The 136256-nt window shown below is 61.7% G+C and overlaps 4 protein-coding genes and 1 non-coding gene across 7 annotated transcripts; 2 read left to right on the top strand and 3 right to left on the bottom strand.

Annotated features, from left to right (window-relative positions):
- The first annotated feature begins 7152 nt into the window (after positions 1–7152).
- LOC102935487 (aspartyl aminopeptidase) lies at positions 7153–28921 on the top strand. 2 transcript variants are annotated; one of them, XR_005227395.1, is made up of 15 exons: positions 7153–7269; positions 8226–8307; positions 11047–11135; positions 11363–11476; positions 12674–12799; positions 13235–13365; positions 13845–13929; positions 14172–14279; positions 20222–20299; positions 20527–20610; positions 23728–23888; positions 24014–24053; positions 24529–24630; positions 26489–26744; positions 27642–27773. XR_005227395.1 is itself a non-coding variant. In XM_037912758.2 (15 exons), the coding sequence occupies exons 1-15, from the start codon at positions 7165–7167 to the stop codon at positions 28848–28850; spliced, it is 1524 nt and encodes a 507-aa protein (XP_037768686.1). In that variant the 5' UTR covers positions 7153–7164; the 3' UTR covers positions 28851–28921. The 2 variants fall into 2 exon arrangements, 1 of the variants encoding a protein (XP_037768686.1); XM_037912758.2 differs by lacking the exon at positions 26489–26744 and adding an exon at positions 28800–28921 and having other exon boundaries at positions 27642–27809.
- On the bottom strand, positions 26719–26845 carry LOC114021496. Its single transcript, XR_003566030.1, has one exon. It is a non-coding gene; the product is annotated as a U6atac minor spliceosomal RNA (small nuclear RNA).
- A 7897-nt stretch (positions 28922–36818) lies between the features above and the next one.
- On the top strand, positions 36819–87552 carry PTPRN (protein tyrosine phosphatase receptor type N). Its single transcript, XM_037912946.2, has 23 exons — positions 36819–36965; positions 48980–49030; positions 49533–49646; positions 49839–49944; positions 51665–51908; positions 52274–52613; positions 58339–58455; positions 58706–58740; positions 66419–66768; positions 67473–67559; positions 67947–68026; positions 68383–68447; positions 77342–77554; positions 77715–77924; positions 79001–79148; positions 79478–79551; positions 79819–79896; positions 80643–80762; positions 80894–81060; positions 84188–84241; positions 84581–84645; positions 85969–86042; positions 86559–87552. Exons 1-23 carry the CDS (start codon positions 36881–36883, stop codon positions 86628–86630), a joined length of 2949 nt encoding a protein of 982 aa, XP_037768874.1. The 5' UTR covers positions 36819–36880; the 3' UTR covers positions 86631–87552.
- Positions 87553–88768: 1216 nt separating this feature from the next.
- LOC102935035 (dnaJ homolog subfamily B member 2) lies at positions 88769–102359 on the bottom strand. Of its 2 annotated transcripts, none has more exons than XM_037912654.2 (10): positions 102231–102359; positions 98972–99071; positions 98188–98297; positions 95264–95317; positions 94476–94595; positions 93081–93170; positions 91908–92013; positions 91084–91154; positions 90597–90812; positions 88769–89433 (listed from the first exon to the last, which is right to left on the bottom strand). In XM_037912654.2, exons 2-10 carry the CDS (start codon positions 99034–99036, stop codon positions 89423–89425), a joined length of 843 nt encoding a protein of 280 aa, XP_037768582.1. In that variant the 5' UTR covers positions 99037–99071; positions 102231–102359; the 3' UTR covers positions 88769–89422. The 2 variants fall into 2 exon arrangements, with proteins under 2 accessions (XP_037768582.1, XP_037768583.1); XM_037912655.2 differs by having other exon boundaries at positions 94476–94592; positions 102231–102312.
- A 7120-nt stretch (positions 102360–109479) lies between these two features.
- LOC102934802 (dnaJ homolog subfamily B member 6-like) lies at positions 109480–132586 on the bottom strand. Its single transcript, XM_043525546.1, has 9 exons — positions 132522–132586; positions 126814–126923; positions 122989–123042; positions 119562–119678; positions 115100–115212; positions 114711–114822; positions 113655–113760; positions 111770–111840; positions 109480–111050 (listed from the first exon to the last, which is right to left on the bottom strand). The coding sequence occupies exons 1-9, from the start codon at positions 132584–132586 to the stop codon at positions 110512–110514; spliced, it is 1287 nt and encodes a 428-aa protein (XP_043381481.1). The 3' UTR covers positions 109480–110511.
- Between the last annotated feature and the right edge of the window lie 3670 nt (positions 132587–136256).

The raw sequence follows: 136256 nt of genomic DNA on the forward strand, positions 1-136256 counted from the left end.
CCGTCCCACACTGAGGTCGGCCAGGTCCCTGAGCTTCCGCAAGGAGGGATCTTTCCTCAACTCGGCCTGGAACTCAGCGGCCGGGGAAGGGATGGGGCCCGGTTCCCCCTCCGTGGCCAGGTCTGAGGCCTCCGCCTCTCTGAGCCGTGCCCCTCGGCACTCCCTCCCCACCAGGGTAGGGTCCTGCGCCTCCGGTGTGGTACCCTCCCCAGGGTCAGGTCGCAGTGCCCCTCGCCGGCTCTGGCTACGGGTCACAACCAGAGCGGTCTGGGGGTCGCTTGGCCAGTCCTCTAGGTCTCCCCCCATCAAAACTTCAGTGGGCAAATGGTGGTGTACCCCCACATCCTTGGGGCCCTCCTTGGCCCCCCATTTCAGGTGTACCCTTGCCACGGGCACCTTAAATGGGGTCCCGCCCACCCCCGTCAGGGTCAGGTAGGTGTTGGGCACCACCCGATCTGGGGCCACCACCTCGGGCCGGGCCAGCGTCACCTCCGCCCCCGTATCCCAGTATCCATTGACCTTCCTCCCATCCACCTCCAGGGGAACAAGGCACTCTCTCCGGAGGGACAGCCCCGCGCCCACCCTGTAAACCGAGCACCCTGAGTCCAGAGCCTCCAGCCCTCTGGCGGGGCTGGCCGGGGGTACTCTTCCCTCCTGAGCAGGTGGTAAACTGGTAGCCCCCCTTGCCTGGGTCGTCTGCCCTTCGTCCAGCTGAGTCCCTACCCAGTTAACCCTGGGTAGGTTGGGTCTGCTCAGTTTGTCCCTGAGCCCGGGGCACTGGGCCCGTACGTGGCCTCTCTGGCCACAGTGATAGCAGCTCAGGTCACGCTGGTCCCCTCGAGGGGGTCGGAGGGGCCCGATGCCAGGCGTTCCCCTTTGGAGGGGGTTCTCCCTATTTCCCCGCTGGGAGGTCCCAGGGTGACTCTCTCTCTGCATCGGGGGGGGCCTGTTCTTTTGGGACTCCTCCCGGCTACCCCCTGACCGACTGTTCACAAACTCGTCGGCCAGCTGCCCTGCGTGCTGGGGGTTCGCGAGCTTTTTGTCCACCAGCCACAGCCTCAGGTCGGAAGGGCACTGTTCATACAGGTGCTCCAGTACGATTAGGTCAAGCAGGTCCTCTCTAGTTTGGGCCCCCGCTGTCCACTTGCGGGCATATCCCTGCATCCGGTTGGCCAGCTGTAGGTAGGTGGCCTCAGGCGTTTTACGCTGACCCCGGAACCTTCTCCGGTACATCTCGGGGGTCAGCCCAAACTCACGGAGCAGGGCCTGTTTGAACAGTTCATAGTCCCCTGCCTCTGCCCCTGTCATCCGGCTGTACACCTCCACGGCTTTGGGGTCCAGTAAGGGGGTGAGGAACTGGAGCCTGTCTGCAGGGTCAACCCTGTGCAGCTCGCAGGCATTCTCAAAGGCCGTCAGGAAGCTATCTATGTCCTCCCCCTCCTTCCGCTGGGCCAGGAGGCACTTATCAAAGCTCCTTGCAGTCTTGGGTCCCCCCGCACTCACCGCAGCCGGGGCCCCACTGCTCCTCAGCCTGGCCAGCTCCAGTTCATGCTGTCTTTGTTTCTCCTTCTCCTGACGCTCCCTCTCCTTCTCCTCCTGCTCATGTTGACGTTGTTTCTCCTTCTCCTGACGCTCCCTCTCCTTCTCCTCCTGCTCATGTTGACGTTGTTTCTCCTCATGTTGACGTTGTTTTTCATGATCCTCTAGCTCCCTCATTTTCCTCTCCCTCTCCCATTCCAGCCGCATCCGCTCCAGGGATGGGGAGCTCCGCTGGGAGGATCCCCTGCTGGCTGCTGGGGTCAGGGTGCCCTCGGTATTCGCTGGGCTTCCCCCAACCCCTCCCCCAGGCATAGGTAGGAAGGGTCTCGGCGTGTCCTGGGCAGCAGTCTGACCCCTCCCAGCCTGGTCAGGCCCCAGGGCCCACGCTGCGTCCCCTGGGCGGCTTCCCTCCGGGACAGGGATCGGGTCATCCAAGCGATCCCTCTCCTCCAGCTGGGCAATCAGCTGTTCCTTGGTGGACCTCCCAATGCGCAGCCCCCTCTGCCTGCACAGCTCCACCAGGTCGCTCTTAAGGCGTTTAGCGTACATCTCCCTGCTGGCCACTCGCAGGCCTGGGCAGCTTTCCACGGTTTCCAGGAAAAACCCTTAGTGTGCCAGTCCTTCTTGAGGTCACCACCTCTTTGCCAGGGTCGAGCTGCAGACTCCTCCGCCCCTGGGACCGCTTGCTGCAATCCCCCGGGGGACCCTGTTACTGCAAAAGTCCTTCTCTCTGGTCACACACTCCCAGGGGTTAACCGCCCCCAGAAACCGTCTCTCTCTGAATCTTCAGCACACCTGGTCCCCGTCAATCCCCCTTTGTTTTACTGTTCCCCAGTCACTTACAGCAGGAAGCGCCGTTCACGGGGTGCAGTAGATCCCACCGCTACCACCAGTTGTCACGGAGTGTGGGGGAGTCCAGGCCCTGCACCCCTCTTCCTGGGATTCACTGAGACTCTCAGCCAGCCAGTAAAACAGAAGGTTTATTGGACAACAGGAACACAGTCCAAAACAGAGCTTGTGGGTACACCCAGGACCCCTCAGTCAAGTCCTTCTGGGGGAGCAGGGAGCTTAGACCCCAGCCCTGGGGTTCCCTGTGTTCCTCCACCCAGCCCCAAACTGAAACTAAAACCCCCCAGCAGGTTCCCTGCTGCAGCCTCCGTCCACATTCCTGGCAGAGGTGTTACCTCCCCCTCCCCCTCCTGGCTCAGGTGACAGGCTCTCAGGTCTCCCCTCCCCAGGGCACATTCCCAGGTCAACACTCCCCCCTCCCTGCTGCTTCACATCGTCACAGTGGCCCTGGTGGAGATACTGGGAAACTGGAGTGTCTAAGGGAATTGCTTGTGTGACTTGTGGTTAGCCAGTGGGGTGAGACTGAAGTCCTCTCTGGCTGGCTGGTTTGGTTTGCCTGGGTGGGCACAGAAACCCCAGCCTTGGGCGGTAACTGCCCTGCTCGAAGCAATTTGTCCTGAATTGACACTCACCGTTGGGTCCTGCCAGAACCAGCCTCGTTACACTAGGTTCTTCTTGGCCAAGCCCACGGGCTCAGTGAGCTTTCCCTGGAATGATAGTTCATACTCCAACCTCGTTTATCCCATTTATCTTCTCCCATTCGTCTCTCATCAGATCCGGGGTCCCCTCACTCTCCTTCCATACACCCGCAAGGACGGACCCTTGTGAATTTCTGGGGCAGTAAAAGTTCTGCGGGCCCTCGCCTGGCGTTCAGAGAGAGGGACACTCCACCGGGGGTACGTCTGGGGAACCACCAGCTGCCCCCTGATCCTGTCAGGTTCAGCTTTCCCTCAGGGAGCCCTTTCCTGGTACCGGATCCTTCTTCTTACAGGGCTCTTGCCCGGAGCCAGGGCCCTCAGCTTCTTCAAGGAGGGATCCTTCTGCGGCTCGGTCTGGAATTCAACCTCTGGGTTTCGGCCCAGCCCTCACTGGCTGTGGTCCGGGCTGCCACCCAGCCAGTTCTCCAACCCATCCCCCATCAGCATCTCCACAGGTAGCTAACTCTGCACCCAAACCTCTTCGGGGCCCCCTTTGGCCCCCCATTTCAGATGTAACCTTGCTACAAGACCTTAACCAGGGGCCTGACCGCCCCCCTCAGGCCTAGGTATGCATTGCGCCCCACTTGATCTGGGCCGAGAGGAGCAAGTGGTGGGTGGGGTTGGGGGGGAAGCCAGTGGGCTGGGGGGGGTCTCGGGGCACAGTGCAAGGGGAGCAGGCCGGGGCCCCTTCTGAGCACGGGCCCGGCTCCATGGCACCACAGGGACCATTGTAAACCCGGCACTGCCGCCCCCCCATCCTTCCTGTGTCTGCACAGGGATCTGAGCCAGGGCAGGGCGAATGGCTGTATATTTGGGACCCTCACCCCAAGTCATATAGCCCCTCCGCATCTGGTGGGGTTGCATCACACCGACAAGAGTCTCTTGGTCCCAGGACCTCTCCACCCTGTGAATGTTTCCCCGTTGAGTACCCCTGTCCACTCCCCTTGGGGGTCAGAGCAGCCTGATCCCAGGGATGCACAAGCAGACCTGCAGGGCTTGGGGTGGAAGCCCGTCTGCCTCCACCCCTTCCCTGGCCAGCTCTGCCCCAGAAGCTGGCTGGGTGACTGATTCCTCCAAAGAGACAGGCACATGGCTTCAGAGAGCCGCTTCCCAAAGCTACCGTAACCCTCTGAGGGTTCTCTTCGGCCCAGATTTCCTTTACTCTGGGGCATTGCACCACCTGGTGTCCTTTTTGGGCACAGTAATTACATCGCAGGTCCCATGGAGGGGTCTGCCTACTCCAGCATTCACGGGCATAGGTGCCAACTTCTGCTCCCGCCGGTGGGTGCTCGACCCACCTCTGACCCCGGCCCTGCCCCGACTCCACCCCTCCCCCACCCCCATTCCGACCCCTTCCCCAAAGTCTCCGCCCCCTCCCTGCCCCTATTCCGACTCCTTCCCCAAATCCCTGCCCCAGCCCCACCTCTTCCCCACTTCCTCCCCTGAGCATGCTACGATCCCCCCCACCCCCTGGAGCTGCCAAACAGCTGTTTGGTGGCAGCCGGGCGGGAAGCACTGGGAAGTAGGTGGAGAAGCGGGGACACAGCGTGCTCAGGGGAGGAGGTGGGGCTGGGGGGGAGGGGAGCTTGGCTCCTGGTGGGGGCAGAGCAGCCCCAGAGCACCATGGAGTCAGTGCCTATGTTCATGGGCACCCCTGGACTGGGGTTCCTACAGTCCGCACTCCGAGAGGTCTCTGGGGGACTCCCCTTCTGAGTCCCTGACGTGGGTCTCCCCCCATCCAGATCTGCTGTTCATAAACTCGTTTGCCAGATACCTGCTCTTCACGCGTCCTTAGGCTTCTGGTCCACTAACCACATTTTAAGGTCTGGAGGACAGACGTTCTACGGCCAATCCAGCCCCAGCAGGTGATTCACGTCCTCCGCGGAAGTGGCCCCTGTGAGGATGTGACGCAGCAGGGAGGGGGGAGTGTTGACCTGGGAATGTGGCAGGGGGGTTTCACTGGGGACGGGAGACCTGAGAGCCTGTAACCTGAGCCAGGAGGGGGAGGGGGAGGTAACACCTCTGCCCAGGAATGTGAACAGAGGCTGCAGAAGGGAGCCTGCTGGGGGGGTTGGTTTCAGTTTGGGGCTGGGTGGAGGAACACAGGGAACCCCAGGGCTGGGGTCTGAGCTCCCTGCTCCCCCAGAAGGACTTGACTGAGGGGTCCTGGGTGTACCCACAAGCTCTGTTTGTTCCTGTTGTCCAATAAACCTTCCATTTTACTGGCTGGCTGAGAGTCTCAGTGAATCCCAGGAAGAGGGGTGCAGGGCCTGGACTCCCCCACACTCCGTGACAACTGTGATACACGTCCTCCGCGGAAGTGGCCCCCACGCTCTTTTCCCACTTGCAGAGACATTCTCCCGGCAGGGTGGTGACTCCCGCCTGCAGCCAACTGTCGACAGGGCGCATCCACCAACCATCCTCTGCTACCACGTTGTCACGGACCCCCAGGACCCAGGCTCTCTCTGTTCCGTAGGGGCCCTGGAAGGAACCAAAGAGCAGCCAGACTGGGCCAGACCAAAGGTCCACCTAGCCCAGTGTCCTGTCCTCTGACAGTGGCCAGGGCCAGGTGCCCCAGAGGGAATGGACAGAACAGGGAATCACCCAGTGATCCATCCTGTCGCCCATTCCCAGCTCCTGGCAAGCAGAGGCTAGGGACACCATCCGTGCCCATCCCGGCTAATAGCCATTGATGGACCTGTCCTTCATGAACGTATCTAATTCTTTGTTGAACCCTATTATGGTCTTGGCCTTCACAACATCCTCTGGCAAGGAGTTCCACAGGTTGACTGTGCATTGTGTGAAAAAAATACTTCCTTCAGTGCGACAGCCCTTCTCCCGGGGGTCCACTCTCTCTCTCGGGGGTTAAGCCCCTCTGCCTCCTGGAGCCGCACCTCTCTGAGCCTTTGCACACCTGTTTCTCGCCGTGGGCCCCCCAGGGAGTCCCCTCCCTCTGGGCCCCCGGGGCCTCCACCCCCCGAGGGAGCAATGTACCCCCCGCCACCCCAGTCTCTAGCCTGCCGTGACTCTCAGCCAGTGCAAAACAGGAGGTTTATTGACCGTCTGAACCCAGCGCAGGCACGTCTCAGGGCCTGGGGCCTGGCCAGTGTCGGCCCCATCCAGCTGGGTCAGTCCCCATCCCCATGGGCTCCGGCTGCTCCTTGTCCCAGTCCAGCAGCCCCCTCCCTCCTGCCGAGCCCCCTAAATCCCCTCCCCCAACAGCCCCCCTCTGTCCCGTGTCCTCGGTCCAGGCAAACAGGCCCCCTGGCCTCCTCTCTCCTCAGCCCTTTGTCCTCCCACTGCCCAGACCCGGCTGCTCCCAAGCTGGGCTGGGCCTCCCGGTCCCAGTCCCCGGGTCCCCCATCTCCAGGCCGGTGCCGGGGAACATGGGGCAGCCCTCGGTGGTCTGTGGGGCAGGCCAGGGGGCCTATGGGGTGTGGACATGGGAGGCAGCCCGGGGGGGTCGATAGGGTGGTGGGAAGACATGGGGCAGCCTGGGGGGTATATAGGGCAGCGTGGGGACATGGGGCAGGCTGGGGTGGGGTCTATGGGATAGTAGGGGGTCATGGGGGGCAGCCGGGGGGCTCGATAGGGCGGTGGAGAGACATGGGGCAGGCTGGAGGGGGGGTGTGGGGCAGGCTGGGGGGTATATAGGGCAGTGTGGGGACATGGGGCAGGCTGGGGTGGGGTCGATGGGGTTGTGGGGGGACAGGGGCAGCCCAGGGGTGGGGGCAGGCTGGGGGCCCCATCTGGCAATGGGGAGACATGGGGCAGGTCCGTGGGGCGATGGGGGGCGGGGGGAGTTCCGAGGGGCAGGTCCGTGGGGCGATGGGGAGCGGGGGGAGTTCCGAGGGGCAGGTCCGTGGGGCGATGGGGGGAGGGGGGGCTCCACGGGGCGGGTCCGTGGGGCGATGGGGGCGGGGGGGCTCCACGGGGCGGGTCCGTGGGGCGATGGGGGCGGGGGGGCTCCACGGGGCGGGTCCGTGGGGCGATGGGGGCGGTCCGTGGGGCGATGGGGGCGGGGGGGCTCCCCGGGGCGGGTCCGTGGGGCGGTGGGGGCGGTCCATGGGGCGGATCGATGGGGCCCGGGGCTGTGTTTGCTCCTCCCGGCCCGCAGGGGGCCCCGGAGCCCGCCCCGCTCGGCGCCGCTGTCCGGGGCGGAGCCGGGGCCGGGATCATGCAGGTGCCGGGGACGGAACCGACCCGTGGGGACCCCCTGGCGCGGCCCCGGGGGGTCCCGCGGGGGGTCCGGGCTGGGCGCGGTCCGGGCGCGGCCCCGGGGGGTCCCGCGGGGGGTCCGGGTGTGGCCCCCGGGAGTCACGGGGGGGGGTTGGGCTGGGCGCGGTCCGGGCGCGGCCCCAGGGGGTCCCGCGGGGGGTCCGGGCTGGGCGCGGTCCGGGCGCGGCCCCGGGGGGTCCCGCGGGGGGTCCGGGCTGGGCGCGGTCCGGGCGCGGCCCCGGGGGGTCCCGCGGGGGGTCCGGGCTGGGCGCGGTCCGGGCGCGGCCCCGGGGGGGTCCCGCGGGGGGTCCGGGTGTGGCCCCCGGGAGTCACGGGGGGGGTTGGGCTGGGCGCGGTCCGGGCGCGGCCCCGGGGGGTCACGGGGGGGCCGGGCTGGGCGCGGTCCGGGTGTGGCCCCCGGGGGGGCCGGGCTGGGCGTGGGCTGAGTGTGGTCCCTGGGGGGGTCCCACGGGGGGGTTGGGCTGGACGCGGTCCAGGCGCGGCCCCGGAGGTCACGGGGGGGGCCGGGCTGGGCGTGGGCTGGGTGTGGCCCCCGGGGGGGTCACACGGGGGGGCGGGCTGGGCGCAGTCCGGGCGCGGCCCCGGGGGGTTTACACGGGGGGTTCGGTCTGGGTGTGGCCCCCTGGGGGGTCCCACGGGGGGGTTGGGCTGGGCGCGGTCCAGGCTAGGCCCCCGGGGGTCACGGGGGGGGTTCGGGCTGGGCACGGCCAGAGGCTGCCGTTGGGACGAGGTTGACTCGCGACCCGTTGGTGCCGGTGTCCCTGAGCTCTCGGGGGCCCGCCTTGGGGCTGTGTGCCATGGGGCTGTGTGAGCCTGGTATCGCCTCACCCGTCAGTGGGGGGCCAGGCAGGGGTCCCTCCGTCCCTGTTCGCCACAGTAACGCGCCCCTTTGCCCACCAGGCGTCCGTGGCCAAGGACTCCGTGCAGGCGGCGGCCCAGAAGTTCCTGAACTTTGTGAATCGGGGCCCCTCCCCCTACCATGGTAAGGGGCTGGGGGAGCCTGGGGGAAAGGGGGTTGCGCCCGGGGCAGAGCCCCCCTGAGCCTGCAGCTGCTGCCCTGTCCAGGCTGTCGCCCCATCGACAGAGAGCTGCCCCCTGGCAGTGCCTGTTGGAGCTGGACGGCAGCACCGAGCTACCCACACCCCTCCGGGGGCCCCTTCGCCCCCTCCCGGCTCAAGCCTCTGTTCCCATGGGGCGGGTGGGGGTAGCAGAGACTCCCAGCTGGTGGGGTGGGGGGAGAGACTGGCCAGACTCACCAGGGTGCTAACCCTGGGACATTGCTGCCCACGGCCGGCTCCGGGGCACCGGGCCCATTTCTCACACTGCCCCGGCACGGCTCCCTCCGCACCCCGGTGTCACAACGCCTGTTCTCCTGCCCCATGCTGCCCCCCTCCGCCCCCGGCTCTCTCCCCTAGGTGCCCGCTCCCCCTGCCCGGAGCCAGGGCCTGCAGCCAGGAGCCTCGCTCCCGCTGGCAGCCAGGCAGGGGACGCGGCAGGGCTGCCGGGAGCCAGCGTCCCATGAAGGGTTCATGTAGCGTTCATGCACCTGGGAACAGACAGGGCACACCCTGACTGGTGTGGAGGAGCAATGGACACATTGCTCTGTCCAAGGACGTGGACCATGGGAGGTCAATTAAAGGACAGTAACCATGGGAAGCTTCCTTGGCCTGGGCTCAAGGCCTGAGAACTAGGATTGTAGTAGATAGAGGCTGGTAAATGAGAATATTAATCAAAGGCATGTTATTTCCTTTGTTGATGCCTTCTGCGGTCGGAGTATGTAATGCGCAAGGGGGAGAGAAATAAAAGGGGAGCTGGAAAAGCTGACGGGGGCAATCCAGTCAGCAAACCAGCCTGCTTGCTTGCCTAAAGCCATGTCCTGTCTTGTATTGAACCGCCATAGTCCCTACTTGTTTATCAGAAGCCTGCGGGACGCTGCAGGGTGTGGAGTCCCCCCGTCGTCCCCCCCGGGCAGCAGCTGCAGAGTGTGCAGTCTGGGGGGGGTGGGGGGGGAAAGTTTGGTGACAGCAGGTTGGGAATTGCAAGCCAGGGGGGCTCCCAGTGCCAGCTGCCCAGCCCTGCTGAGTGCGTGAGGATCCGGGGTGGCGGGGGCTTGGGGGGGAGGCTGTTTCCTCCTTGCTCCCCACTCCCTGCCCCGAAGCAAAGTCCCCTCCCAGACTCTTAACAGCACAGGCAGGGCCGACTCCCCAGGTGCTTGGCACCCGAGCCAGGTGCTGTGCGGGGGGAGCTGCCCTCTTAACCGCCTGCCCCACTGGGGAGCTTTCACCCCGACTGGAGGGTCTGCGCTCCCCTGCAGAGGGCCCTGCAAAATCCCTGCCCTCCAGACAGTGGGGCTGAGTGGGGATGGCACAGGGGGGCGGGGGCTGCGGCTGCGATGCCCATGCACTGCTCTGTACGGACCCTTCTCGCACCCGCTCAGGCACAGCACCCTGGCGAGGCGCTGGCTGGCAGAGGGGCAGAACCACTTTCCTGCCGTCGGTGCCCACTGCCCCCTACGGGGGAGGGGCTGGCATGGCCCAGGGGTGGGGCTCAGTCTCCATGCTGCCCATTGTGACTGACTTCCCCGGGGTGCAACCTGGAAGTGGGGTACCGTGGAGTCCTCTGTCTCACCAGCCTGGGCTCCCTATCCCCCTGTGATGCTGTGACAAGCTGCAGACCCCTCCAGGTCGTGCACTCACACAGCCATCCCCAGGCAGGCATGCCCTTCGCTGAGTTACAGGAATACTTCTCCTACCCACTCATGAACCCTCAATAGAGAGGCCCCAGCCAGTGCCCCCCAGCTTCCCAGCCTTGCGCCCCAGAACTGTACCCTCCAGCCCTGGGCAGAGGCCTGGCCAGTGTTGGTTATGACCCAGTCCACCCCCCCCTCCATGTGGAGGCATCATGCACCAGCCCCTGTTCCTGAGCAGATTTCCCTGTGCGCACTGTCTTAGGTAAAAAATACAAAACAGATTTTCTGACAGCAGAAAGGTAGATTTTCAGTGATTCTGAGCGATAAGGGGACAGATCAGAGTAGATCACCTAAGAAACAGAACCAAACCGCAAGCTGCGAGTTGTAAACTAGACAGGATTTGAAGCAAGCATCCCGCTGGTACAGGCGGGTCACCAATCTTCCATACACAGGCTGGGATTCCCTCCTCCCGCTGGGCCCCCCGCCCCCACGCAGTCCTGGGTTTTCCAGGCATCTTTCCAGGAGCTGAGTTGGGGGGGAGTGACGCCAGTGATGATGTCGCTTCCCCCCTTTTATGGCTTCTTCCAGCTTGTTGGAAAGATCCTTTGCTAGGAGGCCAACAGTCCCTGTTGTGTAGTCGCTCTCCGGGAGGTCTCCACTGTACCCAGTTCTGGGGTGATCCGTGTGAGTGTGTGTCCCCTCAGTGGGCCGTCAACACCGGCTGGCCTTTTTATTGCTGTACCTGAAGGGCTGCTGGTGGGTGTTTTTAGCTCCCGGCAGGTTTCAGTGGCTCACACGGATACAGTTCGGACTCCGGATACAATGACAGCGCATACAATCCAACGGGAGAGTCATGGGCAACAGAGCAATACTTTTAAAATGACACCTCACAAGGCAGACTTCGTACCAAGCACGTCATCCTCCTATCACCGTGGCAGATCTGGGGAGGCCAGGGTGTTGCTTTGGGGTGCAGAGCGGTAGACTTTAAGTGCCTATAGCAGTCAGCGTGGCGGTTTGTGTGGTTCCCCGCAGTGGTTGCCGAGTGCCGGAGCCGCCTGCTGCAGGCGGGGTTCTGGGAGCTGAAGGAGGCTGAGCACTGGGACATCCAGCCCGAGCACAAGGTAGGGCAGGGGGCTGCCTAGGGCACGGGCTGGGGACGTGGGGTGCTCTTGTGCCCTGGCCTGTGGCTTTGGGGGCACAGGGCATTTGTGGGGGGAGGGGGCAGCTTGGTGGGGTGGGCCCAACTTCTCCCCACCTCCGGGAAAGGGCTGAGGGGGCCCTGGCCCCGAAGCCGTGGGGATGGGCTTAGGCTAACACCACCACTGCTGCCTCTCCCCTTTTCTCTCAGTACTTTGTGACCCGGAACCACTCCACCCTGATCGCCTTCGCCGTCGGGGGCCGGTACCAGCCTGGCAACGGCTTCAGTCTGATCGGCGCCCACACGGACAGCCCCTGCCTCCGGGTGAGGGACCCTCGCACCCGGGACGCCGGCTGCCTCCTCCTGCCCCGCGCTGGTTCCCCTGGGGCGCGTCCAGCCTCACGCAACCCGCCCCGGTTCCCCTGGGGCGCCTCCAGCCCCACCCGGCCCGCCCCGCCCCGGTTCCCCTGGGGCGCCTCCAGCCCCACCCGGCCCGCCCCGCCCCGGTTCCCCTGGGGCGCCTCCAGCCCCACCCGGCCCGCCCCGCCCCGGTTCCCCTGGGGCGCCTCCAGCCCCACCCGGCCCGCCCCGCCCCGGTTCCCCTGGGGCGCCTCCAGCCCCACCCGGCCTGCCCCGGTTCCCCTGGGGCGTGTCCAGCCCCACCCGGCCTGACCCGCCCTGGTTCCCCAGCCCCACCCGCGCTGGTTCCCCTGGGGCGCCTCCAGCCTCACCCGGCCCGACCTGCCCTGGTTCCCCTGGGGCGCGTCCAGCCTCACGCAACCCGCCCCGGTTCCCCTGGGGCGCCTCCAGCCCCACCCGGCCCACCCCGCCCCGGTTCCCCTGGGGCGCCTCCAGCCTCACGCAACCCGCCCTGATTCCCATGGGACGCGTCCAGCCCCACCCGGCCTGACCCGCCCTGGTTCCCCAGCCCCACCCGCGCTGGTTCCCCTGGGGTGCCTCCAGCCTCACGCAACCCGCCCTGGTTCCCCTGGGGCGCGTCCAGCCTCACCCAACCCGCCCCACCCTGACCCGCCCCGGTTCCCCTGGGGCGCCTCCAGCACCAGCCGCCCCGGTTCCCCTGGGCGCCTCCAGCCCCACCCGGCCCGCCCCGCCCCGGTTCCCCAGCCCCACCCGTGCTGGTTCCTCTGGGGCGCGTCCAGCCTGAGCCGCGCTGGTTTCCCTGGGGCTCCGTCCTTGCCTGCCCCATCACCCGCCACTCCCTGGGCTCTGTCTGGATCCCTTCCCCCGGGTCCCTCTGGAGCACCCCCTGCCCTGCCGGGTGCTGGACACCCAGCCCTGCCCGGCTCTGGGGCCTCACCCAGGCTGGGATCGCCGCGGGGCAGGATCTCATGGAGCCTCGCTCTCCCGCCCCCAGGGCCTGGCTTCATGCCCGTCCCAGAGCCCCGTCCTTGGTGGCCTCCCCGCTGCTGCTGCCAGTGCCCGGGGGGCTGAGCCAAAGGTGCCCCCTCATGGGCAGTGCCCGGCCCGCTGGCTGGTGATGGGCTGCTGGCTCTCATACAGGTGAAGCGTCGCTCCAAGAGAGGCCAAGTGGGCCTGGTGCAGGTGGGCGTGGAGACCTATGGAGGAGGGATTTGGAACACCTGGTTCGACCGGGACCTGACTGTGGCCGGGCGGGTGATCGTAAAGGTGAGTCTGCCCTGGGCTGGGAGCCGCTCCCGGCCCGCAGCTCCGTGCCTGCAGGTCACAGCTCGTGGTGGGATCCCGTCCCGTCCACGCATCCCGGATCCTAGAGTCCGTCTGTCCATCTGTCACACCCACACTCCCCCTCGGAAGTCAGCAGGTTCCGACTCCCTACCGCACGCGTGGAACACACACCTCCCCTGTCTGCTGGGATATGGGCGGGGGTCTGGCACTGCCGCCCTCTTCACCCCACATGGTGGGCAGCTGGGCAGGCAGGTGCAGAGAGAACGCCCCAGGCAGGCAGAGACCCTCACCCCATGGATTAGATCCTTCCAGCCCCCATCCCTGCCCTTCCCCTGGAGGAGGGCTGACTCCTGTGGGTGGGCATGGGGAGGTCCCTGGGAAGGGCTCCCTGACCCGCCCTCCCTGCTGTGCTTTCAGGAGCTGGCTGCGGGGCGGCTGGAGCAGCGGCTGGTGTGGGTGGAGCGGCCCGTCCTGCGCATCCCCAACCTGGCCATCCACCTGCAGCGCAGTGTCAACGAGAGCTTTGGGCCCAACACGGAGCAGCACCTGTGAGCCGCCACCCGGGGCGCGCCCAGAGCGGGAGGGTTCAGTGGGGCAGGCGTCCCCATCCCACGCCAGAGCACGGGCACTAATGTTCTCTGCGTTCTCCCCAGGGGCCTGGCCCGGCTGTGTGCCGAGAGGGCTCCCACGGCCTGGCGGAGCTTCCTGCTCTTGCCCTGTGTGGTGGGACCCTCTCCAGCCAGCTCACAACCCAGGTGTTCCCGGAGCACATGCTGCCAGGTCTGGGAGGCTGCCTGGGAGGCGCAGGGTACCGTGGGGGGCACAGAGATGGGGGGTGGATCGCAGGCCTGGGACAGGGCTTCCCCCTCAGTCACTCCCAGGGCATCGGCGTCTGACACCCCTTTCTCTGCCAGTTGGCTGGTGAGCCCCCGGGGAAGGGCTCGCTCTGGCGATTGCCCCAGGATGTGGGAGCAGCCGAGCGGGGTTGGAAATGCCCAGGTGACCAACCAAGCTCTTTTCCCCGCAGGGTGCCCATCCTGGCCACTACCATCCAGGAGGAGCTGGAGAAGGGGGCACCCAAGGCTGGGGCTCCCTGCACTGCTGATGCCCAGGTGAGGCAGGAGGGCCCCTGGGGGTGTCAGAGCCCAGCTCCCCATCATGTGGGTTCGTGCACCGAGTGTCCCCTGCTCGGCATGCCGGGGGGCCCTGGGACAGGGGAAACTCAGCCAAGAGCTGCAGTGTTCCTGGGAGAGCCAGGGGGACTGGGGCTGGGCGGTGCTACCCTGCGGGGACGGGAGTCTCGTGGCTTGTGCACAGCGTTCACCTCCCCTGGGGGGCTCTGCTCTCTCCCCAGACGGAGCGGCATGCCCCCGTCCTGCTATCCTTGCTCTGCTCCCAGCTGGGCGTGAAGCCGGAGCAGATCGTGGAGATGGAGCTGTGTCTGGTGGATACGCAGCCAGCGGTGAGTGACCAGGACCCAGCCGGGGGGGGCAGGCAGCGGCTTCTCCCTCCAGCCCCAGGCTGACTGGCACAGGGCTGAGGGTAAAATCTCCTGCGAGGGTCCCTGCCCTGCCCTGCTGGTGATGAGCTGCCCGGGTTGGAAGGAGGCAGGGACCATCCTTCATGTTGTCACAGATCCTCAGGATCGGGGCTATGCCCCCAGCTTTGGGTCAGTCCCTTGGTGTGATGTGCCAGACCCCTCAGGGTCCCACTCTTTCCCTGGGATGACCCACGCGGCCTCCCCACCTCCTAGACTGGAGCTGTGGGTGCCAGCCCCCTGCTGCACCCTGCCCAGCAAGTCCAGCTGAGACACTTGGGAGGGAGCAGTGTGCTGCTCAGGAGGAGGGTGCCTCCCCCACGCCCATAGAATCAGAGATCAGGGTTGGAAGGGACCTCAGGAGGTCATCTAGTCCAACCCCTGCTCAAAGCAGGACCAACCCCAACTAAATCATCCCAGCCAGGGCTTTGTCAAGCCGGACCTTAAAAACCTCTAAGAAAGGAGATTCCACCACCTCCCTAGGGAACCCATTCCAGTGCTTCACCACCCTCCTCGTGAAATAGTGTTTCCTAATATCCAACCCAAACCTCCCCCACTGCAACTTGAGACCATTACTCCTCGTTCTGTCATCTGCCACCACTGAGAACAGTCTAGAGCCATCCTCTTTGGAACCCCCTTTCAGGTAGTTGAAAGCAGCTATCAAATCCCCCCTCATTCTTCTCTTCTGAAGACTAAATAGTCCCAGTTCCCTCAGCATCTCCTCATAAGTCATGTGTTCCAGCCCCCTAATCATTTTTGTTGCCCTCCGCTGGAGTCTGGTTTCCAATTTTTCCACATCCTTCTTGTAGCGTGGGGCCCAAAACTGGACACAGTACTCCAGATGAGGCCTCACCAGTGTCGAATAGAGGGGAACGATCACGTCCCTCAATCTGCTGGCAATGCCCCTACTTATGCATCCCAAAATGCCATTGGCCTTCTTGGCAACAAGGGCACACTGCTGACTCATATCCAGCTTCTCGTCCACTGTAACCCCCAGGTCCTTTTCTGCAGAACTGCCGCTTAGCCACTCAGTCCCCACCCCTCCCGACACCCCTCCCAGTCTTTTGTTTTGGAGCTGGAGGGTTGGCTCAGCCTGGGTGCCCGGGGTGGGGAAGTCCTGGCATCTGGCTGGCAACTGCATTGATCTGGGTCGGTCTCAGCCAGTTCCCTAGCGAGTCCTCAGTCCGCCCAGACAGGGCTTGTCTCACTGCAAACACTGCAGCACTTCCGTGTAGACACGAGCTGTGCACCAGGCGGGGTTCTCCCCTGGGTGCCGGCAGTCCCCCCACAGTGCAACGGACGCGTTCGTCCATCCACTGAGCGCTTGCTGCACGGGGCTAGGTCGGCTTCACTCGGGACTTCTCCCATCTCCTCCCGCGGTTACGAGAACCCGCCCTGGCCCTGGCCACGCTCTGTCCAGGCGTCTGCTACCAGCAGCGCCCTCCCCGCTGCTTGCCCCTTCGCTGGGGCCTCTCCGCCCTGGGCAGGGCAAACCCGCCGGGCCGTCACCCTGCCCTGCCTGGAGCTCCCCACGCTCAGCCCGAGGCTCAGGCTGGGGCCACACCGTAAGTGGGTTTAACTCCATCGCTCAGGGCTGTGAAAACTCCCCACCCCGAGCAACGCGGCTTTAGCAACCGAACCCCCACGTGGACAGTGCTGTGTTGCGGGGGGGATTCTCCCAGCAACCCAGCCCCTCCCTCCCCCCCGAGGCGGAGTTGCTATGCTGTCAGCAGGAAGTGTAGGGCTGCCCTCGGCTGGCTCCCCTGGGCGCTCGCCCATGCGACTCGTCTCCCGTGGAGCTGGGGGGGCCGCTCCGATCCAGGGCTCTTTCCTTCGTGTTACCAGCCGGGGGAAGGACCCGCCCTCTCCCTGCCGGCCGAGCTACGTTTTCACTGACACCCCCCTCCTGGCTCCTGTGCTTCAAACCCTGGGCTGGTGCAGAGACTGGGACTGAGCTTTGTCGTTCCCCACTGGGGACCCCCAATGACCAGCCCCTCTGGGGTCTGCCCAGGGCTCTGAGCCAGAGGCAGGGCGAATGGCTCCATGTTTGGGGCTTTAGCCCCAGTCACAGCCTTCAGCCTTTGCGGGGGCTGCACCACTCCAGGTCTGACAAGGGATCTCTGCCCCCAAATCTCTCCACCCCACAGATGTCTCCCCATGGACCATCCCTTGCCGTTCCCCTGGGGGGTCAGATGTGCCTGCACCCGGGGGAGTCCAACAGGACACGTGCACTGGGGCCTGGGGTGGGAGCTCATCTGTCACCCCCCCGTGCCCCAAGGAGCGGGCTGGGTGGCTGCGTCCCGCCGAACGCTGTCGCATCGTTCGCGCTCTGGGCCCGAGCTGCAGGCCACCTTGGCTGGGTAGAGGAGTTCACCCCTCTGCCCTGGGCAAACCCGGTCATCCAGCCACAGGCAGCCTGCCCCTTCTGCCCTGGTTTCTACAGCTCTCCCATCGCAGGTCTCTGAGCCCCCATCAGCCGCTCCCTGTGCTGGCCATTCACCTGAGCCCCACTTCTGGGGCACCATGTGTGACCCCCTCTTTGGGTCCCCAACCTGAGCTAGCCCCTTTGGGTCTTTCCATCCCCAGACCTGTATCCCCAAACTCCTCTGCCAGCCGGCCTGCCCTGCCAGACCCTCGGGCTTCCTGTCCACTGGCCCCATGCTCAAGTTAGGGGGCGAGGCAGCACAGCCCGTCCGCAGGGTCAGCCTGGTTCCCACCCCAAACCTCCCCAAAGGCAGTGAGATCTGCATCTATATCTTCCCGCCCCCCTTAAACTGGGGCCGCAGTTCGGTATCTAGGCTCCCTGCAGAACTGGCATCCCGGGGCCTTTCCCCACTCACCCCTCGGCGGGGTCTCTTGCCCCTCGGCTGCTCCAGCTCCTGCTCAGCTCGTTCCCCGTCCTCTCGTTTCTGCTGCTCCAGCTGCGGCTCCAGCTCCGCTGACCACCGCTTCCGGTCTGTCCGTGGGGACCAGGGTGTGGGGGTGCCTTGCTGCTGCCTCTGTCGCTCCTGAACCCGCTTGGAGCCTGGGACGAAGTGGGACTGTTCTTAATGTTTCCTCTGAATACTGTGCGGGTGCCTCAGTTTCCCCTGAAAAAAGAAAAGGAGGACTTGTGGCACCTTAGAGACTAACAAATTTAAAAAATTTCATGAAGTTGATAGGTTTCCACTCCGTATGGCTAAATTCAGTGCCTTGCATAATTAAGTCTCTAGGTGGTGGGATAAGGGGGTGTCATTGTTGGAGAGCAAAGGGCCAGGGTCCATAAATGGCTGACACTCTGTCTCCTGGCAACTGATGGCCTGGCCCTTCCCCCTGCAAGGTGAGAGCTAAAGGGTTGGAGAACAAAGGAATCCGGTGCCCTCCTGGCCTGGGAAAGGGACCAAGCCCGGGGGGCGGGGCTGGAGGGGGAGTCAATTTGGGGCTGGCTGGGAAGACGCGGGGAACCCCAAGGCTGCAGTCTAAGCTCCTTGCCCCGCGGAGGGACCTGGCCGAGGGGTCCTGGTTGAACGTACAAGCCCTGCTTGGGACTGTGTTCCTGTCGTCTAATAAACCTTCCGTTTTACTGGCTGCCTGAGAGTCACGGTCAACCGCAGGAAGTGGGGTGCAGGGCCCTGACTCCCCCACACTCCGTGACAGAGCCCCGCTTGGGCCTGGAACCTGCTTCTGGGACCGATCCTCCCCCTCCTCCAGCCCACGCAGAAGCCCTGCTGTCGGCCCAGGGCTGCGAGTCCAGCTCAGGGTGGTGGCTACTTGCTGCTCAATGCTGCTGGTGCGTTCAGCATCCCAGCGCGAACCCCGCCAGTCACGGCGCCACGGGATCGGGGCTACACCCCCGGGCTGGGCACAGTCCCTCGGGGGAACCTCTTCCCTGTGCCCCTCTCAAGGGGCCTCACTCTTCCTTCAGGGTCGGCCCCCCGCCCCAGGCTCTGCTCTCTGCCCAGCGCGTCGGGCTGCGACAGACCCCGGGGCGAGGCCTGTCCGCTCCGCAGGGATTGGTGCACCGCAGCCGGGATCTGCAGGGACGGGGAGACCGCGCTGTCCCTCAGGCGGGGGGCTCGTCCCCTGGGCACAGCACAGGAAGTCCTTAGGGCAGCCCTGAGAACAGGAGGTCAAAGCTCGGTCTGTGCTGGTTGCCTAGATCCCAGCCCAGCTGTGGGGAGCCTCAGGCTCCGTCTCCGTCCGTCTCCAAAGTCAGTTCCCAGGTCGGGGAGCCCCCAGCCAGGGGCCAGCCCTTATCCCCCCTCCCAGGCCTTTGTTCTCAAGCTGGGGTCTTTCCTTAAGGATTCTTCATTTCACCCCACCCCCATCTCTGAGTCTGCCCTATTCCCTACTGGGTCGCAGTGGCCATGTAGGGGAAACTGAGGATACAGAGGGACCTAGACAAATTGGAGGATTGGGCCAAAAGAAATCGATGAGGTTCAACAAGGACAAGTGCAGAGTCCTGCACTTAGGAGGGAAGAATCCCATGCACCGCTACAGACTAGGGACCGAATGGCTCGGCAGCAGTTCTGCAGAAAAGGACCTCGGAGTTACAGTGGACGAGAAGCTGGATATGAGTCAGCAGTGTGCCCTTGTTGCCAAGAAGGCCAATGGCATTTTGGGATGTATAAGGAGGGGCATAGCGAGCAGATCGAGGGACGTGATCGTTCCCCTCTATTCGACATTGGTGAGGCCTCATCTGGAGTACTGTGTCCAGTTTCGGGCCCCACAGTACAGAAGGGATGTGAGCAAATTGGAGAGAGTCCAGCGGAGGGCAACGAACATGATTAGGGGACTGGAACACATGACTTATGAGGAGAGGCTGAGGGAACTGGGATTGTTTAGTCTGCGGAAGAGAAGAATGAGGGGGGATTTGATAGCTGCTTTTAACTACCTGAAAGGGGGTTCCAAAGAGGATGGAGCTCGGCTGTTCTCAGTGGTGGCAGATGACAGAAGAAGGAGTAATGGTCTCAAGTTGCAGTGGGGGAGGTTTAGGTTGGATATTAGGAAACACTATTTCACCAGGAGGTTGGTGACGCACTGGAATGGGTTCCCTAGGGAGGTGGTGGAATCTCCTTCCTTAGAGGTTTTTAAGGTCAGGCTTGACAAAGTTGGGGTTGATCCTGCTTTGAGCAGGGGTTGGATGAGATACCTGCTGAGGTCCCTTCCCACCCGGATAGCCTGTGACTCTAGGAGGCACACTGGACTGCTGCAGACACTGCATCTGTGTGGCCAGGGTTGCGACTAGGCTGGCTGCTCTGGTGCTGATGGTGACGTGGGGTCCCTGCTCTTGGCCTCCCCGCGGGGCTCCACCGTCCCCCACTGTCCTTCCCCCACCAGCTGCCTCCTGGGGCCAGTGTGGCTGCTGCGCACTTCCCCTGGGAGCAGCCTCTGCTGCGCGCCCCCCAGCCTTCAGGGCCCGGTGTCTGCACTCCTCAGGCCGAGTGTCTGCGGCCCCCAACCTCTGGGAGTGAGCGCTTGGGAGCCTGGCATGGAGGGACACCCGCGGCTCATCCACACATGCCCTGAGATCCCAGCCAAGCCAGTCCCCAGCTTGTGCCCTCCTCGGAGGCTGCCCCCCACTCCCTGCAGCAGAGCCCCCAGGGCAATCCCCAAGCAGGGCTGGGGTCAGTCCTCAGGCGGTGTGCAGCTGGGGCAGGAGCCAGGCTCCCCAGGGCGCCGGTACCCCTGCAGCCCCGCTCCTGGAGGGTGGGACTTGCCCAGGGCGTGGTGGGGCAGCGCCCAAGCACCTGGCTCTGTGCATGCGTGCAGGGGCCCAGCCGAGGCGCCGGTGGGAACTGGGCCCAGAGCCCCCTGGGATGGGACTGCCCGGCTCCGCCAGCTCCCCCAGCCCGCGTGATGGGCTCCGTTTGCTCGTTCCCTTTCAGACATTAGGCGGCGCCTTCGATGAGTTCATCTTCGCCCCCCGCCTGGACAATCTGCACAGCTGCTACTGCGCCCTGCAGGTGAGTGGGGGCTGCCCCGGGGAGACTGTGTCCCACCCCAACCCCTGCTCTGCGCTCCTCTCTGGGGTCGCGGCTGCACCCGTCTGTGGGGGGCGGGGTGTCAGCAGGGCCCTGTGGGGACTCCCCTTCTGGCAGGACGGCAGCGGGGCCAGGCACGCGTCGGGGTGGAGGGGCTGTTTGCTCTGTGGGCTCTGCCCCAGGAATGCCCCGTGTCCTGTCCCCTGCAGGCCCTGATCAGCTCCTGTGAGGCTCCCGGCTCCCTCTCCCGGGAGCCCAACGTCCGCCTGATCGCGCTGTACGACAACGAGGAGGTGAGCGGAGGTGGGGCGGTGACGTGCTCCAGCTGAGAACTGAGCTGGGGGCGGGGAGTTTGGGAGGGGGGAAGCTGCACCCTTCCCCCTCCTGAAGCACTTCACAGCACGGCGCCCCCAGCGGGGCAGGGACTGGGAGGGGCAGATCCATCTTCTCTCCCCCCCATGTCCAGAGATTCCCAGGGCAGCCACTGCCAGTGCCTTTCCCTGCACCAGCCGGGCAATAGCCCAGGCACCACTCACCCCATGTTGGGTGTCACGGACCCCCAGGATCAGGGCCAGGGCCCCAGCATGGGGACAGGCCCTGGAGGCCCTGTCAGTGAGAGAGGCCCCCAAGGGGTCTGTCTCCGCCTCCAGGAGAAGCCACGCAACTTCACCGCCTCCTGGGGCTGGACCTCTGGGCCTGCAGCCTCCCTGCACCCCCACCATGAGCTCCAGGCAGCAAGTCCCCCTGAGACGGACCCCGATGGAGACTTGTACCATCTTGGGGGGCAGCACCCCCTCCCCCAGGATCTGCAGGGACACACAGCCAGCGCAGGCCAACAGGCGGGTTATTAGTCACCTGGACCAACACAGGGACACCTTAGCTCAGCCCAGAGAATTAAAGGTTAAAGCATCGTCCGTTCTGGTCAGCCAGAGCCCATCCCAGCTGTAGTGAACCTCATTGTTCAGGCTCCGTCTGTCTCTGTCTGGCCTCCTTGGGCAGAGTCCAGGTGAGCCCTGACTTCTGCCAGCAGCCAGCTCTGATCCCCTACCTCACTCCTCCCCCATCCTCTGTTCTCAAACTTGAGGATGTGGCCCAGCCTCCCTGTGGGGAGGTGGGGAAATCCACCCCCTCTCGGGCGCTGGTTGTGGGTGCCAGTGTCCTGTGACTGGCTTTGCCATTGTGTCTTCTGGGATTCCCCATTGATATGGGGTCAGGCTCCACCAGTGTTTTTTAATGACCCATCCCTGCTCAGACAGCCAGGCGACATTCACATCGATGTCTCTCAGCCTCCCTGAGAGCAAACCGTCCTTCCCCTCCACTACTCCTGGGGGAATTCTGTGCCAAAAAATTAAAAATTCTGTTCACAATATTTTAAAATTCTGCATATTTTATTTGTCAGAATAACACACTATAATCACAGCAGTTTCAATTATTTTTGGTAATTTATTTCAAAATACCTGTCAGCAAGTATGTCTGTAACAATACAGACAACAAAAAAGATTCAGGAAATGTTTTTTGACAAATAGATTCCTTACTAGGCAAATTAATGCAGGACTCTGAGTAATAATTCATTTAAACTACAATACAGAACTGTATTTCCCACACCCCTCAGAAGCAGTGTAAAGGCTTGGGGGAGTCAGAGGTAATGGAGGAGCTGAGGTAGAGGGAAGTAAATTGCTGGGAAGGAGCCTGGGTGTGAACTTGGAGGGTTGTTGAGTATGGGTGTGAAAAGTATGGAACAGGTTTTTTGAGGGGGCGGGGAGAGACTGTTAGGGAGCTTCCCCCATGCAGACCCTGGCTAACCCCTAGCCTTTCCCATTCAGTCAGGCACATGTGCCGCTGTCCCCATGTGTTCCTGCACCCCTACTCAGACACCCACTCCCCCCATCCCCATGTGGTCCTGCACCCCTCCCCCTGTCCCCATGTAGCTCTGTACCTCCTCCCCTTCCCCATGTGTCTCTGTGCCCCCACTCAGCCACCCCCGTGCCTATGTATCCCAGTACCCCCTCCCCTGTCCCCATGAGTCTCTGTGCCCCCCAGCCACTCCCCTGTTGCTATGTAGCTCTTTGCACCCCCTCTCTCATCACCCTGTGGCCTTGCACCTCCCTCCCCCCTGTGGTCCTGTGCCTCCACTCCCATTCAGCCCCTGCCTCAGTCTGTCCTCCCCCACTAGCCCTCATGAGCCCCTGTATGACCATCCCCCCAGCACCCCACGCTGTCTGTCTCCGCACAGCCCCTGTCTCCTGACCTGGCCTGCTGTGGAGAAGGCAGACTCTTTTTCTTCCCTCGCTGGCTGGGAGCTGCTGCTGTGTTCTGTCACCACAGCACTCTCTGGTGGGCAAAACATGGAAGGGCAGAAGTTATTTTCTGCTGGGAGCTGCTGCTCTGTTCTTGTGTCACAGCGCCCTCTGGTGGGCAAAAGGCAGAACTGCAGCAACATTTTGGCAGAAGCTTTTTTCTGCACAAAAAATTTAAAAATATATGCATGGCTCATCAACTCTGCACACATGCATAAAGTTCTGTCCATAGGCAGGTCCCTGCATGCCTTCCTGAGTCACAAGGCATGTCTGCCTGCTCTCAGTGGGTCGCTTGTAGAGCTGATGGTCCTTAATGGGCCATCCAGCAGGCTAGGCAGAGCTGACACCAACTTGTCTGGGGTGTCCCCCAGAAGCAGAGCATAAGTTTGAGCTGCAGACGGTACAGAGCCAATATTCATAACTTCAACTACAAAAATGATACCCACATACAGACAGCATCATCCTAACCAGCCAACCATAACCTTGTCTGAGACACCTCATTTGACCCCCTTTATATAAGATTTGGTGCCACTACAGGACCTTGGTTGCAACAATGATCTATACGGTTCCAGTTCATGTCAATAACGTCACTGGAGGGAGCCCAGTGCTGGGCTAGCAGGGGGCTGCGGGTCGGGAGTGAGGGGCACTGGCAGGGCTTGGGGGGGAGCCCAGGGCTGGGCTAGCAGGGGGCTGTGGGTCGGGATTGAGGGGCACCGGCAGAGCCCGGGGTGGGGGGATCCCAGGGCTGGGCTAGCAGGGGGCTGCGGGTCGGGATTGAGGGGCACCGGCAGGGCACTGGGGAAGCCCAGGGCTGGGCTAGCAGGGGGCTGTGGGTCGGGACTGAGGGGCACCGGCGCAGTTGAGGAGTTTCACTAGCCAGGGGGTGCAGCCCCTTTCCAAGCCGGAGCAGGAGGCTGGCGTTGCAGCCGCAGAGGGAGGCGCGTTCCCACGGAGTGGGGATCTGGCTCTTGCTGGGACGTGGGGCCAGGAACAGCCTGGGGGAAACGGGGCGTCGTTCCCGCGTGGTCCTGGGGCAGGCCGCGAATGGGCTGCCCTGGGGGTGGGGTCCGAGGCCCCCTGCTGCCAGCCGCGCTGACCAGGCCCTCCCTGCAGGTGGGCTCGGAGAGCGCGCAGGGCGCCGAGTCCCTGCTGACGGAGCTGGTCCTGCGCCGCATCTCGGCCACACCCCAGAACCTGACGGCCTTCGAGGAGGCCCTGGCCAAGTCCTACCTGATCAGCGCCGACATGGCCCACGCCGCCCACCCCAACTACCTGTGAGTGACCGGGGGGAGCGGCCCGGGAAGGCCTCGCCGGGGGAGGGCAGTTTGCCCCCGGGGCTGGCTGGGGAGCAGATGGGGCCTGGGGGCAGCCCAGGACTAACGCTCCGCTTCTCTTGCAGGGACAAGTATGAGGAGAATCACCGGCCGGCCTTCCACAAGGTGAGCGCAGCCCCCTCCCGGCGGCAGGGACTGGGGGCTCCCTCGGGGCGGGGGCTGGGGGGAGCTCTCCCTGCACCCTCTGACAAGGGCCAGGCTCTTCGGATCCAGGGCCCTTCCCCAGTGCTTGCCTTGCTCCGGCCAGCTGCCTGGGGCCCCCGATCCTGGCTTGGCACGAAGCCCCGTCTGCTGGCTGCTCTGAGACCCCCGCAGCCTGTGCTGAGCCTCGTGCCAGCCCCCCGCGGGGTTCCTGGGTGTGTGGCCCAGCCGGCGCCCCGTTGGGCTGCGGAGCACGGGAGCTCCAGGGGGTTGGGGAAGGACCTCAGCCCTGCCAGTCAGGGGACACCAGTGCCGCACCCCTGCTCAGGGAGGCCGAGGGCAGGCAGCTTTGCTGGGAACTGGGGCAGATCCCGCTGCCAGGGGGTGCTGCCCTCCCAGCTAGGGGTCAGGGCCAGGCTGAGTCTGGGTGTTTGCGCAGGGCCCCGTGATCAAGGTGAACAGTAACCAGCGCTATGCCTCCACGGCCGTCACCGAGGCAGTGATCCGGGAGATCGCGGGCCGCGTCGACGTCCCCCTGCAGGTAAGTGCCCTGGCCCTGGCCAGCCTGAGCACCGCCAGGGGATCCCACTCTCGTGGGCTGTGGCCATGAATGGGTCACACCCCGTGGTCACTGGCAGAATGGCCTCCCTGCCTGGGGAATCTCCAAGTCAGGGAACCACAGAGTCTGGTCTGTGCCCAGCCTCCCAGGAGCGCCCCATGAGGGCACCAGGCCCCCCCACGCTTCCACAGGGCCAGCCTTTGGCCTGCACCACTCCCAGACTGTGCCTTCGGGCACCGGTGATCCCTGCTCTTTGCATGGCTTCCTGCAACAAGTCCAGCCAGGCCACACACCCGCAGGGGGCTTTGTTCTCCCTTTTGGGGTGCAGTGCTCCAAGCCAGTGTCTGCAGTGAGGTCAGGCAACCCTGGGGGTGCAGTGCTCCCAGACAGTGTCTGCAGTGAGGCCTGGGGGTGCAGTGCTCCCAGACAGTGTCTGCAGTGAGGCTGGGCAGCCCTGGGATAACAGCTGACCATATTTGGGGCACCTGGCTGCAGTTGGGTTAGTGTGAGAGAGGCAGGCCTAGGATCACGGCGGTGAGGGGACCTCGAGACGTCGTCACATCCCAATCCCTGCTCTGTGACTGAACCAAGGGAGCCTCGAGCATCTGGGACAGGGATTTGTTCAGCCCTTTTCTTCAAAACCCGCAGTGACGGGGATTCCCCAGCCCCTCTTGGGAGCCTGCTCCGGAGCGCGACTCCCCTGAGCGTTGGAAAGCTTTTCCCGGTCGCTAACCTCAGTCCCCCTGGCTGCAGGTTCAGCCCACTGCTGCGTGTCCTTCCTTCACTGGACACGGAGAACAACCGGTCCCCGACCTCTTTCGAACAGCCTGCAACGAATTGGAAGCCAGTTCTCAGGCCCCCGCAAGCTTCCTTTCTCCACACTGGGCATGTCCAGGCTCTTTAGTCTTTGCTCACAAATCAGGGTTTCTAAACCTTTGATCAGGGTTGTTGCTGGGCACTGGACTCCCCCCATCTTTCCTCACGGGCAGCGCGCAGAGCTGGGCACAGCGCTGCCGCTGAGGCCTCACCATGCCAAGCAGAGCAGCACAGGGACCTCCAGGGTCTTCACACAATGCTCCTGTTCGCTATTGCATCGCTTCCACTGTGACCCCCAGGCCTTTTCAGCAGCACTGTCACCGAGACAGTTAGTCCCGTTTGTACTTGTGCATCTGAGTTTTCCTCCCTACGTGGGGTACTTTGCACTTGTCTCTATTGAATTTGTCTTGTTGATTTCAGACCAGTTCTGCAGTTCTCAAGGTCGCTTTGGATTCTAATCCTGCCTCCAAAGTGCTTGTGACCTCTCCCAGCTTGGTGTCATCTGCACATTTCATAAGCATCCTCTCCACTCCATTATCCACGTCATGACTGAAAATATGGAATAGTGCCAGACCCAGGACTGACCCCTGCAGAACCCCACCAGATACACACTCCCAGTTTGACAGTGAACCCTGGATAACTACTCTTAGGGTACGGCCTTTCAGCCAGTTGTGCACCCACCGGCTAGTAATTTCATCTAGAGCACATTGCCCTAGTTTGTTTAGGAGAATGTCACGTGGGACTGTGCCAAAAGCCTTACTGACATCCAGATACATCTCGTCCACTGCTTCCCCCAGCCACGGGGCCAGTGACCCTGTCAAAGGAGGAAGTTCGGTTGGTTTGCCGTGATTTTCTTGACAAATCCATGCTGGCTGCTCCTTATAACCTCAGTAGCTCCAGGTGCTGACAAACTGATTGTTTCATAATTTGTTCCAGGATCTCCCCAGAGCTGGAAGTGAGACTGACGGGTCTGTAACTCCCCAGGTTCTCTTACTCCCCTTTTTACATGTCTTCCCTTCTCCAGCCCTCCAGGAGCTTTCAGAGATAGTTGCTCACCGTTCCGATTGCTTCGGCTAACTCCTGAAGTAGCCTCGGCTGAATGTCACAGCCCCTGCCGGCCTGGATATGCCCGACTCCTCCAAATCGTCACTAACCTGCTCGTTCCCTCTGCTGGCTTGGTCCATCCCCCTTGTTGCTCACAGTGATTGTGTGGAGTGTCTGGTCACCGTGAACCTTTCTAGTGACACCTGAAGCAAAATAACTTGGTTAGATGCCACGAAGTAAGTGGCAATGCCTTAACCATATGCTTGTTGTAAAGTCACTAGGACATCTTCCATCCTTATCAAGGGGAGTGCTAACCTTCTCTCCTTTCATACAACACAAAATAGACATCAAAGCAAAATAGACATTAAACACCTCCGCTTCTTGAGCACCAGTTACTGGCGCCTTCCCCGCTCGGCAGAGGACCTGCCCTTCCCTTCGTCTTTCCCTTGCTCCGACTGTGTTCGCAGCCCCTCCTCGTGCTGCTTGTCCTGCCCCTGCTCCGTGAGCTCAGGCTGTGGCTCCGGCGTGGGCTGTTCCATGCTCCTTAGTCATCGGTTGGGTTCTGCTTTTTGTAGGGTTCTTTCCTGAGTTCCTGTGGATGGAAGCCCCCCGTGCCCTGCTTCCCTAGCTCCTCTGGGCTGGCCTCCCCTCCTGCCTAGCCTCTCTTCGGACCCCTTCTGCCTTTGTTCTCCAGCTCGGCCTGCAGAGAGGCGTGCGGGGCAGTAACTTGCCGTAGTCAGTGTTCGGTCACTGAGGTTTCCGTTCACAGGTGCTGGTTCCAGCCCAGGCAGCCTCAGTGGCTGTCCCCCGAATGCCTGGCCTGCTCTCCGTGTCCCGGGGAGCCCCCGGTTCTTCCCCGCCATGGGGGGGGGCACTGCCGAGGGGATAGGCCCCGAGCTGGAATAGTCCCAGGTTCCAAGGCCGGAAGGCACCTGGGGGACCATCTCTTCCGTCTGCACTGAGCCCCGAGGGTCGTTATCCGGGCTCGTCAGTGGAATGCCAAGGCCGTGGTTAGCTGGGAGCCCAGCCTGCCTGGGGCTGCTCCCCAAGGCATTCATGGGGGCTGAGGAGTTGGGGGAATGGTCCTTACTCTTCCCGCCCCCCCCGCCCCCCTGTCCTTTTGCCCGTCCCAGGAGTTCATGGTGCGGAACGACGTGCCCTGCGGCACCACCATTGGGCCCATCCTGGCCTCCCGCCTGGGGCTGCGGGTCCTGGACATCGGCTGCCCGCAGCTGGCCATGCACTCGATCCGCGAGATGTGCTGCACCTCGAGCGTGCTGCAGAGCATCACCCTCTTCCAGGTGAGAGCGCCCCCTGCACCCCACCCCCCTGCAGCCCATCCACCCACCCCCAAAGCCCCCCCACCCCCGAAGCCCATCCCCCCACCCCCTGCACCCCTACAGCTCCAGGGACTGCAGAGCATCACCCTCTTCCAGGTGAGAGCGCCCCCTGCGCCCCACCCCCCTGCAGCCCATCCCCCCACCCCGAAGCCCCCCCACCCCCTGCACCCCTACAGCTCCAGGGACTGCAGAGCATCACCCTCTTCCAGGTGAGAGTGCACCCTGCTCCCCACCCCCTTGCAGCCCATCCCCCCACCCCCTGTCCCCCTGCACCCCTACAGCTCCAGGGACTGCAGAGCATCACCCTCTTCCAGGTGAGAGCGCCCCCTGCGCCCCACCCCCCTGCAGCCCATCCCCCCACCCCTGAAGCCCCCCCACCTCCAAAGCCCTTCCCCCCACACCCTGTCCCCCTGCACCCCTATAGCTCCAGGGACTGCAGAGCATCACCCTCTTCCAGGTGAGAGCGCCCCCTGCGCCCCACCCTCCTGCAGCCCATCCCCCCACCCCCAAAGCCCATCCCCCCACACCCTGTCCCCCTGCACTCCTCTGCCCCCCGACCAATCCCCCCGCATCCCTTCCATCTCAGGGTGCTTCCGGGTAAGTGCCAGGGTCCCCTGCAGCCCCTGGGCTCCCACCCCACACCTGTGCTGACGCTCTGTGGACATTCAGCCAGGTCCGGCTGCCCTTGCCCTCCTGCTCCCCCCAGCCCCGCTCCAGCCCCTCCCTGGCCATTTTCATCCCTGAATGGTTACCATAGCAACCTGCAGTGGCCTTGAGTCAGTGATTGGTTACTATGGCAACATCATCCAGCACGAAGTGACTAGCTGGTTGCCATGGTAACGCTTGTATAACTGAACGGGGAGCAGCTGTTCCTCCCCCAGCCCCCTGGGCTCCCTGGCTGGCCTGACCCGGCCCTGGCCCCAGCCCTGATCTCTGCCTCTCTCCTTCCAGGGCTTCTTCAGCCTCTTCCCGGAGGTGAGCCGCGGCCTGCTGGTGGACTGAGCAGCGTGGGGTCGGGGGCTGAGCCGGGCCCTTCCCGAGCCGCCGGGGGCTATTAAAGTGCATTCACCATTCACCGAGTGTGGCTCTGGGCGGGGCGGGGGAGCGGGAGTGATGTCATGAGCTCCCGTGGGGGCTGCGAACTTCCCCCCAGGAGTGCCCGGTGGGATAACTGGCGTCCAGACCCCCTGAGCTGCTGGCCTCTCCGCCCTGCCTAGGGTGGGAAGTGGGCGCCCCCCCCACCCCGGCAAGTTGCAGAGGAGGGGACCCCCACACGTGTGTGTTGCCCCACACAACCAGACCCTGGCTGGTTCATCAGCACCTGGTCCCACCTCGGGGGGAGCAGGTGTTAGTGGGGACCCTCCCCCCCAGGAAGGGGCCGGAGGGGAAGAGAAGAGCCCCCTCCCTCCTAGCCCCCAGAGGGGGAGAAGCTGGGGGAATCACAGACTGAACCCCCTGTGCAAAGCAGGGTCCCCCCCAACCCCCTTTGGGGCAGCAGAGCGAGATCAGCCAGGCTGGCTGCTGCAGACCTGACAGCTGCTCTCTGGGCTGGCTTCACCCAGGGGCCCTGGCAACTTGGGGAGCGGCAGGGGGGTGGGCAGCCCCTCTGGATTGTGGCAGCTCCTGGAGCATTTGAGCTTTCACTGAAACCAAACCTCGTTCTGAACCTGCGGACCGTTGGAGTGGCTGGACCACAGCTGCCAGGGCAGAGCCTTCTCCCACCCCCAGCCAGTCCCAGGGGCACAAGGCGGGGCGCCCGGCTGCGGAGGTGGCTGCTCCTGGGGCTCCCACCCCTGAGCTGGCCGGCAGTAGGGCGGCGCAGTGGGGAATGGGACGTGACTGGCACTCGCTGATCCACTGGCTGGAGCCCCAGCACGGGGCCGTGGCTTCCCCTCTGGCTTCAGCAGCCCTGAGGGGCCGTGCAGGGCCCCCTGCCTCCCTCTGGGAACGCCAGCCTGTCCCCTCCCCAGAGCCCAGCTGTGACACAAACCCACCCCCGCAAACCAGGGGCGTCACCGTGCAGACACAGGACTGGCTGGACCCGAAGCGAGACATTCAGGCAGGAAAGAAGTTTTACGGGTGAGAGGAATTTACTTGGAACTGCTCCCCGGGGGCCCGGCGGGTTCTCCATCCCTGACCTTAACATCCAGAGGGGCTGTGTCCTTAAACCAGCTGCTCTCGGGGTGATTGCAGGGCAGGTCGCTGGCCTGTGCTGTGCAGGGCTCAGACTACACCCACAGTGATCCCTTCCAGCCTTGCGATCCGTGTCTCTGTCTCTTTAACTCTGGAACCTAATGATGACAGGTGGAAGGACAGAATTGTTAGCTGCTGCTCCTGGCGGCAGAAACCTGCAGCTCCAGTAGGGCTGCTGGGGGACAAGCTGCGACTCTAAAGGGGCAGGTCCCAAAACGTTCAGTCCCTAATACAGGAGAGGGGGCAGCTGGGGAGAAGGGAGCGAGGGTGCCTCTGCTGGGGGGGAATTGGAAGGGCCCTGGGTCGTTTTGGGGGTCTCAGACAGGCAGGGGTTGCACGTCTGGAGGGGAAGATCTTGCTGAGCTGGGAGGGGAACGTTTGTTTCGAACTGCCCTGGGAGCCGGTCCTGCTGCAGCGCCAGCATGGGGGGCTGCTCGCCCTGGGCTTGTGGCTTGGCCCCCCAGGTCAGAGCAGAAGCGGCACCCTTGTCCGTGCCCCCCGGCCCCAGGGGAGTGGTTTAGCAGAGTACCACTGGGCACGGGGCCCCGCAGGGACAGAGCGGGTGAGGGCCCCGCTCTGGCCGTGCCTCCAGGCTGAGCTGGCGGGACGGGCGAGCCCTGGCTTTTGCTGTGCAGTCTGCTCCCAGAATGACCATCCCCCTCCCACGTGGGGGGGGGAGCCCCCCGTTTAGAGCCCCCTTGGGCCGCAAGCTGGGTTGATGTCCCAGCAGCCAGGGCTTGGCAAAGGGCTGTCTCTCCTTAAGGGCCGAACGTTTCCCCTCTAGAGACGCAGCCTCGTCCCCCTGGGGCCCGGAGGTTTCTGCTCCGTGGTCGGGCAGGGATGGGGTGAGCCGCAGCTACTCCCCTCCGCCTGCTCTCCTGGCTTCGCTCAGCCCCAGCTCCTGGTTCCAGCTGCTGGGAGCGGCCCTCGGGGCCCTGGCCTGCAGGCTGTGGGGCAGGGAGAAGAGGCCAGGAGGGTGGCTGCCTGCTTCTTGTCCCTTCTGGCCTCTTGGCACCAGGTCTGATCCCCGGAGCATGGCTTGCTGTGAAGCCTCATCCGCTGGCTGCTTTGCTGGCCCTGACCTGCCCCAGCCCCGCCTGCACTCGCGAAGGAGCCAGGGGCTGTGGGTCACTGCTACGGTACCGGCCCCGGGCTCCGCAGGGATCTGGCCGTGGCCGTGACGCTCTGTGAAGCCAGCAGCCGCCTGCAGCCGGGGCCGTGCGGACGCTCCGCCGTAACAGCCAGCAGCAGCCGCGGGGAGACGCTGGTCTGCTTGGTCCAACCTCCGGGCGCCAGCACTGTTGTCTTGTGTCCTAAAACAGGAGCGTCCGACTCCTCGCCTTGGACAAACCCCTGGCCGGCGAGCTCAGTGGGGCAGGGCCTGGCTGTTCTGTGAGCCGCTCTGGCCACGGTATCGACCTCGTCCTTCAGGCATAAACCCAGCGGTGGCGGAAGGGGCGCCCTGCCTCGAGTGCCCCCCGCCGCCCACGGTCCCGAGCACCGCACCACTCGGGGGGCCAGGCTCTTGGGGGTGCGGATTGGCAGTGTCTCGCCGCTGTGCCCCAGGTGCAGGGGGCTGCATTGCCCACTGCCAGGGGCATTTGCCCGCCAACAGCCTCCATGTTAACTGCTGAGCTGTGGGGCGACCCCCAGCCCAGCTCAGCTGCTTGCGGGGTGCCAGATCAGCGCAGGCCGGAGCAGCCAGACACGGGAGCTGAAAGACGTTCCTGGCTTTAACTGCTCCTTTCACCCTGCAGCGTGGGGTGGGGCAGCAAGGATGGGAGGGAGCGGCTGTAGGCCGAGACTCTCCCTCCTGTCTAACAAAATTCCTTGGTCCTGTTCGACGAAAGCCGCGTTCGGCGATTCCTCCCCTCGCAGGGCACCGGCTCGGCCCGGAGGGGCCACCCCTGAATGGCTCTGCCAGCTGCTGGCTCTGAACCTGCCTCCAGCCACGTGCCACTATTCGGACATGACCCGCCTGGCTTCTCAGCCCGCCTCTGCCCCTGCCTGTGCTCGGCCATCGCCCGTGGCCAGGCCGCGTCCCAGGCCTGGAGGCGAGGCGCCGTTGGCTAATGCTTGTAGCGGGCCAATTAGTTCAGTAGAGCGGCCGCTCGGCTCCGGGGAAGCTGAGAGCCTCTTTCTGTTTCCGGCTCTAAACTCCTCGCGTTGATTCCGCTCGCCTTGAAAAGGGCGGGACCTCCCTGGGGGCAGGGTCGGGTGCGGGGTCCGGCTTTGGGGTCCTCTGAGCTAGGGGTGTCCGAGCTACATTCCCCTAGAAGCACCGTGGTCCCAAATCAATTGGTTCTGCTTTGTGCACCCGCCGGAGCTCCAGCTGCGGCTCAGATCAGGCCCCAGCCGGTCTCAGTCGCTCGGCGTTTCTCCCAGCCGCCCCTCAGGGGCGCAATAAAGGCAGATCCTGGCTCCTAGACCAGCCCGGCTTGGAGACTGGCACGTCCTTGTGCACCAAGCCCAGGTTATGGTTATGGAACTTGAGCTGCCCCAACGTGCTGTGAGTTCAAACCCTCCCTGGGGCAGATATCGGCAAATGATCTGTAGACAGCTGCCAGTGCTCCCGGTCCCTGTCCCTCCTGCAGTGGGCAAGCCCTTGCCCAGGGGGGTGGTGCTGGCCTGCACTGGGCGTGGGGCCTGCTAGAATCTGTATGAAGATCCAGGCCTGAGGTGGTCTATGGTTTAATAGGGATGAGGCTCTCTATTTATATCACTGCCTACGAGCCCTCATCATGCAGCAGAACCCCCGTCCGCCGTACAGACGGAGAGCAAAGGGGCAGGTCCTGCTCCAGCAAGCTGACGATCTGAGGAAGAGACAAGAGATGGGGTGGACAGCTAGGGAGTGCCAGGAACAAGGAGCCCTGGCGGGGCAGCTTGGCAGGCTGTGGGCTCAGCACACTGTGGCCTAGCGAGGTCGTTTCTGTCGGGCTCTTGGCGAAGGAGCGCTCTGAGGAAGGTGGACGATGAGGTAGCTTTGGGGGTGTTTATGGGGCGCACCTCTGTGACCCAGGGACTGCTTGGAGCCAACTGGCGGGGGGGCACGAGGGGTGCACAGGGGTTTGCAGGTGTCCTCTGGGTCTGATGGCTCTAGAATAGTGTGCCGAAGGCTGGCGTGAGGGCTCTCCCAAGAACCCGTAAAGCTCTGGTCACCACAGTCAGTGTGGCAGGTAGGTACAGCTAGTCACAAAGTGATGTATCTACCCTGAAAGCCGCGTTCTTAAGGCGTGCGAATTCAGCCAGGTCACCAGCAGGTGACAGACAGGTTCTGGTTGGGCAGGGGTAGGAGACACTCCTTTCCCTGGCTGGTCCTTGTGCACTGTGTGTCTCACAATGTCAGTCTGTCCACATAAGGAACCACCAGCTCATCAAAACTGCAAAGTTGGCAAGAGACCACAAAACCAAGTTATTGACATAAACTCTGACCGTGTAGATCATTGTTGCAATCAAGGTCCTATAGTTGCACCAAATCTTGTACAAAGGAGGTCTAGGACGGTGTCTATGGAGAGGTTGTGATTCGCTGGGTAGGATGATGCTGTCTGTATGTGTGTACCATTTTGTAGCTGACGTTTGAATATTGGCTCTGCACTTGTATCTCAATGTGTTTGATTCTAAGTAGCCTCAGGGAGGCATTTGGTCAGCTCCTTGAGAAGGGCAATTCCCAGTAAGTGCCCAATCAGGAAACACTTAACTGACAATGGACTTTGGGAGACGCCAATCCACCTCTGAGCCTTCCTGGGAACGTTCAAACTCACATGTAAACAATGGCGTCCCGGCCTGCAAACTGAGTCATGCTCGGACATGTGACTCGCCCATGTGACTGCAGACTCCATCTTGCTGCTGTGAACTTCCACAGTCAGAACAAAGGGGTCCTTCCACAGGGCAGAGGATATAAAAGGCCCTGGAAACCCCTCCCTCTTGTCTTCAATCCTGCTTCTGACCTCTGGAGGAACCTTGCTACAAACTGAAGCTTTGAACCAAGGACTGAAGGACCCATCCCAGCTGGGGATGTTCTCCAGAGACTTGATTTAAACCTGCCGTTTATTCCATCCCTGCTACAAGCCTGAACCAAGAACTTTGCCGTTACTGTATGTCATTGATTCCTTTAACCAATTCTAGCTCTCATCTCTATTTCTTTCTTTTTATGAAGAAACCTTTAGATTTTAGATTCTAAAGGATTGGCAGCAGCATGATTTGTGGGTAAGAGCTGACTTGTATAGTGACCTGGGTCTGGGGCTTGGTCCTTTGGGATCGAGGGAACCTTTGTTCTTTTACTGGGGTATTGGTTTTCATAACCATCTGTCCCCATACCGAGTGGCGCTGGTGGGGATACTGGAAAACTGGAGTGTCTGAGGGAATTGCTTGTGTGACTTGTGGTTAGCCAGTGGGGCGAGACCGAAGTCCTCTCTGGCTGGCTAGTTTGGTTTGCCTTGGTGTGTGCATAGAAACCCCAGCCTTGGGCTGGGACTGCCCTGCTCTAAGCAATTTGTCCTGAATTGACACTCTCAGTTGTGTCCTGCCAGAGGCAGCATCTCTCAAAGGGGTAGGTTTCAGAGTAACAGCCATGTTAGTCTGTATTCGCAAAAAGAAAAGGAGGACTTGTGGCACCTTAGAGACTAATGCTCAAATAAATTGGTTAGTCTCTAAGGTGCCACAAGTACTCCTTTTCTTTCAAAGGGGTAGGAGACACTCCTCTCCCTGGTGGGTCCTTGTGCACTGTGTGTCTCACAATGTCAGTCTATCCTCACAGGGAACCACCAGCTAATCAAGATTGCGAAGTTGGCAAGAGACCACAAAACTGCCAGGAAGAAACACACAATGGGAGGGTGGCCTGTTTACGACAGGTCAGCGAATCAGGCTGGTGTCTCGGGGGATGCAAGGAGACACTTCGGTCCCTGCAGTGAGGAGCCAAGCTGAGAGCATGGCAGTTCGTGGATGAGGGATCCCAGCTGTTGTGATGAGCCTCGCTGCTGAGCAGTCCTACAGGACGTGACGGTAGCAAGTCGAGGTTCTGGGGTGCGTGGGTAGCCAGGGTGTGTGTGTCAAACAGAGCAGTGATCCCGAGGCGTCCCTGGCACGCCAGGGGCTGTGCAAGCCAGGGGCATCCAGTGGACCAGGAGCTGAGCACTGCGGGGGCCGCTTGCAGGGCTTGAGGGTTGGTGTGTGCCCATGGCTAACCTGCAGAGGGACAGCAGGGCCGGTGAGGCCTGGAGGGCTGGCCTGGTGGGGTTGGGGGCTGACCCCTGGCAGGGAAGGAATGGGAGACGATGAGGGGGCGGCAGTGTTCTGACGGGCCAGGCAAGTAGCTGATGTTTGATGCAATGGAGAGGAGCGAGCTGGGGAGGCGGCAACGAGAGGGGTGACGTGGTGAACGCGGCGGGCCAGGAGAATGCCCGTCGCTGGGTGGGGCGAGGGAACATGGGATCAGGCCGGAGAGACCCACGATGCAGGCACGGAGATGCTGTCACGTTAGCAGGGGTGGGGCAATGCCGCCTGCAGCATTAGGCTCCGAACCTGGTCAGGGGGAGGTGCGGATGCCGGCCGCACCAAGTGTGAGGAGCCGTCGCTGCTAATGGGTTCTTGGACGCTGTCGGCCGGCTCGGCAGGATTAGAGGGTCAGCGGGAAAGGTCAAACGCCGATTTCAGCGGATACGCGCACACCCACAAAAACACATCGCCAGCGAGCGTCCCTGGCAGGCCCAGCTGGGCCCTGGGAGAGAAACTCTGCCGGAGAACGGACCCCAGTGTGAGCGGAGGCTGGTCCCCTCGGACAGAGCCACGGGATGCCCACAACGGGCGTGGGAGTGAGCTGCCACTCGCAACATCCAATAATTATTGTCTGACTCCCACATTGCCCTGCCCTGCCCCGTTGCCCTGCCCTGCCCCATTGTCAGCTTTGCCCTACCCTGCCCCATTGCCCTGCCCCATATCCTGTCCTGCCCCATTGTCAGCTTTGCCCCGTCGTGCCCATTCTCCCACCTGCCCCATTGTCATCCCTGCCTCAATGCCCTGCCGTGCCCCATACCCTGTCCTGCCCCAGTGCCTTGCCCTGCCGCGTATCCTGTCCTGCCCCATTGCCCTGCCCTACCCCATATCCCGTCGTGCCCATTCTCCTGCCTGCCCCAGTGTCATCCCTGCCTCAATGCCCTGCCCCATATCCTGTCCTGCCCCATTGCCCATCCTGCCCCGTTGCCGCGCCCTGCCCCACTGGCTGCCCCACCCCATGGTTTCCTGCACCCCGCAGACAGGGGCAAGCAGGCTTGGGAAGCCCCCTGGTCCCACTCCTGGGAGTCCAGACCGCAACCATCCCATTGGCCCACCTGGTGTGAGGGCGTGTCCCAGGGCTGGGCTGTGATTGGTCTGTTACGCAGGGGGCGTGTCTCTTGTGCCCTCCGCCGGGGTTGTGGTTGATGTCATCGGCAGTGGGCGTGGCTCCTCAGAGAGGGGCGTGTCCTATGACCAAGTGCGATTGGGGCAGCCCCAGGGGTTAACCCCGCTTGCCAGAGGCGGTTGGTCCCTGTGTCGACGGGCGGGTCTCTAGCGAGCACCGTGATTGGTGTATCCCAAAAGGGGCGGGGCTATTCGCAAGGGGCGTGCCCCTGCACAATTAACTTGAGCCAGAGGGGCGTGTCCGGGACGCGGGTTGCGATTGGCTCCCCGCTTGGGGGCGTGTCCGAGCGGCCGGCGGCGAATGGTGGTTCCCGAGGGGGCGTGTCCGGGCGCCGCGCTGTGATTGGCCCCTCGGGCGGGGGCGGGGCCGGCGCTGGGGCGGGCGGGGCGCGGCCGGCGGGAGGCGCTGCGGGCCCGGCATGGTGCGGCGCTGAGCGGCCACGATGGGGCGGCGGCTGCTGCGGGCGCTTCTCTGCCTCCTGCTCGTGGCCGGCCGCCTGCTGCGGGCCGGGGGCGCCGGGCCCCACGGTGAGGGCCGGGCTGGGGGGCCGGGATGGGCTGGGGGGCCCCGGGACCCATGGGGGGGACTAGGCTGAGCTGGGGGGCGCCGGGACCCTTGGGGGGGGGTTGGGCTGGGGGGCGCCGGGACCCATGGGGGGGTTGGGCTGGGGGGCGCCGGGGGGACCGGGACCCATTGGGGGGGCTGCGCTGGGGGGGACTGGGTTGGGCTGGGGGGCCCTGGGACCCATTGGGGGGGTTGGGCTGGGGGGTGCCGGGGAGACCGGGACCCATGGGCTGGGGGTCGGGCCGGGCACTGGGAAGCCAGACTGGCGGGGGTGGACTGGGGAGAGCTGAGCTGAGGGGAGCCGGGCTATCGGGGCAGCGTTGGCTGGGAAGCGGGGAAGGGGGTCCAGCTGGGACTGGGGCTGGGGGGAGACGGGTTACAGCCAATGGGGGCTGTGTGAGGGTCGGGTGTGGTTGCTCTCTGGGCACCCAGCGTCTTCTCTGGGCCGGACCCCCATGCACGGGGCGCTGCTGCTCGGACCCCAACTATCGAGGCGGGGGGGGGGGAGAGAGAAAGAGGTCGTCTCCCTCCCCCCGGCCCGTGCACTGGGCCCCCAGCAGTGCATGGATTGGGGGGGCCGGCTGTCGCCTATGCACCTGCCCTGCACACCTGGACTGCGACGCTCCATTGTGGCTTTTGGGGGGGTCACTGTGTGCATGAGGTGGGGGAGAAAGTGGGATCCCCTCTGTGATGTGTTGGGAGTCCCAGGGCTGCACCCCCCAGGCTCCCTGCACTGCTGTTAGCTTCCTCTCGGGGAGCAGGGTCAGTTCGGTGGTGATTTCCCTCCCAGGCCCCTGGGCTCTGCACCCCGGCTCATTCCACACTCTGGTTTCCATCCCAGGCTGGGCAGAGCCCTGGGAAGTCGCTGGCTGCCCTAGCAGGAGTGACCCCTTGGGCTGCACCTGGAAATCCTAATCCTGCTCCCCTGAGGGCTGGGAGCATGGGCAGCGCTGACAGGGATGGGGGTTGGGGGGCCAGATCCAGCCTGAGTCTTTGCAAACAACCCCCCAAGGAATGCAGCTGGGAGCACAAGCAGAGCCCAGACTCTGGGGTGGGATGAACCTGCCCCCTCCCCACCCCCAATCCCAGGTATTTAGCTGGATCCCCCTGCTCCCGGCAGGACGATGATGTCACCCCTTTGCGTGGCTGCCTGTCACGAGGCACGTCATGGAGCTCGCAAGCCCAGCCCTGTGGACCCCCTTAGCTCATCGCTCGCCCTGCTCCTTAGGATGCTCTGATCTCCTGTCTCAGGCATTATTCCTCCTCTGCTCAGCTGCAGACGTCGCTCGGTCCCTGCCTGCCAGCGCTGGGGGAATGCCTCCCCTTCTTTGCTGACGCCATCCCAGCTGCTTCCTTTTCCAGCCGGGCTGCCGATCCCCTGCCCGTCGGTTTCCAGCGCGCCTCTCCTGCCCAGGGCCCCGTCGCCCCGCCCAAGGCTTCTTCCCCTTTGTGGCATCAGCTGCGGGGTCCAGCTGGGCGCCTGCACACAGAGATACGCAGGCTGGTGCCTTCCCTCGCCGGGCGAGGTCCCTGGAGCCCAAAGGGTTTCATGGCAGGTGCCGGTGATGCTGCTCTCGGGGGATGTGCCAGACGCCCCCTCCCCAAGCAGCCTCTCCTCTCCACCCCCCAACATGGGGCTCTTGTGCCCCCATGGTGAGAGCCGGGCTAGGGAGTGCCAGGCCTGCCGATATTTGGGTTCCCCGCAGTAGTGGGACTGAGCTGGGCTTCCTGCGTTTCCCAGGCCTGCTGCTCGAAGGGCCCAATCCGGAGTCCCCTCCACAATGCTAGGGATAGAGCTGGAGATGCTCGGTGCGTCTCTGTCTGCCCGCAGGGCTGGGGTGTCCCCGCCAGGCCCCTGTCTGGGCTGGGTCTCGCGTGGGGGCTCTCCTTGTGCCGCAGCGGGGTTTGTTCCTGCACCACCCAGCTCTGCTCCTTCCCGTAACACACTGGCCAGTAGGTGCCAGGGGGCTCCCCCAGGCCTGCCGCTCTCCCCTGAGGGCTGCCCGCTGCCCAGGGAGCGCCTGTGAAATGGGGTAGGAGCCAGTGCCCTGAGTGCATCTAGACCTGTGCTGGGAGCTCGGGCAGGTGGCATGTCTGGGACCCCGGGACTCAGCGCCCCTGTGTGGAGCCACCTGCAGCCCTGCTGGGCTCTGGCTGCTCCTGACGGGGGGGTGCCTCAGTCCTGAGCTGGGGAGGCTGTTTGAGGGGAGCAGAGAACAATGGGGATGCTGCTAGAGAGGAGGTGGCAGAGATGGGGGGCAGAGGAGCTGGAGAGGAGGGCCGGCCGGAGCTGGGATCTAGAGCGCTTTGCAGCCAGGGCAGCTCTGAGCTGGATGCAGTGGGTTTGCTGGAGGCGCGGGCGTTGCTCACGGCAGTCCCTCGGTGCAGGGGTGCGGCTGGAGGCCAGGCTGTGCGGGGACCTGTGCTGGGCTTGGGAAGGCTCCAGCCTCTGGTGAGGGCAGAGAGAGTCCGGTGGCGGCTGGGGCCCTGGTGGTGAAATGTTTCATGTCCGGTTGGCCCTGACGCCCCCCACCCGCCCTGCTCTCTGGGGGCAGAGCTGGGCAGTGAGAGGAGTGACGGTACGTCCTGACTTAAGGGCATATTTGGCACATGCCCCTGGGCAAAGGGTGGTCTCTGCCCAGCACCCCAGGGTTCCTTAGAGCCCTCGGGGAGGGTGGTGGTGGTGAGGCTTTGGGGCATTGGAGGCGGGGTGTGGAGGGAGGGAGTGCTTGGGCAGATCTAGGGTGCAGGGTGCCAGCTCCAAAGCTGCCCTGCACTTTATCTTCCTCCTCCGGGACCTTGAAGCCTCTAAAATCCAAATATGGTGGACGTGACGCCCAGCAGGCTCGAGCCGGCCTGAGCGAGGCCGGGGATTGGCGTACCCAGGCTGTATAACCAGGGTGCCCACCGCATGCCTGGCTCTGCCCCTGCAGCGTCTTCTGGGGCCATTCCTCCTCCCCTCAGGACAGGGAGGGCCCAAGCCGTGTTGGCTCCCATGGGAACGATCGTGGGCTCCTCGGAGCCTGGTACAGAAGGTGTTGTGGGCCCCACCGTTGGTGTGGGGCTGGGCTGGGGGTGTGACTGGCGGCTGAAATTGCTCTCATGTCCTGTAGTCAGTTCTGCTCCCCTGGCGATGCCCTGGGGTGTGTGGGGGAATGAGGGGCCGGGGAGCCCAGAGGATGCGGTGGCCTCGCTAGTCTGGGGGCACCTCGTCTCCGAGCAGGGCACCCGGGACCTTATGGAGGTCGGGGAGGTGCTGTGCTAGTGACACCGAAGGGCAGTGGGGCTCCGTCACTCCCGGCTGAGCCCTGAGCCCCTGGGCATGAGCAGGCTGTGGGTGCAGGCCTGTGGCCTTCAGCCCGACCCCCTCCCAAAGCCCCGGCTGGGCTGGTGGCTGTCCCGGGCTGGCCGTGTGAGAGGGGTGGGCGTCTGGACAGCTTCAAGGACTCGCCTCTGCCATTGATCGCCTGTGGGCGCTGCCCACAGGCCCTGTGCGCTGGGACAAGCCAGCGTGGGGGTGGGGGGGCAGGGCTGCCAGCTCCTCCCCGGCTAGCTGTGAGGTGACTAGAAACGGGGCAGCTTCCGGGTCGTGCCAGCCTCTCCCTGTCCAAGGTGCGGCCTGGCACCCTCGCTCTGTCTTTGAGCTGGCACAGGCCCCGGGGCTGCGGTGGGAGGCTGGAGCCAGCGTCCCTGGGGCAGGACAGGCCCGAGTGCCTCTCCCCTGGCGGAGATGCTGCGGTGGGGGGCGGCGAATCCCCGCCCTGGGGGGGAGGCAGGTGGCTGTGCAGAGCGCGGTCAGCCCAGCGGCCCTGTAGCCCCCTCCTGCGCTGGGCTGCCATGGGCGGATTCTCCTGCCTCGGGAGGCCGCTGACTCACTGCTGGGATGTCACAGCTGATGCCCTGCGTCTGCCTGTGACTCACCAGGCCCCGGGCACCTGGGCTGCTGCACGCTCCTGTCTCTGCTCAGCTCTGCCCTGCCTGCTCGCGAGGGTCCCAGGTCCGATCGGATCCCAAACGGGGCTCGCTGCCTCCGGGGGGCCTGCCCCCCTCCCGAGCCATCTGCTGCCCTGCGCCTCGCTCACGTGGGGCAGCCATCTCCTCTTCCACCGGGAGCTCGGTGCCACCACGTCGGTACGGCTAGGCTGCCCCAGCCCCGCAGCAGCTGGGTGGCCACCTGGCTCAGGAGCCTTCGGAGGGAGCTGTCCCCTGGGCAGGGAGGGGGCGACTGACTGCGGGGGTGCACCTGTATTCCGGTGGGGTTGGGCTTCTCCTGGGGGTTTCTGCGGGGGCTGAGGGCGGAGTCTCTTGTACTTGGCCAGGGTGGGCATGTAGCTCTGTCTTTAGCTCTGTGTTTTGCTCTGGCTTGGAGCACCTAGGTCACTCGATAGTTCGGGGGGCTGGCTCTGGGGGGCTGTGTTGGGGGGGGGCTGGGTGCAGCGTGTGTCTGGGCTGTTTGGGTTGCGGGGGATGTAAGGGGAGATCCCTCCAGTACCCCAGGCCTGCAGCTGTCTCAGGGACTCAGTGTCCTATGGATCCCCCTTGGTTCTCCCTCCCTGCGGTGGTGGTAGGAGGGGTGGGCAGGGCTCCCCTGTCTGTCTGGGGATTCCCCTGCTCCTGGCAAGTGGCTTCCCCTCCCCCCTCGGCTAGAGCCGGGAAGGGCCCATCTCCCTGGCAGGTCAGCGCAGGCTGTCCCCGTGGCCACCTCCCGATGCCCTGCTGGCAGCTGCCAGCCCTCCCCAGTCTCCTTCGCAGCCTGTGCCCCCCCCGTGCCCCAGCTCTCTGGGGGCAGGGGTGCAGAGAGCTGGGCCCTGGCCTGGCATGGGCAGAGCTGTGGTGAGCTGGGGGCTGTGTCAGCAATGTGCCAGGAGCCCAAGGGCCACCCCCGTGGAGCGCGACGCTGCGGGATGCTTGGTCAGATCGATTTGGGGCCCCCATTGAATGTTCCTGGTTCAGGAGGCGTGAGCGGGCAGCTGGGTCGCGCCCTGTGCCAGCCCCCCACGTGAGCTCAGGAGAGTAGCCGGCCCTCTTCCTGTGCAGCCAGCTAGCGGCCCCATCGGGGCGTGCCTGCCGGAGACGCGGGAAGGGACCCGCGGGGACGGGTGGAAATGTGGCCAGGCAGTGTCCGTCAGAATGGCGCTGGGGCTGGCCAGAACCCCGGGATGGGAGATGGCTGGGACAGATGGGTCGTCCCCAGCCCTGCCTGGGGCCGGGGCTGGATTTTGATGGGTCCAGCAACAGGGCTCCGGGAGTCGCAGGCGCCTGCCAGCTCGCTCCTCCTGAGGGTCCGTCGCAGCCCCTGCTGTGCAGCCTCCTCCCACAGTGCCCCGGTCACCGTCCCTGCCCCGAGGGGCGCCGGCCGGGGGCGTCAGGAGGCGCGTGGGACGCCGCAAGCTGCTGCTCTTCGCAGAAGGCCTCCCTGCAGGCGGGCCCAGGCTGGGCCAGTCCGTCCTGAACCCGAGGCAGCTGCTGGCACCCCAGGCCCTGCTGCTGGTTTTGGTTGGTGGGAGACTGGGCCTGGCCATCTGGGGTCTGCAGAAGCTGTCAGGCGACCGGCCCGGGGGGCCCTGACTGCCTGGGCTCCTCCCAGCCATGCTGTGCGCCCGACTGCCCTAGTGTGAGTCGCGGCCTCGCACACGCACCCAGCGCTGCAGTCCCCTCGTGCAGCGCGTGCTGGCATGGGGGGGCTGCGTTAATGGTGACGCAGGAACAAGGGCTTGGACGTTTTAGCGACTGAGTAAATCCCTGGCAGGCAGCAGGGGCTGGATTGGCGCCCCTGGAGGCTGACGCTTTACCGCCCGGGGTCAGGTCCCAGCTCCAGCCCAGGCTCCCCGGGTGAGACCCTGCATGGCTCCGTTCCTGGTTCCCAGCTGTGCAGTGGGGTAACGAGCCCTTCTCCTGCCCTGTGTGCCTTGCCAGCTCTGGAGCAGGCCATGTCCCTGTGTGTACAGGGCCTGGCGCCGTGCGCTGGGCTGCTGTTGGCAGAGTTCAGGCCATCACGGAACGGCCAGTCCCGGGAGAGCAGGGACTCGGCGCGGGATTTAGGGGGCTGCGATCCTGGGCTGTTCGGGGAGGGGAGCAGGAGCAGGGAGGGGATATACCCTGGGGAGACCTGCCCCCGTCGGCCGTAGGTGGTGGTTGGAGGCTGCGGAAAGGTGCCCCCCGAGGAGCGGGAGGCTGGCGGAAGCGCCGGCCGGCAGCAGAGTGAGGTTCAGTGTGTCGCGAATGTTGACGTGGCCGTGGCGGCTCAGCCTTGGCGGGGAGAGGCGAGCGGGGGCCAGGGGCTGGACGCTGCAGCTGGGCAGACTCCAGTGTTACCAGGGCGGGTGGCCGTGGTGGGTTGCGATTCTCCTGCCCTGGTGCCTTCACGCCGCCGTCCCGCTGCTCGTTGGCGGCCTGGTTTCCTCCGCCCTGCCGGGGAGGGAGCGCCACGGTTCAGGGCAGCGGTTTGTTTGCTGGGGCTGCGGAAGCGCGTCGGGGCCCCGTGGTGCTGGGCGCTGCACGTCGCTGGATGGAAGGGGGGTCCCTGCCCCACAGGGGTCGTGGCTGGGCCCATTGTGGGGCCGTGGTTTGTTTCACACGTGGCTGGGGGGACGGAGTTGGGCAGTTCAGCACCATGGGCAGCTCCCAGCAGGCGGGGCGGGGGGGAACGTGGTTCCTTTGCCATGAGACAGGCCTCGTGTGCCGTGCTTTGGGACCTGATGCCCCAGGGGCAGACGGGCCCTGCGCTGATGCCCCAGGGGCAGACGGGCCCTGCGCTGATGCCCCAGGGGCAGACGGGCCCTGCGCTGATGCCCCAGGGGCAGACGGCGCGGCAGGCCTGTGGTGTGTTCCCTTTTGGAGAGGGGTGAGCCGCCAGGGGTCAGCACAGACAGGAGACCCTGGGCGATTGATCCAGGGCAGGGTCACTCGCGCCAGCCCTTTCCAGGGGGCTCGCTTGCTTCCCGGCACTGGAGCTGCTGCCCCTTCCCTTGGGGAACGTTTCCCCAGCCGGCTCTGGCTCCTGGCCAGGGGCAGCAGGCCCCCAGCCCTTCCCCCGGAGGGATTCCCAGCCGGATCCCTCTCCCTGGGAGCTGCAGCTTGAATTTCCCATTGCTCCGCGTGTCCAGTGCCAAGGCTGTGTCCGTCCCTCCCGCCCCTGCCCTGTCTAACCCCTTGGAGGGCAGACTCTGTCTGTGGGGATGGGGCCCTTCTGCTGCGTGTGGCAGCAGTGCCGGGTTCAGTCGGGCTCCCAGGCGAGAGCCCGTGCGTGGGGCAGCTCAGGGCGGCGGGGCTGGGTGTCCCGGGCAGAGCAGCCCCAGCCTGGCGCCCAAGGCCGGCGGCAGAGGGGCGCTTTGCTCCAGGCCGACCAGACCCCTCCCGCCAGCTGCTTTCTCATTCCTGCCTTCCTGGCCCTTCTCTGGCTGAGTCATCGGCTGCTGCTGGGCTGAGGGAAGCGGGGGGGGGGAATCTGCCCATCAGGCCCATGTTGTGCGCCCCCCCCCCCACTCCTGACGCTGCTGTTGTGAGGGGGCAGAAGGGAGTGGGCTGGGCTGGCAGCTTCCGTGGCGGACGGCAGCTGGTGCGTTGTCTCTGCCCCTCCCCATCCCTGCGTCAGGCAGGCCCCCTCTCCTCCTGCTGGGCCAGCAGGCTACCGAGTGACGTGCGTGGGCCAGGCCGTGGGAGCAGCCCTGCAGCGACCCGAGCCTGGCTCCCCTCCGAGGTCCAAGCCCCCTGTGTCCCCACATCTCTCGCCGGCCTGCTCTGGCTTCCCCATCTCTGTCCTGTCCCCTCTTCCCACCCGCCTTTCCCTGCAGCTCCACGTGCTTCCCCCTTTCCAAGTCCGGGCCTGCCCTCCGCCAGCACCTCCCCACGCCGCCCCTCCTTTGGCTGCGTGGGGCAGGCCCTGTCCAGCCTGCCTGGCGGTTCCTTGGACACCCTGGGGAAGGTCTTGTCTTGGCTGTCCCCTCCCCTACGGGGAGATTTGGGGGTTGAGCCCCCCAGGGCCAGCCACAGGCCTGATGTCCCCAGTCCTGCTGGGGGGACAGTTATCACACCCTTCGTTTGTCTCTCACCCTCTGCCCTGTACTGATCTCCCCAGCCTGGGGGGAGGGGATGGGGGGCAGCTCTCGAGCTGGGTTGGGCTGAACCCTGGAGAACAGGCTGCAGGGACCATCCTGCCTCAGGGCCTCGGACAGAGCAAGACACAAGCTTGCTCAGCTGAGGGCTGGGGCCCCCCTCGTTGGGCACTGGCACCAATCTCAGGGTCAGAGCTCTGCCCCCAGGTTTGGGACCGTCTCTTGGAGGACCCCATCTGTGTGCCAGACCCCTGAGGCGTGTCTTCCTCCAGGGTCAGCCACATGCCCTCCTGCGCCTGAACCTCTGGGGCTCCAGCCCCCCTGCTTCCCACGGTGGGCTCCAGACAGCGAGCCCCACTGAGACCGACCCTGGGCAGAGACTTGTCCCCGTGCAGGGGTCAGTGCACCTCGCCCAGCGTCGCAGGGCCACGCAGCCAGTGCAGGCGGAAGTCAGGTTTGTTACTCAGCGGGACGCAGCACAGGGAGGCCTGAGGTCAGGCCAGAGAAAGGAAGGTTAAAGCACCGGGCGCCCGGGTCAGCCAGAGCCCAGCCGCGCTGTCGTGAGCCCGTCTGTCTCGGTCCGTTCCCCGGTGAGAGCCCCCCTTCCCCGGCCTTGTTCTCCAGCTGGGGGATTGTGCTCCGCTTCCCTGCAGAGCGGGGGTGCGCGCGCACACAGTGTGTCGTGGGTGTCCGTGTCCTGTGACTGGCTTTGCCGTCGTCTTCCCAGGGTTGGGCTGGGCCAGTCCTTGTTAATGCCCCATCCCGGCTCAGGCAAACTGTCCTCCCCCCGACTGTACCAGTGCAGCATATCGGGGCCCCCTGCCCCTTGGGGACTGAACGGAGCAGGGTCGCTCTGAGCAGTGACCTGGGGCAGTTTGAACCACCAGTGTTCAGTGGTGTCGCGGCATCTTTCCCCTGCCCTCGGTCACTGTCCCGTCCGGCACTTCCAGGCCTCTCCCAGCTCCGTTGCTAATCACTGAACCTTACGCGGCTCAGAGCAGGGTCACGTCCTCCCTCCGGTCGGGTCTGGCCAACGGCACCAGCAGGGCACAGGGGGGTTCCTGCGGTCCCCCACCCCTTTTGCCACCACAAAACCTTTGGCTTTGGACCCGGGCTGGGGTCCTGTGACTGCCCTCCCCCTGGTCTGCCAGGGGGTGAGGGGGGCAGCGACCCCCCACCTCCATGGGCCAGCCGTCCTGGCTGCAGTGCACAGTGTCCTTGCCCCTAGGCTGGGGTAGGCAGTGACCCCAGGAGCATTTGGTCTTGCCCCAGGGGCCGAGGAGGCCGGGGTGCAGGGTTCTCCCTCACATCGGCAGGCCCCCGAACGTCAGGGCTATGCCTGTGCGAGGAGCCCATCTCCCCTCTTGGGGTTAACCTGCTGCCCTCACCCCCAGGACAGAGCCCCCTCCTAATGGGCCAGGGTTCGGGGTCTCTTGGGGAGACCCTGCTGTGGCCACCCTCTGACCAGGCGTCTCTGGTACCAGCAGCAGTCTTATGGCTGCTTTACCCTTCGCTGCTGCCCTCCCAGTCTGCGTGACCCCTCGCCGGGGTCGGCTGCTCCCCCACCTTTGGGTTTCCCTGAATCCTGCTTCTGGGGTGCCTGCGCTGGGTCCCTTTCCCTGGACCCAGTCCCCTTGGGTCTCTTTCCATCCCGAGACCTACTGTCCCCAGACTCCTCTGCCAGCTGACCTGCCCTGCGAGACCCTCGGGCGTCCTGGCCACTGGCCACGTGCTCAGCTCATGGGGATGGATCTCAGACCTGCTCCAGCCCAGCCGGGTTACACTGATCCTCCGGCACGGTGACCCTGACCCCAGGCGCAGAGAGATTCTCCCTGCAGGGTCGGGGCTCACATCTTCGCACACCCCGAAACAGTCTCCCATATGCCCCAGGGGTCCACTCCAACCTAAGCATGGAGCCTTTGTAAACAGCTCCTAGTCCCCATCTCCACCCGTCCATCTGGCCGTGCGCCCCATGGCTCCGGGGCCAAGTTGGGGGTGAGATAGTGTAGCCTGTTCGCAGAGTCAGCCTGGTTCAGATCACAAGCCAGTGAAGCAGGTATCGATATCTCCCCTCTTAAACTGGGGCAGCAGTTTGGTATCTAGGCTGCCCGTGGAATTGGTATCCTGGGGCCTTTCCTCACTCACCCCTCGGTGGGATCTCTTGCCCCTCGGCTTCTCCAGCTCCAGTTCAGGCTTTTGCTGGTTCTCTTGGTTATTCCACCGTTCTTCCTCATGCTTTCGCTCCCTCTCGCTGTCAGCTCGCTCCCTCTCGCCGTCAGCGAGCTCCTTCGCTCTCCGCTCCAACACCCACCGCTTCAGATATATCAGTGGGGAGCCTGGTTGAGCTTAATCAGCTGTGCCTTGTTGAGCTTACCCATGCATAACCATCTCCCTGCACAGGTTTACGATGCCCTTCTTAGGGAGGTGGTTATAGGACATCTCCTTTGACTACCCTTGTTTTACTTCTGCAAGTCACTTATTGCAAAATACTGCTAGTGCATTCAGCATCCCACTCCTGCCACCAACAGTCATGGATCCACAGGATCAGTGCTATGACCCCACCCTCGGAACAGTCTCTTGGAGCAACCCCTTCCATGCGCCAGACCCCCTGGGGGTCTCATTCTTCCTTCAGGGTAGGCCTTGCGGCCTCACTGGCTCCTGAGACTGAACCTCTGGGGGTCCAGCCCTCCTGCTTCACGCTGCAAGCTCTGTTCGGCGAGTCCTACTGAGACGGACGCTGTCCACTCTGCAGAGGTTACCGCAGCTCAGCCAGTGGTTGCCGTGGCTCTCGGGCAGCCTACGTCACAGGCCATCTTTGGGCAGTGCTTTAACCTTCAGTTCCCTGTGCTCCCCTGTGGTCCACTCTGGTCAGCCCAGAGCCCAGCCCAGCTGCAGTGACTCCCTCGGTCCAAGCTGCGTCTGTGTCTCCATCTCACCGCCCTGGTCAGAACCCAGGTGAGAGCCCCTGCCTGCTTCCAGCCGCCAGCCCTTTGTCCTGGGGGATTGCGCCCAGCCTCCCGGCTGAGAGGTGGGGAAATCCCCCGCCCCCCATGCTGTTTGCTCGGGGCGAATGTCCTGGTGACTGCATTTGCTGTTCTCCTCTGGGATTCTCCACTGACCTGGGCCAGTCCCTTGTGATGACTGAGGCTAAGAATTAGGGATAGTTTTAGTAAAGGTCAGGGACAGGGTCGTGGGCAATAAACACAAATTCAGGGAAGCCCGTGACCTGCCCCTGACTTTCACTAAGAGTAGCCCTGTCAAAATAGGGAGGGAGGATAGTTCGGCCCCCACTGCTGCTGCGGTGAGTGGGAGCAGGTCCCCTGCGCAGTGGCTGGGAGCTCTGGGGTCCCCCCACCGCCCGGGGAGGCGAGGAGCTCCAGGGTCCCCCCAGCAGGGCTGGGTCTGGAAGCTGCAGGGGGCCAGCTGGGAGCTCCTGGGTCCCCCTGCTGCCCAGTGGCTAACTGCTGCGGGCAGGGGCCCCCCCAGCTGACAGCTCTAGCCCCGGGCAGAAGGTGTCACGGAGGTTGCTGGAAGTCACGGATTCCATGACCTCCGTGACATAATCGTAGCCTTAGAGATGACCCATCCTGGCTCTGAAGGCTGGGGCCACCCACACCTGTCACTTAGCTTGCCCTGAGGGCAAACGGTCCCCCTCCGCCCCCACTGGAAAACAATGCAGCATATAGGGGAAACTGAGGCACACATAAGATCATAAACATTTCCCATAAACTTTGTCACAGGCAGCTAGTGGAGCAGCGGGGGAGGGGGGGTCAGCATGCCGTGTGCCCGCGCAGAGCATGTTGGGGGTGGAGTCGTTGGGGGGGGGGGGGTCCAGCCCCTGGAGGGCCCCCCCCCCACTCCCTCCCTACATGCTGGCTGTTTGTTCGTTTGGGGGATGCTAACTGTCCCCGTGTCTGTCCCAGGCTGCCTGTTCGACAGGAGACTCTGCTCCCAGCAGGAGGTCTGTGTGCAGGGTAAGTGACCTGGGACCCTGGGAGGGAGGGGCCGGCCCCATATCGGCTCGGTGTCGGGGAAGGGGGGCAGTGCCCTCTGGCTCGGCGGGGTGAGGCTGAGTCCTGCCACGACCTGGGGCCTTGCTGTGGTGATGCCCCAGCAGTGAAAGGCGACCCCGGGGGGGAACTGCTGAGGCTGGAGCACCTGGTGCAGGGGGGGCCCGAGGGGGCAGGTGGAAGACAGGTTAGGGTGGGGTAAAACTGCCCCCAGCTCCCCTCCTCCACCAGTGACTTTGGGCTGCCCGGGCACCTGCTGATCTCTGGGGCCGGTGCTGGCTGCAGCATCCTGCCCCCACCACCACCTTGGGCGGCCGGTGGCTGCTCCGTAGCAGGGTGAATGAGAGGGGGGAACCAGGGGCCAGCCCCCCCCGCCTGACCCACAGGAGCTGAGCTCACTGCCCCTGGGCTCCCCTGGGCCCAGGGCTGAGCCCCCAGGCTGGCACCCTCTCTGCTCTGCTCCTAGATGGCCTGTTTGGGCAGTGCCAGGAGAGCGCGGCCCGCGACAGCCCCTACTTCCAGGTCACCTCGCCCGTGCTTCAGCGCCTGCAGGACGTGCTGCACCGCCTCACGGCCCAAGGTGAGCCCCGGCGGGCGGGGGGCTGGGAGCAGGTTGGGACCCAGGTGGCCCTGGCGCAGGGGCAGGGGCAGGTCAGCCTGGGCGGTCGGTGCCAGGATGGCCCGTTTCCTCTCGCCATGGCGTCTCCCTGGGAACTGGCTCCCGCCCCTTCGTCTCTGTGCTCTGATTGGCTGCCTCTCTCCCCGCGGACAGGGCTCTCGTGGCGGGATGACCTCACGCAATACGTGATCGCCCAGGAGATGGAGCGGATCCCCAGGCTGCGTCCGCCCCCCGCACGGGAGCCCGGGGCCAAGGAGAGGTAGGGCCGGGCTGGGTGCCCGCCCCGCCCCACGCCAGGGGCACCCCAGAGCCTCTGCCACCCTCCTCCCAGCAGCTCCCACCCCACACGCAGCCCTACCAGGGTGGCACGAAGGGCACAGCTGGGTGTCGTCTGCCCACTCTGGCTGGGGCACCCCCCCGTTGGTGGGCTTGCTGCGGCTGCGTGAGCTGCTGGCACCCGCTGGGGAAGCAGCAGCCAGACCCACACCCTGGGGAGAGCTAGGCACAGCAGGGGATCTGTGATGGGAGCCTCTGGCTTACCCCAGCTGGACCCCACAGGGCGCTGGTCCCGGGGCTTCCCCAACCCCTGCTGCCCAGGGCCACCCCCAGCATTCAAAAACAGAGCCCCTCTCCTGCATCCCACAGCAGCGTCCTGTGTGACCCCAGGAGCTGGCTGGTCAGGCACAGGAGCCCCGAGGGCGCTCAGGATGGGCCCTGCTGTGACGGGTTGATCCCCTCCGAGTGATGTACTGGGGTCCCACTGAGCCCGCCTGTTCCACCAGCCGGGGCTCCCTCACCCTGCCCTGCTGAGCCAGGCCCTCAAGCCCCCTCCAGCAACACGCAGGCAGGGACATGCCCAGCTGCAGAAAGACACAAGCACTGAGATCTGCTCTGCATGGGAAGAGTCAGCTCGAGGATTGCCCAGTACTGCACCCCAAAATTGTATTGTCTTGAGCTGCACAGAAATCTACACAGCGTAAGCTCATGAAAATCACCCCCTCCCTCGATGTGGAGGAAGATATGCACAGCTTTTAGGAGCCCTCCCCCCATGAATTGCGCAAACTGGTTTAGAGAAAACAAAACAAGTTTATTCGCTGCAAAAGAGAGATTGTAAGTGATGATAAGGGGTTGCAAACAGATCAGAGCAGATCACTGAGCAAATAAAGCAAACACGCAAACTAAACTTAACACGCTAAAGAAACTGGCTACAAGTAGTCATTTCTCACCCTAAATGCAGAGTTTCTGCTCTTGCTTGCAGCTTAGAACTCCAGGTATTTCTGTCACAGGCCAGATACCTTTTCCGGCCCGGGCTCAGCTCTTCTCCTCCCCTCAGTCCTTGTTTTAGATGTTCTCGGCCGTCATCCTGGGTGGGGATTCGGTGAAGAACTGACCCTGATTAACTCCTCAGCCTTAAATAGGATTTACATATGGCGGGAATCCTTCGTTTCCCAGTTTGATCCCCACCCCCTACTAGTGGAAAAATACCAGCAGCCCAAGATGGAGTCCAGTACCAGATGACGTGATCACATGACCCTGCCGTGTCAAAGCGGCTTCTCAGGAAGGTGGGAGATTAGCACCTTCAAAGTCCTGTTGTTCTCCCTGATGGCCCATCCAGGCTGATGGTATTCTGTCTGGTGGGCGTTCCCCCGATGTAAACCCACTTGTAATTGTTACATAGTCAATATTCCTAACTTCAGACACAGAAGTGATACAGGGATACCCACTGGATAATCCCATTCAGTAAATCGCAGCCTTTCCAATGAGAGCTCACATGAGCCATCTTGCATAAAACATATCTTTGTTATGCCATATTCACATCATAACAATCTCTCTACAAAGAATATGGGGCATAGGGTCACGTCTGCAGCCTGTGTTTCCAGGAGCCCCAGGCCCCTGCTCTCCTGCTTCTCGGGGGTGGTGGGGAAGAAGGGGGAGCCCAGCCCCGCCATGTCACTCTCCAGGGCTGTTGTGTCTCTAAGGTTCTCGCCACTGCGTGCCGCTCCCCGGATGGCCCTGTTCCCGTCAGAGCCCAGCCAGCCGGGCAGTGCCCTGCAGATGGCCCCACGCCAGCTGCCCGCCAGCGCCGAGAAGGCCCCACACCTGGAACCACAGCCCCCGCTGCCCCCCACCCTGCTGCAGCGATACCTGGAGCTGCTGCTGCTGGGCCCCCCACCTGAGCTGGGCTATGAGGAAGGCCTGCTGCACCCCTATTCGTACCACAAGGTGAGTGGGGGGCAGGCCACCTTCCTCCGGCCCTGACGCGAGCCCAGGAGGCCCTGGGTGGGTGGGGCAGAGCGGGACAGACAGACGCAGATCAGACAGACACCCTAGGCAGGCCCAGCCCCGCTGTGTTCCTGATGGACACAAGATTCTGTCTCACCAGCTTGTCTAAACCGCTGTGCAATGCGGCTGTTAACCAGCGGCCACACCCCGCCCCAGAGGTGGCTGCATCTCCGCACTGGGCGAGGGGTCCCTCTTCTCTAGGGTTTTGGGGAGGATGTTGTTAGCACTGTAGCCCGTGGTAGATTGCTCTCCAGGGTGGCTGTTCCTGGCACTGGAGGTATGATGGTTCTGTGCTTTGGTTACAGTTTGGCTACCAGGATGGTGCACAGCAGCTGAGCCCTATCCAGGGCAATTCGGCCAGGCAGAGCCCTGAGCTCCCTGCTCTCCTTGGCAGGGCCCCTGCCCAGGCCTCCCAAGCCCTCTTTGGGGCCAGCCCCATCCCTTCCTATGGGGGGCAGCCAGGGCTGGATGGAGGGCATCTCTTCCAGGACCTGGGCATGCTCTACCTGCCGAGAGAGAAGGCGATCCGGTTGGCCCCTGCCAGCACGAGGGCCCAGCACAGCCAGGGGCTCCCCCGGGACTACGCCGAGCCCGATGAAGAGAACAGACAGCAGCAGCCAGCCCTGGGTCCCCAGGTGCAGTCAGGTAACCCCTGCCTTCCAGCCAGTCGCCCACAGACTCCTAGGACACCTGGACCGGCCCAGCCAGGGGTTTGTCCAGCTTGTTCTGACAACGGAGATTCCCCAGCCCCCCTTGGGAGCCTGCTCTGGAGCCTGACTCCCCTGAGCATTTGAAAGTTTTTCCTGGTTGCTAACCTCAGTCCCCCTGGCTGCAGGTTAAGCCCATTGCTGCTTGTTCTCCGTGTCCAGTAGGCCGGACTCTGGATCTCCGGCCTTTTTGTAACAGCCCTTAGCATATTGGAAGCCTGTTCTCAGGCCCCCCTCAGTTGCCTTTTCTCCAGACTAAACGTGCCCTGGTTTTTAACCTTTCCTCAGAGGGCGGGTTTTCTAAACCTTTCATCAGGTTTGTTGCTCTCCTCTGGACTCTCTCCAATTTATCTGCATCTTTCCTAAAGTGTGGCGCCCAGAACGGGACACAGGAGTCCAGCTGAGGCCTCGCCAGCGCTGAGCAGAGCGGGACAGTGACCTCCCGTGTCTTCCATACGACGCTCCTGTTAAGACACTCAGAATGAGAATAGCGTGTCTCACAGCTGTATCACATTGCTGATTCTTCTTCTTCAATTTGTGATCCACTGTGACCCCCAGCTCCTGTCCAGCAGGGCTACCACTGAGCCCGTTAGTCCCCAGTTTGTGCTGAGTTTTCCTCCCTATGTGTGGTACTTTGCACTTGTCTCTATTGAATTCGTCTTGTTGATTTCAGAGCAGTTCTCCAATTGTCAAGGTCGCTTTGGATTCTAATCCTGCCTCCAAAGTGCTTGTGACCTCTCCCAGCTTGGTGCCATCTGCACATTTCATAAGCATCCTCTCCACTCCATTATCCACGTCATGACTGAAAATATTGAATAGTGCCAGACCCAGGACTGACCCCTGCAGAACCCCACCAGATACACACTCCCAGTTTGACAATGAACCCTGGATAACTACTCTTAGGGTACGGCCTTTCAGCCAGTTGTGCACCCACCGGCTAGTAATTTCATCTAGACCACATTGCCCTAGTTTGTTTAGGAGAATGTCACGTGGGACTGTGCCAAAAGCCTTACTGACATCCAGATATATCCCATCCACTGCTTCCCCCAGCCACTGGGCCAGTGACCCTGTCAAAGGAGGAAGTTCGGTTGGTTTGCCGTGATTTGTTCTTGGCAAAGCCATGCTGGCTACTCCTTCTAAACCGGTTAGCCTCAAGGTGCTCACAAACTGGTTAATATTTTGTTCCAGTATCTTTTCAGGTATCAAATTCCCTGGGTCCTCCTTGTTCCCCATTTTACAGACAGGGGCTGTGTCTGCCCTTCTCCAGTCCTCTGGGCCCTCACCCATCCTCCAGGAGTTCCTGAAGATAATTACTAAGGGTTCAGAGATGGCTTCAGCTGGTCCCTTAAGTAGCCTGGGATGAATGCCTTCAGGCCCTGCCAGCCTGAATACATGCAACTCCTCTAAATAGACTTTAACCAGTTTGTCCCCTATTTCGGCTTGTTCCTTCCCCCTTGTTAGTGATAAATGTGTTGAGTGTCTGGTCATCATGAATCTTTCTAGTGAAGACTGAACCAAAATAGGCCTTAAACGCCGCGGCCTTCTTGATGTCATCAGGTATTAGCTCTCCTTCCCCACTAAGCAGAGGACCTGCACTTTCTTCTGTCTTTCTCTTGCTCCTAATGTATTTAAAGAACCTCTTCTTGTTGCCTTTTATGTCCCTTGGTAGCTGTAACTCATTTTGTGCCTTGGACTTTCTGATTTTGCTCCTACTAGACTGTGCTGTTCCTTTGTACCCCTCCTTAGCAATTCGTCCATGTCTCCGCTTTTTGTAAGATTCCTTTTTGAGTTTCGGGTCAATTAAAGAGCTCCTGGTGGAGCCACATTGGCCTCTTACAGTTCTTCCCATCTTTCCTTTGCATCGGGCTCGTCTGCAGTTGTAACATGACTATTGTCTCCTGGGAAAACTGCCAGCTCTCCTAAACCCCTTAGAGTCTCTGCCCATGGACCTCACCTCCCATTCTCTGCGTTAGTTCACGTCTGGTTTCTGGAATCCATTGTCCTCGTTCTGCTGCTCTCTCTCCTCCTTTCCTCGGAATCATGACATCTCTCCTTTCATGATCACTGTCACCCAAACTGCCTCCTCCTTCAGATTCGCTACCAATTCCTCCCTGTTGGCCAGAATCAACTCTACAAGGGCTGTCCCCCGGGTTACTTCCTCCACTTTCTGAAACAAAAAGTTGTCCCCAAGACATTCCAAGGATTTATTGGAAATGTTGGTGTCCCGGATCCCCACGATCGGTGCTATGCCCCCAGCTTTGGAACAGTCTCTCGAAGCAACCAGTCAGTGGGCCAGGCCCCGAAAGGGTCTCACTCTTCCTCCAAGGGAAGCCATGCGGCCTCACCGTCACCTGAGGCTGAACCTCTGGGGCTCCAGCCCCCCTGCTTTGCAGCGTGAGTGCCGTTCAGCAAGTCCAGCTGAGACAGACCGAGGCAGAGACTTGTCCACTCCCCGGGGATTAATGCCCCTCACCCGGCATTCGCGGTGACAGCGCTGTTGAAACAGTCGGGTTTTCGTTCACTGGCACACAGCACAGGATTTCCTTCGGTTGGGTCAGGGAAAGGCCGGTCAAAGCATCCTCCCCCTCCCTTCTGGTCAGCCCAGAGCCTGGCCCAGCTGTCGTGAGCCCCAGGTTCACCTCTCTGGCTCTGCCCAACCTTGCTTACGTGATCCTCCAACAGCCAGCTCTTCTCCCCCTCACCCCTTGCCCGTCCTCTGTTCTCGAGCTGGGGGCTAGTGCTCAGCCTCCCTGCGAGGGCGGGAACCATCCGTCACGCTGTCCTGCTGTGACTCGGGCGTGGGGACCAGCCTCAGGGCAGGTACAAACCCCGCATTGGCTGTGAGTTCCATACCGAGAGTTCGCCAGCCAGTTAAATGTGAACGCCTTGGGCATGCTCACTGCCCAAACGGGGCGTGGGGTCCAGTCTGCTTGGGTACCTCCATCTGTCTGCCTCACCTTGGTGCCAGATGCCCCCTGACACCAAGGATCGCAGCCCTATTCCTGCTACGCCCAGTCCCAAAGCACCAGTCACTTATCTCAGGTGCAACTTGTCACGGATTCCCAGGTCGTGCCCACTCTTGGCCCCGTGTGGTCCCTGGGGGGAACCCCTGCCAGTGCGACAGCCCTTCTCGGGGGGCCACTCTCTCTCTTGGGGGTTAAGCCCCTCCATCTCCTGGAGCCGCACCTCTCTGAGCATTAGCACACCTGTCTCTGCCATGGGCCCCCTCGCTCTGGACCCCTGGGACCTCCACTCCCAGAAGGAATAATCCCGCCCCACCCCGCCCTGTTCTCTAGCCCGGAGTGACTCTCAGCCGGCGTAACACAGGAGGGTTTATTGAGCATCTGAACCCAGCATAGGAAACTCTCCAGCCTCAGGCCTGGCCTCCCTCAGACCAGCACATCCCAGTCTCCCCTGCATCCAGGGCGGCTCTGCCTGCCCCCTCCCTCCAGCCCAGAGCCCCCCTGCTTCGTAGCTGAGATCACCGGCCCCAAACCCCACCCTCTGTCCATTGTCTTCTCTCCAGGTAAACAGGGTCACCTGGGCCCGCTCTCCCGCTTCTGTGCTCTGGCCCCTCTGGCTGGACCCGGCTGGTCAAGTCACCGGGGTCCCCTCTTCTCAGCCCATTGTCCTCCCGCTGACCAGACCCGGCTGGAACTCCTGAGCGGGGCCTCCCAGTCCCCAATTGCTGGGGTCTCCGTTCTCCAGGCCATTGGCCGGGGTCCCAAGTTCCCTCGCCGGTCCTGTGTCCCAACAAACTCCCTCTCCCATCCCCTCGTTAAACCCGTAACACTCAGGGAAACTGAGTCCCACCCCCTCTGCATGCAACCCATGGGAAAACCAAGAACACCCCCCACTTCGTCACACAACTAAGCTGGGGTCTCTCACCAAAGTCAATGCTTGTAGCCAAGCCTCTAATACGCGATCTACAGATCTATTAAACAGGCAAAGGAAAGGTGTTATTTACAAGGTTAAAGCAGGTAACCATAGCTACACCAGTGGTTACCATCTTAAGTTTCCAAAGGTAATAGAAACTGCGGTAATAAGCAAGCTCTGTATGACCTTCAGGGCTAACCCCAGCTAAGCCGCTGGGGGTCACTTGCTGATGCCTAGAAACCTTGCCCCCCAGGGTCCAAGCGGCCCAGAGATCCGGCTCCTCCTGGGGTGGGGCTTTTATTCCCTCCCTCCCATGTGCTCTGAGCTGGCAACTCAACTGGGGGGAGGAATCCACCTGCACGACTCGTCCCCAGTGGGAGGGAAGAGCAGAGCGACAGGCTTTTGTCCTTTCACATCCCTCAATGGTCCATCAGGCGTCAAGGGGCCTTCCCTGGGGCAGGACCTAACACCTGCTGTCGGAGACCGGCCCTTCGCACGAGTTACTGTCTCGCCTGGCTGGTGATTTACACACTCCCAGGCTCACAACACAAATGCTTAACTACCACCGTACCGTATGGGATGCACTTGCGGTAAGTGAGATTGATGCTGGCAGCCACTCGCCGGCAATCCATAAAGACGAAGCAGAACGCCCTCCTCAGGCTTCTAATGCCTGTTTTGCCAGCACTAATGCACAGGGGAACCAGGCGGGTTCCAGCCACGGATTTGAACCATGGGGACCTTGCCGTGAGCTGGTGCCAGTTCAGCCAGGGTCACGCCGTCTCCCGCTGGGTTTGTGGTTGCTAGATGTCAATGGCCCAGTGACTGGATTTGCCATTGTCTTCTCAGATTCGCCATTGATTTGGGGTCAGCCTTGGACAGTCCTTTTCCAGTGACTCAGCCCGGCTCAGACAGCTGGGCGACATTCACTCCTATGTCTCAGCACAAACAGTCCTCCCCAACCCTCCTCCCCCTGGATAGCCATGAGAAATATAGGGGAAACTGAGGCACACATCAGGCTCATAAAATATTCCCATTTGTCACAGTTGGGTTTTGCCGTGTGACTTTTCCAGCAGATGTCGGGGTAGGTTAAGGTCCCCATTACTACCAGTCTTACGCAGCTCTTGCATAAAGCTGCAAGTCTGTCACGGATTCCTTGACTTTCCGGGGCCTCCATGACTTCCGCAGCTGCCAAAGCGGCTGACCCCAGGGCCGCCCGAGCAGCAGCAGCCCCTGGGGGTCTCAGGGTGTCAGGGGACAGTCAGCCTCCCCCCGCCTCCGAGCAGGGGCCAGCTATCAGCCCTTGGGGCTACCCAGAGCAGCAGCACCCCTGTGGCCCCAGGAGCTGCTAAGTTTTAGTCAACGAGTATTTATAGTAAAAGCCATGGACAGGTCACTGGCATGAATTTTTTGCTTATTTGCTTATTGCATGAGACCTGTCCGTGACTTTGACTAAATCTTAGCCTTAGTCATGTAGCTCCCTCTCCCCTTCCTCCTCTGGCCCCGGGGTGGGGGCTCTGCCCTGCCCCAGCAGGTGGCTCCTGTCCCTTTCCCCCCTGGATCCTGACCTCTCTGGCCCAGTGAGGGCAGACAGTTGGCTGAGGTGTCCCCTCCCAACCCAGGCCACGATTTCTCTCACCTAGCAGGCATTCCCTGCTCCTCCCTGTCGCCTCCATTGAGTCCAGCCCCCGGCGATGGGGTGGCCCCTGCCAGCTGGCAGGTGCCTGGTGCTGGGCTGCCTGTTGCTCCCTGGGCAGGATCCCAAAGCGAGCGCTGTCTCCCTCCCGCAGATGCAGCCCTGCAGAGATTGGTGGCGGTGCTGGCCGACTACGGGGTGGGGCTGCAGGACCTGAGTCCCCAGCAGCTCGGCAGCCTCTCCACCCTGCTGCAGCTGCTCCAGCACCCCGGTGAGTGGGGCTGACTTTGGCAGGCGGGAGGATGGGCGGCGGGGCGGGGGGCAGACAGGTGAGAGATGCCAGCACTACATCTTCTACTCTGGGATGTGCTGCCGGTTCCCCCCCGGGGGCGGGGGTAACGTTGCCCCATCCTCAAACCTGCCTGATTCCTCCCGCCGCGCCCCGGGTGCTTTCTTTGTGCCTGGAGCAGTGCGTGAGCCTTGGTTGTGCCAACACAAAATGTCCTTTTCTCTCCCGGCAGGTGGCTTTGGCCAGGAGGCTCCGGAGGCCAAGCGGGTAAGTCCAGCCGTTCCCTGCCGCACAGGGCAGCATCCCAGCCCCATTCCCAGGGCTGTGCTGAGACTCGAGAGGCCTGTTGCTGGGGGGTCTGTCATGGCGATGCTCTGGAACTGCTCCCCATGAAGCCAGGCAGGACTCTGGGGAGTCTCCTCTCTGGGAGCAGCCTGTCTGCAGGACACACAGCTCACCCGGCTTCCCCCTTCCTGGGTCTGACCTCGGAGCATTCAGCCTCCTCTGCCCCTCTGGGCGCTTCCCACAGCCAGTCCGCCCAGGCGGGGTCCTGGGGGGGCCAGAGGGCCCTGCCCCCCAACTCCGCAGTCAGACGGGACTCTCAGCCAGCCAGTAACACAGAAGGTTTATTAGACGACAGGAACATGGTCTAACACAGAGCTTGTAGGTGCAGAGAACAGGACCCCTCAGTCAGGTCCATCTTGGGGGCAGGGCGGCCAGACCACAGGTCTGGGCCTCCCTCTCTTTCCCCAGCCAGCTCCAAACTGCAACTCTCCAGCCCCTCATCTGGTTTTGCCTCTTTCCCGGGCCAGGAGGCCACCTGATCTTTGTTTTCCAACCCCTTCAGTCGGCCCCTTTGCAGGGCGGGGCCCAGGCCATCAGTGGCCAGGGGACAGGGTGTCGGCCATTCTCTGTGCAGACACCATCACACTGGCCCTCTAGGGCTCTGCCACAATCACACCCCCTGATCTCCCCACCTAGAGACTTAAGAACTGCATAGGGGGAACCTGGGGCTCCCACAGAGTATTCGGAGAAAACATTAAGAACAGTCCCGCTTCATCACAGGGTCCACAGCCCCCAGTGGTCAGGAAGGGTTCACAGAGTCAGACATCTGAAGGCCAGCAGAGACTGTTGTGGCTACCTAGCCTGAGCCCTGCCCTGAGTTCAGGCCTGTCTGAGCGAGAGCAGGTGGCTTAGAAAAACAGCCATCCTGGATTCAGAAACTGCTGGTGATGGACAATCCACCCCGGCCCTTGGTGAGTTGTTCCAGCGATTAATCACCCTCCCTCTAAACACTGGTCTGATTGCCAGTCTGCATGTGTCTAGCTTCAACCTCCAGATGCTGGGTTGTGTTAGATCTTCCGCTGCTAGGCAGACAAGCCAGTGAGCAAATATTTGTTCCCCATGAAGGTACTTACAGACTGGGATCACGTCATCCCTGAAGCTTCTCTTTGTTAAGCTACATAGATTCTGCTCCATGAGTCTGTTGCTCGAAGGCAGGTTTTCCAGTCCTCTAATCCTTCTCATGGTTCTTCTCTGCCCCCTCTCCAATTTATCAACATCCTCCTTGAGCTGTGGGCACCAGAACTGGACACAGGATTCCAGCAGCGGTCGCACCAGTGCCAAATGCAGAGGTAAAATAACCTCCCTGCTTCTCCTCGAGATTCCCCTGTTGATGCATCCCAGGATCGCATTAGCTCTTTTGGCTGCGTTGGTCACACTGGGATCTCGTGTTCAGCTAAGTATCCGCCGTGACCCCAAGTCCTTTTCAGAGTCCCTGCCCCCCAGGATCGAATCCCCTATCCTGTAAGTACGGCCAACGTTCTTTTCCTAGATATCTGACTTCACCTTTGGCCTTATTAAAATGTGTATTGTCTTGAGCCCAGTTAACCAAGTGATCAGATCACTCTGTATCAGTGACCCGTCCTCTTTGTTATTTCCCACTTCCCCCAATTTCTGTGTCTGCTGCAAACTTTATTAGAGATGATTTTGTTTTCTTCCAGGTCAATGATAAAAACCTTAAATAGCGCAGGGCCAAGAACTGATCCCTGCAGGACCCCTCTGGAAACCCACCCCTTTAGTGACTATTCTCTATTTACAGTTATATTTTGAGACCAATAAGCTAGTTATTAGTCACTGAATGTGTGGTCATCTTAACTTTATATCCTTATCGTTTCTTAATCAAAATGTCCTGCGGCACCGAGTCAGAAGTCTAAGTAGATTACATCCATGGTATTACCTTTCCAACCACACTTGTGATACCATCCAAAAAAGAGATCGTTAGTTTGACAGGATCTATTTTCCATAAAGCTCTGCTGATTGGCATTAATTACATTGTTACCCTCCTTCAAATCTTTATTAATCAAATCCCATTATCAGCTGTTCCTCCATTATTTTTCTTGGGATTAATGTTGGACTGACATGCTGTCACGGAGTCCTGGGGCGATGCTGTGGGACTGCTCCCCGTGAAGCCAGGCAGGACTCTGGGGAAGTCTCCTCTCGGGGAGCAGCCTGTCTGCAGGATACACAGCTCACCCGGCTTCCCCCTTCCTGGGTCTGACCCCGGAGCCTCCAGCCTCCTCTGCCCATCCGTGCGCTTCCCAAAGCCAGTCTGCCCAGGGGGAGTCCTGGGGGAGTCAGAGGGTCCTGCCCCCCAACTCCTCAGTCAGACGGGACTCTCAGCCAGCCAGTAAAACAGAAGGTTTATTAGACGACAGGAACATGGTCTAAAACAGAGCTTGCAGGTGCAGAGAACAGGACCCCTCAGCTGGGTCCATTTTGGGGGGCAGTGAGCCAGACAACCACATCTGCCCTTCACTCCATGTCTCCAGCCAGCCCCAAACTGAAATTTCCTCCAGCCCCTCCTCCTCTGGGCTTTGTCCCTTTCCCAGGCCAGGAGGTCCCCGGATTCCTTTGTTCTCCAACCCTTTAGCTCTCACCTTGCAGGGGGGAAGGGCCCAGGCCATCAGTCGCCAGGAAACAGGGTGTCGGCCATTCTCTGTATCCAGACCCCTGCACACACCTGCCCTCTAGGGCGCTGCAATGATCAAACACCCTTATCCCACCCCCTAGATACTTAAGAACTGCATTGGGGAAACTGAGGCACCCCCACACTATTCAGAGGAACCATTAAGAACAGTCCCACATGTTCTTGTCACACATGCCTATAATTACCTGGGCCATCCCACTTACCCTTTTTAAATAGAGGCACATTTGCTTTCTTCCAGTCTGCTGGAACTTCGCTGGTGTTCCAAGAGTTTTGGAAAATCAACATTAATGGTTCAGTGAGCTCCTCATCCAGCTCTTGTAAAACTCTTGAAAGCAAACTGTCCAAAGCTGCTGAGTTTTAAAATGTCTGACTTCACTAGCTGCTGTTTAACATCCTCCTGAGTTAGTGTTGGAATGGAAAGTATTTCATCATCACCATGTGATATGACTACATCATTTTTCCCTCCCCCAAATACAGAACAAAAATGTATTGAACTTCTGCCTCTTCTGCATTATTATTGACAATTCTACCACTTCCGTTTAGTAATGGACCGATATAATTGTTAGGATTCCTTTGTTTCTAGTATACTTAAACTCTTTATTGTCCTTAACTCTGCTGGATGTACATTATTCATGGTAAAAAGAAAAGGAGTACTTGTGGCACCTTAGAGACTAACCAATTTATTTGAGCATGAGCTTTCGTGAGCTACAGCTCACTTCATCGGATGCATACTGTGGAAAATACAGAAGATGTTTTTATACACACAGATCATGAAAAAAATGGGTGTTTATTACTACAAAAGGTTTTCTCTCCCCCCACCCCACTCTCCTGCTGGTAATAGCTTATCTAAGGTGATCACTCTCCTTACAATGTGTATGCACATTAGATCACCTTGTGATAAGCTATTACCTTAGATAAGCTATAAACCAAATAAATTGGTTAGTCTGTAAGGTGCCACAAGTACTCCTTTTCTTTTTGCGAATACAGACTAACACAGCTGTTACTCTGAAACCTATCATTATTCATTGTGTCCTTTTGCTTCCCTTATTCATTTTCTACAGTGCCGAGCTTCTGATTTATAGTTCATTACTGTCAACTTCTCTTTTCTTCCCTGTTTTATATTTTTAATAGTTGACTTCACTTCCACTGTAAGCCAAGTTGGTGGTTTTTTAACCAGTGCGGCCTTCTTTCTTGAATTGTAGCTTTTTGAGCATCTAGTAAAACATTCTTAAACCATTCATAATTATCATTCACACTGTTCTGTTTGAACTTTCTCCCAGCTGATTTGGCTCATAATTGTTTTGAGCTTTATGAAATTGTCCCTTGTTAAACCGCTGGGTATCTATTTAACTGGTTCAGACTTTATTCTGTTGGCACGTAACAAATGTGATCAAGTCCTAACTTGTACCTAAGCTGCAACTAATTTTTATATCTTTGATCATTTCCTCTTTGCCCCTCAGGGTGACGTCTAATGCAGAATTCCCCCATGTTGGATTCAGCACTGGCTTGAGTTAGGAAATTCTATAATTTTTAGAAGTTCTGAGGATATTTTAGTCCTGGCAGCACGAGACAACCAGTGTGTGTCCTTCAGACTGAAGTCCCCCCATGAGCATGTGGCTCTCTTCCCTAATTGGGTGCCTGAGAAGCCAGTCACCCTGTTCCCTAGTGGGATCTGGGGCTCTGCAGCAGAGGCCAACCAACACCCCATCTTGTGCTTTCTCTCTTTGGCTATTGAGCCATAAGCATTTGATATCGGAAAGAGGTCATGCTATTTTTGACAGTGCCACTCCCCCTCCCCTTTGGGCCACTTGATCCTTCCTCAGTCGGTCGTAACCGCTGTTTTTTGTCATGCCAGTCACCCAAATCTTCCCGCCAGTCAAAACAACTGGATCAAATTTATGCTCACAAATGAGCAATTCCAGTTCCTCTGGTTTGTTCGCCAGGCTCCTACCCTTGGTGTCCAGGCAGTTAAAGAATTTCTGCTCTTCATGTCCTCTGGTGTCTTGGCGAGGATGTTCTCAGCATCACAACTCTGTTCTCGTTTCCTCCCCGTTGTCATCTTCCCCTTGTTAGTTTAACCCCCTCTTGACTACTCTAGCCAGCCTGTCCCCAAGGAGATTGGCCCTCTTTCTGCGGAGCTGGAGGCCAGCCAAACTCTGCAACCCTGTCTCCTAGCACCTAGACAGCAGTTCACCCCCAGAATCTTCTATTCTGTCCTACTTTGCTTGTAGGACAGGCAGGATCTCCAAGAAGATCGCTTGGATGTTCTTCAGGGAACTGGAAGGGCCTGTGTAATCTGTGTGAGATCCCACCGAGCTCTGTCATGGGTGCAGACCGTCCCCGTCGACTGCAGAAACCTGTCAGATCTTAGCGACATCTCGCGGCCTGGTTCCGGGAAGGCAGCACGCCATCCTGTGGTCCTCCTGGCCCTTGTAGATCTTCCTAGTATAGAATCCCTGACCAGGATTGTCTATCTTATTGGCTTAATGGTGAAATCCTAGCGGATCTTAAACATAAAAAAGAAGCTTACAAGAAGTGGAAGGTTGGACATATGACCAGGGAAGAGTATAAAAATATTGCTCGGGCATGTAGGAAAGATATCAGGAGGGCCAAATCGCACCTGGAGCTGCAGCTAGCAAGAGATGTCAAGAGTAACAAGAAGGGTTTCTTCAGGTATGTTGGCAACAAGAAGAAAGCCAAGGAAAGTGTGGGCCCCTTACTGAATGAGGGAGGCAACCTAGTGACAGAGGATGTGGAAAAAGCTAATGTACTCAATGCTTTTTTTGCCTCTGTTTTCACTAACAAGGTCAGCTCCCAGACTGCTGCGCTGGGCATCACAAAATGGGGAAGAGATGGCCAGCCCTCTGTGGAGAAAGAGGTGGTTAGGGACTATTTAGAAAAGCTGGACGTGCACAAGTCCATGGGGCCGGACGAGTTGCATCCGAGAGTGCTGAAGGAATTGGCTGCTGTGATTGCAGAGCCCTTGGCCATTATCTTTGAAAACTCGTGGCGAACGGGGGAAGTCCCGGATGACTGGAAAAAGGCTAATGTAGTGCCAATCTTTAAAAAAGGGAAGAAGGAGGATCCTGGGAACTACAGGCCAGTCAGCCTCACCTCAGTCCCTGGAAAAATCATGGAGCAGGTCCTCAAAGAATCAATCCTGAAGCACTTACATGAGAGGAAAGTGATCAGGAACAGTCAGCATGGATTCACCAAGGGAAGGTCATGCCTGACTAATCTAATCGCCTTTTATGATGAGATTACTGGTTCTGTGGATGAAGGGAAAGCAGTGGATGTATTGTTTCTTGACTTTAGCAAAGCTTTTGACACGGTCTCCCACAGTATTCTTGTCAGCAAGTTAAGGAAGTATGGGCTGGATGAATGCACTATAAGGTGGGTAGAAAGCTGGCTAGATTGTCGGGCTCAACGGGTAGTGATCAATGGCTCCATGTCTAGTTGGCAGCCGGTGTCAAGTGGAGTGCCCCAGGGGTCGGTCCTGGGGCCGGTTTTGTTCAATATCTTCATAAATGATCTGGAGGATGGTGTGGATTGCACTCTCAGCAAATTTGCGGATGATACTAAACTGGGAGGAGTGGTAGATACGCTGGAGGGCAGGGATAGGATACAGAAGGACCTAGACAAATTGGAGGATTGGGCCAAAAGAAATCTGATGAGGTTCAATAAGGATAAGTGCAGGGTCCTGCACTTAGGACGGAAGAATCCAATGCACAGCTACAGACTAGGGACCGAATGGCTAGACAGCAGTTCTGCGGAAAAGGACCTAGGGGTTACAGTGGACGAGAAGCTGGATATGAGTCAGCAGTGTGCCCTTGTTGCCAAGAAGGCCAATGGCATTTTGGGATGTATAAGTAGGGGCATAGCGAGCAGATCGAGGGACGTGATCGTTCCCCTCTATTCGACATTGGTGAGTCCTCATCTGGAGTACTGTGTCCAGTTTTGGGCCCCACACTACAAGAAGGATGTGGATAAATTGGAGAGAGTCCAGCGAAGGGCAACAAAAATGATTAAGGGTCTAGAGCACATGACTTATGAGGAGAGGCTGAGGGAGCTGGGATTGTTTAGTCTGCAGAAGAGAAGAATGAGGGGGGATTTGATAGCTGCTTTCAACTACCTGAAAGGTGGATCCAAAGAGGATGGCTCTAGACTGTTCTCAATGGTAGCAGATGACAGAACGAGGAGTAATGGTCTCAAGTTGCAATGGGGGAGGTTTAGATTGGATATTAGGAAAAACTTTTTCACTAGGAGGGTGGTGAAACACTGGAATGGGTTACCTAGGGAGGTGGTAGAATCTCCTTCCTTAGAGGTTTTTAAGGTCAGGCTTGACAAAGCCCTGGCTGGGATGATTTAACTGGGACTTGGTCCTGCTTCGTGCAGGGGGTTGGACTAGATGACCTTCTGGGGTCCCTTCCAACCCTGATATTCTATGATTCTATGATCTTCCTCGGACGGTTGGAGAGCTTTTTGTGGGCAGGCTTAATTTTCTTCCCGGTTGGGCCAAGCAGCCTTCCACAGGTGTGTCCTGTACCGCCCTCCATTCCCTTGGACCAGCTGGCTCTTCAGAGGGGTCTTCACAGTCCAGTGCCCCAGGGGCTGGGCCTCCGGGCCCCAGGCTGCAAACAGAATGGGTTTGCTGAGAGCAAACTAGCCCGAGTGTGCTTTCTCCATCTGCAAATATTTACTGGCAGCCCTGTTACGGGGAGCAGCAGGCTGAGATTCGGGGGCGACAGCAAAACTCCAGGGCGAGTCTTGCACAGCCGGAGCTGTCTGCCTCCTCTGAGAGGTCTTGCCAAGGTCACGAGGAGACTGGGATTCTGGCCAAGGCCTGGGTGAGGGGAGGTCACTGGAGCTGCGAGGCCCCATTTCCCCAGGTGGGGCAGACTCTGCCATGAGCCAGGCCCGGCTGCCCCGCAGGTAACGTGCCGCCCTCTGCCCCAGGTGACGGAAGGGGAAATGCAGCACGGAGAGGAGCCGGAGCCGCCCCCCTCCACGGTGCCTCCCCCTGAGAATCCAGCCAGTGCCCCCTCCTGGACGGAGGGGCCGAGATGGGAGGAGGCGGCTGGCCCGGCGTGGGGCAGTGCCAGGCCTCCGGCGGTGTCCCAGGCTGAACCGCAGGCCCCGGGGCAGGCTGCGCCCAGGGACCCCGCCGCGGGCGACGTGCTCCGTCTCCACAAGCCAGTCCCAGTGGAGAAGAAGAGCTCCACAGAGCCGAGGGGCCATGGCGGGAAGGGGGAGCCGCTGGAGCCCCGGCCTGCCGAGGAGTACGGCTACATCGTCACCGACCAGAAGTGAGAGCTGCGGATGGGGGCTGGGCTGGGGGGGTGAAAGGGCCAGAGCATGTGGCTTCCTGGCTTGTGTGGCTGCCCTCCCTCTTGCCATGGTGGGGAGGGGGCCAGCGTTCCCGGCTCTGGCCCCCGCCCCGGTGGCCGGTCTGCGGACGATTCTCCGGGGTGCCTGCAGGCAGGACCTTGTTCCTCAGGCAGGGGGTGGCACCTGGTTCTGACTGCCGGGGTTCTGGCCGTGGCCCCTTGTCCTGCCCCCCGGGGGGGCTCTGCAGGGTGCGGTGCATATGGGGAGCTTGTTCCTCGTGCGGTGATAGCGCCTGGTTCTGACTGTGGGAGCAGCCCAAGGGCCGTGCGACCTGCGTGCCGGCAGCCCCTGCACACGATGGCCACACGTGCAAGCTGGGTAAATGCTCCTCACCCCCAGCTCACACGTCCAGGCACCAGACTCCTCCCCTCCCCCTGGAGATGGAGAAAGCACCCCCGCCCGCCTGGCATGCCCGCCTAGCTGCCCCCCAACCCATCTCCACGCCCCCTCCTCCCAGCTCCTCTGCACGGCGGGGGCCTGGCAGGGCTGGGACCCCCCCCGTTGCTGGCTTGCTCAGACACCCAGCCGGCCACCCTCAAGGCCCTTGACCCGCCTTGGGTGCTGGGGGAGGTTGTGAGCCCGGAGTCGTCCCTGAGCTGCACCCGTCTCTGCTCCCCTCCAGACCGCTGGGCCTCGCTGCCGGCGTCCGGCTGCTGGAGATCCTGGCCGAGCACGTCCACCTGTCCACGGCCAGCTTCATCAACATCAGGTGGGGCCAGGGGCTGCCCCAGAGGGGGCGTCAGCGGAGTGTCCAGTGCAGGGGGGGGGGGGGGGGGGGAGAGCAATGCATCCGGGGAGGGGTGTGGCATCCCTGGAGGGGGTGGGGTGATAGGGGCACCATGGGGGATGGGCTGGCTTGGGGTGAGTGCAGTGGGGGGCAGCGTGGGGCCAAGGGGTTGAGGTCTCACCCCAGTTCATCTGCAGTTGCTGGCCCCTCTTAGCAACACGTCAGCAGCTGCCCTGCCCCCAAACTCCCTGGCTCGGTTAGGCCAGGCACAGGGATCCGGGGTGGGGTCCGGGCGGGGGGCATGGCCCCCTTGGCTGGGGTCTGGCCCCTCCCTGGCTCGTGACGCCCAGGCCTCTCTGCTCCCTGCAGCGTCGTGGGCCCTGCTCTCACCTTCCGGATCCGGCAGAACCACCAGAACCTGTCGCTGGCAGATGTGACCAATCAGGCCGGTGAGTGGGGTGCGGCTGGGGGCTCTGGGGGCTAGGCCTGCACCACCTGGGTGAGGGGCGGCTGCGTGGGGCACAGGCCAGGGCCCCAGTGCATGGAGCGGAGGGCTCAGGTGGGCGGGGCTGGCCCCGAGGCGAGTGATTCATTGATCCCTTCGCCCACGGCCCCTCCCAGGTGTGAGTGCCTGCTGTGATCTGCGCCCCACGCTGCAGGGCAGGCAGCGGGGGGCGGGCCTGCGCCCAGATGGGAGCTGGGAAGCAGGGTGACGCCCCCATGATCCGGGGCAGGCCCTCGGCGATTCACCCCACTTGCGTCTGCTGGACCCGTGAGCTCCCCCCGACCTCTCCACTCTCTGCAGCGATGGTGAAGTCGGAGCTGGAGGCCGAGCTGGGGCTGAAGATTGTGCAGACGGGCATGGGGCAGGTAAGGCAGCGACCCTGCCGGAGACGCACGACGGGCTCCCCCCTTGTCCTGGGTCGGGCTCCTCACTGTGCCCCTGCAGTGCCCCATGTAGCATGAACAGCTGAGTGACTGGGGCCATGGCCATGTCCCAGTGCCAGCGTCCTGGGGGTTGGGATCTTGGGCGGGGTAAGGTTGTGTCTTGGTGCAGCAGGGCGTGGGGCCGTGTGACAAAGTGGGACTGTTCTTAATGTTCTCTCTGAATACTGTGTGGGCGCCTCAGTTTCCCCTATGCCTTTCTTAAGTGTCCAGGTGGGAGGATCAGGGGGTGTGATTGTGGCAGAGCCCTAGAGGGCCAGTGTGATGGTGTCTGCACAGAGAATGGCCGACACCCTGTCCCCTGGCCACTGATGGCCTGGGCCCCGCCCTGCAAAGGGGCCGACTGAAGGGGTTGGAGAACAAAGAGACCAGGTGGCCTCCTGGCCCAGGAAAGGGACAAAGGCCAGACGAGGGGCTGGAGAGTTTGAGTTTGGAGCTGGCTGCGGAAATGGAGGGAGACCCAGATGGGGCTCTGGCCTCCCTGCCCCCCAAGCTGGACCTGACTGAGGGGTCCTGTTCTCTGCACCTACAAGCTCTGTTTTGGGCTGTGTTCCGGTCGTCTAATAAACCTTTGGTTTTCCTGGCTGGCTGAGAGTCACGTCTGACTGCGGAGTTGGGGGGCAGGACCCTCTGGCTTCCCCAGGACCCCGCCTGGGCGGACTCGCTGTGGGAAGCGCACGGAGGGGCAGAGGAGGCTGAAGGCTCCGAGGTCAGACCCAGGAAGGGGGAAGCCGGGGGAGCTGTGTGTCCTGCAGACAGGCTGCTCCCCGAGAGGAGACTCCCCAGAGTCCTGCCTGGCTTCATGGGGAGCCGTTCCAGAGCATCGCCCGGGGACACCGAGACAGGCTGTCTCCTGGGGTTGTGGGGCCAGGTGTGTGGCAGGGGCCGGGGCTGTTTCCTGGGGCTGGAGCAGCCTGCGCAGGGACCCCAGCTCCTCCACTTCAGGGTTTAGTACCAGGAGATCAGACCTTCTTCCTGTCCATCTCTGGGCCTGGGGCTCCTGGAGTGCAGCAGGGGGTGGGGCCCTAAACCATGGCCAAGCCGTGGGGCGGGGGGCAGGCTTTGGGGCTCTGAATGGCCTGAATCCAGCCCTGGCTCCCACATCCCCGCCTAACAAAGGCTGTTGAGCCTTGGTCCCAGGCAGGCCTGGCAGGGTGGGGGTGCAGCAGGTGCTGAGCCCCTGGTGGGGCATTCGGAGGCATGGAGCTGGCTCCTGCCCCCCGAGCCCCCTGGCCCAGTCCCGGCTCTCCCCGGGCGGGGCGGAGGGAGGGGGGTGTGGTGTGAGCTGGGAGCGCCCCTGAGTGTGCAGAGGGGTGGGGGATGCCTGGGGGCCAGGCCACTCACCAGCCCCTTTATGCTGGTCTCCAGCTGGAGGTGAAAGGGGGGGGGGGTTTCCTGCTGCTGAGCCGGGCCGCCCTTCGTAGGGGGCTGAGCGCGGGGCTGCTTGGGCTGAGCTGGGGGGGCCCTGGCCATGGAGGCAGCCTGTCTCCATCAGCAACCTGTGGAGCCGTCGCCATGACCGCACCCCTGGATGGGCCAAGTGGCAGGTGCTGGGAGTGGCTGAGGTGCCCTGGGCCTTGCCTGGCTTCCCCGGCCCTCCCGGTGACCCCCAGCGGGGGGCCCCCAATTCCCACCCCCAGCCGCTCGTGGCTGCGATGGGGCTGTTTGCACCCCCAGCGACGGGGGCTGGCATACAGGTAACCCCAGCCCCCAGGGGTGAGGCCTGGCTGGCATGGGGCAGGGCCCCCCAAGGGCCAGGCAGCCCACAGCAGCGGGGCGGTACTGTCGCTCCATTGCACAGGCTGGAGCCAGGGAGCTGGGAATTGAGTCCAGGTCTCTGGCTGGTGCCCCCCCCACGGGGCCATCCTTCCCCTCATCCCCTGTGGCCCTGTTCCCACCCACTCTTAGAACATAAGTGACACGAGTTTGGGTTCTCAGCGCAATCCTCCCTCAGCTCTGTTGGGAGTGGGGGAGCACGGATGCCCCCTCATGAGTGAAGCTGGGGCGAGCCCCACAGTGCCATGGCCATGAAGCCAGTCCCTGTGCCCTGGCTGAGCTCCGGGATGTACCCGGGGCCCCTCTGCTTGGCACCATGCTCTGAAGCAGGGCTCCAGCCCTGCCCCCACCCCCCCCATTGATTGAGGTGAAAATCCCGCAGGTTGGGGGCTGGCCTCAGCAGAGCCTTGAGGAGTGGGGCAGGACTTGGGGCAGTGTGTGCTGTGACTGGCACAGCCAGCCAGCCTCTGCCTCTCTGGGGAACGGGGCAATTTCCATTGCGGCAGCACAGACTACGGGGTCCGCTTGCCTCTGCCCTGGGAAACGCTCCTGGCTTGTGCCGGGAGGGAAGGGGCCGAGGTGCATGTCCCAGCTGGATGGGGGAGAATCAGTTTCGGGGGGGGATGCTGATCTCAGCGCAGAGGCGTCTCCTGCAGAGGAATGGCTGCCGTCACCGCTCCCCTCCGCACTGGGCACCACGTGGGCTGAGGGCTCAAAGGAGGGGCCTGGGGGATTTGCTCCCTGGGCACCGGGATGGTGGGGGTGGAGATGGGCTGGATGAGTTCTCAGGGTCCTGTCCTGGGGCCAGAGATTTGGAGCAATGCCAGAATGTCCTGAAAGGAGGGACGGGGGGGCTGCCATGGCAAAGGGGGTGGCCTGGGCAGACTGGCACTTGGGGCGCACGTCGATGATCCACACCTACCCCATGGGGCACAGATCAGTTACATTAAAATGAAGCTTCCCTGCCATGGCCGGCTGCCCGCATGCTGCCAGGTGTCACTGAGGCAGAACCCCATCTCTGTCAGGGTTCCCTCCCCCTGGGTGTGGGGTTTGAGCCCCCGGGGCCATTCCTGCCCCATGGTGCGATGCTGCTCTTCTGCCAGGCCCAGTTCTAACTGTGGCTTTTGGACAGTCTGCTCATCCCTGGGACGAGGCGGCCTTGCCCTGTTCCTGTGTTGTCCAGCCCCGGCCCCTCCTGTCCTGCTGGCTCTCCCCCATTCCTGACCCCTGGTTCCTGGGCTCTGATTCTGTGGGTGGTGCGAATTTGCCCCTGGCCCAGCCTAGCTCTGCCTGCGTCACTGGGGCCAGGCAGGGCTGTGCAGGGATCTCAGGCAGCCTTTGATGTGGACGTTAGTGTCTCAGACTGGGGCTTATTCTGGTTTGGGGCAGGGCTGTCTGTGCCCTGGTTGGGGTCGTGCCAAGGGAGCGATGCCGTAGCGGTGGGTCTTGTTTGCGGTTGGGGTTAGTTTCTGACCCCCCTCGTGCCCTCTGGAGGGGTTGGGCCGAGGTGGCGCTCTGCTCTGGGTGCGGTGAACAAGAGGCTGGGAGGCTGGCCTGGCTCTGCTCTGTGGCGGGGGGGGTGGCAGGGGCCCCGCCCGGTTCTGCACCAGGTGGCAGGGTCTGTATTGCTGCAGGGTGGGGTTTCGCCCTGGTCAGTGGTTGGAGCCAGCCCTGCATCTCACTCCTGTCCCGTGGCCCCGGGCTGGGGGCTGTGGCCCCGGGGGCTCCTTGGGGATGGTGCCAGCCACCTGCTGCGTGCTCTCTCCGTGCTGCCCTTGCGAGGCCAGGGTCTGGCGCTCAGGGCTGTGTTGTCTTCATGTGGCTCTGGCTGTTTCTGAAGGGCCCTGATTAGCGCCCTGCAGCCTGGGGCTTGCTGTTGTGGAAGAAAACAGACTCCATTCTCAGGCTGGAAGCAACAAACTCAGAGACCGCTTTATTTGAGCAATTGCAAGGGAAGAATACAGCGGGCAGAGAGCATCTCTGCCTCAGTTTCTTCAAAGTACAAGCAATATCTTACAAGCATTTATATGTTTTAGTGACATGCATTAATTAAAAACATTTGCAGTTTGTTTATGTTATGTCCTGCCCCTTCCTGTATTTTTTTACCTTTGTTTTTAAAACATTGCTATTTTAGGGCTGGGTCACGCTGACTTTACTCTGCTGTCTTCCCACCCGCTTCTGACATGAGCCCTGCTTCTACAGGTCCCGATATTAGGCTAAGACTTACCATGACAGTTACTCTGTTTCTTACAACCAAGAGGCCTATATTTAAATCCTTTACCCCTGTTTCCACACTGTGAAGTTGGAGCGGGCGCTGGTCCCGCGTGAGCGCCGGGGGGCTCAGGCCGGCTCCGCGCAGCAGGCGAGCCCTCGGAGTGGCGAGGGCGCGGTGTTGAGGGACGTGGCTGAGAGGCTCGGTGGGGCCAGCCCTGCTTTACTGCCCTGTCCAGCCAGAGGACACTGGTGCTGTTCTTTACCTTTGTCTGGCAGTGGCACCAATCCCGGTCCTGCTGGGCCAGGTGTAGGGCAGACACTGGCCCTCTTGACCCTGAACTGATAGGGGGGGTCCATGAGTCTAGGGGACTTTTCGTAGCTCCATAGAGTCTAAAGCCAGGAGGGACCATGAGATCCTCTAGTCTCACCCCCAACCTAGCGCAGGCCGGACGCTTTCACCCAGCCACTGATTTGGCTAAAGCATCAGTGAAGCTGGACATGAAGCCACCGGTGGCCTGGGCGCTTGGTCCAGTGGTTAATCGCCTGCCCTGTTAACAGTTTGTACCTCATTTCCCGTTGGAATTTGTCTGGCTTCAGCTTCCAGCTGTTGGCTTTTGTTCTGTCCGGCTCCACGAGATTAACGAATCCGTTAGCACCTGCTGCTTCCTTCCCGTGAAGGAACCTTCACACTAATACAGACTTTCTCCCTGAGAAACAAACCTGACCAATCCCTGCCTCACAGGTGCTCTGAGAAACAAACCAGAGCCACGACCTGGGTGTGGGGATGCCCAGCAACAAACACGGGGCAGCGGACCCAGGGAAAGGAGCTTCTGCCTTTACGGATTTTAAAGACGCTCCTGGCTCAATCTGGGTCCCTGGCACAACCCGTCTGTTACTGCTGCACAGAATGGGTCGCGAACCCCAGAGACCAGAGAGAGGCCAAACAAGAGCCAACGGCTGGAAGCTGAAGCCAGACAACTTCCGGTTAGAAATTAGGCACCCGTTGTTAACAGTGTGGGTGATTAACAAACTCCCATGGGCAGCAGGGGATGCTCCAGCTCGCCGTGGCTTCACATCTGGCCTGGTGCCTTCCTGGCAGCCGCTTTACCCCAGCCAGGCTAAGGCTGGGGGGAATCCTTGGGTCAGGACTGTACAGGAGCTCAGGCCAGCTGATCTCGTGGTCCCTGCTGGGAACAGGATCCAGTCCAGCTCCCGGGGATGACATGGCGGTGGCTCACGCACCACCGTGCTCTCCCCTGGAGGAGGCTGCAGGACAGCTGGCTGCTGCTCCTGCCCGCCCTGACATGGGTGTAGCTGTTTGGACCTAGAGCGTCCCTGCTTTGTGCAGTGGGGTAGCTGGCCTGGCTGTGTCCTGGGGGCTGTGCCGCTTGGAGGGCTCCCAGGATGGGCCGAGGATGGGGTGTGAGCCCCTTGGCTGGTGGGAGGTGGGACATTAGGATCTCTAGCTCCCACACTCCTAGGGAAGCGGTGGTGGAACAGCCCCACGAGGAGCCCTGCAGTGCGCCAGCCCCTGAGGGTCACCCTCACTGGGGTCAGCCCCTTGGCTTCCCCGCCTCCTGGGACCCACCCTCTCGGAGCCTTCAGCACCCCTGGGTCACACCATGAGCTCCCCTCAGCAAGTCTACTGGGTTGAACACCTGAGGGAGCCTTGCCCACCCTAAGGGAGCAAAGCACCCCCACCTTCCTGACTCCGCAGTGACTCTCCGCCAGCGGGCTACAACCAGGAAGGTTATTGGATGTCTGGACACAGTGTAGAGTCCTTAGGTTAACACAGTGACAGCAGCATCCAGCCGGGTCAGCCTGAGCCCAGAACCCTCCAGCCCCTCTCCAGTCCCCATGGAAGAGCATCCTGCTTCCAGAGGCCCATACGTAACAGCCCCAAAGGGCCCTCCTTTTTCGTGTCTCTGGGTGAACGTGGTCACCTGGCCCTCTTCTTTAGTCCTTTTGTTCTCCAACTAGTCCCAGCTTGGTGCCCCACCCCCCCAGTCATTAGTTGATAAGTACCAAATGGCCAGGCCATGGTCTGGGCCCAGACTCCAGACAGCTTTTCCCCGACCTAGTTAACCGTGCAGCACATAGGGGAAACTGAGGCACGCACAGTCATCAAACAAAATGTTATGAAAAATTCCCACTCCATCAAGGGGTCTGTGGTGTGAGGGGAGAGGGCCCTTCCCACAAGGAGTGTCACCTTGGCAGTGCACCAGCTGCCCGAGGATCACCCCAACTCCCCAAATGGGGCAGGTCTCAGGGACTCCACTGCCCAGCGCAGCCTGAGGGGAAGGCCCCAGAGCAGGCACTGTGGTGCTCCGGTGATGGTGCCCCGGGAAGGAGAGCCGGCTCGTTGCCAAGGGCTGAGCAGCTCTGGGTGAATCCTCTCGCTGGGCGCTCCATTGCTCGCTGCAGGGCCCTGCCTGCAGGGAGCCCGGTCTCTGTCTGGGCACGGGGGCAGCGCACCTGGCATCTCACCACTGGGCCCAGTGGGGTGGGGCCAGCGATGGGAGCAATGCCAGGCTGCGGAGAGGACAGGTAGCCTGGACTGGGTGCCAGGGCCAGGGAGATATCTCAGGGGCTGCGGTTTGGGGGTATTAAAGGGGGGGGCTGCAGTGACTGAGGTGGTCCCTTTCCCAGGCCAGGAGGGCACCGGTTTCCTTTGTTCTCCAGCCCTTTAGCTCTCACCTTGCAGGGGGGAAGGGCCCCGGCCATCAGTGGCCAGGAAACAGGGTGTCGGCCATTTATGTACCCTGGCTCTTGGCTCTGCAACAATTACACGTCCTTATCCCACCCCCTAGAGACTTAAGAACTGCCTAGGGGAAACTGAGGCACCCCTACAGTATTCAGAGGAAACATTAAGAACTGTCCCACTTCGGCACAGATGACACAAGCCTGAGGGGGGCAGGGGGGCGGTTGCTGGCAATGATGAGGCAGGGGAGCTGGGTTCGGATTTCGCTGGGGGCTGACAGTGGGCAGGGGAGGTGGACAGGAGGGGCTGAGGGGGGAGCCCTCAGAAGAGGGACTTGGAAGCTCAGGGAATCAGGGGAGAGGAGCCCAGCAGCATGGGTCCTCCCTCTGCCCTCCTGCTGCCCCACCCCGCCCCACCCCCGCCTCCTGGGAGGGCAGATCAGCTGGGCCTGAATCCTGAGACAGAAACAGCCGAGCGGATGCGGGGGCTGGCTCAGGGGGGCGGGGAATGGGGCACGGGGCTGGTCCCCTCTGGGGGCGCTGGCTCCCGGCCCCAGGGCGGGACTGGCTGGCTCAGGGGGGCGGGGAATGGGGCAGGGGCCTGTCCCCTCTGGGGGGTGCTGGCTCCCGGCCCCAGGGCGGGGTCTGGCTGGCTCAGGGGGGCGGGGAATGGGGCAGGGACCTGTCCCCTCTGGGGGGCACCGGCTCCCATCCCCAGGGCGGGGCCTGGCTGGCTCAGGGGGGCGGGGAATGGGGCAGGGGCCTGTCCCCTCTGGGGGGCACTGGCTCCCATCCCCAGGGCGGGGCCTGGCTGGCTCAGGGGGGCGGGGAATGGGGCAGGGACCTGTCCCCTCTGGGGGGCGCTGGCTCCCGGCCCCAGGGCGGGGCCTGGCTGGCTCTGGGGGGCGGGGAATGGGGCAGGGACCTGTCCCCTCTGGGGGGCGCCGGCTCCCGGCCCTGGGCAGGACTGGCTGGCTCACGGGGGCGGGGAATGGGGCAGGGGCCTGTCCCCTCTGGGGGCACCGGCTCCCGGCCCCGGGTGGGACTGGCTGGCTCACGGGGGCGGGGAATGGGGCAGGGGCCTGTCCCCTCTGGGGGCGCCGGCTCCCGGCCCCGGGCGGGACTGGCTGGCTCAGGGGGGTGGGGAATGGGGCAGGGGCCTGTCCCCTCTCGGGGGCGCCGGCTCCCGGCCCCGGGCGGGACTGGCTGGCTCAGGGGGGCGGGGAATGGGGCAGGGGCCTGTCCCCTCTGGGGGGCGCCGGCTCCCGGCCCCGGGCGGGACTGGCTGGCTCAGGGGGGCGGGGAATGGGGCAGGGGCCTGTCCCCTCTGGGGGGCGCCGGCTCCCGGCCCCGGGCGGGACTGGCTGGCTCAGGGGGGCGGGGAATGGGGCAGGGGCCTGTCCCCTCTGGGGGGCGCCGGCTCCCGGCCCCAGGGCGGGGTCTGGCTGGCTCGGGGGAGGGCAGGGGGAAGGGGGTGGAATGGGGCAGGGGCCTGTCCCCTCTGGGGGCGCCGGCTCCCACCCGGCCCCGGGTCTGGAGTGACTCCAAGCTGCGGCATCTGCTGGCCGCGGGTTCTCGTCCCCCGGAGGGGTGCCCGGGCCGGGGCCGGGGCTGGGAGGGGGGAGGCCGTGCCGGCGCGGGGCTCCCTCCCCAGCGTTAGCCGCACGCTGCTCGGCCCCGGGCCGGGCGCTGCAGCTGGCATCGCGCCGTTGCCACGGTAACCCCGGCCTGCTCCCCGGTGCCCCGCTGAGCCGGCGCCGTGTGCGCTCCTGCCCGTTCCCATGGTTACCTCCCCGGGCCGGAGCAGGAGGGACAATGGGGCTCCCCCTTCCTGGCTGGGGCTCCCCGCCCTGCCCCTCCCCCCCGGCGCATGCAGCCTCGAGACCCGCAAGCTGCGGGGGGCTGGCCGGGGGGCTCAGGGCCTGCCCCTTGCTGGCTCTCGGCCCTGAGCTCTCTGCAGAGCCCGGGCCCGCCTCCCGCTGTCCGGATCGGCCCCGGGGCGTCTCCTGAATCGGGGGGTCCCCCCCCCGCCGCGCCCCGCACCTGGCAGGGTGCAGGGGCTGACGGCTGCCCGGTGGGCCCCACGGTCACCCCCGGCCGCTGCGCTGACGGTGCCCCCCCGCCCCCAGCGCAATGAGGCCGCCCCGTTCCCGCGCCCCTCGCACTTCGGCGACACCTTCCACTCGGTGCTGCTCACCTTCCTGGCCCTGGCCTGCGTGGCGGGCGTGGTCATCGCCGCCGGCATCGCCGTCTGCCTGCGCCAGCACGCCAAGCAGCGCGAGAAGGACCGGCTGGCGGCCCTGGGGCCCGAGGGCACCGGGGACAGCACCTTCGAGTACCAGGTAGGGCCTGGGCGGCGCCGGGGGGGGGGGCACAGCGGGGACCGAGTCCTCGGGGCCTGAAACGGCCGGGGCTTGGCTCGGAGGGGGGGCTGGGCGGGGGGGGGACGCTGCGGGCTCAGTGCCGAGGGGCAACTGGTCTCGCCCCCCCCCGCCCCCCCAGGAGCTGTGCCGGCAGCACATGGCCGCCAAGTCGCTCTTTGGCCGCGCAGAAGCCCCCCCGGCCCCGGCAGAGAACTCCCGGGTCAGCAGCGTCTCCTCCCAGTTCAGCGACGCCCCCCAGGCCAGCCCCAGTTCTCACAGCAGCACGCCGTCCTGGTGCGAGGAGCCAGTGCAGTCCAACATGGACATCTCCACCGGCCACATGATCCTGGTGAGCTGCACTGCGGGGCGGGGCGGGGGGAGAGGGGCGTTGGGGGGGTGTGTGTGCACTGCCCCCTGCTGGAAGAGATGAGTGCGTGTGTGTGTGTGTGTGTGTGTGTGTGTGTGTGTGCACTGCCCCCTGCTGGAGGGGGTGAGCCCTGGGGTGTGTGTCCCCATCCCCGTGTGTGTGTGTCTGTGCCCCCTGCTGTGTGTGTGCACTGCCCCTTGCTGGAGGGGGTGAGCACCCTGGTAGGGGTGGGGTGTCACTGCTGCCCCCTGCTGGAAGAGATTAGCGTGTGTGTGTGTGTGTGTGTGTGTGTGCACTGCCCCCTGCTGGAGGGAGGGAGCCCTGGTAGGGGTGGGGGTGTCACTGCTGCCCCCTGCTGGAGGAGATGAGCGTGTGTGTGTGTGTGTGCACTGCCCCCTGCTGGAGGAGAAGAGCCCATCTGGGTGGGTGGGTGTGTCTCCATCCCTACTGCCCCTATCCCCGTGTGTGTGTGCACTGCCCCCTGCTGGAGGAGAAGAGCCCATCTGGGTGGGTGGGTGTGTCTCCATCCCTACCCCGTGTGTGTGCACTGCCCCCTGCTGGAGGAGATGAGCGTGTGTGTGTGTGCGCGTGTGTGTGTGTGTGCACTGCCCCCTGCTGGAGGGGGTGAGCCCTGGTAGGGGTGGGGGTGTCACTGCTGCCCCCTGCTGGAGGAGATGAGCGTGTGTGTGTGCGCGTGTGTGTGTGTGCACTGCCCCCTGCTGGAGGGGGTGAGCCCTGGTAGGGGTGGGGGTGTCACTGCTGCCCCCTGCTGGAGGAGATGAGCGTGTGTGTGTGTGTGTGTGTGTGCACTGCCCCCTGCTGGAGGGGGTTGAGCCCTGGTAGGGGTGGGGGTGTCACTGCTGCCCCCTGCTGGAGGAGATGCCTCCTGCTGCTGGCCCAAAGGTCCCCGCCCCAGGGGCTCCCTCCCCTGCCCGTGTGGCCTCTTCTCTGCGTCCGACCCCAGGGAGGCTGCCCTGCCCACGGCCCGTGGCCCTGCCTGGGTGGGCCCCGCCCGGCCGCGCTCCCTGCCGGCGCTGACCCGCGAGCTGCCCCCGCAGGCCTACATGGAAGACCACCTGAGGAACCGCGACCGGCTGGCCAAGGAGTGGCAGGCCCTGTGCGCCTACCAGGCTGAGCCCAGCGTCTGCACTGCCGCCCAGAGCGAAGCCAACCTCAAGAAGAACCGCAACCCCGACTACGTGCCCTGTGAGTGCCCTGCCCCCTCGGCGCGCCCCCCTCCCAGCGGGCTGAGACCCAAAGAGCTGCCAGCCCGGCCGGTGTCACACCAAGGGTCCTCGGGTATGGTGGGGTCTGGCCATGGATAGAGGGGGCCATACAGGCTGGGGGAGCCCAGCCAGCGGGGGCATGGGGGTGTGCCGACCGGCATGGCTTGGACAGGGAGAACCGGTTCTCTCCCCTGCCCCCAGGAGCAGATCCGCGGGCAGAGCTGAGGCCCAGCGGATCCCGGGGTGCATGGCACCCTGCCCAGCCCCGCCTTGCTCGCTCACGGCTCCCCTTGTGCGGTGATTTCCCAGACGACCACGCCCGGATCAAGCTGAAGGCCGAGAGCAACCCATCCCGCAGCGACTTCATCAACGCCAGCCCTATCGTAAGTGAGAGCTCGCCTGGGCCCCATGTGCCGGCCCTGCCCCCCAGCCCGCCTGCCCTGCCCCCCAGCCCACCTGCCCCGGGGCGTGCCTCAGAGCGGGGTTCTCCCCGTTACACTCGTGTACCCACCCCTCCCCCCGCCCTGTACCGACACTCGTGTGTGCCTGCTCGCCTGGTGCCACCTGACGTGTCCGTTTCCTGGGGGGCCCCCGCTGCACCCCCATCGTGCTGTTGAGGGAAGTGTCTGACGCGCTGTCTCCTGGCCCAGATTGAGCACGACCCGCGGATGCCAGCGTACATCGCCACGCAGGGGCCCCTCTCGCACACCATCGCCGACTTCTGGCAGGTGAGTGCTGGCTGCCGGGTGCTGGAGCGGGACCCTCCCCACCCCTGGCTTTGCGGCGTTAGCCCTGGCTGGGCACAGAGGTGCCCACAGCGGGGTGCTGTCCAAAGTTCCCTCTAATTTTTGGCTGGCCGCGTGCGCACAAAATGTCTTCTGTGCAAATTGTTGGGCGTCTGTGCAAATGTTTGTGCGCGCGGGGTTTCACCGTGTGCCCGGGGTTTTGGTGCTGTGTGGTCGTGCACACGCACAGCTTGGAGGGACCGGTGGCGCTGTCCCATCGGCACTGCCTGGGAGGGGGCTCCCCTTGCACCTCCCCTTGCTCGGCTCTGAGTCCCCCTCCTGTCAGTGGGCAGACTGGAGGCTCCCTGGAGCGCTGGGTCACAGGGCCTCGGGCAGGCATGTGTGAGGATGGCGGGTGGGCATCATCTGGGCCGGACCTTACTGTGCCCTGGGGTGCCCCGGTTTCCTGAGCCAGGGGCAGGAAGCAGCAGGGAGGTCTTCAGTGCCGGCTGCTGGGGACCTGCTGGGGCTGCTCCCCCAAAGAGAGCCCAGTCCCCTTGCCAAGAGGAGTCTCTGGACAGGCTCAGCAGGTGCAGGCTGGGGCCCCAGGCTTTGGCCGCTGAGCTCTGCCCTCCGCTGGGCTCCTCGCAGTCCCCACTGGCTCTCCCAGCAGAGCCCCTTTAACCAGCACCCGAGCCTGGGCCCGGCCTGCCGGCGCCCGCTGCTGACGGCGTGTGCCCTGCGTGCAGATGGTGTGGGAGAACGGCTGCACGGTGATCGTCATGCTGAGCCCGCTGGTGGAGGACAGCGTCAAGCAGTGCGATCGCTACTGGCCCGACGAAGGCTCCTCCCTCTACCACATCTACGAGGCAAGTGGCGGGGTGGGCGGGGGGCATGGCCCATGGGGTGAGCGGGCAGAGCGCAGGCCCGGCTGAGCGTGCAGCCCCTGGGACGGAGCTGGGGCTGGCTGGGCCGTGACTCCCTGGGCCTCTCCGTGCAGGTGAACCTGGTCTCGGAGCACATCTGGTGCGAGGACTTCCTGGTGCGCAGCTTCTACCTGAAGAACGTGCAGTCGCAGGAGACCCGCACTCTGACCCAGTTCCACTTCCTGAGCTGGCCAGCCGAGGGCATCCCCACCACCACCCGCCCCCTCCTGGACTTCCGCAGGTAAGGGGCAGTCTCCTCCCAGCCTGGCTAGGAGTGGGCCGGGCCGCAGGCTCAGGGCAGATGGGCTGGCAAAGCCAGGCCTGCTTCGGGAGCCGTCAGGGAAAGCACCGGCCCGGGTCCCGGGGGTGGCTCTGGGAGGGGCTGGTGCACAGCCCTGTAGGATGCCCAGTCAGCTGGGGCCCCAGGGGTGAGCAGGGCAGCCAGGGGGCGTTGATGCCCACTCGGAGGGGGCTGTGCTTGTGAGTCCCTCGGGGCTCCAAGGGTCTGGGAGGCTGGGTAGCGGTGTCACGGAGTCCCTGGGCGATGCTCTGGAACTGCTCCCCATGAAGCCAGGCAGGGCTCTGGGGCAGTCTCCTCTCGGGGAGCAGCCTGTCTGCAGGACACACAGCTCCCCCGGCTTCCCCCTTCCTGGGTCTGACCTCGGAGCATTCAGCATCCTCTGCCCCTCCGTGCGCTTCCCCCAGCGAGTCCGCCCAGGTGGGGTCCTGGGGAAGCCAGAGGGTCCTGCCCCCAACTCCGCAGTCAGACGGGACTCTCAGCCAGCCAGTAACACAGAAGGTTTATTAGACGACAGGAACATGGTCTAAAACAGAGCTTGTAGGTGCAGAGAACAGGACCCCTCAGCTGGGTCCATTTTGGGGCCAGTGAGCCAGACAACCCCGTCTGCCCTTCACTCCATGTCCCAGCCAGCCCCAAACTGAAACTCCCTCCAGCCCCTCCTCTGGGCTTTGTCCCTTTGCCGGGCCAGGAAGTCACTGGATTCCTTTGTTCTCCAACCCTTTAGCTCTCACCTTGCAGGGGGGAAGGGCCCAGGCCATCAGTTGCCAGGAAACAGGGTGTCGGCCATTCTCTGTGTCCAGACCCCTGGACACCCCTGCCCTCTAGGGCTCTGCAACGATCATACACCCTTACCCCACCCCCTAGATACTTAAGAACTGCCTAGGGGAAACTGAGGCACCCCCACACTATTCAGAGGAAACAGTCCCACTTTGGCACAAGCGGGTGTGCCGACTTGCAGAGCTGGAGCTGAGCCAGCATGGGCCGGCCGCGAGAAGTGGGGAGGGGACCCTGACAATGGTCCTCGTCCCAGTCTCTGCCTGTGGACCATGGGGAAATGGCGGAGGGAAAAGGCCCTGAATGTCCTGGGGCAAACTGCCCCCGAGCAGCATGGGGCTCTGGCCAAAGGGCCTGGGAGCGCGGGCGGGGGACGGGGAACGGTGCCCTGCCCTGCCGTTGGCGTGGGATGTGGAAGCGGGAGGAGTTCTGAACGTTCTGGCAGAGAAACCAGGCCCTGGGCGAAGGGCCCGGAGAGACTAGGGTGGGGGCCAGCTCAGCTATTGTAGCTGGGGCAGAGAGAGCTGCTCCTTGCGGGAAGCCCTGCGGGGGAACAGGGAGTCGGGGGGGGCAGGGGATGAGACCCTAGTTCCCCACTGCAGATGGGAGCCCAAAGCCTGGTGTGACCTGGGCCTGCATGCACAGGGGCCTCCCACCCTGCAGCGAAGGGAGGTGAGTCCTGAGTTCTAGGGCTTTGTTGGCCCCAGCCAGAGGGTCGCAGTCCCCTCTTGGGGGCTGCATGGCTGGAGGAGGGGATTGCTGGAGGGACAGGACACGGCCCTCCAGACCCAGGGCTCAAGGAGGATTCTGGATGGGGGGGGGAGGGGGGGTTGCAGTGGAGCAGGCCCTCCTCTGGGATCCCGATGGCTGGGGGGTCTGTCAGGACCCCTGCCCTGCCCCAGGGCTGGGCCAGAGGAGGCCTGCAGTCAGAGGAGCCCCGCAGCCAGGGCTTTGGCTCAGTGCTTGGGGGGCGCTGCAGGAGAGCTAGACCTGCAGAGGGGCCGGTCTCCGCGGGTGGGGCACGGTTACCGTGCTCCAGGCTGGCAGGGAGGTGATTTCCAGCCCCTGCCTGCTGGGCTGGGCCCTGGCGGGTGTGGCTGGTGGGTACCTGGGCTTGAGGCATGTCTCCCCCCATAGAGACCAGGCCCGGTTCTCCTACCAGCCTCTTGCTGACGAACGGTGCCGCGCGTCTCGGTTAGCTTGGGGCAGGAGTGCAGGCCGGGGGCTGTGGCCATGGGTTCCCCCCGCGCCCGCTGTGGCGTTGGGTGTGGGGAGGAGAGTGGGCGTAACCCACGGCACTCGGAGCTGGGGGCAGCAGGGCGTCCCCGTGGGGCTGACGGTGTTACCGGCTCCCTGCCAGGCGGGGTCTGCAGCCAGCCCGTCTCTGGCTCTAACTGCTGTCAGTGCCGCGTCTTCCCCAGGCCCCCCAGCGCCGGGGTGGGGGTCTGCGTGAGCCACATCACCGGGCCGGACCGGAGAGGAGCGCCCGGGGGGAGAGGGGGGCTGTGTTTTGAAGCCTCATGTTGGTTGTGGCCGTCTGTGCTGCCCCCGGGCCCCTCTGTGGGGCAGGGCCCCACAGCCCTGGGATCTCCGCGCGCTCGCCCTGCACTCACACGGTCTGCCCCCTTCTCTCTCTCGTGCAGCTGCCAGTGGCATTTTTGTGATTTGCAGCTAGTAATCTGGGTCCAGTTGCATAGTCACAAAAGTGAGCATTGGCAGCCGTGTCTGCTGCATGGAGCCCGGGCCCCTGGACTCCCGCCAGCGCCCCACTTCGGTGCAGAGCGCCGGGCCCGGGACGCTGCTGTGGGCCTGTCTCCAGCCCCCGCCCCACGGGGCAGCTCCCCGGCAGAGACCGCGTGGGGGGGTTGCTAGAGCCCACGTGCTCCATGGAGCTGGGCTGGTCCCCTCCCCACCCGTCTGTGAATGCCCTGGCCCCCTCTGCTGTGTGTGGCCTCCTGCAGAGACGCCCCAGCCAGGCCTGTCGGGAGCAGGGACGCCAGCCCTCCCGGCCGGGGCAGGGGGGGTGTGCCCGTCGCTGCAGGAACGGCCCCCGGGGTGAGGCGGCTGGGGCTGAACAGCGGGCAGAGTGCATCGCCGGCCCCACCGTGGAGAGCCCTCGGCTCTGGGTCCTTCCCACTGGGTCGCCAGGCCCCAGGACATGACCCCGCCCAGCCCTGTGTGTGCCCCGGGGCAGGGCTCTGCTCTGGGCTGCGGGGGTCTGGAGGCAGGGCTGGCTGGGTGGGAGCTGGGTGGGCGCTGGCTGCTCTCACCTGCTCTCTCCTTGTCCTTGCAGGAAGGTCAACAAGTGCTACCGGGGTCGCTCCTGCCCTGTTATCGTGCACTGCAGGTAACGGCCCCTCCGTCCGCGTTGAGCGCCGCTCGGCCCTGCCCGGGGGCCCTGGGGGGCCGTCTGCCACCCTGCCTACGGCAGTCTCCATCCTAGCAGGGGTTCGCTCACGCTGCCCCCTCCTCCCTCCGCGGGACGCCCCAGGCTGGCCTGGGGCCCGTTCCCCTGCCAGGGCGGGAGGGGGAAGAGCATATGCAGCACAGTGGGGACCCCCGAGAAGCCTACAGTGGCTCTCCCCTCCCCCCCCCACCCCCATACCCTGCTGGGAGCCAGGTGTCCCCCCTGTGCAGTGGGTTGATGGCGCGTCCCTGGAGCTGCAAGTGTCTGTGTCTCTTCCAGTGACGGGGCGGGCAGGACCGGGACCTACATCCTCATCGACATGGTATTAAACCGAATGGCCAAAGGTGAGTGCGGCCGTGGCCCCTCCCAGCGACCCCGCCCCCCCAGCCCTCCAGCCCCCCTGCGTCCAACACACGTTCCTGGCATTGGAGCCCCATGTCGCCTGGTCCTGGCGCCCAGCCCCGGCCCCGTTCTCCCTGGCCCCTCCATGTTGCCCTGCCCTCGGCACCTGTCCCTCTGGCTGTCTCCTATCATAGAATCATAGAATATCAGGGTTGGAAGGGACCTCAAGAGGTCATCTAGTCCAACCCCCTGCTCAGAGCAGGACCAATCCCCAATTAAATCATCCCCGCCAGGGCTTTGTCAAGCCTGACCTTAAAAACTTCTAAGGAAGGAGATTCTACCACCTCCCTAGGTAACGCATTCCAGTGTTTCACCACCCTCCTAGTGAAAAAGTTTTTCCTAATATCCAACCTAAACCTCCCCCATTGCAACTTGAGACCATTACTCCTCGTTCTGTCATCTGCTACCATTGAGAACAGTCTAGAGCCATCCTCTCTGGAACCACCTCTCAGGTAGTTGAAAGCAGCTATCAAATCCCCCCTCATTCTTCTCTTCTGCAGACTAAACAATCCCAGCTCCCTCAGCCTCTCCTCATAAGTCATGTGTTCCAGTCCCCTCATCATCTTTGTTGCCCTTCGCTGGACTCTCTCCAATTTATCCACATCCTTCTTGTAGTGTGGGGCCCAAAACTGGACACAGTACTCCAGATGAGGCCTCACCAGTGTTGAATAGAGGGGAACGATCACGTCCCTCGATCTGCTCGCTATGCCCCTACTTATACATCCCAAAATGCCACTGGCCTTCTTGGCAACAAGGGCACACTGCTGACTCATATCCAGCTTCTCGTCCACTGTAACCCCTGGGTCCTTTTCCGCAGAACTGCTGCCGAGCCATTCGGTCCCTTGTCTGTAGCGGTGCATTGGGTTCTTCCGTCCTAAATGCAGGACCCTGCACTTATCCTTATTGAACCTCATCAGGTTTCTTTTGGCCCAATCCTCCAATTTGTCTAGGTCCCTCTGTATCCTATCCCTCCCCTCCAGCGTATCTACCACTCCTCCCAGTTTAGTGTCATCTGCAAATTTGCTGAGAGTGCAATCCACTCCACCCTCCAGATCATTAATGAAGATATTGAACAAAACCGGCCCCAGGACCGACCCCTGGGGCACTCCACTTGACACCGGCTGCCAACTAGACATGGAGCTCATGTCCTAGCTCTGCCCCTCGTCTGCTCTGCCCTGCATCCTTCCCTCCACATCCCCTGCATGTGCTCCGGGGCCCAGCCCTGGCTGCGGGCCCCCCCTGACCCCTCGTGTGCTCTGCCCTAGGCGTGAAGGAGATTGACATCGCTGCCACGCTGGAGCACGTCCGCGACCAGAGGCCCGGCATGGTGCAGACTAAGGTGCGCCCCTTCCCCGAGCTAGGCCCCAGGCCAGCAGGTCAGCCCCGGGGCCAGCCCAGCCCCCTGCAGGGAAGGGGCAGGGCCCCCCATGGGGCAGTGGGGGGCAGGCATACAGCCCTTCTCCCCTCTGACATCGCTTGCTGCACCCAGACAGCACCTGGCCCCACAGCCGCTGTGCCCCCCACCCAGGCACTGGCTAGTGCTCCCAACGGGGGGCAAAGATCCTGGGCCGCTGGCTTCCTTGCCAGCACGGGGGGCACAATGGGGCTGCCCCTTCCCAGGGCGGCGGGTTCCTCCATTCTGCTGGGGCCAGGCTCCGGGGCCAGCCTCCAGGAAGCAGGGCCCTGCCGCTGGGCAGCCCTGGCGCTGGGCGGCCCTGCCTGTGAGCTGGATGGGCACTGGCGGCTGCGGGCAGCACGGGAGAGTGATGGCCGGGGGGGCACAGCCCTGCCCCCTCACGCTGGGCAGGCACTGCGCTGCTCCGGGGTGGGTCTCACCCTGCTCTCCCCTCGGCAGGACCAGTTTGAGTTTGCGCTGACGGCCGTGGCAGAGGAGGTCAATGCCATCCTGAAGGCGCTGCCCCAGTGACCCGCTCACCTCACCTCCGGCCCCCTCGCGCCCGTGTGCTTCGAGCGCCCGCCTGCCGGGGCTGCTCGCCCGTGTAACGTCGTGTCTGTGATGCTGGTCGTCTCCCCCGTCCGCCCTCGCCCCACTGGGCTGCCCGGGCCTCGTCTGGCTGCCACCTCCTGCTGGGAGCGGCTGGGCCCGGAGGAGGAGTCGTGCTGACAGCAGGCACAGGGCAGCCTGAACCCGCGGGGGGACGGGGGCTGCACCGGCTGCCCTGAGAGGTTAAGATGGGACCATGCTGCCCCTCCCACAGCTGCCCCTGCATGCCCAGTGCCCACCTGCCTCCTGTGCACAGGTGCCCACGCACAGCCCCTGCCACGGGCTCCTCCCCGTGTGTGTGTGTGTGTCTAGTCACGCTGCCCCCGCCCAGCCCCCCAGGCACCCAGGCCCTGCCCACGGCCAGGGAAGGTCTGACCCAGCACGGGGCGGTTCTGAGCTCTGCCAGGAGCCTGCAGCTGCTGGGCCAGGAGGGGCCTGGGAGCAGCCGCTGCCTTTGCTTCTCCTACCCCCAGGAGTTCTGCGGCTCTGCGCCCTCCCTCTGGGGGCGGGGGCCAGGCTGGCCCCAACTTGCCCAGCTCCTGTCCCTCCCACTGCCGGTCTCCGTGCCCGGGGGCGGACCCTTCCCCCCCCCGGTTCCCGGGGCAAGAGGTGATGCAGCTGGAACAATCCTTGCCAGGCTGAGGGCCCCCCTGCTCTGGTGATGCCAGGGGCCTACCCAGCCAAGCCCTTGGGTGTGGCAGCCTGGCGGGGGAACCCTCCCCTCCCCCCAACACCCCCTGTGTGGGTCAATCAGCGTCAGTTGAGCAGAAGAGAAATTTCTAGAGAAATATAATTTTGTATCTTGATGTGAATAAAGTTCTCGTGTCGCGTTTGTGCAGCTGCAGCCCAGCCTGGCCTGTCTCTGTGGGTGGTTCCCTGCCTGGGGCTGGGGGCCGTGCCCCTCCCTGCACCCTCCAGCCAGGCCCTTCGCTGCACCATCCATCAGGGCTGTGGGTGGTTCCCTGCCTGGGGCTGGGGGCCGTGCCCCTCCCTGCACCCTCCAGCCAGGCCCTTCGCTGCGCCATCCATCAGGGCTGTGGGTGGTTCCCTGCCTGGGGCTGGGGGCCGTGCCCCTCCCTGCACCCTCCAACCAGGCCCCTCACTGCGCCATCCATCGGGGCTGTGGGTGGTTCCCTGCCTGGGGCTGGGGGCCGTGCCCCTCCCTGCACCCTCCAACCAGGCCCCTCACTGCGCCATCCATCGGGGCTGTGGGTGGTTCCCTGCCTGGGGCTGGGGGCCGTGCCCCTCCCTGCACCCTCACTGCGCCATCCATCAGGGCTGTGGGTGGTTCCCTGCCTGGGGCTGGGGGCCGTGCCCCTCCCTGCACCCTCCAGCCAGGCCCCTCACTGCGCCATCCATCGGGGCTGTGGGTGGTTCCCTGCCTGGGGCTGGGGGCCGTGCCCCTCCCTGCACCCTCCAGCCAGGCCCCTCACTGCGCCATCCATCGGGGCTGTGGGTGGTTCCCTGCCTGGGGCTGGGGGCCGTGCCCCTCCCTGCGCCATCCATCGGGGCTGTGGGTGGTTCCCTGCCTGGGGCTGGGGGCCGTGCCCCTCCCTGCACCCTCCAGCCAGGCCCCTCACTGCGCCATCCATCGGGGCTGTGGGTGGTTCCCTGCCTGGGGCTGGGGGCTGTGCCCCTCCCTGCACCCTCCAGCCAGGCCCGTCTCTGGGAGGGGGTTACTGTGCTGGGGGCAGGGTTGTGCCCCTCACTGCACCCACCCCCCAGGGTGAGGAAGGCAGCAGTTTGAGCAGATGCCAGCTTGCTCCACGCCCTGCCGCCAGCAGTCGAGAGCTGGGGGATAGAGCTAGGCAAGGGGCCCCGGGTACCCCCCTGCACCAGTCCTGCCAATGGGAACAGCCTGGGCCTACCCTCCCCAGTGGAAAACTCTGCATGAGGCTGGGGACCCAGCCTGGTGACTAGCCCAGCCCCAGCCCCCCCAGGGCAGAATGTCCCAGGCCTGCCCTGCCCCTCTTGTAGGAGCTTAATCACCCTCCCACCCCGCACAGGGCTCCAGCCAGCCCCTGCCCTCCCCCCTCAGAGAGCCCCCCTCACACACCGCATCTATTGCAAACAGTTTATTGACTGACAGCAGGGTCCGCTCCCTGGTGGCTGGCGCAGCCCCACAGCAGCAAGGGGGTTGTACAGCAGGACCCGCAGGGCGCAGGCACCCTCCTTCCACCCCCCTGCATCCGCAGCCTTAGAGCGGCTCCTGCCCAGCTGTAAGGGGAAGGGGGGGGGTGGGGAGGCTGCTGGAGTAAGTCCCCTCCCTATGTGCAGGCTCTGAAGGAGAATCCTCCATCTCTTCCAGCTGCAGCTCCTGCCCCCCATGGGGGTTGGGGGCACCCTTACTCCTTCCCCTGGGCTGCCTCCATCCCTGCAGTCAGGCCTCTTCCAGCGGCAACCCCCAGCAGAGCAGGACTGGGCTGGAGGTGCCCAGGGCTCTGTCCCCCAGCCCCCCTCCCACCGGGGCCCCCTGGCACAGCTGCCCTGCAGAGCTGTCAGGGCCGCACGTGCAGGGCTCTGCCCAGTCAGGCCCCGCACAGATGCCATGCCCCCTCCTCACTAGCTACAGCCTACACACTGCTCAGCAGACAGCCCCCCACTACGCAGCCCGGGGGTACTGGGGGGAGGGGGGGTGCGGAAACAGAGCGATGTCCGGGTGTGACCAGCCTCCCTGGGCGACTGCACATGGCAGGGTCCCCGCGGCGCGTCCCTCAGAACACACCTGGGGAGACAAGCAGAGGGGAGGGGGAGGGACGACACGGATGAATCAAGCCTTGTGAGCGTGTGACAGCCAGGGCACGTGCAGGCCAGGGCACCAGCGCCCCTCGGGCTGGGGGGGCTCCAGCCCCATTCCTGGGCAGGACTCACCCGAGGCTCCTGCCAGCCCGGGTGCTCCGAGGCGCAGGAGGGAGGGGTGCTGGGCCCTGATGCCCCAGCTGGGTGGCCCCCAGCCCTGTGGAAGTGGGACAGGGGGTTACCTGGGGGGCAGGGGTGTCAGCAGGGGCTGCAGCCAGAGCAGTGGAGGTGGGGGGTGGGGTAAGCAGCAGGATCCAGAGCAGCAACAGTGAGGGCAAGAACTAGCACCCATCCCCTGCCCCCCAAACACCCGTTACCTTCCTTGCAGCATCTCCCGCCCCCCCCATGAGGGACACCCTGCCCCTGACTTCTCTAGGGCAGCCCAGCTGTGCTTGTGTCCCCTGGCGAAGGACCTGAGCCCCACACCCCTGGGCAGCCCTCCCCTGCCAGGCCGTGACCCCTACACCCCTCCCAGGCAGCCTGGCCCAGCAGGGGGGTTCTGGGAGGAGACCCTAGGGGCAGACCAGCTCCCACTGAATCTGGGCAGGTCCTCGCACACAGCTGAGCTGGGGGCAGTGCTGGCCTGGGGGAGGGACACCCCCTGCGAGGGGGGGGGGGGGGAGGAGACATGGCATGGACAGGCAGCTGAGCGTGTGACGGTGCCAGGGCCCCACGCGACCCCCCCAGGACGCCCCAGGGGAAACGTTCGGTTCCCGCCCTGCGGGGGCAGCTCCTCGCTCTGCAACGGCACACAGAGGGAGGCTCCTCTCCAGCCCTTTACTGAGCCCCCCGGCCCCCCTGGGTCCTCAGGCAGCCTGGCGCCTGCTGCTCCCCGGGGCTGGGATCCTCCGGCTGCCCGGGCCCCCAGCCCCAGCCCGGTTCACAGCAGGCGACAGTGGGGCTGCTTCGGCTTGGGAGCAGGCTCCGTCCCCACTGCTGGCTCGGGCGCTGCCCCCTCCTGCCCGCCCCCTGCCCCCGGGCTCTGTGTCCGGCTCCCCTCGCTGCCCACGGACTGGGGCCGAGGCCCCTGGCTCCCCCCTTGCGCCTCCTGCTGGGCGCCGCCCTGCGGCCGGCTGGCGCCACGCGCACCTGCTCTGTGCTGCCCCGCGGCCTCCATCTCGGACAGGCTGTAGGCCATGGCCAGCTGCAGATCCTCGTCCTCCTCCTCGCTGTCCGTGTACAGGCAGACCGGGGACGAGCCGCGGGGCCGCGGCGGTGCGGGGGGCGAGTGCGAGGCCCGGCCCGGGAGGGCCTGCTGCTCCCGGCGGCTCAGCTCCAGCCCCAGCGCCATGTCGTCAGGGACACCTGACGGGAAGGAGGCACAAGGGTCAGGCCCCAGGCGCGCTGTCCCCAGGCCTGGCCTGTGCCGACGGCACCGGATGGGGACCCTGGAGACACAATTCCTAGGCCTGTCCCTGTCTCCCCAGCTCACCCTGGGCCAGTCATCTGATCTGGGTCTCAGTGCCGCTGTCTGAACTGGGGAGAACCCGGCCCCCCCGCCTCCCAGGGGGCGGGGCTCAGCCAACATACAGGGGGCACCCTGGTCCCCAGAGACCCCTCCCACCGCACTCCTCACCGTTAACGTGGATTGATTTCAGCTCCCCGTCCTCTTCCACCTCCACCCGCTCCTGCCCGTTCTCCACAATCCTGCAGAGACAGAGCCAGCACAAGGTCACCCAGCCGGCCAGGGCGGCACCACACGGGGGAGATTCGGGATGGGGGGGGCACTGTGCGGTGCCATCTAGGGACTGTGCCAGGCTAGGGGCTCCATGTGCTCGGGGGCAGCGGCCAACTCCATTCTGAGCGGGGGCTGGTCTTCACCTTGTCAGTATCTTCTGACCTCGGGCGCGAGCTACGCTTCCGGGGGTGCAGGCCGTTGATTTAAAGTGCTCTCCCCGCCCAGCACCGCGGTGACAGGTGGCCTAGCAACAAAGCCTCCTGGCAGGACTCTGGGCTCCCCGGCTGGGGCTGACCGAGGCGTCACCCGGCAGAGGGGCTGGGGGGTTATGAAGGGCAGACGCTGCGCTGTCGGGCCGGGTCTTTGGCCATGGACAACAGGTCAAACAGCAGCTGCTGCAGCAGCCAGCAGAGATGGGGGGACCCTGCCTGGACACAGCTGGGCCCCAGGAAGGGTGGGCTCTGGCGTGGCGGGACATGGCACTGGCGGGCCCCATGGAGAGTTCTGGTGTGGGGGGACACCAGCCTGGCTGGCCCCATGGAGGGCTCTGGCGTGACGAGTGGTGAGGCACCGGCCTGGCTGGCCCCATGGAGGGCTCTGGCATGGGGGAAGGTGGGGCACCAGCCTGGCTGGCCCCATGATCTGGTCCCCTGGAGCAGCTGCCGTGTTGCTGGGAGACAGGCTAGGTGGCCACTGGCCAGTCCGCGCTGGCCCCTCCCTACCTCTTCGTGGTGATGCGTTTGCCGTTGACGAAGGTGGTGGAGGTGGAAACCGAGCGGAAGCCGATTCCGGGGTCGGTGCCAGGGCTGAAGGACGAGGAGAAGAAATCTGAAAAACAGGGTGACAACCTCACAGCAGGAGCCCCCAGCCTGGGCCAGGCCCTGGGGAGCCTCAAGGGGTCACAGGGGTCCTTGGCCAGGCGTGAGAGGATGACGGGGTGGTAACGGGTCAGCCAGGGGGATGCACTGCAGTGAAATGTCTGTCCAGGAGTCGCAGGGTGTGATGAAGCGGGACTGTTCTTAATGTTTCCTCTGAATACTGTACGGGTGCCTCAGTTTCCCCTAGGCATTTCTTAAGTCTCTAGGGGGTGGGATAAGGGGTGTGATTGTTGCAGAGCAAAGGGCCAGGATACATAAATGGCTGACACTCTGTCTCCTGGCAACTGATGGCCTGGGCCCTTCCCCCTGCAAGGTGAGAGCCAAAGGGCTGGAGAACAAAGGAATCTGGTGACCTCCTGGCCCGGGAAAGGGACAAAGCCCAGAGGAGGAGGGGCTGGAGGGAGTTTCAGTTTGGGGCTGGCTGGGGACGAGGAGTGAAGGGCAGACGGGGTTGTCTGGCTCACTGCCCCCCAAAATGGACCCGGCTGAGGGGTCCTGTTCTCTGCACCTACAAGCTCTGTGTTAGACCATGTTCCTGTCGTCTAATAAACCTTCTGTGTTACTGGCTGGCTGAGAGTCCCGTCTGACTGCGAAGTTGGGGGGCAGGACCCTCTGGCTTCCCCAGGAGCCCCACCTGGGCAGACTGGCTGTGGGAAGCGCACGGAGGGGCAGAGGAGGCTGAATGCTCCCTGGGTTTGACCTCGAAGGTGGAGCCGGGTGAGCTGTGTGTCCTGCAGACAGGCTGCGCCCAGAGAGGAGATTTCCCCAGAGTCCTGCCTGGCTTCGTGGGGAGCAGATCCAGAGCATCGCCCGGGGACTCCGTGACACAGGGCAAGACTGTCCCTGAATCGCCATAGCCGAGGGGAGGAGGTTTGGGCCGGGCAGGGGATCTGGCACCGAGGGGAGGAGGAGCGACTCGGGAGAAAGCCGGAGCTGGGACCACACAGGTGCCCGCTCCAGGTGCGGCAGGTGCCCAGGGAGGACGGTGCTGGCAGCGACAGGCAGGCTGCCACCTACCTGAGGATGCCGGGAAAGATGAGAAGAAGGAGCCTTGTCCGGGGTGTCCAAGGCCAGCTCCCCGCAGCTCTGAGAACGGCAGCATCTCATCTGGAAGGCAGGGATCGTGGCGTGAGCACAGCCCGAGAATCTCCCTCGCAGGATGCCAGGCCAGGCCGCGCCAGCCACACAACTCCAGAGTGCAGCCAGTCCACCCAGGGGGCAGGACACCCAGGGGCCCCAGAGCAGCAGGCCCCAAAGGGGGCTCTGGGGGGCGGTCTCCGGAGGCCTATGGAGCTGGCACTTCCGTGTGTCCAGCTGCTGAGTTGCAGGAAGAGAAGCTGAAGGTCCAGCAGCCCCCGGCTACAGTGGCTCTCCTGCCCCGGGCGCTGCGGGATCAGGCCCACACAGGGGGCAGGGCCTGGGTGCTAGTCGCTCTGACAGGGCCACACGCTGCCGAGGGCTGGCAGCCAGCGGGCACTGCTCTGGCCTCTCTCAGTTCACGTGTCCTGAGGCTCCCTGCAGCCCTTAGGAGAGGATTCCCGATAGGCAGCCTACCTGCCCCCCTCGTAACGGCAGCATGCTGCTTCCAGCCGCCCCCTGCCAGCGCCCGCAGCGAGCCCTTGGCCAGCAGCTAGGGCATGGCCCCGGGACTCGAGTTCAATTCCTACCACAAGCCTGGGCCCAGCACCTAGGCCAGCTCCATCAGCCATTGGTGTCAGCCACCCACCACCAGTCACAGCTCTTCACCCTTCCTCACGGATCAGCCCCTCCCACGCACGGATCCTTCTGTCCTGTGTATTCAGCCCAGGAGCAAGCGTGGCTGCCTCGGACACTCTCCCCCGGCGTCATCCCCAGCTGCATCGGAGCCAAGCCTCCCCGCAGCGACCGAGCCCAGACCATCAACACTTCCCAGCCTCTCTCCTTCGGCTATCCGGCCTCCCTCACTCCTCCCCTGCGTCCTCTGGCACAAGGACCTGCGTCTGCTTGGACCGGGCCTGCTGAAAGCGTGGGACAGTCCTTGGATGGCGTCACCGGCTCCCACACCACCGGCACGGCGGGCACTGGAGGAAGCTGCTGCTCCAGCTGTGGGGCAGGGAGCCGATGCGGTGGAAGGCACCGTACTAACCGGAGGGGTCACAGCTGCTGCTAGGCTGGTGACTCCTGCCCCTGCTGTCACCCAGAAGTTCAAACTCAGCCCCTCCCGAGCCAAAAGCCCAGGCCACACCACTTGAGTCAAAGGCGAATCTCCATGAGCTTTCAGCAGTACAGGACCCGTGACACACAACATAGCCTCTGGGGTCTCTCACCAATCCCCACTTCTCTGGCCACAAAGAATCGAAACGTGCACTGGGTTGGGCCCACTCTCCCCTCCCTCCTCCAGGGCCCCCAGGAGAGCTGTGGGCCAAAACTCACCGAAGAGCTCAGAGAAGGGATCCCGCCCGCCGAAGAACTCCCGGAAGACGTCGTGGGCGCTGCGGAAGGAGAAGGTGAATTCGGGGACTCCTGCGCCGGCTCTTGATCCCCCAGGCCCTGCTGGGGAAAAGCAGACACAGGACGCTAGCACCAAGATCCCAGTCTGAGCCGCGTGAGAACCAGGCTGGGGTCCCCGCCCCGCTGGAGAGACGCGCCAGGTTAAAGGTACTCCGTTAGCTCGGGGCTGTGAAAACTACAGGTCCCAGCATGCAACAGGACATGACGCGCTCCCAGGGCCGCTCTCACTCGGGTCCCCCTGCAAATATTTGTAGTGGGTGCAATTTGCCCCTGGGTCAAGAACCGGCACCCAGCCCGGGGCAAGTTCCACCCCGAACGCCTGCAGCACTGAGGGGTGGGTGGAGCACAGACACACCACAGCACACCGGGGGGGCCACGAGCCCCGTGGGGCCGCATAGAGAGTGGGAGGCCCTGCTCGGGGGGCCGCGAGCCCCGTGGGGCCGCACCTGGGGGGGCTCGGCCGCGTAGGGCTTTGCCATCTTGCTCATGCCCACGCCCCGGGCGGGCGGTGTGCGGGCGAAGCATGGCTGTCCCTTAGGCTCCCGGCAAGAGCTGGCAGGACAGCACCCCGTTGTGGGCACGCGCCACGCGACAGCAGAGGCCGGGATTGTCAGACTTTACTCCCCTCAGCCCAGATTTCAGGAGCAAGGTCCCCCCCCGATTTCAGCTCCCCCAGGCCAGGCTCCTCCCCCACAGCACAGCCGGCTCACCTGCTCCCATGAGGCCTTCCTTGCCATAGCGGTCGTAGATGTCACGCTTCTCCTCTGCAGGGAGAAGAGGAAGAGTTAGCCGGCCCCCACTGCTCCAGCAAGGCTGGGCTGGGCTGGGGAAGGGGCGGCCCCTAGCTAAGGGGGAGCATCTCCCGCTGCGTGGGCAGGTGGCATCGCCAGCTCTCGTGCCATTGGAAGTACTCCTAAAGCCCCAGCTCTCGGAGTCATGGGATGGGGCAAGACTGTCAGCTGCTGTTTCCTCCCCTTCCTGGCTGCAGAGCAAAGCCTGGGGGGACGGCAACCCCCAGGGCTCAGACACAGGGCGCAGACGAGAACCCAACACTTCTTTGAAAAGTCTGGGGATTTTCGACCTAGTGTCGTTGCTCTGGGACCCTTGGGGCTGGTGCGGGGGGGTGGGTGGGGTTGTCCCTTGGCCGGCTCTCCAGGTGCCCCACTCCAGGCTCACGGGGTCTCTAAGCAGTGTCGGATCACAGCGGCTCCAGGCGATGTGATCTAAGCCACCCCCCTAGATCCATGGGATGCATGGGGCTACCCCAGGCCTGGGGGCTCAGCAGCGAGGGCCAAGCTCCGACAGCTCGCCCGGGATAAGAGCGAGTCTGTGGGGAATGAATGAATCCAGCGGGTCGTACGCAATGCATGGGGCTGGACATGGCCAGAGACTCCTGGGGACCCCTCCCCGCACCCCGACTACAGCCCCCAGGGAGAGAGGCAAAGGAACACGAAATGGTGCGTGTGGCTCTGAGAGCAGAGGGTTAACAAGAGCCTCTCCCGCAAAGAGAGGTAGAGAGGCGCAGACCGGCCAGACCCCCCCGCCCCCCGCCTTCCCCCTGAGCACCTCAGGGGGTGCAAAGGGGGCTCCGGAAGCTCAGGGTTCCCTAGTGCAGGGACTGGGCCTGGCCGGGGGGGCAGAGTGCACCTGTGCCGGGGATCCTGGGCAGAGGGAGGGGCCCACTTACCACAAGCAGGAACAGCTGCGGTCTCTGTGCGCCCCTGCCCTGCGCCGGGGCAGGATGCAGCCGGGCTGGAGGCTGCTTGCAAAGGGCCGTCTCGGGGCCTGCTCCGCGAAGGGGCAAGGAACCAGGGCAGCAGCTCCGTCCTGCCTACAGCCCAGGGGCACACGCACAGCTGGGCGCGACGGGGACACCGTCCATACAGAGCACAGCAGCTCCCCTCAACACCAAATGGGGGGAACCGGCTGGGCAGGATCTGGGGATCCCCGTGGATCACACGCCGACTAGGTCCCCAACGGGACGCGGCTACGGGAAGGCTGCTCGTGCCGGGGTGTGCTAACGGGAGCGCCGTCCGTAAGGCACAGGAGGTCATTGGCCCGCTCTGCTCGGCACTGGGGAGGCCTCAGCGGCAGGGCTGGGGACCACACGTCAGGAAAGACGTGAACCAGTCGGAGAGCAACAAACCTGATCACAGCTTTAGAAACCTGCCCCGTGAGGGAGGGTTAATACCTGGGCGCGTTCAGTCTGCAGACAAGACGACGGAGACCAGGCTCCAGGTCCGTGAAGGGCTCTTCTCTAGAGGATGGGGATTAAGGGTCTGTCTATGCTGCACTCTAAGGCTGGGCTCTGACCCCGGCTCGAGCCCACGTTCCGTCCACACACACACACCAGTCAGACAGCTCAGCAAGCCCTCAGGGGGTGAGTCATAGAATATCAGGGTTGGAAGGGACCTCAGGAGGTATCTAGTCCAACCCCCTGCTCAAAGCAGGACCAATCCCCAACTAAATCATCCCAGCCAGGGCTTTGTCAAGCCTGACCTTAAAAACTTCTAAGGAAGGAGATTTCACCACCTCCCTAGGTAACGCATTCCAGTGCTTCACCATCCTCCTAGTGAAAAAGTTTTTCCTAATATCCAACCTAAACCTCCCCCACTGCAACTTGAGACCATTACTCCTTGTCCTGTCCTCCACTACCACTGAGAACAGTCTAGAGCCATCCTCTTTGGAACCCCCTTTCAGGCAGTTGAAAGCAGCTATCAAATCCCCCCTCATTCTTCTCTTCCGCAGACTAAACGATCCCAGTCCCCTCAGCCTCTCCTCATAAGCCATGTGTTCCAGTCCCTAATCATTTTTTTGTTGCCCTTCGCTGGACTCTCTCCAATTTTTCCACATCCTTCTTGTAGTGTGGGGCCCAAAACTGGACACAGTACTCCAGATGAGGCCTCACCAGTGTCGAATAGAGGGGAACGATCACGTCCCTCGATCTGCTGGCAATGTCCCTACTTATACAGCCCAAAATGCCATTGGCCTTCTTGGCAACAAGGGCACACTGCTGACTCATATCCAGCTTCTCGTCCACTGTCACCCCTAGGTCCTTTTCTGCAGAACTGCTGCCGAGCCATTCCGTCCCTGAGTCGGAGCCCTAGGGCCCTGCTGGGCGAGGTCCAAGCCCTGTCACTTTGCAGTGCAGACGCAGCGCAAGCCCCAGCCCCAGGTCAGAAGGGCTGCAGAGCGTGGTGTGGCCGCCTTAGCCTGGCTGAGAGAGCCGGGCCCGGCCCTGGTTTGCCGCGCAGTGGGGATGCTGGAGTCCACGGCCCAGCCCCACAGCCCCGGGTCTACACTGCAGAGTGGACACCCCAGTCGTGCTGCACGTCCACTGCAGGCTGCACAGGAAGTGCTGGGTTTGATCTGCAGCACGGGGCACTTGGGGCAATTGCGGGAAAAGTTTCCAGCACTCCGGGGAGCTACACTGAGGAGCAGGCTTCCCGGGGGCCGCTGAACCCCCATCCCTGGAGGTTTAAGCAACAAGCCCGTCAGGGCTGGGCTACGGCCACTTGGCCCTGCGGTGGTGGAGGGGCTGAACTAAGCGACCCCTTGAGGTCCCTTGCAGCCCCATGGCTACAAGCGCCAGGGGTCCCAAAACGAAGCGGGAGGGGAGACGCCGGCCCCTTACTGTCCGACAGCACTTCGTAGGCCTCCGCGATCTCTTTGAACTTCCGCTCGGCGTGTTCCTTGTTCTCCGGGTTCTTATCCGGGTGCCATTTCAGCGCCGCCTTCCTGTACCTGCACAGTGCCCAGGGACAGTCGGTGACCCCACAGCTCTGCCGTCGGCAGGTGCCATCCTCCCCCCACCCTGCCAGCCACCCCCGAGACCAATCGATGGTGCACAGCCACCCCGTGCCAGGCTGGACCCCACCGCGCCAGGTTCCCGCCAGCACCCGGGCACAGCCTGGCGTCCAGGGGCTTCCTTAGAGAGCTGCTCTTAGCTCCTGGGACACCCCCTTTGCCCTTGAACAGCCCCCCACCATCTCACCCTGCACGCCCCTCCCCATGCTGCCCCCCACCCCCTCCCCAAGCGGGGCCTGTGATCACAGCGCATGTTCCCACCTGGCCCTGCCCAAGATCTGGGAGGGAGATGGGGCGGGTTGCCGGGGGGGGGGGGGGGGGGGGGGGGGCAGGGGGCCGTGCAGGCCCAGAGCCCACGGATGGCCTGTCGCCGCCTTCGCCCAGCTGTGGAAGCGAGGCCCGAGGGGAAGGGACTTGGCCAAGCTCGCAGCAGATCAGTGGCAGAGCAGGGCCGGATCCCAGGGCTCCCGAGCACCAGCCCAGGGCCCTGCCCACTAGGCCCCGCTGCCCCTCGAGCGCTCGTCCAGCCCCACTCTACCCTGAGGGGGGCCCCGGCAGGGCAGCAGCTGCTAGTGGAAAGCGTAGGCGACTCGGGCGGGGGCAGGACTTACGCCTTCTTGATGTCGTCGGAGGAGGCGTTTCGGGGCACGCCCAGCACTTCGTAGTACTCCACCATGGCGCCTGTCCGTCCGTCAGGGGCCGGCGGTGCAGCTGGGGAGGCAGGGCAACGTCAGGCATATCTGGAGATGCCCGGGGGAGCAGAGCGAGCCCCCCGGGACTGTGCTGGCTGCTCAGGACAGAGCATCAGCCAGAAACAGCCGCCCGTCCCCAGGTCCCGAAGAGCAGCGACTGGGCTGTCTGTCCCCTGCCAGAGAGGGCCAGCCCGGCAAACACAGCCGCAGAGACCCACTGGGGCCCAACAGCGCTACCAGCTCCGGCGGGGGACGTCCCACCCCCTTTGCACAGGGGCAGCTGCTCATGCAGCAGGCAGAGTGGGGACACCGGGCCCCATCTGCCCTCAGCCCCTGCCTCGCTGCCGGTCTGTCTGCCTCCCAGCCGATGGGCTGGGCTGTCGTGCCGAGCAGCGTGTCTGAGCTAGGACGGGGTCCCCCGGCTCGCCCCCTCACTTTGACACTGCCGCCCCTCCTCGGCCTCAGCCTCTCTGCCCCTGCCCGGGCAGCGGGAATGCAAGGGGGTTATTTGTGGCCCAGAGGCTGGCGGGCCCCACCCACGTCAGGCGCCGGCAGCCAGAGCCCCAGGGGCACTTGTCTCTGTCACAGCCCGAGCGCAGGGACGGCACCAGCCGCAGAGTCTTCAAGGGACCCTGCCTCTTGGCACCCCAGAGGGTCCCACCCCCCCCAGAGCCACTCGGGGGCAGGGCTATGCTCCACCTACGCAACCGCAGGACCTCAGCCCCTCTGGACCACCCCCCCTCGCCCGGGTCCCTCGCCCTTGCTGAGCCGAAGGGAGGTGCCTCCCCGCAGGAGGTTTGCTTCTGCTCCTCTCCCTCCTCATGTCTGACCCCCCCCATTCTCCCTCTCCACCATGGGGCTCCCCCCACACTCACCTGCCCACAGGGAGACACCCCAGCAGCCAGGGCCAGCCACCCCCCATCGGCTCTTCAGGGAGCAGCAAAGGGGAGGAGCAGAGACCAGGCTGGCTGCTTGTCCCATCCCAGTCCCTCAAAGCACCCAGCTGCCCTCAGGGTCTCACCACCTTGGGGGGGGGGGGTGGCAGCCCGACGGGCCCCGGGGGCCACGCCACAGAACACCACCCCTCACCGCAGGGGCCCGCCCAGCTCAGCATTCAGGCCCCCGAGGAAGTGGCCGGATTTATGCAGAGGGGCCGAGCGCCCCCAGCCCCCACCGCTCCCCCCTTCTGCAAGTCTCTAGAGCCCAGGGTTTTACAGGCAGTTTACTCCCAGTGGGAGTTAGGCACCGACATCCCGTTACAAACCTGGCCCTTGGTGCCTAACGAGGGAGCTGGGGGGCCGGAGGGCGGGCCTAGGCGGGAGTCTCAGCCTTGGCCCGTAGGGGGCGCTGCAGATGCCCTCCCCGGCTGGACGGGGTCATTGTGGGCGGGGGGCGGACGGGGGACTGTGCAGTGAGCAGGGGACCAGAGAACAGGGAATCTCACCCCGGGACAGAGCGGGGCCAGCCCCTCCCTAGTCAGCCTGTCCGCATTAAGGAGCTTAGCAGCTACTATGAACATCTAATCCCGCCACCCGGGAGGAGTAAGAATAGCTCTGCCAGGAGGGGAGGCTGCCCGCCCCCGTCAGTGACCCACACCGGGGTCGAGGGCAGCGGAGGGCGCCTGACTCCTCGGGAAATAGGGCCATTTGTTTACTTGGGGGCCCTGGCCTCAGTCACAGCTGTGCGCTTTCCCCACGGCGGCCAGTTCCACAGGTTAGTTCTACGCTGCAGCCTCCTCCTGGCCGACGCTCCCGCACCCCAGAATCCATTCGACCTGCAGCTGCCGTGGTCACGGCCCCGGCCTCTGAACCCCTCCACTGGCTCCCCATTTCCAGATGCATTACATCCAGGTGCCTCACCGTTGCCTTCACACCCTCGCCGCTCCTGGCTCATCTCACACAGCCCCCCACCGCCCCCACACCTGCTCCCGCAGCCGGCCCCTCGCCTGGCGCACTGACTCCCCCCCCCTCAGCCCCACCCTGCTTGCTGCCCTTCTCTGGGCCTTTCCCATTTCAGGGGGGACAGGCCCCAAAGCAGACAGCACGGTGGGGAGAACACCCCTCTTCTGTTCCCTTTATCCGTGGGGCTGCTTTGCGCCCTCCCTGCCCCCGCACATTCAGCACGTGCCCGACACTAATTCGCTCTCCCCCCCTGCCCCCCTCCCCCCGCTTGTGGTCAGCAGTTCCCAGGGCCGCCTCGGGCCCCAGCTCGGTTCTGTTGGTAAATAAGGGATTTTGCAACCCCAGCGTGTGATTTTCTGCCTTTGAAAGCAAAAACACAAAGTTCAATTCTCACTTTTCCTGGGGCGCACGGGGCGGTGGGGCAGGCCCAATGGTGCTGAGCAGGCCCAGACCCAGGGCGACCCCGAGGAGGGGCAAACACCCGGGGCAACGGAGACCAGGCGAGTCACAGCTTCCCCTGGACCCCCAGGGCTCCCTCGCGCCTGGCCCCGGGTTCGAAGCCGGGTGAGGGCCGGGCGTCCTGCTGCCAACCCAGGGGGCTCATCTCCGGCCAGACGCCGGGCCCGCCCCGGCACCTGTTCCCTTCGGGTGCCCGGCAGCGATTCCGGCGGGCGCCGGGACCGGCTGGAACTTCCTCGGCCTCTCTCGGGCGGCCTCTTCCCTTCGCCGCCCAGACGGGGCGACCCCGGAGCACGGACGCCCAGCCCGCCCCGGGCCCCGGGCCCCAGCCCCGCGAGAGGGGCCCCGAGCCGCCGGCAGCCCCGGGCTCCGCGGGCCCAGGCTGGCGTCCCGTCCGCGGCGCGGAGCTGCCCTGGCCGTCGGGGGCACGGGGCGGGCTGGGCCCCCGCACACCGGCCCCCTGCCCCGCCACCGCGGCCCCGTCTCTGGCCACAGCCGGCGCAAGCCACCGGCCCCCAGGCCTGGGGCCCGATCCCGGGGCCCGATCCCGATCCCGGGGCCCGATCCCGGGGCCCGATCCCGGGGCCCGATCCCTGCCCCACCCGCCCCGCAACCTCCTGACCCCGGGGGGTTCCCCAGGCCCGACACCGCCGCAGGAGCGGCCCCCACTGCGCCCCCCGGGGGGAGCGCCCCCCCACCGCGCCCCACTGTGCCCCCCGGGGAGATCCCTGCCCCACTGCACCCTCCAGGTGCTCCCTGCCCTGCGCCCCACTGCACCCCCCCCCCCTACGCCGGGCCCCCCAGCGGCCCCCCCGTACCTCCCCGCGGCGCAGCGGCCCCGGCTCCCCACGCTCCGAGCGCGGCTCAGCCCAGCTGCAGCTGCGGGCCTGGGGCGGGACAAGAACGCGCTCCCCGCCCATCACACCCCTCCGCTGTGTGACGGACAGCGCCTAGCGCCAATGGGGAGCCCGGGCCGATTGTGACGTCCGGGCCCTGCACTCTGAACTGATGAGGTCATGAAACACAAGCTCAGAGCCCCGCCCCCCCACTGGCCCCGCCCCTCCCTCGAACCCCGGGGCTCCCGGGCACGGCCCCCCGCCCACTGCCCCCCCCACCCCGGGGGGCTCCCCTTGCATGGCCACGTGGATGGAAATCAAGGCCTGGGTCGCTCCTGGTTGGGGTTCAGGCTGGCCTGCCAGGGCACTGCTGCAAGGAAGCTCACAGCGCTGGGGTTCCAGCCAGAGGGCGCGGCTTGGAGGTGGGCGCCTCGCCTCCCTCGTCCAGCCAGCCCCAGGCACCCAAAGGTGAGGAGCCAGGGGGCGGGGGGTTGCCAACTTTGTGACCAAACAAAACCGAACACCCTTGCCCCGCCCCTTCTCCGAGGCCCCGCCCCGCTCCCTTGCGCGCTCTCCCCCACCCTCACTCATTTGCTCTTTTTCACCTGGCTGGGGAGGGTCCCTTTTTGACGGGTGTTCGGTTAAAAACTAGACATCTGGCAACCCTCCGGGCCCACCCGCAGCCATTGCGGCTCACTCAGGTCCCCTTTTCCAGCCATTCTCCCCCACCCCAGGGCAAGGAATGGGCTGGTCTTTTAAAGGAAGGCTGCAATTCCCACCTAACGCATCACCTGACTCCAGCAGCTGGGAGCTTAGGAAAAACACCAAACACAAAACATCTTCTGTATTTTCCACAGGATGCATCCCATGAAGTGAGCTGTAGCTCACGAAAGCTCATGCTCAAATAAATGATGATACTAAACTGGGAGGAGTGGTAGATACGCTGGAGGGGAGGGATAGGATACAGAGGGACCTAGACAAATTGGAGGATTGGGCCAAAAGAAATCTGATGAGGTTCAATAAGGATAAGTGCAGGGTCCTGCACTTAGGACGGAAGAATCCCATGCACCGCTACAGACTAGGGACCGAATGGCTAGGCAGCAGTTCTGCGGAAAAGGACCTAGGGGTGACAGTGGACGAGAAGCTGGATATGAGTCAGCAGTGTGCCCTTGTTGCCAAGAAGGCCAATGGCATTTTGGGATGTATAAGTAGGGGCATAGCGAGCAGATCGAGGGACGTGATCGTTCCCCTCTATTCGACACTGGTGAGGCCTCGTCTGGAGTACTGTGTCCAGTTTTGGGCCCCACACTACAAGAAGGATGTGGAAAAATTGGAAAGAGTCCAGCCGAGGGCAACAAAAATGATCAGGGGACTGGAACACATGACTTATGAGGAGAGGCTGAGGGAACTGGGATTGTTTAGTCTGCAGAAGAGAAGAATGAGGGGGGATTTGATAGCTGCTTTCAACTACCTGAAAGGGGGTTCCAAAGAGGATGGCTCTAGACTGTTCTCAATGGTAGCAGATGACAGAACAAGGAGTAATGGTCTCAAGTTGCAGTGGGGAAGGTTTAGATTGGATATTAGGAAAAACTTTTTCACTAAGAGGGTGGTGAAACACTGGAATGCGTTGCCTAGGGAGGTGGTAGAATCTCCTTCCTTAGAGGTTTTTAAGGTCAGGCTTGACAAAGCCCTGGCTGGGATGATTTAACTGGGACTTGGTCCTGCTTCGAGCAGGGGGTTGGACTAGATGACCTTCTGGGGTCCCTTCCAACCCTGATATTCTATGATTCTATGATTCTATGAAATTGGTTAGTCTCTAAGGTGCCACAAGTACTCCTTTTCTTTTTGCGAATACAGACTAACACGGCGGTTACTCTGAAACCAAATTTCATGAGACTCCTTCTAAAACACTGGCGGGCAGCGCACCACATACCCGAGTCCCTGGGGCCACGGATTAGCAGGCAGGCCTGAGCTGAGGGCCCCGAGTATGGGTCATCGTGTGCCCTCTGGGCCAAGCCAGTGCTGCTGGGAACGCGGGAGGAAGACTCCCGGCCCCACCACTCCAGCCAGCCCGCCAGGCAGGCTGTCTGCATGCCACCCCATGGATGGGGAGTGCCCGCCCGCGCACTGTGGCTGGGAGCCCCTGGGCCACTTGGTGGGCACAGCTGGGCAAGGGGGACTGACCTTGGCAGCCATTGCTGGGTCCTGACAGCCGGGCAGTATCAGGCTGCCACGAGCGTTGTTAGGCTGGGGGGGGAACCACCCCCGCATCCCACAGGGCAGGGAGGGGGGCACCAGTGGCCCCCTATCCAAGCTCTGCTGGGCCACCTCCTGCCAGGAGCCCAGCCTGCCTGGGACAGGCCACTGAGCCCACAGGAGGGGTCTCGCCGGCCCAAAGAGGAGCAGCGCGGGTGCTTCACCAGCCCAGCTTGGCTCCTGGGGGAGGAAACCCTGCCACCCCCTCCTCAGTAGAGTAGGGGACATGCACAAGGGTGCCTAGGGACTGGGGCTGCCCTGATGCAGCACTGGGATGAGTCCCAAGTGCATGAGCTGGGCTGGGTGTCCCCTGCCCCCAGTGCAGCTCGGATCATCTTATGGCCCCCCACCAAGGCTGATCCAGGCCCATGGAGCCCAAGGCACTTTGCCTGTGTGACCCTGTCTGGTCTGTGCAGGTGCTAGGACCACTCTGACCCTTTGGGGGGCAGCTGGGGGTAGCTCCTCGGCCACGTTCCCCTCCCACTCCGAGGGGCAGCGCCACATACCCAGGGAGGAGGGGGAGGAGTGGCCCCAGTGTGAGGGCTGGGCCAGACCAGGAGGGCTTTATGCGGGCACAGCCCCACTTGAGGGAGGGCTGAGTAAAACCACGAGGCAGGCGCTCCGGGCTGGCCTTGGCAAGAGATCCCCCAGGAGAAGCCAGCAGCCATGGTGATGAGAGGTCAGGAGAGCTCGCCTGTCCGGCCCTGACGCGGCGCGCCTCTGCAGGGAGATCCGTGGATTCCAGCTCCGTGTCGCTTCCTCTCCCTCTCCCACCTAGAGGCGGTGTGCGTTTCCCGTGGCACCCAGAGCCTGAGAGCATGCGCCCTGCACTACGGATCCAGGGGCAGGGAGTGTGGGGCAGGGAGTGTGAACGCTGCACTAGTGCATTGAAGGGCCGGCGTGTGAACCCCGCACTAGTGCATCAAAGGGCCGGCGTGTAAACCCCGCACTAGTGCATCGAAGGGCTGGCGTGTGAACCCCACACTAGTGCATCGAAGGGCCGGCGGTGTGAACCCCGCACTAGTGCATCGAAGGGCTGGCGTGTGAACGCTGCACTAGTGCATCGAAGGGCTGGGGTGTGAACCCCGCACTAGTGCATCGAAGGGCTGGGGTGTGAACCCCGCACTAGTGCATCGAAGGGCTGGGGTGTAAACCCCGCACTAGTGCATCGAAGGGCCGGCGTGTGAACCCCGCACTAGTGCATCGAAGGGCTGGGGTGTGAACCCTGCACTAGTGCATCAAAGGGCCAGCGTGTGAACCCCGCACTAGTGCATTGAAGGGCCGGGGTGTGAACTCTGCACTAGTGCATCGAAGGGCTGGCGTGTGAACGCTGCACTAGTGCATCGAAGGGCTGGGGTGTGAACCCCGCACTAGTGCATCGAAGGGCTGGCGTGTGAACGCTGCACTAGTGCATCGAAGGGCTGGGGTGTGAACCCCGCACTAGTGCATCGAAGGGCTGGGGTGTGAACCCCGCACTAGTGCATCGAAGGGCTGGGGTGTAAACCCCGCACTAGTGCATCGAAGGGCCGGCGTGTGAACCCTCCACTAGTGCTTTGAAGGGCTGGCGTGTGAACCCTGCACTAGTGCATCGAAGGGCCGGCGTGTGAACCCCGCACTAGTGCATCGAAGGGCCAGCGTGTGAACGCCGCACTAGTCCATCGACGGGCCGGCGTGTGAACCCTACACTAGTGCATCATAGGGCCGGCATGCGAACCCCGCACTAATGCATCGAAGGGCCGGCGTGTGAACCCCACACTAGTGCATCGAAGGGCCAGCGTGTGAACCCCGCACTAGTTCATCAAAGGGCCGGCGTGTGAACGCTGCACTAGTGCATCGAAGGGCCGGCGTGTGAACCCCGCACTAGTTCATCAAAGGGCCGGCGTGTGAACGCTGCACTAGTGCATCGAAGGGCCGGCGTGTGAATGCAAGCACTGTGCAGTTACCCCATGGGTGGATCCTACAGCACTCGGGGCCTGGGAATCCTGGGAATTGCAGTAGGGAGACCCTGATGCTGGGGAGCCCAGAGAGCCTGGGCTCTGAGACGGTGAATCCTGGCACTGGTGTGCCAGGCCCAGGGCTCCCCAGCCCCAGCGGGGTCGGTCTGTGTCCAGGAATGAGAGACGAGGGAGGGGAGCGGCAGAGTCAGCAGACAGGCCCCAGCAAATGCTGGAAACCGACTGTTGTGCCTGTCAGGTGGCTGCTGAGCACAGAGCGACGGCTGACCCCCGCCTCAGGGCAGCTGCTGGGAGGGAGGGGCCAGCTGAGCTGACTGCACTTTCCCGCTCGGCTGCGGCTGGGCCCCACCATGACTAGCAGGGAGCCTGGTGGAGACCCCGGGTGGGGATGAGGCGAGTCCCAGGACCCAGAGGGACCGAGGGGGGGAATTAGCCCAGTGCTGTGCTCGGCCCAGCTCCTGGTGTCCTGGCCAGTGGGGAGTGTGAGGTTGCACTCTCTATGATTTTATGAAAATATGCTAATGAGTGTGAATACGACGTAACTGGAATATGCTTCATGCAAAAGGTGGCTTGTAAGGTATCATTACAAAGCTTGTAATCCACTGAGTGTGGTCGTCCCATTTGTATGAATGTATCGCTCTCGTATCTGAGACTGGAAATATGAAATATAACTCTGAGGACCTATTGTAATTATGCAAAGCGTGGGCCATTAATGGTGGTTTGGAATCTTGATGGCTCCCATTAACCAGGACAATTGACTGTAAATGCCTCTGTTTACATCTACTGTGGGCTGGCAAGTGGGTAATGACGTCTTACAGTGACATGTGATCATGTCACCTGACCTGGAATCCATCTTTAACCTGGTGCTTTTCCATTGAGAAGGAGGGGTGGGAACCCAGAGAGGGACAAAGGGTTCCCGCCTTGTGCAAAAGCTCTATGAGGGGGTGGAACAGGACAAAGGGGGCTGCAATCATGAGAAATCCCCTAGCTACCCCTTGAGCTGGAACAAGGGCTGTACCGGGGAAAGGATCGGGCCCAGACTAGGAAGGCGTCCAGTCTGTGAAAGAAGCTTATCGGAACATCTCTGAGGGTGAGATTTTATCTGTATTCAGTTTTCTTACTGTATTAGGCTTAGACTTGCGTGTTTTATTTTATTTTGCTTGATAATTCACGTTGTTCTGCGTGTTATTACTTGGAACCACTTAAATCCTACTTTTTATATTTAATAAAATCACTTTTTACTTATTAATTAACCCAGAGTATATATTAATACTTGGGCGGGGGCAAACAGCTGGGCATATCTCTCTATCAGTGTTATAGAGTGCGAACAATTTATGAGTTTACCCTGTATAAGCTTTCTACAGGGTAAAATGGATTTGTTTGGGTATCTGAGTGCGGGAGACAGGAGCACTTCTTCAGCTGTTTTCAGTTAAGCCTGCAGCTTGTGCGGGACGTGGTTCAGACCTGGGTCTGTGTTTGCAGCAGGCTGGTGGGTCTGGCTCCAGCCAGGCAAGGGACTGGAGTCCCGAGCCGGCAGGGAAAATGGGCTCAGAGGTAGTCTAGGCACATCAGGTGGCAGGGGTGGTTTGGAACAGAACGGCGAGGCTGGGTCAGCCCAAGGGTCCCTCCGGCCCAGTGCCCTGTCTCTGACTGTGGCCGGGGCCAGGTGCTTCCGGGGGAATGAACAGCACAGGGCAATTATCATGTGATCCATCCCCTGTCGTCCAGTCCCAGAGTCTGGCAGTCAGAGGCTTAGGGACACCCAGAGCAGGGGGTTCTGACCCTGCCCATCTTGGCTAATAGCCATTGATGGCCTTATCCTCCAGGAACGTATCTAGTTCTTTTTTGAACCCAGTTATAGTTTTGGCCTTCACAACATCCCCTGGCAATGAGTTCCACAAGTTATCTGTGCGTTGTCTGAAGAAATACTTCCTTCTGTTTGTTTTAAACCATCTGCCTATTAATTTCATTGGATGACCCCTAGTTCTTATGTTATGTGGAGGGGAAATAACACTTCCCTATTCACTTTCTCCACACCAGTCATGTATTTATAGACTTCTATCCTATCCTCCCCCATTACCCATCTCCTTTCCAAGCTAAACAGTCCCCGCTTTTTACTCTCTCCTCACAGAAGCTGTTCCATCCCCTAATCATTTTTGTTGTTCTTCTGTGTACTTTTTCCAATTCCAATATATCTTTTTTGAGACGAGGTGACCACATCTGCACACAGGCAACAGGATATTTTCTGTCTTATTCTCTATCCCTTTCTTAATGATTCCCAACATTCTGTTGGCTTTTTTGGCTGCCGCTGCCCATTGAGTGGATGTTTTCAGAGAACTATCCACAATGACCCAAGATCTCTCTCTTGAGTGGTAACAGCTAATTTAGATCCATCATTGTATATGTCTAGTTGGGATTCTGTTTTCCAATGTGCATTACTTTGCATTTATCAACATTGAATTTCATCTGCCATTGTGTTGCCCAGTCATCGAGTTTTGAGAGATCCCTTTGTAGCTCTTCACAGTCTGCCTGGGTCTTTACTATCTTGAGCAGTTTTGTACCATCTGCTTGCAAACTCCCTGTTGACCCCTTTTTCCAGATCACTTATGAATATGTTGAATAGGGCTGGTCCCAGTACAGACCCCTGGGGGACCCTGCTATTTACCTCTCTCCATTCTGAAAACCGACCATTTATTCCTACCCTTTGTTTCCTGTCTTTTAGCCAGTTATCAGTCCAGGAGAGAACCTTCCCTCTTGCCCCATGACAGCTTACTTTGCTGAAGAGCCTTTGGTGAGGGACCTTGTCAAAGGCTTTCTGAAAGTCCAAGTACCCTATAGCCACTGGATCCCCCTTGTCCATGTTTGTTGAGAAATTTCTAACGGCTCGGTGAGGCCTGATCTCCCTTACAAACGTTGTGTTGACTCTGCCCCAACTTATGTTTGGGGAGTGGGATGCTCCACACGTGACCCACGGCTAGAAGTGGGACCCCCAGTCAGCAGGTGAGCGGCTCTACCCGCCTCTTCCTGGGGGATGGGAGAGGGTATTGGAGGCAGAGCAGCTCTCTAGCCCCCTAGCAGAGTTCCCCTCCACTGCCTGGGCTTTCCTGGGTGGGGTCTTGTTCTGGAACGCACACGGGCTTGGTGCCTCTTGTGCACAGGAGGGAGGGGGCAGCAGGAAGCCTTGCCAGGGACTGGCTGTAGCTCTGTGTGCTGAGGGGCAGCTCGTGCTCGCAGCTGGATTCATCTCGCATGCAGCAGGCGGGGTCTCGGGCTTTCCGCCCGCCCTGGGGGAAAGGATCCCCCAGCCTGGTCCATCTGCCTGCTGGCAGCTCTCCCTGCTGTTCAGAAGGAACGTCTCCCTGGTTAGTTTCACTCTGCTCTTCCCCCTTACTCCCCTTGTACCGTGCTAACACTAGCGGGGTTCCTCCTCCAGCTCTGTGGAGCCAGCGCTCACGTCCACCCTGCTCTCCTCTGGCCAAGCTGCAGGTTTAGCTCCTTCCGTGTCTCCTCATAAGTCAATTGCTCCAGCCCCTCGATCATTTGTGTTGCTCTTCTCTGACCCCTTCCATCTGCTCCCAGGACTAACGCTGCTAGCCAGGGTCCCACAGCACACCCTTCTGACACCGGTCTCCAGGGAGTAGCTGAGAAAAGCCTCTCACCTGGGCATGCAGATCACAGATGCCCCTCAGCAAGGGGCATGCAGCCGAACCCCAAGCCCCCGGAGGGGACTAACCAGCGCGCCTTCCCTTGCCCTGGGACTATGGTCCTCCCAAAGCGCTGCGCCTCCACCCTGGACAGATGGTCCCAGAGAAAGAGACGGGGAGCGCCAAACAGCCCCCAGGGCACAGGGCCCCGGGCAGCTCCCGGGGCAATGGGGCTGGAGACCAGGCAGACCTTGGCCCGGCGGGCTTTGCTCCCGCCCTGCCTGAGTGGCTCCTGACTCAGTGAATGATAAAGACGCAGGCTCGGAGCGCTGATGTTGACCTTTACTAGCCGCTGCCTGGTGCAGTCCCAGCGGATCCCCGCGCGCTGAGGGCTCCCTGTGGCCACCGTCACAGGAGGACACACACGACCGACTCCATCTCGTCGGGAGCAGACTCGATCTCGGCAAGCGCTGACTTGAGGTCGCTGAGCGTGAACCGGCTCTTGTCCGGCACCGACTCGCTCTCGTCTGGCACCAACCCGCCCCCCGTGGCTCCAGGAATGCTCCCCACCTTCTGCAGCTCGGCCGCCCTCTCCTCCCCCTCCTTTGCGCTGTCTCCTCCGCCGGGGCTCTCTGCTCCCGTGGCCCGGCTCTGAGGCGCCAGGGCAGCGCCCGCCTCCTCGCTGGCCCCCTTGCGGGCCCGCCGCGTACTGACCCGTCTCTTCTTGGAGCCGCGGGCGTCCACTCGGTGCTGCCCCATGTCCTCCAGCTCCGACAGGCTGTAGGCCATGGCCCGGTGCAGATCTTTGTCCTCCTCTTCGGGGAGCACGTAGGAGGAGGCCGTGCTTGGGGGGCGCTGCGGGGTGGGGGAGTCGGACGCAGAGCTCAGGATGTCGTGCTGTTCCTGGCGGTGCAGCCCCACCTGAGGCTCCACACTGTTGGCTATGTCTGTAAGAAAAGCACCCGAACCAGAGTAACGGGAGAGGGACCCGGCCAGAGCGTCCCCAGGACCCGGGGCAGCCCCCAGCCAGGGAAGCAGGGGCCCAGATTCAGTGTCCAGATGGGCCTCGGCTCCTTGCCCCAGTGTGGCATTGCAGGGTCTGGTAGGAGGGATCCACAGCCCCAGAGAGCGAATTCCTCTGTGCTCAGACGGGCACAGTGTGGGCAAGTGGAGTTCCCCACAGCCCCTGCCCAGAGCCCCCCACCCCACCTCCAGCTGGGGGAGCTCCCTGGGGCCCCTCTGCTGACACTGCCAATAAGGGGCCAGTTAGCCCCAGGTGCGAGGGACAATGTCCCCCAGGGCCAACGGCCGAGGGGAGACAGCCTGTCTGGCAGCACCGGGTGGGGATGCAGCGTCGGGCCATGTCCCAGGAGCCCCGTCTCTGCGTCGGGCGCTCCCCTCTCCCGCAGACGCTCCCGACGCCTGTCTGCTCACCCAGCATTGGGCGGGGCTAGCCCGGGCTACTTACTGAACTGCTCTGGTTCCCATTTTCTGCACCAGGCAGAGTCTCCATTCCAGGCCCCTGTGGGCTGAGTTCCCTCTCCCGTCAGACTTCCCCCCAGTCTCCCTGGTAATTGCACCGGCCAGGGCAGGCACACAGCGTGGCCTCACAAGTTACCGGCCCTGCGCAACCCCCATCCGGAGGCCCAGAAGCTCTGCTCCTCACCATTCACCTCTGTAGCTTTCAGCTCTCCGTCCTCCTCGATTTCCACCCGCTCCTGGCCGTTCTCGATGATCCTGGGGAACAGAGGAGGGGGTGCTGTATGCGTAGAGATGACCATTTCTACCCCTGATATTACCACTGTGGTGCATTTGCAACAAGTCTTGCACAAAGTGTCTCATGTCCGGTGTCAATGGAAACACAATAATCTATCGAGTGCGATTATCCTGGTGAAATCCACGTATCAGCTTTGTATCCAAAGTGAGGAATATGGGCTGTGTACCTCCAGCCGGTGTTTTGTTCATGGGTGATGCCCCCAGATGGGTTTACAGCAGGGCCAGACAGCTGTGTGTTCATGGCCCATCAAGGACACTCGGCTCACAACGGGCTATTGAAGACACACATCCTGCCCCGTAAGCCTTTCCTGAAGACCCCTCAGAGAGAAGCTGGGCAGTGGCGGCCCCTGGGAGTCAGCAAGCCACGTAAGGGATGTGATCTGCCCATGTGCCCCTGGACTCCATCTTGGGCAGTAACTTTCCATGCACTGGGGCTATGGGCTTTGTTTGGGACAGGACATTTCCACGCACACGGCAAAGGATATAAAAGACCCCTGAGACATCTCCATGTTGCCTCTTTCCTGCCCTAGTTCTATGGACTGTGGATTTACAACTCAAAGAAGTGTCTTGAACATGGACCGAAGACCTGCCAATCTATGGGAAGGTGCCAGAGAGACTTTGCAAGTGAGCCGTCTGTTGCATCCCTGCTACAGCCCTGTCTAAGGACTTTGCCATCACTTGTCCGTATATGATCTGTTACCCACTTGTAACTCTCTGCTTTTCTTTCATGAATAAACCGTTCGTTAGCTCACTAAGGATGGGCTGGCAGGGTGATACGTGGGTAAGATCTGAGATTCACACTAACCTGGGGTAAGTGTCTGGTCCTTTGGGATTAGTAGAAACTCACACACGGGGAAATGGGTTTTCAGTCACCCCTCACTACATGGGACCGGGTAGTCTGGCTGGGAGCCAAGGGCTGGACTGCCTAGAGGGGACTGGCGGGGAGGGCTCGATGCAGCGCTTTCGTTACGGGCCTGGGGCATCTAGTTACAGAGCAAACCACCAGCTCTGGTGTGCCTGCCCTGAGCGTGGCATTGTCAGCGTGGCACATCCCGGGCACAGAGCGTATGGGTCCAGCAGAGAGGAAACTCACTCCTCCTCCCCATTTCCCACCCACACGGCCCGCTCTAAGAGACCCCACGCACCTGCTCCCCCCCCGCCCCCGCACACCGTTCGCTTGTACATTGCCACAGGCCCCCTGGATCCCGGATTCTCTGAGCACGTGAGCACTTTGCCCCATGCCCCAGGCAGCGGGAACGCCAAGGAAAGGAAACCCCGCCAGCCCTGGCCACACACACTCAGCAGGTGGGGAGGCTGCTGCTAGCCCTGGGCACCCAGCACTGCCTCCCACCTCGCAAAGTGCGCAGCTGTGAGCGTACAGCGCCCCGTTACCCTCAGGGCCGTGCCCCATGGGAGCTCACACGTTCCACGCACCCGGAAGCTGCTGCACCCTCCCTCCGTCCCCCAGCCCTCCAGAGCATGAGACAATGGCGCTGGGAATGCATCCAGAGTCAGGGTCATTTGTGTGACTCCGGGGATTGCTGGGCTCCCCCTCACCCTGCAGGAGCCCAGCTCAGGTTCACTCCTGAGACGGGGCAGGGAGCCACTGCTGAAAGCAGGACACCAGCCTGGCTGGCCCCATGGAGGGCTCTGGCATGGCGGGTGGCGGGACACGGGACTGGGGGCTCCAAGATCTGGTCCCCTGGAGCAGCTGCCGTGTTGCTGGGAGACAGGCTGGCTTGGCCACTGGCCAGTCCGCGCTGGCCCCTCCCTACCTCTTCGTGGTGATGCGTTTGCCGTTGACGAAGGTGGTGGAGGTGGAAACCGAGCGGAAGCCGATTCCGGGGTCGGTGCCAGGGCTGAAGGACGAGGAGAAGAAATCTGAAAAACAGGGTGACAACCTCACAGCAGGAGCCCCCAGCCTGGGCCAGGCCCTGGGGAGCCCCGCGGGATCACAGGGGGTCCTTGGCCAGGTGTGAGAGGGTGACGAGGTGGTAACGGGTCAGCCAGGGGATGCACTGCAGGGCGGGTGTGAAACTGGGATAGGAAATATCTGTCTAGGAGTCGCAGGGCGAGACTGTCATTTGGGCCGGGCAGGGGAATGGAGCCATGGGGAGGAGGTTTGGGCTGGGTAGGGGAGCTGGAGCCGAGGGGAAGAGGTTTGGGCCGGGCCGGGCAGGGGAATGGAGGCAAGGGGAGGAGGTTTGGGCCGGGCAGGAGATCCGTAGTTAAGGGGAGGAGGTTTGGGCCGGGCCGGGCAGGGGATCTGGAGGCGAGGAGAGGAGGTTTGGGCCGGACTGAGTGGTGGATCCGGAGCTGATGGGAGGAGGTTTGGGCTGCGCTGGGCAGTGGATATGGAGCCGAGGGGAGAAGGTTTGGGCCGGGCCAGTCAGGGGATCCAGAGCTGAGGAGAGGAGGTTTGGGCTGGACTGAGCGGTGGATCCGGAGCTGATGGGAGGAGGTTTGGGCCGGGCTGGGCAGGGGAGCTGGAGCCGAGGGGAGAAGGTTTGGGCTGGGCTGGGCAGGGGAGCTGGAGCCGAGGGGAGAAGGTTTGGGCCGGGCTGGGCAGGGGAGCTGGAGCCGAGGGGAGAAGGTTTGGGCCGGGCTGGGCAGGGGAGCTGGAACCGAGGGGAGAAGGTTTGGGCTGGGCAGGGCAGGGGAATGGCGCTAGATGTGCAGGGCTCAGACAGGGCCAGGACTCAGAGGAAGGACGGGGGGAGAAGCGGGATGTGACTGAGGACAATGGGACTGGGCTACAATTTGGAGCCAGAGGAAGAATACTTGGCCATGGGGAGCCCCAAGCTGGTTTGCTGGCACCCCCGCCCCCTTACCTGACTGCTCTGGGAAGGTGTAGGAGCAGAAGGAGTAGCCAACAGAGGGGCCCCCCCCGTCCGTGGCCCCGGGGTCCTCCGGCATGCAGCTCTGAGAACAGGCCCACGTCATCTGGAAAGCAGGACATGGGTGGGTAATTCAGCCCGGTAGCTAACGGGAAGGGCAGGGGGAGGGGTCACTGCCACTAGGGGGCTCTCCGGGGGGGCCGTGATGGGAGCACAGCCTGGAACTCTGCCCCCGCCCGCCAAGGACAGACACAACAGAGCCACCCAAACCCGTAGCATGGAGCTGCTGGGACTCCTGCTGCAGGCCACGCTCCAGCCCTGGGGCTCCTGCCCCCGTCCACGGAGAGCCCAGGCTCTGTGGGGCAGGGGCCTTGCTTCGGTACTCTTGAAGATTTGGGGCGCTGGGTCAGTACTAATATCACTCTCCAGCAGGCATGAGCCAGGTAGGGCTGAATGGCGGCCGAGTGCCGGCTGGGAGATGGCAGCGCTGCTCCTCCTCCCAGCAACGGGGCGGGCGGAGCAGGCTGGCGCAGGGGGTCATTTCATTCAAGGATTGCAAGGCCAGAAGGGACCATTGCCCAACCCCCTGCATAGCCCAGAGATGCCTGTGTCACACCCACCACTCCCCGCTGGGCTGCAGAGTCTCCTGGAGCCGCCCCGTCTTGGACTGAAGACACTGAGCGAGATCCCTGGGTGAGCTGGCCCCAGGGCTAGTTCCCCGCACCGTTTGCACCTTCCTTGGTAGTCTGAATCTAGTTTACTTCCCCCCTTGCCAGTGGATCCCCCTCTGCCTTTGGGGGCAGGACCAGAGAGGCCTCTGAGAGCTGAGCTCTTGGTCCCATGTAGGTACTTCTCTTCCAGTGACTTGAGGGGCTGTTCGGAGTCACTGATGGTGTGAAAACTAAGGTCCATTCTGGTCATCCAGGACCATCAAATCTTCTGTCTGGTGCTAACTCCACAGGGGAGCTGGGCTCTTCCCCCCCCAGAATCTAAGCCAGCTGGGAGCTGGGTCTGTCAGAGCCCTCTCTCCTCCTCCCTGCTCAGCTCCAAGCGCCGTTTGTCCTGCAGCTCTCTGGTCTGTACAGTCCAGGGCTGGCTTGCAGGCACGGAGTGTGCCAGCGGGGGCCTGCAGCCCGGAGATAGCCCTCAGCAAGAGGGACTCGTAAGGCCGACGGAGACACACCCTGCGCTGTGGGGCCAGGAGCTGATACTGACTGTGGCTGAGCGAGAGGGTAAAGCGGCCCTGCCGTGCACAGCCCAAGCGCACATGGAAACGTGCCCACACACAGCTGCGAAAGGCTCCGACGCTGCACAGGGCCCGTGGGTTACGTCCTGGCGCCCTTGTCGAGGTTATGCCATGGACGTTCTGAGGGCAGGAGCGGGTACAAAGCTGAGCCTGTTCCGGGAGGACTCTGGGTGCAGGGCACGTGCTGAGAACTGAACGCCAAAGCCCTGTTTGTCTGTGTCTCTGGGATGCGGCTGAGGGGCAGGTTCGGGCAGTCCCAAGAGGCGTTTCTGCTGGCTAGGGGTGGGGAGAAGGCACCTGCTCCTGAGAAGGGAATGGGGCAGGGAAAGGAGATTGCCCTGGATTGATGGCTCCAAGGTGGGAAGGGGGTTTGGGGGTGCAGGATTTGGCTGCCTGAAATCTCTCAGCTCACAATGATTTGCTGGCTAATTTCTTCCCGGCACGGTGGCGTTTATCTAGGGCGACATACAGAGCAGCACAGACAGGAACAAAGCAAGGTCCCTGCCCGGAGGCGCTTCTAATATGATCTGCACAAGCAGGATAGAAAAGGAGGACTTGTGGCACCTTAGAGACTAACCAATTTATTTGAGCATAAGCTTTCGTGAGCTACAGTTCACTTCATCGAATGCATACTGTGGAAAGTGTAGAAGATCTTTTTATATACACACAAAGCATGAAAAAATACCTCCTCCCACCCCACTCTCCTGCTGGTAATAGCTTATCTAAAGTGATCACTCTCCTTACAATGTGTATGATAATCAAGGTGGGCCATTTCCAGCACAAATCCAGGTTTTCTCACCCCCCTCCCCCCCACACACACAAACCCACTCTCCTGCTGGTAATAGCTTATCTAAAGTGACCTCTCTCCTTACAATGTGTATGATAATCAAGGTGGGCCATTTCCAGCACAAATCCAGGGTTTAACAAGAACGTCTGGGGGGGGGGGTAGGAAAAAACAAGGGGAAATAGGTTACCTTGCATAATGACTTAGCCACTCCCAGTCTCTATTCAAGCCTAAGTTAATTGTACCCAATTTGCAAGTGAATTCCAATTCAACAGTCTCTCGCTGGAGTCTGGAATTGAAGTTTTTTTGTTGTAATAAAGCAACTTTCATGTCTGTAATCGCATGACCAGAGAGATTGAAGTGTTCTCCGACTGGTTTATGAATGTTATAATTCTTGACATCTGATTTGTGTCCATTTATTCTTTTACGTAGAGACTGTCCAGTTTGACCAATGTACATGGCAGAGGGGCATTGCTGGCACATGATGGCATGTATCACATTGGTGGATGTGCAGGTGAACGAGCCTCTGATAGTGTGGCTGATGTGATTAGGCCCTGTGATGGTGTCCCCTGAATAGATATGTGGGCACAGTTGGCAACGGGCTTTGTTGCAAGGATCGGTTCCTGGGTTAGTGGTTCTGTTGTGTGGTATGTGGTTGTTGGTGAGTATTTGAGTCTGTAGGCAAGGACTGGCCTGTCTCCCAAGATCTGTGAGAGTGTTGGGTCATCCTTCACAAATCTTGGGAGACAGGCCAGTCCTTGCCTACAGACAGCCCCCCAACCTGAAGCAAATACTCACCAGCAACCACATACCACACAACAGAACCACTAACCCAGGAACCTATCCTTGCAACAAAGCTCGTTGCCAACTGTGCCCACATATCTATTCAGGGGACACCATCACAGGGCCTAATCACACCAGCCACACAATCAGAGGCTCGTTCACCTGCACATCTACCAATGTGATATATGCCATCATGTGCCATCAATGCCCCTCTGCCATGTACATTGGTCAAACTGGACAGTCTCTACGTAAAAGAATAAATGGACACAAATCAGATGTCAAGAATTACAACATTCATAAACCAGTCGGAGAACACTTCAATCTCTCTGGTCATGCGATTACAGACATGAAAGTTTCTTTATTACAACAAAAAAACTTCAAATCCAGACTCCAGCGAGAAACTGTTGAATTGGAATTCATTTGCAAATTTGATACAATTAACTTAGGCTTGAATAGAGACTGGGAGTGGCTAAGTCATTATGCAAGGTAACCTATTTCCCCTTGTTTTTTCCTACCACCCCCCCCCCCCCTCAGACGTTCTTGTTAAACCCTGGATTTGTGCTGGAAATGGCCCACCTTGATTATCATACACATTGTAAGGAGAGAGGTCACTTTAGATAAGCTATTACCAGCAGGAGAGTGGGTTTGGGGGGGGGGGGAGGTGAGAAAACCTGGATTTGTGCTGGAAATGGCCCACCTTGATTATCATACACATTCTAAGGAGAGTGATCACTTTAGATAAGCTATTACCAGCAGGAGAGTGGGGTGGGAGGAGGTATTTTTTCATGCTTTGTGTGTATATAAAAAGATCTTCTACACTTTCCACAGTATGCATTCGATGAAGTGAACTGTAGCTCACGAAAGCTTATGCTCAAATAAATTGGTTAGTCTCTAAGGTGCCACAAGTACTCCTTTTCTTTTTGCGAATACAGACTAACACGGCTGCTACTCTGAAACAAGCAGGATAGAGCACCGGCTCGGAGTGGGGACAAGTGGGGGGACCACACAGGGAAGGGGTGAAACAAGGGGTGGGATTTGAGTTACTACAGAAAATTCTTTCCTGTGTATCTGGCTGGTGAATCTTGCCCATATGCTCAGGGTTTCAGCTGATCCCATATTTGGGGTCGGGAAGGAATTTTCCTCCAGGGCAGATTGGAAGAGGCCCTGGAAGTTTTTTGCCTTCCTCTGCAGCGTGGGGCACGGGTCACTTGCTGGAGGATTCTCTGCTCCTTGAAGTCTTTAAACCACGATTTGAGGACTTCAGTAGCTCAGACATAGGTGAGAGGTTTTTCGCAGGAGTGGGTGAGATTCTGTGGCCTGCGTTGTGCAGGAGGTCGGACTAGATGATCATAATGGTCCCTTCTGACCTTAGTATCTATGAATCTATGAATCTACAAGGGGAAGTGCTGAATGGTTGTGTGGGGCCATGGGGGGTGACCAGAGGCCGCGAGCATCCCATCGGGGCTACAGGGAATGTACAGCCTGAGCAGTGACCGGGGCCGTGGCCTGGGCTGGGCCGCAGCCCAGCTCCGCAGTGGAGCATGAACCGGAGGAAATGAGCCCTGTCTCCTGTCTCTCTGTACCGGAGCCTGATCACGCCAACGGCCCACAGCAACGATCCCTGGGGGGCTCTGCCACTGGCCCTCAGCACCGAGGGGTGGGAGAGTTACTGAGCCAGACCTTTCTGCCTGGTAACAGGAGTCCTGGTTTGGTGCTGGACCCAAGCCATGAGTCACCTAGAGCCTGGCAGGGTGAAATCTCAGGGTGGGAGGGTGTCACACCCACTCCTGTGGAGAGTCCAGTCACACCCGGCTCTCCCGAGGGGGCGTGACACTCGGGGCTGGGCCAGGGCGAGATCCATCGGGGCTGAAGGGATGAGCTCCCCCACTGGGTCTGGCTGTATTCCAGCTGACAGGACCTGCGCAGGCAGGACAGCAGGCCCCCGGCTCACTCCCCCAGGGCAGCAGATGGGCCGTGGGGACGGCTGGGCCCACCTCACCTCTGGAGGAGCCCAGACTGGGCTAATGCTCACCAAAGAAGTCGGCGAAAGGATCTCGGCCCCCAAAGAACTCTCTGAAGACCTCGTCTGCGCCGCGGAAGGTGAAGGTGAAGCCCGGAGCTCCGGCACCACCCCGGGGATCCCCGGTCCCTGGGGGAAAAGCAGACGCTGGCCATTACAAACCTGCCTTCCCAGGGAAGGAGAACAGGAGGTCATTGGGGGCTGGCCAGGCTGGAATCCCCAGAGCTCTGTAGCCAGACGGAAAGACCTTCACCCAGAACTGTGGCCTCTGGACACTATGGATCTCAGGATGCAATGCTTTTGGTGTCCGAGGCAGTTCCCATGGGGATCTCTGGTTGGGAGAGCTTCCCTGACTATACATAGGGTCAGCCCAGCCCTTAACGCCCATGGGGAGAATCTCCCAGGGGGTCTGGAGCCACCCGCCCTGCCCCCACACTCCGCTGTCTGAGCACCAGTGTCTCCGAGGAGGCTGGTGGGGCTGGGCCCAGCTCCAGGAGGAATTAAGTGACTCCACTAAATTCGCACCAGGTAAGGGAGAGCTCAGATTTTTTCTGTGTGCCCCACTAAAATGGTAGCTGCAGTCTCAGGACCGTGCTGTACCTCGGGAGGCTTTTTCAGAGGAATGGCTGGGACAGGGCACCAAGGGTGCTGTGACGAGGTGGGACTGTTCTTAATGTTTCCTCTGAATAGTGTGGGGGTGCCTCAGTTTCCCCTAGGCATTTCTTAAGTCTCTGGGGGTGGGATAAGGGGGTCTAATTGTTGCAGAGCAAAGGGCCTGGGTACATAAATGGCTGACACTCTGTCTCCTGGCAACTGATGGCCTGGGCCCTTCCCCCTGCAAGGTGAGAGCTAAAGGGTTGGAGAACAAAGGAATCCGGTGACCTCCTGGCCCAGGAAAGGGACAAAGCCCAGAGGAGGAGGGGCTGGAGGGGGAGTCAGTTTGGGGCTGGCTGGGGACATGGAGTGAAGGGCAGACGGGGTTGTCTGGCTCACTGCCCCCCAACATGGACCCGGCTGAGGGGTCCTGTTCTCTGCACCTACAAGCTCTGGTTTAGACCATGTTCCTGTCGTCTAATAAACCTTCTGTTTTACTGGCTGGCTGAGAGTCCCATCTGACTACGGAGTTGGGGGGCAGGACCCACTGGCTTCCCCAGGACCCCGCCTGGGTGGACTGCTGTGGGAAGCTTACAAGAAGTGGAAGGTTGGACATATAACCAGGGAAGAGTATAAAAATATTGCTCAGGCATATAGGAATGAAATCAGGAGGACCAAATCGCACCTGGAGCTGCAGCTAGCAAGAGATGTCAAGAGTAACAAGACAGGTTTTTTCAGGTATGTTGGCAACAAGAAGAAAGCCAAGGAAAGTGTGGGGCCCTTACTGAATGAGGGTGGCAACCTAGTGACAGAGGATGTGGAAAAAGCTAATGTGCTCAATGCTTTTTTTGCCTCTGTCTTCACTAACAAGGACAGCTCCCAGACTGCTGCCCTGGGCATCACAACATGGGGAGTAGATGGCCAGCCCTCTGTGGAGAAAGAGGTGGTTACGGACTATTTAGAAAAGCTGGACGTGCACAAGTCCATGGGGCCGGACGAGTTGCATCCGAGAGTGCTAAAGGAATTGGCGGCTATGATTGCAGAGCCATTGGCCATTATCTTTGAAAACTCGTGGCGAACGGGGGAAGTCCCAGATGACTGGAAAAAGGCTAATGTAGTGCCAATCTTTAAAAAGGGAAGAAGGAGGATCCTGGGAACTACAGACCAGTCAGCCTCACCTCAGTCCCCGGAAAAATCATGGAGCAGGTCCTCAAGGAATCAATCCTGAAGCACTTACATGAGAGGAAAGTGATCAGGAACAGTCAGCATGGATTCACCAAAGGTAGGTCATGCCTGACTAATCTAATCGCCTTCTATGATGAGATTACTGGTTCTGTGGATGAAGGGAAAGCAGTGGATGTATTGTTTCTTGACTTTAGCAAAGCTTTTGACACGGTCTCCCACAGTATTCTTGTCAGCAAGTTAAAGAAGTATGGGCTGGATGAATGCACTATAAGGTGGGTAGAAAGTTGGCTAGATTGTCGAGCTCAACAGGTAGTGATCAATGGCTCCATGTCTAGTTGGCAGCTGGTGTCAAGTGGAGTGCCCCAGGGGTCGGTCCTGGGGCCGGTTTTGTTCAATATCTTCATAAATGATCTGGAGGATGGTGTGGATTGCACTCTCAGCAAATTTGCGGATGATACTAAACTGGGAGGAGTGGTAGATACGCTGGAGGGCAGGGATAGGATACAGAGGGACTAGACAAATTGGAGGATTGGGCCGAAAGAAATCTGATGAGGTTCAATAAGGATAAGTGTAGGGTCCTGCACATAGGACGGAAGAACCCAATGCACAGCTACAGACTAGGGACCGAATGGCTAGGCAGCAGTTCTGTGGAAAAGGACCTAGGGGTGACAGTGGACGAGAAGCTGGATATGAGTCAGCAGTGTGCCCTTGTTGCCAAGAAGGCCAGTGGCATTTTGGGATGTATAAGTAGGGGCATAGCGAGCAGATCGAGGGACGTGATCGTTCCCCTCTATTCGACATTGGTGAGGCCTCATTTGGAGTACTGTGTCCAGTTTTGGGCCCCACACTACAAGAAGGATGTGGATAAACTGGAGAGAGTCCAGCGAAGGGCAACAAAAATGATTAGGGGTCTGGAACACATGACTTATGAGGAGAGGCTGAGGGAACTGGGATTGTTTAGTCTGCAGAAGAGAAGAATGAGGGGGGATTTGATAGCTGCTTTCAACTACCTGAAAGGGGGCTCCAAAGAGGATGGATCTAGACTGTTCTCAATAATAGCAGATGACAGGACAAGGAGTAATGGTCTCAAGTTGCAGTGGGGGAGGTTTAGGTTGGATATTAGGAAAAACTTTTTCACTAGGAGGGTGGTGAAACACTGGAATGCGTTACCTAGGGAGGTGGTAGAATCTCCTTCCTTAGAAGTTTTTAAGGTCAGGCTTGACAAAGCCCTGACTGGGATGATTTAGTTGGGGATTGGTCCTGCTTTGAGCAGGGGGTTGGACTAGAACCTCCTGAGGTCCCTTCCAACACTGATATTCTATGATTCTATGATTCTAAGCGCACGGAGGGGCAGAGGAGGCTGAATGCTCTGAGGTCAGACCAAGGAAGGTGGAGCCGGATGAGCTGTGTGTCCTGCAGACAGGCTGCTCCCAGAGAGGAGACTTCCCCAGAGTCCTGCCTGGCTTCATAGGGAGCAGTTCCAGAGCATCGCCCGGGGACTCCGTGACAGGCGCTTCATGCCCAGCCGGGAAGGAGGCCCCCTAGGCCAGGGCGTGCATACAGACCCCGGGCTGGAGAACTGCACCCACGGATAGACCAGTCCCTTGGAATCCAGTGCTGGTCCGTGGGAAAGGCCACTTCTCCTGAGTGGGTCACTCACCTGCCCCCGTGAGCCCGTCCTTACCGTAGCGGTCGTAGAGGTCGCGCTTGTTCTCTGGAAAGAAGAAGGAGCGAGAGGTCACCCAGCCCATCTTCAGCCGAGTGCGGGTCTCATTGCAGACACAGCGGCCCTTTCACCAGGCTGACCCTCAGCCCCAGCAATGGGCCAGAGGGTGCCTGCCCGCAAATGGGGAAGCAGCTAGTGGAACAGACATGGGACTGCCACAGGCTCGCCTGGGCCAGCGCCTATGTCAGGGCTCCCTGCCCATCTAGTAAGGGACGGGAGAGCAGGTTTCCAGAGGATCCCCAGGGGGCTGCAGAAACAGTGATCAGTTATCAACTTCACCTGGGGAGGGCCGGCTCCTCTGACCTGTGCGATCCCGGAGTCCGCGGCTTGGGGCAGCGAGGCAGCCTTGGCATCAAGGGAGCCATGCAGGCCTGTGAGGCAGTGAGCACACCAGGCAGAACCCAGACTGGCAGCGCAGGGAACTGGTGAACACACCAAGCAGAACCCAGACTGACAGAGGAGGTGTGACGAAGTGGGACTGTTCTTAATGTTTCCTCTGAATACTGTAGGGGTGCCTCAGTTTCCCCTAGGCATTTCTTACGTCTCTAGGGGGTGGGATAAGGGGGTGTAATTGTTGCAGAGCAAAGGGGCAGGGTGCATAAATGGCTGACGCTCTGTCTCCTGGCCACTGATGGCCTGGGCCCTTCCCCCCTGCAAGGTGAGAGCTAAAGGGTTGGAGAACAAAGGAATCCAGTGACCTCCTGGCCCGAGAAAGGGACAAAGCCCAGAGGAGGAGGGGCTGGAGGGGGAGTCAGTTTGGCTGGCTGGGGACATGGAGTGAAGGGCAGACGGGGTTGTCTGGCTCACTGCCCCCCAAAATGGACCCAGCTGAGGGGTCCTGTTCTCTGTACCTACAAGCTCTGTGTTAGACCATGTTCCTGTCGTCTAAGAAACCTTCTGTGTTACTGGCTGGCTGAGAGTCCCGTCTGACTGCGGAGTTGGGGGGCAGGAGCCTCTGGCCCCCCCAGGACCCCGCCTGGGCGGACTCGCTGGGGGAAGCGCACGGAGGGGCAGAGGAGGCTGAATGCTCCGGGGTCAGACCCAGGAAGAAGGGAAGCCGTGTGAGTTGTGTGTCCTGCAGACAGGCTGCTCACAGAAAGGAGACTTCCCCAGAGTCCTGCCTGGCTTCATAGGGAGCAGTTCCAGAGCATCGCCCGGGGACTCCGGGACAGGAGGGAGCTGACAGGCTGTTCGGTGAGCAAAAGGCGGGACAGTTTGGGTAGTGCCAGGTACCAGCCAGGGATGAGGCTGGGCTGTGGAACAGACGGGCTGGTGATGCTGAGAGAAGAAGGCAGCACACACGGGCATGACCGACACGGGAGAACCCACAGGTACACGCTGCCACCTCGCAGGACTGTAGAACGAGACCAGTCCCCCAGCCCCGGTGCTCGGTGCGTGCGGGGCAGTTAAACGTCCCGATCTCTGCCGGGGAATGAAATCACCAAACAGCCAAATGACGCTGGCGTTCCTGTGCTTTGCAGACCACCTCCTGCCCAGCACATGGCGACTCCCGCCCGGGCCTGCTTTGGAGAGCTCCAGGGCAATCCCCAGGGGACTCGGTACAATAGGAACCATCCGGGGACTGGGCTACGTCTGCCCTTAAACCGCTCCAGCGGCACCGCTGCCCCACGTCAGTGCAGACACGGGGGGAGGGGGGGCTCCCATCGCCGTCGCTAACCCACCGCCCCGGAGGCGACAGCAAGGTCGACGGAAGAACTTCCATCAGCCAGCGCTGGCAACCCCGGGGGTGAGCTCGGCACAGCGACGTCTCTCCGGGGGGTGGATTTTTCACACGCTGACCTCAGTTTTCAGTGGAGACCAGCCTGGGGATTCTGAAGAAGGGTTAACGGGGCTTCATCCGAGCTCAGCCCAAAGACAGCTAACGAGGGACTTGCCCAAAGCCGGCAGCTATGGGGAGGGTGCGGCTGCTGGGAAGGGACAGGGATTTAGGGTGTGCCAGGGCTGTGACTAGGGCACAAGGGGAGAAGATGGAGGCTGACTATCCGGAAGCAGCTCCTGTCTGAGGGAGGGGCTGGGCTCTGGAACTGTCCCCAGGGCGAGGGGTGGGAGCCCCCACCTTTGGGGCATTACATGTGGGCATGTTCAGAGGGGAGCAATCCTGCACCTCATGGGTCATCACAGGGCTCCAGGCTCCCAGCCCCTGCTCAGCATGGGATCAGGGGCACCACAGAAGCCAGACGGATTCCTGCATGGGACTCCTGGGCCGGAGGCAGAGAGGAGGCAGGAGGCATTGCTCCAGCAGGCTTCCCTTCTACCATCCCAGCCTGGCAAACGGCACCTTGCCCCGTCCTAGGGGCGGCAGCTACGCAGGAGAGGCGATGGCAGAGAGAGAGCCACGGGACGCCTGAGGGCCCAACTGGAGCAGCGGGCGACGGTAGATTACGGAGTCTCTGTTGAGTGCCTGTGTTGAAATGTGGGCAGCCTGGCGCAGGAGCTTGGCTGGCCCAGGGCAGCCCGTTGTGCTGCATTCCAGGCAGCTGCCCCCCGGGGCCAGGCAGTGGACACCTCACTGAAGGGCCATCACTGACAGCCGTCAAGCTGCCATCGCCTCGGACTGACTGGTCCACACCCACAGCCTGGGTCGGCCCAGCGAGATGGAGTTAAGCCAGTCTCAGGCCCGGCGTAGGATCAACGGTAGAACGATTCCATTGACCCAGCTCCCGCCCCTCGGGGGACGGGTGTGGATTTACACAGCGATGGGAAACCCCCTTCTGTGGCGATAGCAAGTGTCCACGCTACAGCCGTTTCGCTGCGGCATTTATAGGGGGGAGCTGGCCGAGCCCCCCAGGACAATGGCCTTTCTACACAGGGGCCGCAAAGGGAGGGCAAGCCTGCCTGGTGGAGCTGGATCTTCCCAGCCTGTGCACACGGTGCAGAGCCCCGGGCCCGCTGTGGGGGCAGGGTCTGGCTCTGTGCAGGGGGTTCACCCCAGCAGCAAAGGGCTTGGGGAGAGAGCGGGGACGCTGTCCAGCCGGAAACGCTGATGACCCTCAGATTAGCTCAGCCCAGGGCAGCGGGTGTCTCTTGGCTTTCGTAGTTTTCAGGGATCTGTGACTCTCGAAGGCTCTAAGGCTGACGTCACTGGGGTTAGGAACCTCGCCTGCACCGTCTGGGTTCTTTGCTTTCCTGCCACATTGTCCCCAAGGGGGCTGAATGGGAAGGCCAGAGTGCCCGCAGCCCCCGTGGAGCTCGGCGGGAGGGCGAGTGAGCACTGGGGGGTTCCAGAGGGCTCAGACATGGGTTTTGAGGTCTAGGATGGCTGGACAGTGGTGGGAAGAAGCTGGATGAGAGGTCTGGGCCCTGGAGTGCGCCCTATAGACCCGTAGCTAGAACTGGTGACTAGACTCTCTCCAAACCCTGCAGGCTTGGAAGCACCTGGCAGCCAGCGACTGGGGCGGCTGGTGAGAGGACAGCGGCACACTGGGCCACTGGGTAACACAGTTGTCCCGTCTACGGGTGAGACACACAGCGCTGGGAGCAACCCAGCGGGCAACAGAGAAAGCAAACCCTTCTTCCAAGCGCAGCAAGAGGACGTGAGGGCCTGCTCTGACCCATGGCCACCCTGCGCTGTGCAGGGAGTGTGCCCCCACGGCCCAGACCCACACTGAGCCCACAGGGAGGGGAGACGCCGGCCCCCACTGCCAGGACCCACACTGAGCCCGGAGGGAGGGGAGATGCCAACCCCCACTGCCCGGACCCACACTGAGCCCGGAGGAAGGGGAGATGCTGGCCCCTTACTGTCCGACAGCACTTCGTAGGCCTCCGCGATCTCTTTGAACTTCCGCTCGGCGTGTTCCTTGTTCCCTGGGTTCTTATCCGGATGCCATTTCAGTGCCGCCTTCCTGTACCTGCAGAGGCCCAGAGAGACAGCAGTAAGCAGTGATCCCTGAGTGTGCCGGTCACCAGGGGCTGCGCCCAGTCGAATCATCCCCTTGTCCCCTCCTTCCCCAAAGCTCTGCTCCACCAGAAAGCAGGGCTGGATCTTCCTAGAGAGCCGGGTTCGGCTCTGGAGATGCCCCGGCAAGCGCAGCAGTGCCCCGGTCCCTTAGGCTGCCCCACGTCTCCAGTCAGGCCTTGCCCAGCCTGATCCGGGCGTCCGGATCAACCCCATGGACGTCACCTCTGCTCCATTTGGACACGGGGGACGACTTTCTTCCTGCTGTGACTCCTCACGGGATCCAGAGCGGCTACCGAACACCCTTGCCCCACCCCCTGCGCCCCCTGCCCCGAGGCCCCGCCCCTGCCTGGCCTCTTCTCTGAGGCCCCGCCTCCTGCTCACACCATTCGTCCTCCCTCCATCGCTCACTCTCCCCCACCCTCCACCACTTTAACAGGGCTGGGATGCGGGAGTGGGTGAGGGCTCTGGCTGGGGGTGCAGGCTCCAGAATGGGGCCACAAATGAGGGGTTCAGGATGTGGGAGGGGGCTCCGGGCTGGGGCAGGGGTTGGGGTGCGGGAGGGGGGGTCAGGGCTGGGGTTGGGGTGTGGGAAGGGCCTCAGGGCTGGGGCAGGGGGTTCGGAGTGCAGGCTCTGGTCAGGCAGTGCTTACCTCAGGCGGCTCCCAGGAGCAGCTGATATGTCCAGTTCCTAGACGTAGGGGCAGCCAGGGGGCTCTGCGTGCTGCACCCGAAGGCACTGCCCCTGCAGCTTCCATTGGCCACAGTTCCCAGCCAATGGGAGCTGCAGAGCCGGCGCTCAGGGCGGGGGCAGCGCACAGAGCCTGCCTGGCCGCCCCTGCGCCTAGAGGCCATAGGGACATGCCACTGCTTCCAGGAGGTGCGTGGAGCCAGGGCAGGCAGGGAGCCTGCCTTAGCCCCGCTGCATCGCCAACCGGACTTTTAATGGCCCAGTCAGCAGTGCTGGTCGGAGACACCAGGGTCTCTTTTCAACCGGGAGTTTCAGTCAAAAACCGAACGCCTGGCAACCCTAGTTATTGCCACAGACGAATGCAATTCCATCCCCAGACAATGACAGACTCTGGGCCCAGGCTGCGGCCTGCATGGGGTGCTTCCTGGCTCGGGGGGCAGGCAGTGTCTCCTGGCTATGACTCCCTGCTCTGGACATGTTTCCCGCCCTGGGGTTTGTTCGGACAAGCTGCCCTTTGATGGTGGTCATGGGTTTTTCCCTGAAGTGCCAGGAGGGGCACAAGCACCCTTTAAGGCAGTAGTTCTCAAACTTGTTTGATTGCACCCCCCTTCTTTGTGTCTGTAGGTGTTTACATCCTCCACCCCACCACATCAGTACATATACCGATAAACCAAATCAATATGCGATTCTCACTGACTATTAAAACCCGTAAAGCATTGGCTTTAAAATGACAGACTTTTTAAAATGACAGACAGAGAATCATGGAAATGTTACGTGAGCTCCTGCTTAGGGCCATCACACTGTTGTCACTAGTGTGCAGGGGGCTTTTTGGAGCAGAGCAATTCCCTCCTGGGCTGGGTGATTGAGACCAATCCGGAGGGTTCCCTTCTACCTGGAGCCGAGATCGGTCTTTGTTTTTGACGTAAGCTAGGGCAGAAAAGGCTGTTTCATATTAGCAGGTAGATGTGAAAGGAATTAAGAGATTCATTGCAGCTTTGGGTAACACTGGATACTCCCCGGCAATTGACGGCCAGAACTCACTTAGTGGGGTGGAGGCAAATATTGTCTTCAGTGATGGGTCACTTGACAAGGTTGTCAAACCTGGTCATATTGATCGAGAGCCAAATCCTCAAAACATTTCTGAAAGGAGCTATTGAGCCTGCGAGATGACAAGCCGTGATTGGTTTTACCGTTTCAAGCTCAAGCTCGTTCTCCTCCCAAAACTCTGCCAACACTGGAAACATTTCTGCCATCCCACCTTCCAGTCGCTCCTTCCAGTGAGTACATTTCTTCAGGAAGTCGTCAGTTTTACCATTTAATAGCAGAAGGTTCAAGGCGGCACCTTGAAGTGAAACATTCAGCTCCTCAGAAATGTCTGCTAAATATGCTAGGTTTGAAAGCCATTTGGAATCAGACAGAAGTTCTGCATAAGGTGAGCCGGCATCAAGAAGGAACAAGTGGAGTTCATCTGTCAGCTCAAATACACGCATCAGGATCTTTTCTCAAGATAGGCCCCAGATTTCTCCTGTTCTGACCCCATCTCTACATAAACTTGAGAACAATCTCAAGTTCAGGGAACAAGACTTAACAAAGTTCACTATTTTGATTGCAGTTAGCAGAACACAATCAAGTTCTGGTTCGAGTGTCTTGGAAGCCAGAGTTTCCCTGTGTGTACATACTGTGTGAAAATAACATGCGGCACCAATCCCCAAACTTTTGCTTTTACTCCAACCTTTCCCCCCATAGCACGGGCCCCATCTGTACATACACCAACTCAGCATAACCACTCCAGTCCTTCTTCATGCATGAAGTTGTCAAGATTGCAAAATACTTCTTGTCCCATTGTCTCTCCTTGAAGAGAATTGCAAAAAAATAAATCTTCTTGCAGCTTCCTGTTGCAGCAGTAACTGACGTACACAAGCAGCTGAGCTGGATTAGAGATGCCTATAGACCCATCGAGTTGTAAGGCGTGTCTGGGGCTATGTTTAAACCATTCGATCAGCTGAACCTTTATGTCGTTAGCAATATCATCAGTGCGACATGCCACTGTATCATTGGACAACGGAAGGGCTAGAAGTGGAGTTGCAAATTTGTCACTGTGCATAATGCAACACATTGCTACCGCGACCGGAGAATGATGATTCGCCCACTGTGTGGGGCTTTTTTACATTTAACAATTAGGTAGGAAACTGTAGGAAGCCATTTGTGCTTTTTCTGGGGTTGGCTGGTTGCTCATAACATCCCATCAACCTTTAAGGTCTCATTCTTTCCGCTGGAAATGCATTGTTGGCTTATCGGCATGCGTGGCGTGTTTAGGCTGCAGATGCTGCTGCAGCTTTACGAGTTTTAAGCTATCTTGTGCAAGCTCTTCTGAGCACAGAACACACTGTGGGTGCGCCACATTTCCAATCAGCAAGTGGGGGAAGCCGTACTGTGTGTATTCCTCTCGGTATTTCCTCCACTTGACTTTATGCCACGTGTAGTGAGGCGGATTGGCCGCCCACAGACCCGGAGGGCAAGGGACCCCTCACTGAACCCTGGTGGGCGGAGCCACACCTCGCTCAACCCTCCCACCAGAAGTCAGTGGGCGGGACCAGGAGTATAAAAGGCGTGCCAGAGAACTCAGTTGGGAGGCAGCTGCTGGAGAAGTCAGACACCTCCTGTGAGCTCCTGAGCCGGGAGGCTGTGGCAGACAATGAGGGAGCCGAGGACTGGCCAGGGCCATTTACAGACCCGAGCAGGGAGGAGCTGCAAGCGCTGACAGAGGCTTTCTTCCCCAACGACTAGAACGACCCTCTCCTGAGGCAGATACGCCCGGAGGGGGAGCTGGGAAGTGGCCCAGGGGTAGCCGACTCTGAGTCAGCATGTTACAGTCAGGATCCCCCTGACCCAGCGCCAGACCGCTCTCCCACTGCTAGGGCTCTGGGCCAGGACGCAGTGGAGTGGGTGGGCCTGCATCCCCCCTGCCACCCCCAGCCGTGGGGGGCAGCCTCCCCCTCCCTTAGGCAAGACGCCTGCACTTGTCGGCCCTCCGCCAAATCTAGGGGGCCCAACTGTTTGCTGCCCAGCCTGTGGGCCGGCCTGAGCCAGAGACTCTTCACTGCCCGCCCTGACCAGGGGCTGGGCTCTGTAACTGTGTTTGTCATTCGGCCCCGATCACAGACCCGCTCCCACATCTCCCGACGCCCGCTGATTCCCCACGCCGGGCGACCCCCGGAGACACAGTGGGGTGGATTGGCCGCCCACAGACTTGGAGAGAGAGGGGCCACTCCCCCAACGGACTCCACATGTCACAGCCTTATCTGTACCACGCTTCACTGTTTGTGTGGCTCGCTTCTCAATATCTCCCACCAGCAGCGGGGCTTCACTTGGATCTGTTTTGGCTTCTTTGTTTTTCACTTGAGTTGGTTTTTTTGTTTTGTTCTTTTCTGTTGCACGAACGAGCCAACAATCCATTGTAATAACAGCACAAGTAAAACTGCGCTTGTGGTCCATGCTTACAATGAAATGCGCACACCACCTCAGAGCAAACAGATTAACATACCGATGGCAACAACTTCGTCTAATGCTAGGCAAGCTTAATAGAAATCCGTCAAACCACACAGGGCCTTCTAGAGTAGCATTTCTCAAACTGCGGGTCCCGACCCAAAAGGGGTCGCAACCCAATTGTAGGGGGGTTGCGGTATTGCCACCCTTACTTCTGCACAGCCTTCAGAGCTGAGCGGTGGGAGAGCGGCAGCTGCTGGCCAGGCACCCAGCTCTGAAGGCAGCGCCCTGCCAGCTGCAGCGTAGAAGTGAGGGTGGCATGGAACATACAACTGTATGAACACAGCCGCGAAACTGGCTCTTTACCCCCTGACCAACCTGCAAAAAATGTGTGACTTCTCCGCGATTTAAGTAGACGCCTGTTGATTGCTGTGGGCAAAATGTGCGCAGTAAGGGTTTGTTTGTTTTTCCCCTAAAGCTTCTCACACAAGCCAAAACAGCCCCCCAGTTTGAGAACCTCTGCTTTAAGGAATGACAATAACTCTGCCACGCTACGGCACCCCAGCAGGGACCAGGAATGGTTCGTGCTGGACACCACGGGAGGATCTGCCCAGGAAGGAGGGCCCTCTCCCCTCAAACACGTGTCGGTCTCCTCACGTGGCTGTCTACGACCCCGGGCCACGGTAATGATGGGATCTCAGGGCCCAGCGTGGCTGTGAGCGAATGGTGGCTAGGTGGAACCACAGCCCTGCTGCAGAGGGCCTTGCCTGCTCCCGCTGATGGGTGTTTGGACCCTGATTTCAGCAGGCTCGAGGTCAAAGGCAGGGCTCCCATGGTAACTCCAACTGCAGTGGGGTCTGGTCACCTTTGCCCTCCCATCGCCCTCCCTGTCTCTATCACAGCTCAGTGGGGAAAGGGCAGCCCCTAACGGGATATCTAGGCACAGCACAGGGTACTACAGGGGAGCCAGCTCCCAGCCACCCCCACCCCACCATGTGTCCCGGCTCACACCACACACTGGCAGACACCCCCTCTCCACCTCCACCGCCCTCCTGGCCCTGCAGCCACCTCAGCATCGATTCCTAGATTCCAAGGCCCGTTGGGACCATCTAGTCTGAGCCCTGCAGGGCACAGGCCGAGAACTGCCCCCTTTCCCGAGAGGGCGGCATGGTCCCTGCAGCGAAGACTGTATGTCCATGGTCCTGTTACGTGACGGTGGGACTCAGTGCTGCCTTCTTCCTTTGTGAGCCACAGAGCTCGCTAGACGCCCTACGTCCGGAGCCCCTGGGGGACAGCGCGGGCAAGCACAGAGGAACGGTGTCATTGGGATGTGTGGGGACGGGGCTGCAGTTGCTCCAAGGAAGCGGGACTTACGCCTTCTTTATGTCGTCAGAGGAGGCGCTGCGGGGAATGCCCAGGGCTTCATAGTACTCCACCATGGCGAGGGGGGTCCTGTGCCGAGGCCAGCAGGGAATCTAGGGGGAAAGGCAATGAACGGCACTGAGGAGAACGGCCAGCCTGCAGGTCCCAGAGTGAGCCACCACCTCACTCAGACCTGCTGCAGCCCGTACCTCACGTTGAGCAGACGACCTCGGCCAGATCCCTCTGTTCTCTCTTACCCGCACCATCCTAACCGAGCCTGTATGGTCCATCTGTCCCAAGTCCTTGTCCATCTGTCCAGCTCACACAGGTTCTGACCTCAAACTAGCCACTGTTCAGAAATCCACCTGTGACTCTCTCACCCCCCTGCCGCTCGGTGCAGCCCCCGAATGGCACCTCTCACTGATACGCCCCACCCCGCCCCTCTGCACTGTCCTCCCAACTCTGCAGCGTTATTACAGTATGTTAGAGCAAATCACAGTGTCCGAGACACTGCACCAGGCTGTATAAACCTCAGCCACACTGGCAGTGAGAGGGTAAAAGGAAAGGCCAATTAGCCCTTAATTAAGGGTTAGATCCAGCTGGGGAGAACCAGCCTGGCTGGTTCCTATAAAGGAAGGACTGAGGGCCATGGGGTGGGGAGTCCTAGTTCTCTCTCTAGGACAGGAACTCAAAGGGGTGTTTGGGAAGGTGGCTGTACATTGGGACTGTCTCTAGGAGAAGGAGAAAAGACAGTGGGGGAGAAGCCCTGAGGGTGGGTGGCTTGGGAGGTGCTGGGGAGAGAGCTGTGGGGGGCAGGGCTGGGTAGCAGAGCGAGGGGGAAGTTTGCAGAGGCCAGGAGAGGATTGGCGGACGGAGCCCAGGAAGGGAGGGAGTGTTTTCATTCCTCTCAGTTGGGATGTTGTCACCTCAGTCGGGGCAGGACTCTGAGGGCGGATCTGCACTGCAGCTGGGCCTGTGCTTCCCAGCTTGAGCTCCGGTGCTAAGAACAGCAGTGTTGCTAGGGTAGCATCGTGGGCAGGTACTGGGGCAATCCACCTGCGTACAAAGTGACACGGACGCCCCTAGCTTGTGCTGCCCCTGGCTAGGCCGCTAGCTTTAGCATGCGGCCTTCAGCAAAGCTAGTGTCTGTCTGGGCCGGGGAGCACTCCCGCGGCTGCGGTGTCACCCACATACCCTGGAGGGGAACTCACTGCAGAGTCGGGAGCAAGAGGCAGAGGGACTGTGACGCTGGCTCTCGCCACAAGGAGGTGCTCTACTATGGTGAGTCTACGACAGGTGCCTTACTGGAGAGGCAGGCAGCTGTGGTTCCTGCCCAAAGGATGGGGGCGCCAAGGGGTGGGGGCAAGGACTGATGGGGTTACAGTACTGTAGTCGCATGACCACTCTGTTTGGCATCGGTACAGTTAGTAATACCAATTTGCACCAATATACCAACGGCTGCTGACCCCCTCCTGCGGGCTGCCTGAAGGAGGGGGCCGAATAAGGAGGCAGGTGGCTTTAGGCCCAGATCTTGGGAGGTCCCTGCCCAGTTGTGGAGGGAGGCCAGGGAAACATGTGGCTGAGGCTGTTGTGGATGCAGACACATTGTACCTAAGTCCTCATAAGAACAGCCACACGGGGTCAGACCAAAGGTCCATCTGGCCCAGTATCCCGTCTTCCGACAGTGGCCATTTTCTGAAAATCTAAGTACACTATATCCCCCCCTTGTCCACATGCATGTTGACCCCCTCAAAGAATTCTAGTAGATTGGTGAGGCATGATTTCCCTTTACAAAAAACATTTTGATTCCCCCCAACAAATTATGTTCATCTCTGTGTCTGACAATTTTGTTCTTTACTCTAGTTTCAACCAGTTTGCCTGGTACTGAAGTCAGGCTTACTGGCCTGTAATTGCCAGGGTCGCCTCTGGAGCCATTTTTAAAAATTGGCGTCACATTAGCTATCCTCCAGCCATTTGGTACAGAAGCCGATTTCAATTATCGGTTACAGATGACAATTAGTTGTCCTGCAATTTCACATTTGAGTTCCTTCAGAACTGTTAGGTGAACCCCATCTAGTCCTGGTGACTTATTACTGTTTAGTTTATCAGTTTGTTCCAAAACCACCTCTCACTGACGCCTCAATCTGGGACAGTTCCTCAGATTTATCACCTAAAAAGAATGGCTCAGGTTTGGGAATCTCCCTCACATCCTCAGCCGTGAAGATCGATGCAAAGAATTCATTTAGTTTCTCCGCAATGGCCTTATTGTCCCTGAGTGCTCCTTTAGCACCTCGATCGTCCAGTGGCCCCACTGGCTGTTTAGTAGGCTTCTTGCTTCTGATGTACTTAAAATGTTTTTTGCTATTACTTTTTGAGTCTTTGGCTAGTTGTTCTTCAAATTCTTTTTCGGCCTTCCTAATTACACTTTTACACTTCATTTGCCAGAGTTTGTGCTCCTTTCTATTTTCCTCATTAGGATTTAACTTCCACTTTTTAAAGGATGCCTTTTTGCCTCTCCCTGCTTCTTTTACTTTGTTGTTTAGCCACGGTGGTACTTCTTTGGTTCTCTTACTATGTTTTTTAATTTGGGGTATACATTTAAGTTAAGCCTCTATTATGGTGTCTTTAAAAAGTTTTCATGCAGCTTGCAGGGATTTTACTTTTCGTGCTGTACCTTTTAAATTTTGTTTCACTAACCTCATTTTTGTGTAGTTCTCCTTTCTGAAATTAAATGCTACAGGGTTGGGCCGCTGTGGTGTTTTCCCCGACACAGGGATGTTAAATTTAATTATATTATGGTCACTATTACCAAGCAGTCCAGCTCTATTAACCTCTTGGACCAGATCCTGTGCCCCACTTAGGACTAAATCAAGAATTGCCTCTCCCCTTTGGGTTCCAGGACCAGCTGCTCCAAGAAGCAGTCATTTAAAGAGTCTTGACACTTTATCTCTGCATCCCGTCCTGAGGTGACATGTTATCAGTCAATATGGGGATAGTTGAAATCCCGCATTATTATTTTTTTAAAATTTTTATAGCCTCTCTAATCTCCCTGAGCATTTCACAGTCACTATCACCATCCTGGTCAGGTGGTCTGTAATATATCCCTACTGCTATATTCTTATTATTTGAGCATGGAATTACTATCCATAGAGATTCTGTGGTACAGTTTGGTTCATTTAAGATTTTTACTTCATTTGATTCTACACTTTCACATATAGTGCCACTCCCCCACCAGCATGACCTGTTCTGTCCTACATTTTGTACCTGGGTATCACTGTGTCCCATTGATTTTCCTCATTCCACCAAGTTTCTGTGATGCCTATTATATCAGTATCCTCATTTAATACGAGGCACTCTAGTTCACCCATCTTATTTAGACTTCTAGCACTGGTATATAAACACTTAAAAAAACTTGTCACTTTTTAGCTGTCTGCCATTACATGATGCCATTACATTACATCCCCTCCTGAACAGGGAGCTGCAGCCTCCCCAGAGCCACAGTGAGAGGGGATGGTCCTTTCCCAATGCCTTGATGCCTTGGCACACGCAGCCCCCAATCACAGTGGCCAACTCCTAGGGTTTGCAGGGTGTCCCACACTCATTTGCTGCCCATTCCCTCCCCTAGGCCTCTCTCAGCCCTGCTTTCTGCCAGCTTTGCCCGCTGTTGAGTCCCTGTCTCTCAGGTCACACTGGCCTCTGTCTGTCCAGGATCTCCTGCCCATAACTCCAGCTCACTGTATCGTCCAT

The sequence above is a fragment of the Chelonia mydas genome, chromosome 11, assembly GCF_015237465.2.
Source record: "Chelonia mydas isolate rCheMyd1 chromosome 11, rCheMyd1.pri.v2, whole genome shotgun sequence".
In the NCBI taxonomy this organism is placed as follows: Eukaryota; Metazoa; Chordata; order Testudines; family Cheloniidae; genus Chelonia; species Chelonia mydas.

Excerpts from the sequence above, each read along its gene's own strand:
- LOC102935487 (XM_037912758.2), top strand. The coding sequence starts at position 7,165 with ATGGGGCCCGGGGCTGTGTTTGCTCCTCCCGGCCCGCAGGGGGCCCCG. Across the intron at positions 13,366-13,844 it reads CCCAACACGGAGCAGCACCT|GGTGCCCATCCTGGCCACTA; the intron begins GTGAGCCGCCAC and ends TTTTCCCCGCAG. Across the intron at positions 20,300-20,526 it reads GCTGCTACTGCGCCCTGCAG|GCCCTGATCAGCTCCTGTGA; the intron begins GTGAGTGGGGGC and ends TGTCCCCTGCAG.
- PTPRN (XM_037912946.2), top strand. The coding sequence starts at position 36,881 with ATGGGGCGGCGGCTGCTGCGGGCGCTTCTCTGCCTCCTGCTCGTGGCC. Across the intron at positions 51,909-52,273 it reads ACCCCTATTCGTACCACAAG|TTTGGCTACCAGGATGGTGC; the intron begins GTGAGTGGGGGG and ends CTTTGGTTACAG. Across the intron at positions 68,027-68,382 it reads AGATGTGACCAATCAGGCCG|CGATGGTGAAGTCGGAGCTG; the intron begins GTGAGTGGGGTG and ends CACTCTCTGCAG.
- LOC102935035 (XM_037912654.2), bottom strand. The coding sequence starts at position 99,036 with ATGGTGGAGTACTACGAAGTGCTGGGCGTGCCCCGAAACGCCTCCTCC. Across the intron at positions 95,318-98,187 it reads CTACGAAGTGCTGTCGGACA|AGGAGAAGCGTGACATCTAC; the intron begins GTAAGGGGCCGG and ends TTCTCCCTGCAG. Across the intron at positions 90,813-91,083 it reads GAAATCAATCCACGTTAACG|GTGTCCCTGACGACATGGCG; the intron begins GTGAGGAGTGCG and ends CCTTCCCGTCAG.
- LOC102934802 (XM_043525546.1), bottom strand. The coding sequence starts at position 132,586 with ATGGTGGAGTACTATGAAGCCCTGGGCATTCCCCGCAGCGCCTCCTCT. Across the intron at positions 114,823-115,099 it reads AGCGCCCCAAATCTTCAAGA|ATGACGTGGGCCTGTTCTCA; the intron begins GTACCGAAGCAA and ends CCTGCTTTCCAG. Across the intron at positions 111,051-111,769 it reads GAAAGCTACAGAGGTGAATG|ACATAGCCAACAGTGTGGAG; the intron begins GTGAGGAGCAGA and ends CTTTTCTTACAG.